This window comes from Sturnira hondurensis, unplaced genomic scaffold (genome assembly GCF_014824575.4).
Source record: "Sturnira hondurensis isolate 20B ecotype Veracruz unplaced genomic scaffold, ASM1482457v3 Scaffold0013063, whole genome shotgun sequence".
Taxonomy (NCBI): domain Eukaryota; kingdom Metazoa; phylum Chordata; class Mammalia; order Chiroptera; family Phyllostomidae; genus Sturnira; species Sturnira hondurensis.
The window spans coordinates 3,721,978-3,866,156 of NW_028085694.1; the positions used below are offsets into that span (position 1 = coordinate 3,721,978).

At 45.2% G+C, this 144,179-nt stretch overlaps 1 protein-coding gene across 2 annotated transcripts; it reads left to right on the forward strand.

Annotated features, from left to right (window-relative positions):
* The first annotated feature begins 12,837 nt into the window (after window positions 1-12,837).
* Window positions 12,838-82,138, forward strand: LPAR3 (lysophosphatidic acid receptor 3). 2 transcript variants are annotated; one of them, XM_037060956.1, is made up of 3 exons: window positions 12,838-12,868; window positions 36,754-37,510; window positions 80,354-82,138. In XM_037060956.1, exons 2-3 carry the CDS (start codon window positions 36,775-36,777, stop codon window positions 80,677-80,679), a joined length of 1,062 nt encoding a protein of 353 aa, XP_036916851.1. In that variant the 5' UTR covers window positions 12,838-12,868; window positions 36,754-36,774; the 3' UTR covers window positions 80,680-82,138. The 2 variants fall into 2 exon arrangements, with proteins under 2 accessions (XP_036916851.1, XP_036916850.1); XM_037060955.1 differs by lacking the exon at window positions 12,838-12,868 and adding an exon at window positions 13,126-13,312.
* Window positions 82,139-144,179: the final 62,041 nt, after the last annotated feature.

Here is a 144,179-nt window from a genome sequence, read left to right on the forward strand (position 1 = left end):
GCATTCTCACCAACAGGGCAGAAGGTTCCCCTTTCTCCACATCCCTGCCAGCACTTGTTGTTTGTTGATTTACTGATGTTAGCCATTCTGACAGGTATGAGATGGTATCTCATTGTGGTTTTAATTTGCATTTCTCTGATGATTAGTGACATTGAGCATCTTTTCATATGTCTATTCGCCATCTGAATGTCCTCCAAAGAGGATGGCCAAACACTTCTTTGGAGAAGTGTCTATTCAGGTCTTTTCCCCATTTTTAATAGGGTTGTTTGGTTTTTTTAGTATTGAGTTTTCTAAGTTCTTTATAAATTTTGGATAAAACCTTTTCTCAGATATATTGGTGAATATGTTCTCCCATTCAGTAGGTTGTCTTTTCATTTTGTTGATGATTTCTTTTGCTGTACAAAAACTTTTTAGTTTGATGAACAAAGTTGGAGGAATTATACTACCTAATATTAAACTATGCTATATAAGACCATAGTGATCAAAACAGCATGATACTGGCATAAAAACAGACACATAGATCAATGGAACAGAATAGAGGGTCCAGAACTAAACCCACACCAATTAATATTCAACAGAGGAAGCAAGCACACACAATGGGCCAAAGATAGTTTATTCAATAAATGGTGTTGGGAAAATTGGACAGATACTTGCTGAAAAATGAAAATGGACCACCTTCTTACACCACACACAGAGTTAATTCAAAATGAGTTAAAGACTAAATGTTAGACCAGAAACTATAAAAATCATAGAAAAAAACATAGCAAAATCTTAGACTTTGCTCGTAGCAATATTTTATCAGATATATTTCCCCAGACAAGGGAAACAAAAGAAAAAAACAAATAAATGGAACTACATCATACCCATATTTTTCAGAGAAGGTGAAGACTCATAGAGACGAAGTAACTTGCCTTTACTCACTCCGCTTTGAGACGGGTCTGACTACCTGCATAGCCCTTCCTCTTTCTGCAGCTAATGTGTGTGGGGCCGTGGATCCGATAGGAGAGGAAGGCCATGCCTTGGGAGGGGCCTTGCTGTATCGTATTCACTGTGTATTCTGTCTCAACCCCTTTTCACTACAGTTTTGAATAATTTTTTGCCAGATTAATATCCTCCACTTCAAGAGTTTGGGGTTACCTAAATAAGCATAATGGGTTGAACTGTAGCAAAGCATGGCAAGACATTCTAGTTATGCTCACAAGAGCTAGAAAAGCCATTACTAAAAAAATACGTTTGATTCAACACTGAAATGCAGTTCCTTCTCTTTAGGTGCGCACACAGCCCTCGCTGTGCGCATCCAGTGAGAGACAGGGGAGTGCTGAGAACTGTTTCACTGGGCCTTGCTTGGATTTGTGTAAATACCTGAGAGGGAGCAGTTCACAGATTAGATAAAGCACAATAACGGATTGTTGAGGACTGGTGAGCTTGTTCAAGAGATGGTGGGGAAAGCTTTTTAATACTAACAATCTATCCTCAAACCGTGGATGCACAGCAATGCCTTACACTGACACGGTGCTTAAAAGTTTGCAAAGGGCTTTCTCATGTATTATTCAGTTTTACTCTCACAGTAATCCTTCACTAGTAGAGCAAGTTCTATTATCCCTATTTTGTATGGAGTGAAATTATGTTCTTTCACAAACAGAAAAACTGAAGTTAGCTGAAATGCCCCTGCATTGTAAGAAATGTGTCTGAACCTGGCATATGAGGAACACACTCTCTGAAACAACCCTACGGCTCTGCCTGGAAATTTCCATTTATTTTTTAATATTTAATATTTAATATAATTGCTAATACACTGGAGTCAGTGTTCTCAACCTGCAAATAACCCTCACTCAAATCTATAATTCCTTTCACTGCTGTTTGCAATCAGAAATCTTTTTCCTTTGAGAATTAAAAGAGTTTTCAGTGTCTTTAAACCCTTTAGATTGTTATGGGATTAATTTAAAAGGAGAGAGAGAAAAGAACCAACCCTAATAATTCTAGATCTGATCTATTTGGGAGGTGGGATTAGACTACTTCTCTGAAGGGTTGAAGGTTTGAGAAAAGCTTTATAGACAAAAGTCTGCTTTTTACAAAGTAGCTTCCTGGAGAACTATTTCTTTTGTATATGTGGTGATTGTCTTCATCCCAAATAGCACTTTTTGCCTTAAGATCTCTTTCATTTGATAGTAATTGAGTTACACAGGCTTTTTTGTTGTTGTTTTTGCTTAGTTAATATTTCTTATCATTACAACTTAAATATATCTCATTCACATAGTATGTAGGTGGATTTGTTGGTTCAATTACTGTGCAGTATCTCTATCTTTGAGTAGATTCATTATTTTGTTTACATCATTGTGATAACAGATATATTTGTGTTTGCTATGTATCATGCCCTTTTTTCTTGTTTCTTTCTCTTTGCCCTTCCTTCTGGTGGGTTAATGGAGTTTTTCTTTATTCCTTCCTATTTCTTTTCTTTTAGTATGTACTCATAACTTTTTACCTAAGTTAGAAAAACCGAAGTTAACAAGAATCTCTGTGCTGCTCTTCAATGAAGTAAGAGTCCTAGATCTTTTGCCTCAGGTCACCCTCAGTCTTTGTTTATTCTGTGTTACATGTTTTTCTTCTCTAGTATTTAAGTTCCTGTTTCTATCTCCTTTTCCTCCTAAATTGTTATTTTTTACTTCTTGTCTGGCATGGGCAATGTTTATTCAGATTTACTCATGTTTTTACCACTTACCTTAGTAAAAGCACTTTTTGCAAACCACTTCTTCTTTCTAGGTTGAATTTCCTTCCTTCTTTGGTAGCTCTTTTATTGAGCCTCAGTCTTAATCTAAAAAAATATCATTGTTTCACCCTCAGTTTTCAATAATTCTTTAGCTGAAAATTAAATCCTAGGTTGCCCACTATTTTCCTTCAACACTTTGGTAAGGGCCTTTCTGTTGGTCTCTGTTGTTGAGAATTGTTATCAGTCTAAGTGATCTGCCAGTTCTTGCTGGTTGCTTTTTAGATTTATTAGTTTTTAATACTTCATCGTGTGCATGTGTGTATTTTAAAATTTTAATTGTTTGAGGTCATTATGCTTCTGTGATCAAAAAAATCTTCCTAAGTTCCTATCAGTAAATGAGTGGATCAAAAAGTGGTACATTTACACGATGGAATATTACACAGCAGAAAGAAAGAAGGAGCTCCTACCCTTCACGACAGCATGGATGGAACCGGAGAGCATTGTGCTGAGTGAAATAAGCCAGGCAGTGAGGGACAAATACCATATGATCTCACCTATAAGTGAAACCTAATCAGCAAAACAAACGAGCAAGCAAAATATAACCAGAGACATGGAAATAAAGAACAAACTCACAATAACCAGAGGGGAAAAGGGAGGGGGAAATAACAGGACATAGAAGGGGAAAAACCATCAAGGAACACAAATAAAAGACTCAGGGACAAAGCCAGCAGGTGTGGGGGAGGATTGAATGTGGGAGTTGGGGTGGGTAGGGCGGAGGAGAGAAATGGTGGAGAAATGGGGACAATCGTAATTACACAGTAATTAAAAAAAGGAAAAAATAAATAGATGATACATTGTGGGAGAATTGGTCTGATGTGTCAGGGTATATTCATCTTAATATTTTATGCATTATGAAGTATCATATAAATTGATCATATAATTTGATAATGTCAAAAATTCATGAAAAATATTCATGTCTTTCTCTAATTCTGAAAAATGCTGAGTTATTGTTTTTTAAATATTATTTCCTTCTACCCATTCTCTCATCTTGATTTCTGAAGCCGATTAGAAATATGTCGCACCATCTTGCTCTTCTTGCCATATCTCTTAACCTCGGCGTCACACTTGCAGCCCCTTCCCCTTTCCGCTGCAGACTAGTGACCTTCTTTCGATACATCTCTCAGCTCATTGATTCTCTCTTCAGCTGTTTTTAAATTTTCGCTTAAGGGGTTCATTGAAGGCTTTTTAAATTTCAATGACTTAAATTTTCATTTCTAGAAGTTCTTTTTGGTTCTCTTTTTATGCTAACCTTTTTCCTTTGTAAAGTGTTTTGCTTATATTTTCAATTTCTTACATGAGCTACACTCATTAAGATGTAAACAGAATGCAAATTTAATTTTTTCCAACTGTCCATTTAAACCTGGTATATGATTGGCCTTTTTCTTGCTTTTTGGGTGGAAGCTTAGCCATCTCTACATGTTCTAGCTATCAATTATTGGATGATTAGGTATCTTGTGGTTACTTTTAGACACAGAAACAGTTCTATTTAAGTAATTTTAATTCCCTACAAAGTATATTAATTAAATTTCTGACTTTTATTCAAAGTTAAAATTTTCCTGTTTCCAAGGTTTGAGTTTTTCCGGCAGGACAGCCTGGAGTTGGGGAGCGGATCTGATTGTCATTGGTGTTCCTTTGCCTTCCAGTGCCCGGCTTCTCAGTTGTGTCGGTTTCTAACTTCCCCAGGTGGAGCCCACAAGGTTGGGAGAATAGAAGACTGGGCACGCTCTTCTGTGGCTGGGCCTATGTTCATCTGGCTTCAGGGCTCTCTGGGTAGCAAATGTTCACTAGCTGCCTCTTTATCTCACAGGAGGCCTTTCTGGGTGCTTCAGAGACTGCCCAGAGGTCAATCCCAGACGCCTCAGGCAGTTCTAGCTGCAGCTATCAGGAGTGGGCAATGCCTCACTGGGAACCGGTTCTTCCTTCTCCAGTCCTGGCCGTGGCTTTCACAACTTTTTACTTGTATGTTTATTCTAACACATGGACTGCTATTCTTTTTACTGATTCTCATACCTTCTTCCCCTCATTGTTATTTGGCTGCACAGCGTGTGCTTCTGCCACAGCAGTAGAATCAGAGTAAGCTGTGCCCCAGTAAGGAACAGGAAACTGGGACCTGAGCCTCCTGGAACTTTTTTATTGTAGCGAGGTAATTTATCATGACGTGTTCTCTCGCTTGTAAGTAAAATATTTATTGATATTTGCAACACATATAAAATTATGTGATGTCACAGCAGGCTTCTTCCATAAAATCATAGAACGCTATTTTATATATTATTTGGTTTTAAATTTTAGAACATTAAAATGGAAGCTGAAAACTCAGCTCTTGATCTTTCATTTTATATGAATCCCCCTTCTGCTTTGTACAGACTAAAGGTTAACAGCTCAGATTGCCTTTATCCAGCATTTGTGTCTCACTCTATTGTATTAGTATCCAAAATACAAAAACATTAAATATTTATCTGGTCAGTATTCATCGAATCCAATTGAAAAAATCAATCCCGGAGATGAGATGTTAGTGTTTATTACAGCTTTCTTTTGCAAAGCAAGGAAAAAAGTTTAGTGCCTAGGATGCAGAAAATTCTAACAAGATTTACTTACAACTATTTTCTTTTTCTTTATCAGGTTTACCAGAATAAATATTTGCCCAGCTGAAAGTGTTGCTAGTAGCGGGTTGTCGGTGGCTGCCCAAGGCAAGGCAAATTCCTTGTCCTAACTGGAGGATCAGGTTCGGGGGACGTTAGCCTATTGCGTAAGGTGTTATCGCTGCTCACACGTGGCCTCAGCCTCCCTGTGTGGACTCTCAGCACCCCACACTGTCAACTACATGTGACCTCCTTGATGCCCTCCTCAAGTGTCTTGGTGTAGTCCATACACATTTCTCAGGTTGCAAACTTTGCCAGCAAACATATAACTATTTTTCTGCAAATGGACCTAAGTTCTATCTTGAACTTCCTCTTTCTATCACTGACTGAAAATGGAATTGTCTTACTTTCTTGGTAAACTCATCAAGTTCAGCAGTCTTGGTCATTTGACATTTGTACTTGAGCTTCTGCCCCTCACGTTTCCTCCCCGTTGTGAGGTTTGATTCTGAGTGGACTTTGCCATGTTCAGGTGCTAGGGTGGGGCGGGTAGGTACGCATGCCTGGTTCACGACACCCTTTGAGAAGTGGCTTCAGCTCCTAATCCTACTGGCCTCTCTTCCCGCTGCACCCACAGCCCATATTTCCCTTTAGGTACTTTTCTACAAAGAACTGGCTTTAGCACTTTTCTCATCACTCTGGGACCCAGAGAAAACTCAAGATTTGGTTCCTCCTATGCCCAGCTATGTCATGTCACCTCTTCCATATTGCTGTTCCCACATCACCAGGGCAAGGAGCACTTATGCATGAATGTTTTCTACCCAAGTTGGGTACAGTGCAGCTGGGTACAGTGCCGTTAGACTAGGCTAGGTTCCTCTGTGTTGACAAATGTTCCCCAAATCTCAGTGGCTTAAAAGGACAAAGGCTTATTTGTCACTTGCATGTCACCATGCCTCCATCAGCCTGGTGCTGCTCCGTGCCCTCTTTACTCCGGGGGCCAGGCTGATGGAGTGGCCCCCATCTGCAACACTGCTGGGATCAGGGCATAGGGAATGGGGACAGGAGCTGTGTGCTGGTGAATGGGCTCCCACTTCGTTGGCCAAATAAACAAGCAGAGAAACAGAATTCTCCCCGAGGTAGGGGCAGCGTGTGCTGGAAAATGATATACCCCTGCACTATTCCTGGGTTTCTCGCTTAGAGGGAGGATCTGTGTTTCTCTAGTAACTTAGCCTGAGGCGTGGTGAGGGGTCAGAAACCTCATGCCCATGCCTATTGTTCTTTCTTCTCTCCACCAAATTCTTTTCCCGAGTTGGGAAACCTTATCTAGTCTTCAGGGAGGGTGGTGTGGTTCTTCATCTGTTTTCTTCCAGTTGATTGTTTATGGAAAAAGAAAGTTTGTGTTCAGCTTCTTTCAGCATTTCTCCCTTTGAAGCTCAAGAGAACCTACCTTCTGCAAATCACAAACTTTGGTGTTTAGATAATTTTTTTTTACTAGTTATGAGTAACTATTTAGGAACCTAGGACCTGAAAACTGTTTTCTTTTATTCTTTTGGGGTTTTTTTCTCTTAAAGATTTCTTGTTTGTTTGTTCTGTGTCCTCCCTCATTAAATTCTCCCCAAAACAGTAAGTGCTGAAGGGTCAGGGGGACAAAAATAAGAAAAGGTAGTAAGAGAAAGCCTCAATTATTATCTCCAAATGTTATTTTTTCATAGCTGTAAAGCAAGTGAAATTGTTGCTGACATGAAGCCTGCTTGGAGGAGGAGAGATTTAGGGTGTTACTATCCTGAATGAGTATTTGAAGTATGCTTTCCTTGGTGGTGGCAGGTGACCACTTCCCACCCCATGATCTCCGAGGCTCATTGTAAAGGATGTCTGTGAACAATTAACAGTGTTAGCTTCCTAGCTTTTGCCCGGGACCTTTCGTCTGAGAAATGCAAATGTGTACCTGATTGGAGACTAATCCTCTCCCCTTAAATTCTGGTATCTCAGACCGTAGAAAAGTGAACAAACCCTCAAGTCTCAATTTGACTATATATATATTTTTATCCATAGTTATTTGTTTCAAAAGTCATGTGATCCCATAATAAATGTATTATTTTTAGACAATTTGGGCCATAAATGTCACACATGTTCATTGCAGAATTTAGAAATTATGAAATGGTATACAAAAAATAAAAATATAATAATGTCACCTTCTCATAATATCTACAGTTAACATATAGAGGTATTTATTTGGAGTACTTTATACAAACACGTTTAAAAAAGAGAAACAGATTTTGTTATAGAATGTAGCATCCTATTTATACAAAAATTTGGTATAAAATGAGGAGCACATTTCTGTCATTATATATTCTTTGAAAGTGTGATTGTCAAGGCTGCAAACATTTATTCCTATAGCTGTATGATGATTTATTTGATCAGTTTCCTACTGGATTTTTAGGTTAAATGTATAGATTGTTCTTAACATGTCAATTGTATAAATAGTACTGAACTGTTGATATTTGGATTAAAATCTCTGTGTACCTTCCATGGTATCTTTAGGTTACTTTTCTAGAGGCGAATTTACTGGGTGAAATGGCATGAACATGTTTAAGGTTCCTGATATGTCACAGTACATTATGCCCAAGATCTCATAAACTATAAGGCACACCAATATTTTATGTAACATAAAGAAAAGGTTGCCAATTAAATATAATGCTTTCTTTTCACATATGCTTGTTATATTGTAATTTTTGAAAGAGATCTTTGGACTTGTTTAAACATATGATCAGCTTCTAGATTATTCTCATGCATCCATAAAACAGAAGCAAAAACCCGGCTAAGGTTTTCCACTCCTCAACTTTCTCATTTTTTTGGAGTCACTTTTTGTATCTGTGTGGTCCTTGGCCTGAGTTCCACCAGGAGAATTTGGAGGAGGCGTTAAAAAAAAAAACAAAAAAAAACCAAGGCCCTCACTGGTGTGGCTCAGTTGGTTGGGCGTCGTCCCCCAAAGCAAAAAATTGTCGGTTGGAGTCACACAAAGTCAGGGCAGTTGCCTAGGTGATGGGTTCAGTCCCCAGCTGGGGTGCGTGCAAGAGGCAACTGATCAATGTTCCTCTCTCACATCGATGTTTTTCTCCTTCCCTTGCCCCACCTTTAAAAAAGGGGGTGGAGGATGCTTTACTTTTTGCTCCAGGATTTCCTTCCAAAGGCTGGCGTCCATTCTTTAAAATTTGGTGTGTGTGGGTAGGCAGTAACAGACGACTAAGTCCCAGCAGCTGCCCCACTGACAGTGACCGTAAAACACGTCTCAGTTTAGAGACACTCACGTGTGAGGAAAAAAAGGAGTATTTCTGATAATGATTGAAAGCTGCTATGTAGAGCAAATTGTCCACCAGAAAAGCTTTACCAGCGTGTATTCCCAGCAGCACCACAGGAAGGCGCCCATTTCCCTTAAACCTTGTCAGTTTGGGGAATTCCTATAATCAAAAACTTCTGCCAATTTGATAGGTGGCACGTACTATCTCACTTCAGTTTACACTTATTTTACTATTAGATCAGTTGCAATGTATTTTTTTATGTTTTTGGTCATTTGTTTTTTTTCTTTTGCTAATTTTTCATATTCTTGACTTGTTTTTTTGTTTAGATGTTAATCTTTTAAATACTGTGTTTCCTCAAAAACAAAAACAAAAGTGAATTAAGCAAACAACTAGAACAGGAACAGAATTACAGAAATGGAGATCACATGGAGGGTTATCAGTGGAAGGGGGAAGTGGGGGAAAAGGTACAGGGAATAAGAAGCATAAATGGTAGGCACAAAATAGATAGCGGGAGGTTAAGAACAGTATGGGAAATGGAGAAGCCAAAGAACTTATATGTATGACCCATGGACATGAACTAAGTTGGGGCTGGGGAAAGTGGGTGGGAGGGCAGTGCAGAGTGGAGGGGAATAAAGGGGAGAAAATATGGAATAACTATAATGGCATAATCAATAAAACACATTTTTAAAATAAAAAAAGAAAATAAATATTGTGTTTTCTACGTGGCTCCCAATGAGTGATATGGGGCAGGTGTTCATCTTCTACCTATTGTATACTGCAAATAGTTTTCTCCCCTAGTTTTTAGTTTGACTTTTCACTTATAATAAATTTACAGGATTATTTTTATTATGTGCAGAAATATCTAATATGAATACAGTCAAGTTAGTTAATATTTTCTGTGGTTTATTCTCTTGCTCTTATGTTTAAAAACATTCACCCCGAACTTCAAATAAAATCAATCAATATTAATCTTTATTTTTTTCTAATTCTTTTATGGTTCTTTCCTTTTTAAAACAAACGAACACTTTAATGCATATGAAAATTACTTTAGTAGGCATCCAACCTTATTTCTCCCCAAAGTCCATGAATAGGATCAGGGCCACTAATTAAATAAGCCTTCCTTTTCCTACTTATTTAATATGTCAGCTTCTTTAAATATAAACATTTTTATACCTATTATGATATGTATATGGGGTAGCTATTCTGGTGTTATGTTTTGTATAGTTTTGCACCACCATCATATTGTCTTAATTACTAATTAAATTCACTATATAATGTATCATCCAAACTAGGCTGCTTTTGCAAGTGAATTATGCCTGGATGACAGACAGGCATAGATCTGGGCCACGGGGTACCCTAGTTATTATGGGTGTGTGATAAATTTTCATATCTGCTAGAATAAGAGTTCCATCATGACTGTTGTTTTCAAACTTTGTCACTCTTTCCTAAATAATATGCAGAATTAAGCGGTGATGGGATGAATGCGTAGGAAGTATTTTTGAATGACTCAGAGATGTCACGTAAAAATAGTTTGTTCAAGTTAAATGAAATGAAGTTGATTTTGAGTTTTGATTTTTTGGTCTTTGTTGACTCTCTGACTTCTTGTTGCTTTCCACTTGAAGTTACATGCAGTTGAGAGAGACCCTATGGGCCATCAGCTGGCCTAATGCCATCTCTCTTTTTCTTTGATTTCTGTAGTTAACCTTTTGCTCAGTCTTTCCTCAGAACCTTCCAGCTGACTGTTACTTCAGGTACCACTTACATCTCTCTCTTCATAGCTACCATTCCACTTCCTCATATTCTTCACCTGCCGTAGTCATCCTTATGGCTAATTAGTACAGAAGGACAGAATGTAACAGTTGTGTTACACTTCGCTTCAGATATTTCAGTTCAGTTACTCATAAAGTTACAAATGCAAAATCTATGAATTCCTGTCCATATGATGAGAAGTCCATGCCAAATTGGAGGCAGAGAAACATGGGCCTCTTTCCATAAATCCAGAAAGGAAGAAGTTGGCTGGAATCCCACGTAGCTCCTCACTGTGGCAGGAGGCAGGCCTGGTTTTAATTTAATTACTTTATTTATTTTGCAGTATTTATTCTCTGCCAAGGAAAACGCTGGCTGACACAGGGTCTCCAAGGCCATCATAATTCTTCTCCACCAAGCATTCTGAAATGCCCCTTTTGTCCCTTATAGAAACAATGTTATAAATCTCCGTGTCTCCAGGAACATAAAACACAACACCGTATACAGGGAACTGATCCGCAAATGTCTGTTGAAAAAGTTTTGAATGACTTTCCAGACGGTGGTCTTTAAAACAAAGTTATACCCTCAGGCTTTGTGTCTGCCATTTTTTATATTAGTTTTTAACTTGGTTTTACTAATAAAAACATTTTGGTAGAGCCCGGCTGGTGTGGCTTAGTGGATTGAGTGCTGGCCTGAGAACCAAAGAGCTGTTGGTTTGATTCCCAGTCAGGGCACTTGCCTGGGTTGTGGGCCAGGTTCCCCAGTAGAGGGTGTGTGAGAGGCAACCACACATTGTTGTTTCCCTCTCTTTCTTACTCCCTTCCCCTTTCACTACAAATAAATAAATAAAATCTTTTAAAATATAACCATTTTGGTAGAGAACTGAGACACCACAGGCCCTCAAGGACTTAAAGAAGGTCCTGGTGGATAATCCTTGGGCTTCTTTCTAAAAACTAGGATTAGGGCCCGCGACCTTATTTGTACTTATCCTTCGCCTCCTGTCTCCCTTTTCCTATCCTTGGCTGTAGTTCTCTCTGTATGTAAGTTGGGTGGTCTCCCTGCCTTCTTCTCTTCGCATCTTCTCCCCTGATCACTTTCTTGCCTTCTGCTCAGATATGACCCACATCTACATAAAGCATCTTTTTCTTTTTGCAGCACAGCTTCCCATATTCCCTTCTCCTTGCTTTCTTTTTCCTTTTCTTTTTATTTATTTACTTAGGATTCATATATGAAAGGTAGTCACATCTGGCCTTACAGACTCCCGTTGTACTTTACAATGGCCAGGTTCAGGGAGTTCCCAAGTTACGATAATGTGTTTCCAAACTGCCTTTGCTAGGAAGTTGTTTGGGACTTGGAACAAATTTTTCCAGCAAAAGCAGTCTCTAATGAGTGTTTGTAGTTCCCAGTCCAGCCCACAACAACTTACTCAACATACTACACATTTGTTGAGTCAAGCGTTTGCTAAGTGCTGGTGGGTGAGGATTTTTTTCTGTTACCTGGATGCCCTTCAGCATCGAGTGCTATTTGAGTGGAGCTGTTCACTCCCCTGACCTCGTTCTCATATGTCATCTGCAAGGTTTTTGCTTGTTCTGGTAAACATGATCTCTCTTTGGCACCAGCTTTGCACGTTGTAGTCCTCTGTACACAGTTCATCTGTAAGGCACCACAGTCATTGTCTGAACACTCGAGTGAGGCAACAGTAATTGTCCACGTTGATCGAAATTTAGGCACATCACTGTGAAGGTCTGAGCACACCAGGCTGTCGTGGCCTATGGGATGAGGTTCATTGCATAAGAAATACCACATTCTTAAAACATGATCTTCAGAGAGAGCAGGATTTTTTTTTTTTTATCATAGCGGACAGACCATCATTCAAGTTGTTTCCTGGAATAAGGTTCTTAGCTGGCATACAAAAGTTGAGTGAATGCATGAACAGCAAAGGGTTACAAGCCGTCACATGTACTCAGTGTTTCCTACGGTTCTGAAGCATGAGGACTTCACACTACAGTATTTCCCTTCTGCGTGGTCACGGGGCCCAACTTTGAACATGTCTGTGGCCTCATTTTGCTCTGCAGAGTTCAGAGAGAACAGTCTTCATTACATTGTTTTATTTTACATCCTTCTCCTTTGCCAAAGGTGGGTCAGTAGAGGCTTTATATTTCATCTTTGAAAAACTACCCCAGGAGGACAAGAAGCCTCTCATAATTTTAAATATTTTGTTTCCTGTTTCAATCAAAAGGTGCCTAGTTATTATGCACCTTTTGGTCCCAGACCAGGTATACTCGATCATCCTTTAGACTCTGGGGCTGCCTACACCCTCGGGTAACTTTGGGTTCAAATTTTATAACAAACGTTTGTCTTGGCAGTGAGCCTACGTCCCACAGGGGTTGAGGTGGATGGGCATGGGCTGTTCTTCCCTGCAGCCTTTTCAAACGAATCCGAGAGATGGAGAAGGACAGCGCTTAGTACGGAACTCCCAGGTATGGTTCTGCACGGCCTGCGGACGCTAGGGTCCTTTAGTTGGCTCCTCATCCTCCTCAGGCGGACCACCCAACCTGAGGGCCACTCCCAGGCAGGAGAGCATCTGCAGAAGAACCCAACCGTGGCGCGCCGTTCGGGGGCGCTCTCCCGTGGGAACTGTCTGACGCCTTGGGCATGGCTGGGCAGGGCGGGGCAGGGCGGTGGCGCGGCCCCTCCGCCCCCTCAGCTCCACCCCTTGTTCAGCCAAACTTTCCTTGGACTCCGGACGCGTCGCAGCGGCTGCTGGAAAGTAGGCGCGCCGCCGCCATCCGCCGTGTCCTCCGCTGCTCCTGGAGCCCGGCGGGAGCCGGGCACCTGGTCGCCCCGTCGCGCAGGGCCCGAGGGCATGCGGCAGCCGCAGGGGCCCCGGCTCCCGGGCTCGGCGGCGCGGGCAAGCGTGAGCGGTGAGTGGAGCGCTAGGCACCGGGAGGGTTCCCGCGGCCGCAGCCGCCTGGGGCGCGCGTGGGGAGACCGCCACTGGGCCTCCGCAGGGCCCAGCTTTTCGGGGTTGCCTGACTTCTAGCCCCGGGCCCAGACTCACTCCAAGCACCTGGGACAGGACCCTTCGGGCTGAGTGTAGCGCACCTTGCCCTTTCCCACTCCCCCCCCGCCCCCCAAGAGTGAAAAGCAATCGGGATGCCAAAGCCTCTTTGCGTCCGCCCCTGCTCGGGGCTGGTGGGTTGAACGCAGAGAGCCCCGCGAGGCTCCGCTCTGCTTTTGCACAGGTGCTTCTTTTCCAAACTCTTAACTGCCCTCGATGGGAAAAACAGGTTTCCCCGCGGAGCCCAGGGATGTAACCTGTACTCCTGGTACGATGGTGTGTTTCGGAACAGCACGAACCATGCAAGGCATCAAAAAATTCGGGGAATAGTTACTATTAACTAGTAACATTGTTGGGAGGTTGTTCTTTGTGAGTAAATGAAGGCCCCCTTGGCAGACAGAAGTGCTTTGTTCAGTAGCAATGTTACTTTATTGCTTTCCCTCAGCAGGCTGCAACTACCCAAAATTGCTCAGGAATTTCTCATGCATGTAATTTGAGGTGTGACTGTGTGGCTGTGAGTATTGGAAACAATTTAACCTTACTAGGGTAATCATTAAAGTGGTCCTCCAAAGTATGTGTAGGTCAGTTTTTAAGTGAGTACCTGGTTTCCACGATATGGCCCCCTCCCATAATTATCTGTTGTCATTACAACACATTTACCTCCTCACCCCTGCCACCCAGCGTATATTACCTGGTGTGGGAACGTTACTTTAGAAGCTAAGGGATGCCTAACCTCTCATTGTTCCTACTTGGTTTTTTTTTTTGTAAGTTGAAGAATAAAGTAAATGTTTGCCACAAATAGATGGGCCCTTTATAAGTAGATTATTCCATGCACTACACTGCATTTCATCAGTGCCTGAGCTTCTGTATTGCTGGGTTGTCAGTAGTTGCTATCCCTGCTTCCTAGGAGACATTGGGTCCACTTCTGTGTGGTCCCAGTCCAGTGAGTAGAATTATCCTCCCCCCATCCCTGCCCCCACAGAAGTGATACAGTTAGAAATGTACAACCTTGCCTCTGTTCGCCTGCTTGTCTAAACAAACTGGGCTATTCTACAAAGAGCAGCAAGCACACCCTGCCAGTGAGGCTTATGTATCTGAGATAAGCTTCCAGAGTTGTCTTTTGTGCCTTGAGTGTGGGACCCACTGTTGTGACCACAGTGCCTGGACCACCTGGACTTAACTTGCATTGATGGTCACTGCCACATAACCGGAAAAATAGATCATTTGGGTACATTTTTCTTGTTTTAAATTTTTTTGTCTTTAGAATTCAAAACTATGTAACTGCTTTAACTACAAATGACACACCCTCTTTTCTAAATCTGACAAATGGGTAAAATCAACTACCAGACTCTTAGATCAGATCTATTTTAGGTATCTGGCTGTTTTACAAGACGTGTTTGCTAGAACAGATAGATCTCTTTGTTTTCTATAAATGAAGACTGAAATGACAGCACTAAAATATGTGATAGTAGTGTCTTGTGTATGTTCATCAGAAGCCGTTTGAGAGTCTACAGTGTGTTCATTCTCTCATTTTCCTAAAACGCACATGCACTCAGGAACAATGCACACACAGCATTGTAGGCACACACTCTCAAAGACATGTCCACATGCCTGAGGCTGGCTGCTTCTCCCAGGTTTTCCATCTTCCTGCTGAGGAGCAGAAATCCACCGTAACTTCAGCCCAACCTCTTATTTCTTTGGGCTGGGGCAAGGGGAATCACTGTAACCCAAATGGGAATTACTATAGCTTAAATTACCCATTAGCCATTCTCCTGGGAGTATACATTAGTGCAAAATGCTTTCTGGCCTGTGATTATACCCAACAGGGTGGTTAAGTCTGATTGCAAGCTTCTAAATGGCAGAGCCCAGGTCCAAAGCATTAGGAATGTGGTATGAAGAGAAGAGCGGAGCTTTGCAGTCAGACCAGCCTTCATTCCAGGCCAGACTTTGTGACCTCGGGTACATTGCTTTGCCTTGCTAAGCCTTCATTTCCTTGTCTGAAAAAAATGTAGTTTTTATATCCACCTTCCAAGATTAAAAGAGAAAAGCACTTAGTGTGGTCTCTGATCGACAGGAAGTGCTTCTTAAATGCCGGTTGCCTTCTCCTCTAGATAAACATTAAAGTATTGACATTTCTGGAAGCATGGGTGCAAATGTACATCGTTCCAGCAAAAAGACAAGTCCCCAAGCTGTAGGGGACTTCCAGAAGTTCTGCACACTCTCCTTACCTGCTTCCTGGCCATGGTCCTTTTGCTCTTTTCCTCCATCATCTCTCCTGCAGCTACTAAGCCACCTCCTGTCTGGCCTTGCTAATCCTTTGTCCCTCGTACTGGCTTCTGTATGTGTGTGAAGAAGTCCCCTGGAACTTGGTCGTGCAGCGGATGGAAAGCCCTGGAGCCTGTGCTTTTATAATGCTGGGTTAGAGAGGCGGTTGGAGTACGTGTTCTAATCCCAGCCCCACTTTTGTGAGTTCTCATGACATTGAATAAATCGTTTGTCATCCTCAAGTCAGTTCTCTCATTTACACAATGGGGGTAATAATTCCTTTTCTACCTACCTGTGTGGGCTGTTTTCTTGGGTCCCAATATATCATGTATGAGAAGGAGCTTTGTACCCTGTGAGGGTCATACAGGAACTGGAATTGAAGATGCAGACCTCCAGATGCAGGGCACCCAGGCGGGCTATATGGGGTGGTAGGACTTTCCTGTGGGTGCCGGGCGTGCTAAGTGCACATGGCTGCAGTCCTCTGATGTCGAAGGAGACATCAATGAGGAAATCCTGCCAAAGGTTCAGAAACCACTCTGTAGGGAATACAAGAGGAAGATAAATATCAGGACTGGGATGATCCAATACTGTGTAATCGAAGACACAGGGCAAAGTTCCAAAGAAGCTTTATTTCCTTCTTAGAATTACCTGTACTGTCTGCTCATCCCAGTTCTTTGGGGGCAAAAACCGAGAGCCAGCTAACTGGCTAGCACATCCGAGGAGATGGCAGTGCTCAGACATTGAGGAGGGAAGCCCTGGGCCGGCCTCCCTGCCCCGTGCCTCTGGCTACCTGGGGCTTCTGCTGTTCACTCTGCAAAACCCTAAACTGACTGAAGGCATTTCCCCTCTCAAACAGTTAAGCTAATTATTTCATTTGATCTGGAAGGCATGTGTTGCTGTCTGCCTGACCTGCCTGGTGAGCCAGGTGAGTAGGAGCCAGTGAGAGGAGGGTTCTGATTTCCTGGGATGTCCCCACCCCCTCTTCACTCCCCAGGCCGATGTCCTCCTCCTCATTCCTCCTTACCAGGCCTCTGCAGTGCCTGCCCCCCAGCTCCTGTCCTGTCCACCTGCTGCCTTGAATGCCTCCCTCACCTGTGACCCAGTACTGGCTGGGCCCCATGGACCTTGCCTCTTCTCAGATGTGACTCGTTCACACACCTCAGGCTGAGCCAGGCTGGGTGTCACTCTGGAAATCAGCCTGCCTAGTACAGCCTACCTTACCCCTTTCCAAAGGACGTTTGTCAGCCCCCCCTAGTTCCTCATCAGCTAGTCCTGTCCCTTCATTGTTTCTGGGACATTAGGTAGCAGGTTTTACTTGCCTTGGCCTTGACTCAGCCATGTGCAAATTCGGTGGCATCATCAAGGGATGGCTTGCAGGTGGCAGGGCTGGGTTGGAGGGCACTTTAGGCCTTCCATAAGCTGTACCAGTTTGCCCAAAGGCCTTCCCAACATGAGGTCTACATTAAAGCACTGTGCTGGCTTTGTTACTGCATCTTGAAGGCAGCTTCCTGGGGTCTGACGCTTCCCTCAGAGTGCCCTGAAGCCCGTCCTCTGCAGAGATTCTGGAGCTGCCCCAAGATAAACTCAGATTAGATAGCTCAAAGGTGCACTGTGGAGTCAGTCAGAGTCTTTCATGCCCCAAGGAGAGGGGCATCCAAAGGTACTTGAAGAGTCCTTGGTCGTAATTAGTAATTGAAGACCGGAGCAAGGGATCCGGTATAGAAAATCACTGTGTCATTTGCCTCTTGCCCTGGTTGATTTGTAATAGCTCAGTTCTTTGAATGGGGATGTCCCCCCTCCCCCTTGGATTAAACTGTATCATGGATCTCACAGGGAAAATAAGTATAATCCTTTTCTATCTTTCCATGGCCTTTAGATCTGTCAGCATTCGCCAAAGAAACAGAACCAATAGAATATATATGTTATTTATGTATAGCTATGTTAAACATATATGTTATTTATATATAAATATGTTACATATAGAGAGAGACAAGAGAGAAAGAGAGAGATTGGTTTATTATAGAAATTTGCTCTTGAGATCAAGGAGGCCAAGAATTCCCATGATCTGCCATCTGCAAGCTGAAGAACCAGGAAAGCTGGTGATGTAGGTCTGAGTCGGAAGGCCTGAGAACCAGGAGCACAGATGTCCAAGGGCAGAAGAAGACCTACGTCGCAGCTCAAGCAACATAGCAAATTTGCCCTTCTCCTTTTTCGTTCTACTCAGGCCCTTAATGTTACAGGAGGCCACCCGCATTGGCAAGGGTGCTCCGCTCTACTCAGCCTGCTGATTCAGTTGCTAATCTCTTCCTTGAACACCCCGAGGCACACCCAGATAATGTCCTACTGGCTGTCTGGGTATCCCTTAACCCAGTCAAGTTGGCACATACCATTAATCATTGCATGACTTAATCAGGAAATTGAACCTATGGTAACCACACTACTGTCCAATCCACAGAGCCCATTCATGTCTCATCAGTTGTCCCCCAAAATGCCTTTTTCCCTGTCTGACCTGGATCCATGTTAAGTTTGTCATGCCTCTCACGTCTCTTCCGGAGCAGTCCCTCCGACCGTCCCTGTTCCTGAAGTCCCTGCAGTTGCACAGGTCTTAGCTGACAGCTCTCACAGCTGTAGGATGACTCAACCTGAGTCTAGCAGGTATTTCTTCAGAAACAGACTCACGCCGTGTGCTCTTGGCAGAAATATGTACTCTGCTCTTCTCAGCACGTACCATTGGAGAGTCCAAAGTACCAACCTGTCCCACCACTGGAGTATTGGCCTCGGTTGCCTGGCTGTGTTGGTGTCTGCCACATCGTCCCACCTGAAAGTCACCATTTTGTCCCTGGAAAGGTATACCAATAAATTTGTAGGAAAGTATTCTAAGTTTATGCTAATAGCCTGCTCCTCATTAAACCTCTATCTACAGCCTTATCATATTGATGACATGACTGACTCAGCCACCTCTCTGAAGGCCACCAAATAATGATTCTTTATTTCCATCATTCCTACATTTGTTAGCTGGCATTCACTCTAAGGAGCAACTTTTTCTCCTTAATTTATTTATTAATTTATATTAGGAAGTATTTGTGGATTTCTTTTGTATTCAATATGTTGACATCTTACTGTCACTGTTTATTTTGATGGTCACATGGTCCTCATTTTGGCCCATGGGAGTCCCTTCGAACTGGCCCTTTGACATCCTGTATCTTTTTGACATTGATACCCTTCCCCGAGCACTCGAAACAATGTCCGGCACTACAGGGTATTCCAGACTTGTACTTTCCCTGACTTAGTACTTCCTCTATTTTGGTAGAGAATAGTATTTAGAAACTAAGCTGTGGGAGGTTGATGGGCCCATTGTTGCTGGGGTGTCATTGCTTTAGGTCTTTAAGAGAACAGGAAATGGAAGCATTTATAAATTTTTCTACATGAGACCATGTATTATAAAATCATTCATTCATACCGATAGTGTACCTCCAATTCCAACCCAACACCCAGGGATCTTTCTGTTCTCTCCCTGTTATATCTTTGTACATTTCTTCTCTGGAAGTTGAAAACTTGATTCCATTATCGTTAATATTTATACCTATTTGCTCAAAGTAGCCCATCCCCCAATAGCAAAGGCCATCCTGCCTCCTCCGTGTCCACCTGCCTTGCAACTTCCTCTTGTCCGTGGCTGCTTGGCCTGCCAACGCATGTGTCTTGTCGGCTTCATTCTCAGCTTCCTATCCCTCCAGGTCATTGCTCTATGTGGCTTCCCAACCAAGTTGTCCAAGGCTCTGTGCTATTCCCCAAACTCCCTCCCATCACATTGTTTTCTCAGCCCCGTGCTTATGTCTCACTTCCGGAAAGGGAAGGAAAGAGAAGGCAAAGGAAGAGAGAAGATAGGAATGAAAAAGGAAGCAAAGGTAGAAATAGTATATACATTTTTAAATTGCCCTCCCCAGAAGTGGTATCAGTTTTTATGCTCACCAGCATGGTCCGAGAGTGCCATTTCCCCTACACCCTTGCCAACACGGAGTTTTATCCTCCTGTTTCAATGTGGTCAGTCTGAGCGCACCTCACTTTTGTCTCTCTTACCGCCCGAGCCGTACTTGCCCCCGTGTTACATTTCCTTCTGTGTCTCACTGTGCCCTGTCAGTCAGGGTTTCTCAGCCTTGGCACTGCTAACATTAGGCTGGACAGTTCTCTGGTGGGGGCTGTCCTGTGCCTTGTAGCATGTGTAGTGACTTCGCGGGCCTTTAGTCACTATGTGCCGGTAGTGCCCCTTGGTCATGTTTACCTCCCATATCTCCAGATATTGGGAGATGTGCCAGGGAAAGTGGAGGATTAGCCCTGGCTGGATGTGCACTGCTGTGGATGATGAGCTTCCTGTGCGCATTTTACATCTTTACACATGTTTTTGTGTACCTGTCCTTCCCCTGCATATAGTGAACAGTGGGAAAATGTTACCTGGACAGGGAAGGCGGGAATCAGTGGTTGGGTAGACTCCGCTGTCATCGGCCCAATGGCTCTTGCCCATGACATGTATGGGAAGGGAGGCGCAATGCTAGCAAGGATTGCTACTAGGTGGTTACTCGTTTTTCTCTGGTAATTTCCAGTCTAATTTCTTATAGGCAGATAAGGTTGATGGGGAAAGTAGCATGCTTAAGGAGAAGGTGCTTCTTAAATCACATCATTCCACATATTAGAAGTAAACCGTTTGCTTGCTTTCTCCTCTGAGCTTTCTCTAAAACAGGCAAACTGACTAATCATTGCCATTTTCTATCATGTACTTAGAGTTTTACTCTGTCATTTTTATTTGATTATGTGAACTTTTCCCCCCGTAAACTCTTGTCATAAATTCTAAGTACGGATACACTTACACATTTTTATTGACATTTACGATAATCATATTGTATTTCTTCTAGAATCAGTAAATGTTTGTAAGAGGCATTAATGTTGTTACAGAGGACAAATCTGCATATTTCACTCTCAGGGGGGAAATAGAATTAACCACTGAAAAAAGGCCATAGTGGTCAGTGTGGTGACAAGATCCCTGGGCCAGAATGATGACAGCTGGCCAGAGTGAATTTGTCTCTCCCAGGGTTGGTTTTCTTCTCTGAAGAACAGAGAATGCTGCCCTGCCCATCTCGCCATGGGAGCTAATGGGAAACGAGGTGTGAACTCACTTTGAAAGTCAGGCAGTGGTATGTCAGTGAAAATATTTTGGTGGATTACTCTAAGATCCACATGGAGTAAAAGGTCTAGAGAAAGTATAATAATAGAATCAGAAGGTTAGACATGAAGCTTTCAACTCAGCAAGCTTACCTCCTTGTACACATGTCATCCAGGATTAAAGATTTTCGGTAGCGGTGAAAAATACCAGCTAATGACTATGGACAGGGTGGTGGAGGAAGGAAGACCTTGGCTTCGGGGAGGTTATGCCAGGGACCCACCCAGCCTGAGGGAGGGTGTTTCCCACTTTGGTCTCCCCTCCCTGGTAATCTTTATTGGGACCCTTTCTCCCTTACCTCTTGGGAATGGGCTTGCTCTTTTGCTTAATGGACTTGCCTGACTCCTCTGGACCCAGAAGTGAGCCAAGGGCTTTATGTCGGCTATATCCTTCCCTTTGTCCCAATGACCCAACAAGTTAGAGTTTGTCTCCCTTTTGCAACAGAGGAAATTGAGTCTTAATGAGATTAAGTAACTTTCCTTAAGCTCACTGACAAATAGCAGTAAAGAAATTAAAACTATGAGTCAGAAGTTGTGCTAAGCATGTTATTTAAATCTCTGAACAGTCTCAGTGGAAGATTCTTTTGTGATTCCATTTTATAGGTGTGGAAATTGAGGCACAGAGGTTAACTGACCTGCTGGTGAACAAGGCTCCAGACTCAGGGCTGCTGCCTTCAGAGGCTACACTTTTTGTGTGTGGTTATCTACTTCCCCCAAAATCATTTGTTGAAAAGACTACCCTTTCTCTATTGTGTATTTCCAGCTCCCTTGTTGAAGATCATGTAACTGTATAAGCATGGGTTTATTCCTGGGCTGTCTATTCTGTTTCATTGGTCTATGTCTCTGTCTTTATGGGAATACCACATTGTTTTGATTACCGTAGCCTTCTAATAATATATTTTAAAATCAGGATGTAAGAGGCCTCCAGATTTGTTCTTTCTCAAAATTGCTTTGGCCCTTTGGGATCCTTTGTGATTCTATATAAATTTTAAGGTTTTTTTCTGTTTCTGTAAAAAATCCTGAGTTATTTAACTCTCTTGGGAAGTATTATCTACCATTTACTAGGCATCTTGCTAAGCACTTTATCAACATAAATTTATTTCTTTCAACAATCCTTTATGGTAGGTATAGTTATTATGCCATTTTCAGAGAGGAAGAAAAAGCTCATCAGCAGGGCGCCAGGTTACAGTCATTGCTAAGGCCATGAACCTGCATCTGACTCAGATACAGCCGATGCCGCGGCCTCTGCTCCTTTCCCCTCACTGCCCCGCCCCTCCGTGTGTGTCACTGGCCACCCTGCGTTCCCTGAAAGGATTGAGTGTACCAGAACTCCACAGGTCTGGCCTTCCCTTCTCTAATCTCTGTTCAAAATACCCATGCTAAAATGTTTGTTATTTCTTTATCCTGACTGAGAAACATCATTATACAATGGAGGAAAAGAAGCAAGAACCCCCCCCCCCAAAAAAAAAACAACAGAAACAAAAACACAAAACAAAGCTCTCATTCAGAAGGATGGGAGATGGATGTGTAGCGGCTGCAGGTGCCTGCAAATGAGGAAGCCCTGCTGAGCAGGAGCAATTCAGGCCTCTCTGTCCTGGCTGCTAAGTCAGCTTTGCGGCAGGTCCCCCTTCTGTCCTTAGGAAGCGGCCTCCCGGGGACCAGCTCTTCCTCGTTCATTACCCTCTGTGGCAGGATCTGAAGTCCATATCAGAAAGTGTGTGCTTCTTGGGGGAGAATGAACACAGGCCTTTCCAAGCCCAGCCGTGGCTTCCACAGCAACATAATTCCATAAGAAGCTCATAGGCTTCTTACGGGTCTGTTCGCGTCCAGTCCATCCCATGTGCCAGTTGCCACATCCAAATTCTGTTTCTGGCCCGGCGTGCCTTATTTCCCACCTTCTGTGCTGGCCCACCTCTCTCTTCCCTTCCTCACTGGCCTCTGCCTTGAGGTGCTGTAGAACACGGACTTGGGCGGGAAGCTGCCGCCTTTCTCCTATATTCACTGAAGGCCTGTGTTCCCTTTGGGCCACGGCATCGTCTTATCGAGAGGCCTTTGAGAGGCTGTCAGTGGCGATACTGTTTTCTGCTCTTTGGGGTTCCAGAAGCGGTTAACTTCCCTAATCTTCCAAGGCGCCCCCTTTCTGGATGCTGTCTGTTCCTTTCCACCTTTGGTGACAAACTTACAAACTGTTCTGGCCTGAGCTCACCTCTTTCTCGTAAGCCTGGCCAACACTGCACTGAGTAGCTGCCACACACTCACGTTCTGCTTCCTCCCAACACCTCCACCTGCAGCCACAGTCTTCTTAGGCAAAGACGCCCCAAAACAGTGACTTGAAGAAAACGAGAACAGAAGTTTATTCTTTTCTTGTTCATAGTTCTGAGATAAGTGGTTCAGGTTTGAAGGATTTCTCACCTCTTGTTTTTCCATCATCTGCGAGGGCCGTGCTTCCAAACTCGCATTGTTTAAAGACTGGTTTCTTTATGTTCAGTGTGCCAAAGACCAGTATTTCTGGTTTATACCCGCAGACCATCCACTCGTATTTTACAGCAATGTCCAGGTGCTGTAAACGTCTGTAAGTGCGTATTCACAATTTCTGTACTCGTCCCCTCGTTGATGGAGACTAGTCCGTGCACCGCTTTGAGTCATACTTCTGGGACTTTGCCCAGTCTGAGTGATCACAGGCTGTGTTCCAGCTTGCAGGAAGACAAAAGAGCGCGGCGGGGCCCACGCTCGGTGTTTCAGGGCTGACCCAGAAGCGGCACACTTCACTTACACTCACCTCTGGTTGGGCACATGGCCACCCTAGCTACAAAGTCTGGAAAATGGAGTTTATCACTCTATAAAAAAAAAAGAAATGCAATTGATCAGTCTCTGCCATAGAATGTAAGGCTAGATAATGATACAAAAAGTAATCACAAGAGAAGTTGCAGGGCATCGAACAACTATTCATGAGGTAGACAAGGAGCTGAGGTCAGTGCCTCACCACACAGAGCAGGATTTCTTAGGAAATGGAGTCTGGGTCCTGCTGGCCCTTTTACTCAGCCTGGGGCCCCGAGGCTGGTTGTGTGGTAGGGTTAACAAGGGGAAGTTCACAAGAAAAGAGGCTGAGAACCCTCATCAGGGGGAGGTCCAGGAACCACATACCCTGGCTTGGAATTGAGTTAGAATCCACGAGAGTGCTGGGCAGGAGCATGACAGTAATTAGGGCCTGGGACGGGCATCAGGGAAGGGAGCCCCAACGTTGTACCCTGTGCCCAAGCAAAGCACCGGGAAGAGGGAGCACTGACCAGTGTGAGCGGGATGAAGCCTCTCCAGTTCCAAACCTCTCTGCCAGCTGGTGAATGCTGAACTGCGCACAAAGAGTGAGACCTGTGGCCAGCATCACTTTACCCACCCACATTAAAAACCTGGTGTTTACACTGGAAACGTTGTTCCTTATCGTGCCTTCATGATCTCCAACAGCGGACTTGAGGGAGATTGAGAGTTCTCACCTACATACCTGCTACCCTTATGGGGACTTTTTAAAAAATATATTTTATTTATTTATTTTTAGAGAGAGGGGAAGGGAAGGAGAAAAAGTGGGAGAGAAACATCAATGTGTGGTTGCCTCTCATGTGTCCCCTACTGGGGACCTAGCCTACAACCCAGGTATGTGCCCTGACTGGGAATCAAACCAGTGACCCTTTGCTTCACAGGCCCACGCTCAATCCACTGAGCTACACCAGCCAGGACCCCTTATAGAGACTTTTATCTTGTTTATCTGGAATCTGGGAGCTTACCATGAGAGAGAAAGAAGACATGAGAGGTGTCAGGGCTTGAGATAATTATTTGGGAGACATCACATAAAGGAAATAATGTAAGCAATAGTGAAAGAAAATTTAAAGGGGAAAAAAGAGAGGGCTGAGAACCGAGTCTAGGGTGTATATACTTCAAGGATGATGGAAGAACGGGAGACAGAAGTAAGTACTGAGCACAGCGGGACAAGACCCAGGAGAGGCTAGAGTCACAGAGGCTTGGAGGGGAGTTTCAAGGAGGGAATAACTATTAATTTCCACAGTGAAACCAAAGAAAAAGGACTGGAAACAGGATTTGGGGAGTTATTCAATCAAACTTGATTTCTTGCCAATTACAAGCAAGTTTTGGTGTTTGTGCTTCAAAGAACAGGGAGACGGACAGATACCAGTTCTGCTCTCAGTAGATTTAGAAGTGAGGTTAAGGCAAATATTTAATAAAGTATGTTGAATACCGTAGGAGAGTTTCCAAGAATTTTATCAGCCAAATTCCTTGAAAGGATAGCCTATACTTTCTTTCTACTTCCCTATCACCCAAGCATTGCTCAATATAGTGTGATCAGGTTCCCATCTCCTTCCAACCAGCAAACTGAAACTAACCAACAGGGGAACAAAGCGTTTGTTGTGCATCGACTGTGTGCCCCCGTGTTGGGCATCGGGTGCACAAACATGCCTGAGAGACTCTTCCAGCAGAAGCTCACAGTACTTGGAGGCAGAGGCTGACACTGAGGCAGAGAATGCTTCTACAGTGCAAATCAGAGGATTTCCCCCTCCCCCAGGGGCTGAAAGAGAGTCTGAGTCTGGTAAATAAAAAGGCACTTTAGGAGAATCAGTGGATGCATGTATGAAAGTTCCAATTACATAGATTTGTATAGGTTCCAGATTGCCTCTGATGTTTGTATTCACATTGGAAGAGCAGAGGTGAAGAACCCTAGAATAAAATGAGGCTGTGGATGGAATAGGGATGAGCTTAGTCCTGAGCGCTTCTCCCAGGCCCTGAGCTTTTTTGTCTACTCAGGGATTAAGTCTGGTTTATGCTCCTGGGTTTTAAGAGCTATTGCATTGATAGCATCTCCAACAGGGCTGCAGACTGCAGAGCTTCCGGGAGAGCAGCACTCACTCAACATCCCTCGTGGCTAGCCATGCCACAGAAGATGCCACTCAGGAGGAGGCATCAGTGGTACCCACCAAGATGCAGCCCTTGTGCCTCACATAAGGCTGCAGTGCCCCCTTAGCTCAGGCTGTCGTTACCCTCCTCCTTGCCCTCCTCACAGATCTGCTAAGGAGATGTCTACTGCTTTTTTCTCTGCAGTGTCTTGTTTCAATCCTGGTTAATCCTTAGGCCCAAATTAACACTTACATCCATTTCATTTATTTCCGTGGTTCACAAGATTAAGAACACAGAGAGAGTTGGCAATCCAGAACACTGATTCTGGATTGCACTGGACCTCTGAGCTAGACTGCACTGTGCAGGGATCTGCTGGAATCCAGCGCAGTCAGCTTTGTTTTATATAACCCCTGCAACTGTGGGGAAGTCGCTCATTTATTGAAACCCCGTGTGTAGAGGAATTTACTAGGGTGCTGGTCTGTGTAAGGGGGCATGGAGGGCGTCACAAGAATTGTGCTGCTGGTCCATGCCCAGGGCTTATTCCTCTTTCCTTCTCTGAGAGTTGTTATGTTTATAAGCAGAAAATGTTATGTGTGCTAGATCTTACTGAAAGATGTAAAAAACTCTGTAACATATTAAAACCTTGCAAATAACACTTTCTGTTGTATTCCAATGTGCTGTAAATGACATCTGTATTACTCAGAATTCCACAGGAAACCAGCGATCCAGTCCAACTGGTACTTGGAGTGGGGGATGGTCACTTGGTAACTGGGGGAGGGCAGAGTTCATGCAAACCAGCAAGAGAGGTGCAGCTGCAGTGCCCCAGAGCTAGAAACAGCAAAAAGCAGTCAGTGCCCCTCACCCTGAAAGATGAGGGAGGGAGAGGACAAGTGGACTGATGGGAGCCAACCCAGCCAACCTACAGCAACCAGGTAGGGAGGGAGCGAGGGAAATCATTTTCTCAGCCTCCTCCCTCCTCCAGATGGCTTGCTGTACCTCTCATGGTACCTGTCATTGGTAGGAGCTGGAAGGTGAGGGAGCCTGTTGATGCTGTCCCACTGGGTAAAGACCAGATGGAGAAGGCTGGAGAGTGGAGCTGGAGGGGTCAACAATGGGACCAGACACAGCATTCAAATGCCTTTTGCACGCATTGCCATAAGCTGGCTGTCTTTACACAGATGTGCTATTTTACCACCAGTCCGGCCCGGGCTGGGAGAATGAGGCAGGATGATAGGGCAGGCTCTGAGCCTCCGCATGAACGATGAGCCTGCTTCCAGACCAGTGCGGAATTCCTGCCGGACCATGCCTGGTTTCTCGATAGTGTCACATTCCTTGCCAGTCTCTGAAGCCTTGATTAAAACAACTGTTTTCCACTCTGGCCACATGCTTTGAAAACATGATTTTCCTTGCTATATAGCGTTTCAGAGTTCAGTCAAGCACTAACCTGGGCTGGCGTGGTGCCCAAAGTGTGGAGGGATCTCTACAGGTCACTGCCAACCTGCCGCTGGTAACGGGGGTGGGGGGATTATTTGGAACAAACCACGTAGAACGAGACCCTTGAACAGTGTCAGAACGGCAGGCAGAGAGGGCAGGGGCATGAAATGGAGTAAGCCAGGGAGTGCAGAACCATGGTTAGATCAGAACTATAGAACAAACAGTTCGGGAGAACATTTTGTCTGTTGTCAATTTCACAACGTAAAGAAATCTAATTTTCTTCTCGTGGAAAGTCATTCACTTTGAGCAAGCACTTTGAAATTTCTCAAAATATAGTTTCACTGAGTGACAACATTTTTTGAGTTTTGGCATTTTTTCCTCCTTCAAAGCTACTACTGACATGATTATACAACAGTCTGAGGATCGTTTCCTGTCTAATAGGACATACGCAGTTATGTTATTTATACATATTATTAATTTTGAGCATTTTGATTAGCATTTTACCTTTAAGAGGGTCAAAAATAAAATATATAGGATGAATTAGATGAGATTCAAATTGTATAATTAGGGTGGAGAACATCCACGCTAGTATGCAGATGATGTATTGTAGAATTGTATACCTGAAATCTATATAATTTTGTTAACGATGTCACCCCAATAAATTCAATAAAAAAGTTGAAAAGTGCACTAGAGAAAGTAAACACAATGAAAGATTTACATTATATCTGGATAAACTAAGCCAAGAATTGCCGATCCATGTAAAATCTGGGTCTCACCTCTTTTGTTTGGTTTAGTTCTGTATGTTTTCAAGTTTGCTTTCCTGTTTAGTCAAGAGGCTTAAAATAGTCCTTAGTCTTCAGTGAGATCCCGGGAACAATGAACTTGATTGTAGTTGTCTATTAAACAAGTCCTAGGGTAGAAGCTGTATGTGTACATCACGGCCTCCAGTAAGCCTGCGCACTCAGTGGGAAGAGAAGCACAGCGGTTGGCCCAGGTGACGGACCACAGGCTGTCCTCCCTACCTTCAGGGCTCAGAAATGGGCGTCGGCCCAGAAACCTGTTGACTCCGCTAAGCTCAGGCTGCAGTTTTCCCGTGTGCCACCACCTCCGAGATGACTTGCGGCTTGGCAGTTTCTCCGTTTCCCAGTGCGCCCGCCTCTCTGTGCGGCTGTGTCTTCACCGCCCAGCAGAGGCGCTGAGTGAACGGTGGGACCTGTTTCTGTGGAGAGAACGGAGGGCTAAATCAGACCAATGTAGTGTGCCTGAGATTACCACAAATTCTTGAGCAACCGAGTAACAAAACTTTAGTACGTGTGAGTTTAGCTTTCTTAAATGATCTAGTGCAGGGGTGTCCAAACTTTTGGTGTCTCTGGGCCACACATTAAATACACAAACACTAATGAAAACTGATGAGCAAAGAAAGGGTTTTAAGTAAATGCACGATTTCGCATTGGGCTGCATTCATAGCCATCCTGGGCCACACGTGGCCCGTGGGCCATGGGTTGGACACCCCTGATAGTGTACTGAGGTAACAAACAGAACCCTGCTCTTAACAGGCACCCCCAAAGTAAACATAGGAGCTTTCCCTAATAATATCAGAGGCTTACAATGCTCTAATCACAGACAATATCCATTTAAACTGAATCTCAAACAGATTGCTACTCCTCTGTGTATTTTACCTAGCAGAGAGTAAAGGAACTGCTCATGAAACATATGGGCTTTATTTACTTTTAAATTACTGCAGTATAGTAGAGTTGATAATTTTTTAAAAAAATTAAAAATGATTTGTAGAACAGTTTTATATTTACAGGGTAATTGAGCAAATAGTATAGAGTTTCTGCATTATACCACCACTTCTGCACACAATTTTCCCTATTATTAACATTTTACATTAATGTACATTTGTTACAATTAATGAGCCAATATGGATACATTATTATTAACATATCCACACCGTATTCATATTTCCTTAGTTCTTACCTCATGTCCCTTTTCTGTTCCAGGATCTAGGCTACACATCATTTTTAGTTCTTTGTCTCTTTAGCTCCCTCTTACCTGTGACAGTATCTCAGATTTTCCTGGGTTTTGGTGACTGGATGGTTGTTGAGTCCTGGTCAGGGATTCTGTGGACTGTGTCCCAGTGGGGCTTTGTCTGAGGTTTCTCTCACGATCAGGCTGGGGCTATGGGTTTGGAGGAAAAAGTAACGTAGTGCACTGCCGTTCCTAACCCATTTTATTAAGATCACAGACCAGCAGTGTGACTCCTCCTGGTTGGTACTGACCTTGATCACCGTGCTTATCAAGTTTCTCCAGCAAAATGTGACTCTCCCCTCCCTCCACCTTTCCATGCTGCCCTTTTCAAGAGGAAGTCGCTGTGCACAAACTACAGCTAAGGAGTGGCACTTGCAGCCCCCTCCTCCAGAGCGCAAGAGCTACATTTATTTGCATTTCTTCTGTGTGGGAGGTTTGCCTCTCCCTTCTCATTTATTACTTATCACTTCTCATTTTCTTATATTAATATGGACTCTTGGATGTTTATTTTATATTTTGGGTTATAATGCTTTGATCTTGTTGCTCAAGTTGTTCTAATTTTTGCCATTGAGTTCCCTCTCTTTTTGAAATTTTGTTCCAAAGAGGAGCTATAGTTTCTGATGTCTGTACTGACGAGGGAGAAGTCTCATTTTGGGACTGCCCTTCAGACCACCCTGTCTCATTTGCTCTGATGAAGCCCCTGTTCAAGGGTGGCAGATAGCCCCCACCCCGCCCCACCAACACCTCTCAGCCAGCAGGGCTTGGAGCCAAGTCTCTAGAGGGAAATGAAAGAGTTATGAGACCCAAATTAGAACGTATGCAGAAGAAGAAAGTAATAATGCTCAGTGTGGGTAAACGGTTAGGGTGCATGCGGGCACATGTGCACAAGAACACTTCATTGAATTCCCCACTTAACAAGTGCACACTGAGTGCCCGCTATGTGCTGGGCTGTATTCCAGGTACAGGGGATGCGCCACAACAGCACAAGGTCCCTGACGTCCTCGGCGTGTGGGGAGATGGACCATCACCCCCAAGTCGACATCGTCAGGTGGTGAGAAATGCTGTGTGTGTCAGGGCGGGGCAGGGTGCTCTTTCAGACAGTGGCAGGGACGGGATCGCTGCTGAAGTGGCATTTGAGCAGGAATAAGGTGGAGGTATGACCTCTTGGGGTTTCTGGGGAAGAGGCTTCTGGGAAGAGGAAATGATAGGTTTGAAGGCCCTGAAATTAATGTCTAAAATGAAGGGTCATATGTGGGTTTTAATCTCCCATGCTATCCTGAATTTGCCATTAACATGAATTATTAAAAAGAATTCAGTGAGCAAACGTGATTGCTTTTATGCAGGAGTGATCTCTTTTCTGTTGTGAGCATACCAACTCACCTAACCCCGTGTGACTGGTGTTCCCAGAAAGCAGAGGACTGTTTTCCATCTGTGGACCACAGGGAAAGAAAATATGCACAGCTCCAAGGGACCTTGTTTGGGTTCCACCTGCTTCTTCCTCTGAGGAAAAGAAGACTGTTGAAAGCCAGCTGAAAGGCCGGCAACAACTTGTCTCATCCGATGTAGATAGAAATAAAAGCTGCTTGAGTGGTTTTCAAATGTCTTAATTTTCATAATTGTTTCCACATTATGGGCTGGCTGGACATTTTTTTAGAGCATCAAGTTTGGGAGAGTCTAAATGAAAGCTTTGCTCATGAAGTTTTCATTTGGATTCCACATATAGACTTTCTAAACCATCATTTTATGAAGGCTTAAATTACTGAAGTTTGAAGTTGTGGTAATAGCTCCAAAGTTTAACATCTTTTGTTTTTGGGTCAAAACTACTCAAGTCCTCTATACTTTTAGTATAAAAGGAAAAAAAAACAGCTTGAAGTTTGGCAGAATTAAAGTTTAGTTATGTTAAAATTGTCTTGATATTGACCATATTGTGTAGCCTATTAGCATAAAATTTGAAAATCTATTTTCAGAAAAGTGTGTTTTCTATGCTTCTTTGAGCTTATTAAAAGAAAACAAAACAAAAACCTCAGAGACTACTTAGAATACCCGTTGTATTTTTTTTCTTATAGTGCAAGAGAGTCTTGGAATGTCATTTGAGTGGGTCATTGTACGTTGGTAATTCTGTAGTTAGTTATCTGAAGTGTGATGCTTGGTCTGCCCGGTGTTTCTTTGTCTGTGGAAGGTAGTGTGGTGTTGCGGAGAAGCATGGGGCCCGGGAGCACAGCTGCGTGAGTGGAACCCAGGGACTTCCACTCAGTAGTTGTGAGGCCTCAGGAAAGGGCGCTTCAGCTTCCTCATCTGCGAAATGGCTGTGATACGAACTCCCGCATCATTGCAGGAGGGTTCGGGGAGATGACCCGTGTGAAATGCCCGTCTGGCACCGGGCACAGAGGAACCACTCAAAGATTAGCAATGAAAAAATACAGTGGTAATTCATAATGAAGTAGAGATAGTAAGTAACACAACAACACATAAGGAGCAAGTGAAGGAGTTCTCTAATCGGCATAGTTAGTAGGTGACGTGTAAGTCAGCAAAAGCATTTAATTGAACCTTTTCATTTCAGTGGGGGAAGAGATAACGTAGGAGAGAGACTCATTCATTCATTCCACAAGTAGGAACATAAAAAGCACGGCACCAACTCTGCTGGAGCAAGACTGGTCTAGGGTGGGGGGTGGACATAAATGCATAAACACAAAAGAAAATGTGTAACAGGTGGTAGTTGCTCTGATGAAGACAGAGCAGGGCTCTCTGATAGTGAGAGCTGTGTGGTTACTTTTTCCCCTCTCCCTTTTGACCACCATGGGCTTGTTCTCTATATCTGTGGGTTTGTTTCTGTTTCGTTTATTCATTTTTTGTGCGTTTTTCAATTCCACATATAAGTAAAATCATATAGTAACGGTATTTCTCTGACTTATTTCACTTAGCATAATGTTCTCCAGGTCCATCCATGTTGTTGCAGGTGGTATTATTTCATTCTTTTTTTGTTGCTGAGTGATATTCCATTGTATATATAGGGTGGGGCAAAAGTAGGCTTACAGTTGTTTGTATGGAAAATAATATAATAATCAATATATACTAATATAAGAATCAACTGTGTTTTGCACACTCAGAACTTTAAACCTACTTTTGCACCCCCACCTCATAGATACCACTTCTTTATTCGTTATCTATTGTTGGATATCTAGGTTGTTTCCTTATCTTGGCTGCTATTAGCAAAGTTGCAGTGAACATAAGGGTGCATATATCATTGCAAATTAGTGCTTTTGTTTTCTTTGAGTAAATGCCCGGAAGTGGAATTGCTAGATTGTACGAGGGCTCTATTTTACTTTTTTTTAGGAATCTCCATACTGTTTTCCTCAGTGGCTGTACCCATTTATAACCTACCAACAACGTGTGAGGGTATCCTTTTTTCCACGTCCTCACCAGCACTTGATATTTATTGAATTATCGATGGTTGCCATTCTGACAGATGTGAGGTGATAGCTCATCGTGGTTTTAATTTCCCTGATGATTAGTGATGTCCAACCTCTTTTCCTGTCTGTTGGCCATCCGTGTGTTCTCTTTGGGGAAGTATCTATTCAGATCCTCTGCCCATTTTTTTAATTTGAATTGTTTGAGTTTTTTAGAATAAAGTTGTATGAGTTCTTACATATTTTGGTTATTAATCCCAAATGTGCATATCTAATAGATATATATATCACTTGCAAATATCTTCTCTCATTTTGCAGGTTGTCTTTTTGTTTCATTTACAGTTTCCTTCACTGCACAAATCTTTTAGTTTGATATAGTCTCATTTATTTCATTTTTCTTTTTTTGACCTTGCCCCAGGAGACATATCTAAAAAGATATTGCTAAAAGAAATGTCAGAATTTACTGTCTATATTTTCTTCTAGTTTTGTAGCTTTGAGTGTGGGGGGTTACTTGGGATTGGTCAGAGACGGTATCTCTCTGAAGGGTGTGTTCAAACTGGGATCACAGAATCATATTTTAAGGTTTGAGAGGGGTTAAGAGATGACAAATCAGATCATTTATTACAATTTTGTCAAAGTTTTTGGTCATTTCCAGTTAAGAAAATACAGTGATCTGTAGTTAATATGTACTGGAGACTGTCCAACAACCTTGGAAGTGTATGGCAGAAGAGAAAAAAAATCAAAAGTACCAATTTACAAAACTTCCAGTTATTCCTTTTTGGAGCTCTGGGGCGATTGCATTAGGAAATGTTTTCTAGGGGAGTTGGCGGGGGAGCGGTGTGCTGATTCAGTTAGCTGTCAGAATATAAGGGCATGTGGTTACCTGAAGCTCTAAGCAGAAAACCATTTTATTTTCATTTTCCCTGAAAAACTACAGTGTGCCTTGCTAGTCAGTGTAGTAATGAGAAGTGACTCCTTGAGGCTTTTCCTTTGAACATCAGTTTTCATGTTGCAGACTGCAGTTGTCAAAGAAAAACACAACACACAAAATAGAATGTGCGCTCCTGAGACAGAATCGGTAAAGTAGCATTTACAAGCCTACTTATTTATTATGGAAAACATGGAACAGAAAAATCTGGAAAGAATTTTTTTAAATGACCCACAGTTCCATCATTCTTAATATTTTACTTTGAGATTTTTTTCTTATTTTTTTTCTGTATCTTTAAAAAAGTCAAAACACTATGCATATTTATATGTCTGTGTGTATATGTGTGTAAGTATATGTGTATATATAATTATTTGTAATTAAAATAATGGCATATGCTTTTTCTTATATTACCACAAATTTATGGTAATTGCGATTTTAAATGGCTGCATCTAGCCTGCATAATATTTATTTTACCAGTTTCCTAATGAACTTTTTTTGGCTCTTATTGTCTGTTTTACCCGAAAGTAGAATTCGAGGCTGAGAGGTAGAAAAAGCTGTTGGCAGAGGTTCTGGCCGTTCGTGGTTCTCTGCCTTTCAAGACAAAACTCCTTCTCAGTCTCAGGACAGTTTTTGTTAAAATATGTCTAAGAATGTGCCATTTTAATTTGGATGGGGGAAGTTGAACTTGAAGATTTTTAAGGTAAAAGTCCTGGAGGTTTTTAGGATATCATATCATTACAAATTCAGCCAAATTTATGAATCAGAACTAAAATGCTAAGACTCCTTTAAAAGAAGTTAGGAAATTTTAAAGGGTTTTTTTTGGTAGTATTATAATTCCATCATTTTCTTTGCATATTAATCTCCATATTGCTGATAAATTAAGGATAATATAATTTTAAATTAGAAATGTGTTTCTTTCAGGTATCTACAGCATATAAGCGTATAACAAAATAAAAAATTATTTTTCAGTAGTGAAAGGACACATTAATTGCATCATTAAATTTTTCTTGTAGTTCTTTGATATTTTTCTTTTTAATTTCTATATACTTTCAGCATTGTTGAAAGCTGAATATTTTCCTTGGATATTTAAATTGAATTTTACTAGATTAGAATCTTCTACTCAACTCATCTGCTACTAGTAAGATTATAAATGCAATTTGTCTCAAGGGCAGTTTGATAATACATATCAGAAATCATGTAAACAACTTTACGTCCTTTACTTCATCAACTTGAAATCTGTGGATTAGTTTTAAGGAAATAATTGGCCAAGTATATAGAGATTAGTGCACAAGAATGTAGCCGTGGTTATAAAAGCAAAATACTGGAAACAATCTAAGTGTCCAGCATTTAGGGACTGGTTAAATGAAGTGTGGTATATTCAGGTACTAGAATATTAAACTATTAAACTGATCAAATATATCTATACTTTTAATTTGGGAAATTATCACAATGAACTGTAGATATACTGGCCTGTTGCATGGAGTTGTCTGATACTGGCAACTAAATACTGGTGAGTGTCTGTGAAAGAGAGTAACTTTTGTCACTATTAAAATTGAGTCCCCCTTCCTCGTAATTGAAAGGCACTGGAGCTATTGGTCTCTTGAGACCACGCTCATTTGGTTACTTAAGCATGTAGAGTGGTATTCTTACCTTCCATTTGCTATGGTAGAGAGGTATGTGTCTACTTCACTTAACAGGATCATTTTATCATTAAAGTGTAAATTAAAAGGAAGACGACCTGAGATACATTTCCATTTTGTACTACTTGAAGTCGATACCTGATATGCCTCTCCTGATTCTGCGTGTTGTATTGGATTGCAGAATCTGTAAGAACCTTGAAAGCTGTTCAGCTTTGGCTGTCAGAGCCACCTCATTCCCAGCAGTGAATGCCCAGGGTCTGAGCCTCCTGGATCTCCAGCAGATAAATTGCAGCCTCATTCCGTGTGATGGAGCCCATGGTTATCCTCCCCAGAAGCTAGATTTCCTGGCTTTCAGCCCATCTCCTTTGATAGGACTTTTCAGGCCTATACCCAGACCCTTGTGAGGCAGAACACCTGGTCTTCCCACCGAGCAAAGGTGGATGGGCAATCTCAGGGCCTCTTCCCAGCCTGCCCTTGGCCAGAATCCCTTACTTTTGGGGTCCAAGAGGTCCCCTCCTGAGATTACTATCTTCCCTGTCTGCCTGATAGTCCAATTTGGGGTCTGCTTTCAGATACATGTCCTGAGGACCGGCCCTCACTTGGCAGGTATGTTCTCACATCCTTGGACGTCTGCCCACACTCCAGATCTCAGTGTTGCCAAGGGGATGCCTGCCCTTCCACTACCTGCCGTGTTGAGGAGAGCTCAGGGAAGGAAACGGAGCCAAAGTGATGGAGTTGGAAAATCCAGCAAACAAATTCCCATTGGTACAATTTGGATTAGGAGAATAAGAAAGGAATTTTTAAAAAGGTCAGGAAGGAGTGTTGAGACCAGTCTCCAGCCCTGCACCACATGCTTATTAACAAGTGATCGTTGTCATTGTAGCATGAAACCAAAAGATGGCAAAAGGAATCAGAGTGATGGAAAACTGATCTCATAGGGAAGCCATTTGGTCATGTGAAAAGTAACTCAGCACCCGTTATCTTGGCAAGAATGTGCCAGGCATTACCAAGCTGCCTTTGATTAATGAACAGAACCCATAAATAAGAAATGAGCTGGAAACCACCAGGAGAAAGCATTAACATCCTGTGCTGTAACCATCACCAGTGCCAAGTGGAGTGGATATGGCAGGGCTTAGAATTTTTTGACTCCCTGCTGCCTTAACCACCGTTTATTCCTTGGTTCATTTAACCGCTGGTCAGCCAGCATTCAGCAAATACCTGTTGGGAGGCAGTCAGGGCAGAGGGGCCCTGGGATTGTAATGGGGACACTGAGCTTGCACCTGGCCTGGGTCACAGACCCAGGTACCAGTGTGAGATGAGTGCTGTGATAGGAGGTCCAGGCTTGGGTCTCGGAGCAAGGAACACTTACTGAGATCTGAGGGACTGAGAGGAGGTGGCCAGACCAGGGGCTTAGCAGTGGCAGTGGGGGTGGTTCATCGATTGATTTTGCAGAGAATGATGTCTGTTTCTCCTTTACGCTTCCTTCCAGGATGTTCAGCCCTTCTCCACAATGAATGAGTGTCACTATGATAAGCAGATGGACTTTTTTTATAACAAGAGCAACACTGACACCGCCGATGACTGGACAGGGACAAAGCTCGTGATCGTTTTATGTGTCGGGACGTTTTTCTGTCTCTTCATTTTCTTTTCTAATTCTCTGGTCATCGCGGCGGTGATTAAAAACAGAAAGTTTCATTTCCCCTTCTACTACCTGTTGGCTAACCTGGCGGCCGCGGATTTCTTCGCCGGAATTGCCTATGTGTTCCTCATGTTCAACACTGGCCCCGTCTCAAGGACTTTGACTGTCCACCGCTGGTTTCTCCGCCAGGGGCTTCTGGACACCAGCCTGACCGCCTCCCTGACCAATTTGCTTGTGATTGCCGTGGAGAGGCACATGTCAATCATGAGGATGCGGATCCATAGCAACCTGACCAAAAAGAGGGTGATATTGCTCATTTTACTGGTCTGGGCCATTGCCATCTTTATGGGGGCGGTCCCCACACTGGGCTGGAATTGCCTGTGTGACATCTCTGCCTGCTCTTCCCTGGCCCCCATTTACAGCAGGAGTTACCTCATTTTCTGGGCTGTGTCCAACCTTTTGGCTTTCTTCATCATGGTGGTGGTGTACCTGCGGATCTACATGTACGTCAAGAGGAAAACCAATGTCTTGTCTCCACATACAAGTGGGTCCATCAGCCGCCGGAGGACGCCCATGAAGCTGATGAAGACAGTGATGACTGTCTTAGGTAAGAGGAACCAAGTGAGCCAGTCTTCCCATTCATTCAGCAGATATCTATTGAGTACCTACTGTATGCAAACCACTTAGTAGGTAGCAGGAATGCAGCAGTGAACAAGAACAGACCCCACCTGCCTCAAGGGTTCACTCTAGCAGGGGAAGACAAAATGAGTATTCTGATAGGGATAAACAAAAGAATTTTATAATATACTTTATTATAAAGTTTATGAAGTAAGGGGTTGAGGAATCTAATTGGGAAAAATTAAGCAGAGAAGGCAGATGTGGAGTGCTAAGCGGGTACAGTTTGCAGTTTTAAGAAGTGTTGTGAGAGGCAGCTTCATCGAGAGGATGACTTTTGAGTGGCCTCCGGCAGTGAAGGTGGTGAGGGACCCGAGCATGTGGGTGTCTGGTGAAGGGTGTTCCGGGCAGGAGTTGCAATGAGTATAGGTCCCTGAACAGGAGAGGCCAGTGTGGCCAGAGTGGAGTGAGGAAGGGCAGGGTGAGAGGAGACGAGGTCAGAGGTATTGGGGAGCAGGATGGGGCCACTCGGACCGTGTCGGGCTGTGCACTTACTGTAAGGACTTCGGCTTTTCTGAGTGAGATGCGGAGCCGTTGAAAGGCTTTGAGCAAAGGAGCAATGTGGTTTGACTTAGATATTAATGGCACCTCTCTGGCTGCTGTTTTGAGAAAATACTATAGCAGGGCAAGGATGAAAATGGAGAATTTCTTACAAGGGTCTTTCAGTACTCCGGAGGGACAACAGAGATGAGGACCACGGGCAGCTTGGAGGTGATGTGGTACGGTCCAATTCTGCATGTTTCTGAAGGTAGAGCTGATAGAATTTGCCGGCTGGTAAGATATGAGGGAAGGTGGGAGGAGGAGGGGCAGGTGGGGAACCTCAGCTATTTCTGAGATGGGGAAGACAGAAGAGGAGCATTTGCAGGAAGGCTAGGAGTTTGGTTTCAGACAGGTTGAGGTTAGGATCCTAGTAGGCATCACAGTGAAGTCCTTGGGTAGGCAGTCAGGTGTATGGATCAGGAGTTCAGGAGTAGGTATGGGCTGGAGATCGATATTTGAGAGTCATCGGGGGCAGAAACGGTCATTTAAACCCCAAGACAGGAGGAGCTCGTCATGGAGAAGAGGACCAAAGAATGAGCCTCAGGACACTCCAGTGTGAGGAGGAGGGAAAGAGGGGACAACCAGCAAAGCAGTCCAGAAGGAGGGTGTGGTGTCCTAGAAGGCAAGACCGGGAGGCCCTGAAGGAAAAGGAGGGTCAGCGGTGGTAATCCTCCTGAGGGGTGGGTTTCGTGAGCCTATGGGGTTGAGCAGGGTTTAGTGATCTTGACGGGAGACTGCATTTAGTGTAGCCAAGAGCTCAATCCGAGTAAAGGGAAGAAGGAGAGGGGGGAGAGGTTCTGGGACAGCCTCAGAGAAGTTTGCTTTGCCCCGGGAGCCCCATACCAAGAAGAAACATTTGGTGAGAAGAATTTTCCCTTCATTATGTTTCTCTGTGGTAGGTGGCCTGTTGTCCCCCAGTTCCAGTCCTGGGTTACAGGCAGCATTTGCGACACGTGGGTGGACAAGAACTTTTGTGGTTTTACGGGCCCTGTCTTCCCTGTGTGGCGGCTGCAGCAATGGGGATCGTTGGTGAGAGATCCAGCAGTAGATGCCTGTCAGGTCCCAATGCAAAGGGATTGTGAGATGAATCCTTGGGAAACAGCTTACGTCTGAGGCCGTAGGGTGTGTGTGGTGTGCTACAGGACCCATCACAATGCCTCTAAGTCCTGAACCTGCTGGTAAGACTCAGAGATCAGCAGACACGCAGCATGAGGTGGAAATGATTTCCACCTCAGGATTGATTTTAGTTGACAAATATTTATGTAGTGTCCAATAGGTGTCAAACATTGTCCTAAGAATATTACACATATTAACTTATTTAATACTCATGGCAACTCTGGGAGGTAGGTACCCCCATTATCCCATCTACCAGATGCAGAAACTGAACAGAGGGTTCAAACCGTATGCCCAGGGGCATTCAGCAGCTATTACTGCTGGAACCATGACCGACCCGTTGGCCTTTGGAGTCCATACTTCATTGCCGTGCTCTGCAGCCTGATCTGATTTGTTTGGACTTTTTACTGGTCTCTTCTTTGTCCTGTTTTCTGCTTTGACCACCTCATTCTTCTTCGAGAACCTTCACAGGAACATAGGCAAGAACGAGAAAAGGAAGGCTCAGTTAATCAATGTTTCCACTCTTGGGCTAGAGAAGATATTTCTGGTAAAGAGAAAAGTTGGTTGTTTATTGGTGTAAAAGAACTCTGCTCCTCTCCTTGCTTATCTTGCAGACGTAATCATTTACTTGGCTGTGTGTCTTGAGAAATCGCCTGCCTGATAAAGGAGAAAACTTTCTTTTTCCAGCATATTATGTTCACATACAGCATGAGCTCAAAAAGACTTCTGTAATCCCAGGTGGAAAGAATAGGACTCTTTGTGAGGCAGTCACGGTCACTAGCTTTGGTTTCGTATGTAACTTTGGACCATACAGAGGATTTAAAATAAAGCAACTGTGTGGTTTTGGTAAGTGTGGTATTAGATAAGGGAAGCGCTGGCATGACAGTAAATTGCCAAGTAAAATAAGGGAAGTCATGACATCAGGATGGCACAGTCTCGGGGAGTTGGTTAATGACAGGAAGGCAGTTTGGTGGTGGGGTTTTGCATACGTTCCTCAGTGGTGAGACAGGGACCTGGTGGAAGACGGGAAGTTTGTGGACAGGGGAAATGAAACTGAAGAGCCAGGTGGTGTGAGGTTTTTAGACTTCTGACTCCTGATTTCTTTGGATAAAAAAGATTTTGTTTTTAGCCCCAGCGCTGTCATTTTCCACAAGGTTGATCTGAAGCACATTAGTTCACCATTTTTTGAGGGAGGAAGCCCCTCGGCTTCTCTGTCTCATGCATGTGAGCATTGAGTTGCCTGAGACAAGTGTCTCCCACCTGAAAGTGTATCAGAAGAATCAGCAGTGTTGGCATTGACCACCATGGCTGGCACAGGTTCTGAGTATATGGAAATTAATAGCTTAATACTTATTTCTGTAATATCACCTGATTTAAATATCTTTATAATAGAATGCTGAACCTTTCTATTTACTCCTTATTATGCATGCTGTAAAAAACATTCATTTAAAATTAAAGTTTCTTTTAACATCCTTTAACAGGAAGTTCATCAAATATATATATATGAACTGTTTGTTAAATAGCATTTAAAAGGCCAAAGATTGCTGAAATTCAGTGAGCTGAATCTCATTTTAGAAAAAAGGGAAGGGATGGCCTGGTCTGTGGGGTTTGGAAAAAGCTTCTTAGAGGGCTTGGATGCGATCTGGGAGGGTGAGCGAGGTTTGTACGGGCAGGAGGGGAAAACATCCACGGTAGGAGAAACAGTAGAATCAAAAGTGCAATGGCAGAAACCTCTAAAGCTTCTGCACGTCCACAAGGACAGCCACGTGGAGCACGGCCGTGTGTTGTGGTACAAAGGGAAATAGTTCAGCTGTGAGCTGGAAAGGTTTAGTTGGCCATCCTCTTTGGGAGGAGAGTGGTAGACCAGATGACCTTGGTGCTACTTTCCAGCTCTAGATTCTGGTTGGACACAGTAGTATGCAGAGCTGGGTGGGGAGCAGATTCTTTCCTTGCTGAGGGAGGTGGCAGTAGCGATGATGGTGGTGTGAATTTTCAATCTGCACATGATTGGAAAGGCATCTGATCTTTGTGTTCCCATTTCAGCAGCCCTGAGGCAGAGCGCTGCCTCACTTCTGGGTTATGATGTGTCATGGGCATTTTACGTGAAAGAAGTTGCTTATTGAATGTTCTCATTGAAAAGACATCAGGAACATATGATCTTACTTTCCACACCGCACCAGGGCTTGGCCTAGGGGAGAGGCCAGTTTGTGGAAAGTCTGCTTGTCAACATGCCTAATCGCCTGCAGCAACAAAACACAAGAAACCCCACACCTCTCATTTGTTGTCAGGCAGCACACCCTGTGAACTGTGCCTCCAGGGGTGTTTTGTTTCCCAGAAAATGGGCTGGACTTGCTTCTATTTGGTAATGTCTCATAATGCAAAAGAAAAGAAAGGTTGAAGGGCTTTGTGAACCACACTTTTGAAATCTTCAGTGCACCTTCCTTTCTCCTAGGGTGGTGTTTTTCAAACTGGAAGTTGTGACCCATTAGCAAGTAATGGAATCAATTAGATCATAACTGACACTTTTTTAAATGACACAGAATAGAAGAGAACACTATCTGAGTGCATTGCACGTAGGTATTAAGTAATGTTTTATAATGAATGGTGTGTGTGTGTGTCTGTGTACTGGATTATGGTATAAAATGTATTTTTTACTATAGGTTATGGTCAAGAACATTTAATAAGCCATGGTTTTAGAGTTAAAGTTTCTTTTTTTGGCCAATATGAACTAAACTCTTTTAAAATATGAGAAACATTATAGTTAAGGGCCTTTAAAAGGTTTGTGGTCATTGAAACAAAGAGCCGCATGGTTTTCTTCTCATTTCTCCCTCCCCCCCACCTCTCCATTTAGGTCAATGCCAAGTCCTCTTTGCCTTCTCTCAGGGGGAGAGGAAGGGGAGGTGAGGTGATGGTGACAGAAGAAACAGTGCTCAGAGTTCTCATGCTAGGAAATGGGTCGAACAAAGTGCTGCCGTGAGCCTTGCTGGAGTGCTGCTGGCAATCATACATGGCATTTCTGCAACACCATCTGCTTCTCAGAGTTTTAGTTCATTGTTCTCATTTGTTCTCACAGAAATCCTGCAAGTGGGGATGACGTTATCCTAGTTTCCCGCCACTCCCCTGGATGCACCCTGTATTCAGTGATGACTAATTATTTACAGTTCCCAGTTTTGCATCCCTGAGCCTTTGCATTTGCTGGAATACCTTTCCTCTGGTTCTGCCAGGGAAACTCCCATTCATCTTGTAAGACTCAACTCCAGGGCCTGTGTTCTCTGAATCTTTCCTTGTCCTACCTAGGTATCGTAAATCTGATTGCTACCTCCTTTGGGCCACGTCTGTTTCATCTATACCATAATCGACATACTAAATTGTCTACAGGCTTTTATGTTGAACTAGGATGTGCATTCTTTGAAGTCAGGGACTGTACCTTACCTATCTTTGCATGTCCGATGTGTAGTGTGCTGTCTGTGAAACACTCATGGAGATTGTAATAGAATGGATAAGTAAGGAAATTGAGGTGTAGAGAGGTTAAGTGGCTTTTCAAAAGCTGGAAGGGTAGGTAGAACGCAGGTCTCCTCACACGCAGGCTGGCCGTTGGCGTGCTCTGGCTGTGCCGTGCCTGTGAGGTCGTGGTGGCTGGGGAACGAGTGGGCATCTCGTTGTACAATGTGAGAGACTGGGGTCTCAGAGACTAGGTGATGGTGCTACGTTGGGGAGGGGGAGGAAAACAAGTGGACATTTTGTGAGTGCCTGCTACAAGGAGGTCTGCACGTGACATGCTTATAGAATTTTCTTCCACTTAATCCTCAGAACAACTTTGCAGATCTGTTTATAGGTGAGGAAACTTGGGTGGACTTAAGTGTCTTGCCCATAGACCCATACTGGTATAAATAATTATAGCTAATCCTCATTTTGCGCTACATGTGGTTCTGAGCATTTGCATGTTTTATTTCATTCAGTCTTCCTGACAGGTGTGTGAGGGAGGATCGGTTGTTATTACCAGATGAAGAAACTGAGGCCCAGGGGGGTTCATTGTCTTGCCCAGGATTGGAAAGAGACTGGAGATTAGAATCAGGCAGACAGGCTCCAGGAACCCACTCCTCAAGGTTACTTAGCAGCCTCTTGTATGTGATGGGGCTAGAATAGTGTCCGTCAAGGGAAGAGGTATGTAACCTACATGTCCCTTGATTTCTAGTGAAGTTTATTTCTGTGAAGTCACTTGATCTCTCAGAGTTTAGCTAAAGATTTTGCAGCATGATAGTCACAGTTAGGACAGTGTCTCCCAGGAAGGACAGCTCCACAGTCCTCAAACTTTGTCTTCATTAAAGTAAATGCCAAGAGGTAGGGGCTTTGGAATAGGGAGGGAACCAGATTTAAATAAATGCCTTGCCACTTCCAAGTTGTGAGACTGAGCAGTGCACCTACCTGCTTCATGACTTAGCATCGTGCTGGGCACATAGTAAGTACTAAGCAACTTTTATAATAAGTGCTAAGTACAAAGGAGAGTAAGCTACTCCTCTTAGGCCTTAATTTGACCCTGGCAGGTCTTGCCCAGTATTCAAGCAGTATTGAATACAGAGTGTGGCCCTCGCCACATTCCCGTAAATCCACAGGTGCTGTAGAGATGGCATCTACGTTGGTGCCATCATGATGGCCGGTTTTGCAGTGGGGACAGGAGCCAGGAGGAAGCTAACTGGTGTGCTTTGCAGAGGCTGCCTGACCACTGGCGAATGGTACCGGCTTGGTTCCTGGGGATCAGGGCCAACTGAATGCGTGGTCACCGCAGAACTGAAAAGCTCTGCACTTGCATTGCTAGTCCCTATACACCACCCCCACCCTGGCCCTGGTGAAATTCTGTTAATGATTTCTGTCTCTGACAGATAATCTTTACATTAATAATTCATTTCACTTTTGTAACATTTATGAATAAAACATTATAAGCGAGACCCTGACCATCAACTGTTAGCGTAATAAGAATCCCGTAGTACAGCATCAATATCTTGTGCGTAGATCTATAAGACAGTTCTCATAAGAAACTGCCCTCATCTTGCTAATGCTTCCTGCCAGGATGTCCAGTTAATCAGGTGCTGTTAGCATCGTTACTACGATTGGAAATTGTCTGAAAAGAGTGGGGACCAAGAACCCTTTGATTTCATTTCTGTTTCCAGCCTTCCTCAATGAAATGTGCATGCTCCATTTAAAAAAGGGGGGATACACACACACACACTCTTGCACACGCAAAACCCCAGAGTCTGAAGAGGCTCACCAGAGCCCCTGGGAATTCTGAAACATTTGTTTTCAGCTTTGTGGCCTTATAGTGGCTTCTGTGATACAGAAGCCAGCATTCAATATTTGCTGCCTTGCTTGCTTTAGTAATCAAATATCTGTCTAAACAAACTAAAGCTTTGCCTTAAGAAATGCTGAGTGAAATGATAAGATTGTCGGCGCGCGGGCGCACTCTCATTGCTGTGCAGTCATATCGGAATGCCTGATTCTTTTCAGAGCCAAGCCACCCAGGCACCAAGACTCAGAACATTGAGTCCAGGGATGTTCATACTTCTGTCTTGAGCCAGCTAATCCAAGGAGCACCTTGGTGCAGCAGCTTTTCCTCTGCACTTCAGGGCATTGCAACAGGGGCCCTCGGGGAGCGAAGCATTTGTTCCAGGGCAGACCGTAAATGAGTGGGCGCAGACATGTAATCTCCTCACAGACACTGCTCCCAACAACACTGTTCCACAGACCCTCCACTCTGAGGGGGATGGTGGTGGTGGAGAAAACGTCTGATATTAGAAGGAAAACACCTTCAAAATTTGTTTTCAAGTCCCACAATAGCATGCCACTCCACCCCACCCTTTCAGATTGTCTCCACTTCTTGACACCTTTCCACCACCACAGTTTTAGCTCTGCCCTTCTCTCCTGCCTCTGCTGTACGCAGCCCTCTGTTGTCTCATGTCAGGCCACCGGGTCTTCTCCTTCTCCCCTGCGTGGCTGTTGCGGGGGCCTCCCTTTGCAGTCTGCTCAAAAGTCATCTTCCCAATTCCTGGTCCTTGTGGTGCAGTCCTGCTCTGCCCCCTTCCTCCATTCCCCCCATCTACCCAACAGGCGTGCCCATCTCAGGCTGCTCGCTTCTCTCACCCCCAGTCGCTCTCTCACCTTCAGAACTTTTTTTTCCTGGCTTTTCATCTTCTTAGAAACCTGAAACCCTCCTCTTTGGCCAGAACAAATAAACACTGAATATTTCCTGACTGCAGGGTACAGAAACACCTCTCAAATTCTACCTCTTTCCCAACCCCCCAACATTCCTGAAATCATTGGCAAATAAAAATGTATGTATTTAAAGTGTACAACATAATTTTTTATATATGTGTATGTTGTGGAGTGATTACCAAGATTGAGATAATTAAACATCCATCACCTTAAGTAGTTATTCTGTTCTGTTTTGTTTTGTTGTAGCAAAAATACTTACTGTGTACTGTCAGCAACTTTCAAGTATAGAATAACGTATTATTAACTGTGGTCATCACGATGTGCGTTAGATCCTCAGAACCGATGACTGATGTTTTCTACCTTCTACCGACCTCTCCCCGTTTTCCCTCCCCCCACCCCTGACCACAGCCTCTCTAGCCAGGAAAACTCTACTCCGTGTTGAGCAGCTCCCGCCTTCCTCTCAGCCCATCCATACCCTCCAGCTCCTACAGGGGCTCTCATTCTGGTTTTTTTAAATGGGCTTTTTTTTTCTTTTAGTATCCACATCTAAGTGACAAAATATGGTATTTGTCTTTCTCTGGCTTATTTCACTTAGCAGAGAAGTTCTGTTATCCAGCTACATTCAACCCTTCTGCCTCCGGGAAGGGTTCGAGTTCCCGAACTCAGGAATGCCCTCCCCTGGAGCCTCGATTTCTGCCAAAGGAGAATATGGTGATCACCTGTCCCACCTCCGGGCTAACGCCTAGATTAGCACGGTGTGTGCTGACCCATGGTAGAATTTTCTCAAATCTGTGTGACCCTTGTACTTTTCAAGTTTGTGCTGGGGACTGTGTGGCTAGTGGGCAGGTAAAGCAAACAGGTTGGTTGGGAATAGGGAGTAGTGGGTGTTTGCCAGAATCCCAGCCCGTCACAGACCTTAGGGATCCACACGGAAGCTGGGAGAAAGGGCAGGCAAACCCATAGTGTTGGCTGGGGGACACCACAGGCAAGCAGCCCTTGCCCTGAATGTCCCTTCAGCCTAGCCACCCACTCTGCCCCACCCCCCCACCAGGTGCTTATTGTAACTCTGCAGTATGAGAAGGAAGGATCCGTTACCTTGAAGAATCAAAGCTGTTGAGAGACTGGCCCAAGTTCACCATGTCTGTAAATCATTGCTAATGTCGTGGCCAGAGCTCTGGTCTCCCTCGTTCCTGCTTCTAGGGGGTCTCCCTTCTCGTTGTGGTGGAGAACACATGGCCTTAGACGATGCCTCAGTGACAGTGACACACAACAAGGCTTGATTTTTTTCCATCAAGTCGGAGAGTTTACTGCCTACCAGTGGACCTGTGTTAGCCTTTATGTTTTTGGAAAAAGAGGAGATTTCTGCTGTTTGTACTTACTCATCATAAACAGGTGCTGAGCACCTACTAGGTGTTTGTTAGTACGCTCACCGTAAGATGTGGCTGCTGCCCCGAAGGCACTGTGACCCTGTGCTTGCTCTGATGTTTAGTAGATGACAGCGGAAGACCAAAGTGTGTGAGTCAGTGGTTGGCTCAGCTGTGAGATTACCCAGGGGCTATCTGCTCTCTGTGGCTTTTCCTATGTACAGCTCACAAGGAATCCTTTTAATGGGCTTATCAGAGGAAATTGGAAACTTACCAAAGGAAAAAAAAGATGACAAAGGAATATACATGAGGGCCACAGGCCAAAAAAAAAGGAAATGTTGTGAATGGTCTGGAGAGACCCTTGAAGAGGTAAGATTTGAGCTAGAGCTCAGAATGACAAGTGGAGGGGAGAGGGCAAGGCATTGCAGATAGGAGGACAGCCAGGGTGGGAGACAGGTGTGCGTGTACCTAGGGAGACCAAACAAGGGCCTGGGATGGGAAAGGGGGGAAAGGGTGGCTGATTTCTGGAGTAAGGGGTTTCCATAGTAATTGAGGTCTGGTTTGAAAAGCACATGCAAGTCAGAAAATAGAAGGCCTTGAGTCCAAAGATTGTGTGATTTTATTGACAAACACCTGCAGAAAGCAGGTAGATACCACTGGTATGTGAATTAGGCCTGGGGTAGGTATGATGCAATAGGGAAGGGTGGCACTTGTGGCTAACTGGATACATCCAGCTTTCATTAAAACATTCTGCTGGCCAAATTAAATAGGTCTATGGCCAGTCTTCAGCCTACAGCTACATTGCCTCATGTGGCAATGGAGAATGCCTGTAGGGTCTTGAGGGGATTGGTGGGTGGGAGGAAGGTGGGGGCTGCTAAATGCAGGGCAGAGTTTTAGAAAGATGGGAGGGGAGAAGGAGGGAGAGGTCACAATGAAGACTGCTGGGACTGGCACAGGGCTCTGTGGGTCACAGGTGGCTCAGGAGCCAGAAAGTGGCAGAGCTGGCCTGTCCAAGCAGGCACTGCAGGAAGGCACATCTGTCAGCAACTGGCTGATTCTACACAGGGAAGGCGGCCCAGCAGGGCCCGCAGGGGAGCAGGGTGTGTGGAGTGTGCATTCTGGCAGGAGGCAGAGATGGAACAGACGTGTGACCAGAGTCAGAGAAACCTGGAAGCAGGAAGCAGGTATCCATCCCGGAAGCGAAGATTCCTTAAAGCCGTGGAGCTTTACCTTTCTCGCTCCCTAGCTGACGTCACCTTCCTGCTTCCTTCTCACTGAGAAGATAGAAGTCATCTGGCACGAATGGCCAGCTCCCCTCCCTTCATCAGCTTAGCCAACCTGCAAAGGCTCCCACCCGTACCGTTAGCTTTCTAAAGCCCACAGCTTCCACCCTCCCCAGGAGCCTGCTCTCACCCTTGTTCTTCCACTCCTGCGTGTTTGACCATGAAAAGTTAATTACAGCGCCTGACCTTACCTCCCCTTTCTAACTACTGCTCTGTCTCTCTCCTTTGCTTTATTTTCCTAGTCATACCGCAAACCCGGGTTGCCCAGCTCTGCCCCTGCTGAGACTATGCTGATGAATCCACCGTAGATCTCCTAGCTGTGGAATGTAGAGCTCTGGCCTGAGCTCCCTGTTGCATGGCTGCCTGCTTCATGCTGCAGTTTGATGGTTTCTTCCCCCGTCTCCCACTTCTCTGTCTCTTGTCCAGTCTCTCCCTTCTCTGGACATCCCCGAGATGCCCTTTGCTCTCTCGACTCCGCAAGTTCTATCCAGGCGATCATGCTCACTCCCGTGGTGTGGGCCAGGGCCTCTCTGTGAATGCCTCCCAGAGCAGTGTCTCCATCCTCAGCCCCTCTCATCAGATCCAAATCTGTCTCCAGGTGCCCGTTGCACACACGCCTGCACATGCTGCAGGCACTGTGCACTTCCTCTTCCCCCGTGAACCTGCTCCACGGGTCGTATTGGATGTTTGCAGTGCAGGTCCCATCAGCCTTCCCTTCCAGTGTGGAACCCAGGTGCCCCCTCTCTCACCACCTGTGTCCAGTTAGGGAACAAGTCTGCTGGAGTGGTGCCTCAGATTTACCACATCCCTTAGACAAAGCCTCGCCATTCTGCCCTTACCACAGTCTCTGTCTGGATTCCTTCCTCTGGCGTTTCTGGCCTCAGACCTTCTTCCCTACCACCAGCTAAAGCATTGACCTAAAAGGCACAGTTAACACTGTATAATCTTTTCTTGGCTCCTCTTGCATACTAGATAAAGCCCAGATTCCTGAGCTGGTATTACAAGCCCCTTCTCAGTTCTGTTCCCAGTCTTCTTTTCCAAACACTTCCTTCCCAAGCAGCCATGCTCCAGTCATGCCAAGTTTCTCCCCATTTGTGTCCTGGAATGCAGGGCCCCTGTGTCCTGGCTCTCACCAGTGGACTTCTTTATTGAGGTGAAGGGAGTTTGAAGAGAGTACCAGGTAATCCTGGGGCTAGAGTTGACTAGGTGAGTGACGCTAAGGCGAAAAAGATTTTTTTGTTTGTTTGTTAGGCTTGGGACTAGAGGTTGAGGGATCTCCAGAGAGTTCCTGGTGATTATTGCCTCTTTAATTCCCTCTTTCACAGTTAGCCAGTTACTTGGGTGGTGGTTACATTAGGCCTACTGACAGGACTGAGACTCTTATAAAAAAAAAGACAGGAAAATGTATCACCGAAGATACTAAGTTATAAAGTTCTTTACTTTCACTCTGGCCAGGTAGCTCAGTTGGTAGGAGTATCATCCTGTACCCCAAAAGTTGGGGGTTTAATCCTCAGTTGGGGCACATATGGGAGGCAACCAGCTGATATTTCTCTTTCTCTTGGGGAAGAGAGAGAGAGAAACCCCTCCTCTCTCTCTCATATCAATAAACATCCTCAGATGAGGCTAAAAAAAGTTCTTTACTTTCTTCTGCATACCTTCTCTGCTCACACCATGTTCCATTGTCCCATTAGTCTCCACTTACAAAAAATAAATTCAAAGATAAAATCAAGTACAGATTTCAAGATGGCCACAGCAGAGCTCTAAGCCAAGTGAAGCGCAGGCCCTGGGTGACTAGCTGGGCCACGTGCACAACCGTGAGGCTGGCCGTGGCTGCTCACTTCAACCCCTTGGCCTTCACTAGCCCAGGACCAAGTTACTGTGGTGCAGGGCACGTTGGGACTTAGTCTCATCAAATCCTCTCCCCCAGCCATGTGCCTATTTCCAAGGCGAGGCTCCATATCACCGGCTTGAGCCCTGACAAGATTGAGTGCATGGCTGGGACAGCCCCAGGGCTCCCACGGACAGCTTATCCAAACTGGGTTCACCAGTGAGTCAAGGGAGGGTCTTTTCCTGCTCTGTGTCTGTTCTGAGCCTGCCTGTCCAGGTCCAGGACAAGGCTATGCAGGAAAGTGTTACATCCAGAACAGTCTGTCTCCTTCATGCCCTCACCTCAAGGACCCCATCAGTGAAAGGTCAGGACTTTTTGCGTGACTTGAACAATTCCTGCCTCAGGTCAGTGTTTTCCTCCCCGGAATGTGTTTCAGACTCCTGCATTCTGGGGCTTCTTGGAGTTGTCTCTGATGTTCTGTGGAAGGGTCTGGACTCCAGAGCAGTCATACTGAGTTTATTTCTGAGGGTTCAGAAAACTGGAAAACATGGAGCAAATTTCCTAGGATCTGCACGGCCTCTTGTATGTCCTGCTGCAACTGTTGGGATACACATGAACTTAATGAACGCTGTCCCGGAGTGGCATTCAATGTCCTCTTCTGGGGCCAGGGAACCACGGAGGATGCTGAGGTGGTGTGGCAGACCCGAGCTTTTTCTGGGCATGCTAATTGAATCTTTGTGCAGCTTAGAAGCTCAAACTGTGGCTTTTCAGTAGCATGGGATGGACCCTCAGAAGGACATAGAGGTGGTCTTCCAAGAGGTAAATGCTGATTTCTGGGGTAATAGCTGGACTTCCTCCATTTGTTCTAACTTGGAGCAGAAATATTGTTCCTCTGCTTTAAGGCAACTTGCAGTCAGGAAGGGTAGCAGTACTGTGAGCCTGGAATGTCTTTAGGCTTCCTGATTCTTCTTTGCTGGCTGCTTTAAAATGAGGGATTATGCAGACCCTTCTGACTAGGGGAGTCTCTCTGAATGCAGTTCCCAGGGACAGTGCCAAGAGCCAGTCACTGAATTCTGGACTCTCGTCATCTGGGAAGGGACAGTGGCTAGCCTGGAGCCCCACAGGGACAGTCTGAAAGTTCTTAAATTGTGGGCTTTCTTGGAGCCCCTTAAGCTCAGGAATGAGGTAACATAGGAGAGTTCTCTTCTGGGGGAGGGGGAAGAGTCAGATCTAGACCTGGCCCAGGTGGGACCTCGATGGTCAGGCTCAGCCTGAGAGGCCATGGTCTTCAAGATCTGGCAAAGAAGGATGGGATCTCTAAACTGAGGAATTCGCTGTTACCTGGCTCTGCGGCCCCTCTGAAGGCCCTAGGGTTAGGCTTTAGGGCCCAAGAGATATAAGATCAGCCTCGGGAGGCTTCAGGGCCTCAGGGTAGAGCAGCATTCTCGGATCATTTAGACTGGCTTCACCCGGCACCGGATGTTCAGAGAACACAGCTGAGCCAGGGCACATGGGGCTCACCAGCCAGGGACAGCCTTGGACACGGGAAAGGAGAGTAGACTGACTTCGGAGGTTCTGTAAAAGAGCTTCAATACCCCTAAGGTTCTTTAAAGACTAATTGGAGAACATTGGTGCATGTCTTAAACAACATTTATCAGTGAGGGACAGTGAGCCGAGGCAGCCTTCATACGGTGAACATGACAGGTGAGATGCCAACCTCATAGCCCTTGTGTCTCAATAGGAGACACTCTCTAGGGTCTCGGGCCCCTCTGGAGTTTCCTAGGAGTTTCCTGGGAGCAGCCAGAGGGTGGATCCAGCTTCAGAGTTTTCCTTCTGGACGACTGAGAGAAGAAAGAAAATGGCAGTTTAGAAACGGAAGAGGCTCAGTGAAACGGGGAGGCCCAGAGCCGAATCTCTGATGTTTCCAGAGAACACAAGATAGCATTTCTTTTAGAACCTTTGGCAAATATATGCCCAACCCTGAACCTCTAGGAGAATAAACCACAGGGTAGCCCCTCAAACCTCTCAGCACATTGACACTGTGTAATTGCTTCAACAGGACCCATCTATTTAATACATTTCTTCTCTTCTGCCTATTGTAATGAGACTTGACAAATTTTTGTCATTGCCTTGTTCTTTCAGTTATTAGGAATGAACTGTTTTGTTAGGTTGAAATTAGCCAGTTTGAGTTTGTCTCACATCTCATTTGCTTTGACACAAGTAATTCCTCTGTGGGTAATGAAAACAATGTAATGGTGTGGTCTGAAGGAGAGAACAATATTACTCAAGCTATTAACACGGGGGACTTCTCACTGACCTCTCTCAATGGCCTGCAAACTGTGCTTCCAATATCATCGCTCTCTGGAGGAAGCGGGGAATGAACTCTTGCCCCAAAATATTTTAGAGAACGCTGCATATGGAAAAGTCATTAAAATCAAAAGCAGAGAAATATAAGGAGCTATCAGTGAGAGGGTAGGAGGGCCTTCTAAAATTAACCGGATGGTGGGGTCCATTGGTTCCAGGCTACTGATCCTCAGCAGCAGTGTGTCTGAGTTGGACACAGGAGGCTGTGCTGATGACATGTGGAAACTCAGAATGGTCTGGGGACTCGAACCTTCAGGGAAGTGCAAATTAGGCCAATAATTTCTCATTTGAATTCTCCGTGTTAGGTGAAGAAGTTTCTGAGGCAGGGACCAGTGCATCTCATTTACCTTTATGTTGCACCGTGAGTGGTACGTGGTTGGGCTCAGGAAACGTTTGTCAGATTGAATCACCTAAGCAAAGAAGTCTTTAAGAAGATGTCTTTAATTCCGTGAAACACCTGTGGCTGACACTCCGAGGAAGAGAGAACAATAATTATTACCTGAGAAGTAATGTCTAGAGGCAGTGTAATTGGCAGGTGCCCATTGTTTCAGCCACATAACTGAAACACCTTTCCAATGCCTTTGTCAGCATTAAGGAAAATGTACCTGGGGAGTCTTTTTGATAATCTTTTGTACTATCTTGTTTATTTTCTCACTAGACCTCTGGTGCCAGAAAATTAATAGAACTTTGTAATATCGGGCTAAAATGTGCTTGTTTGAAGCCGAGGGAATGGAGCGCACCTGTCTTATTCAGAAACAGGCCTTCTTCTTCGAAGCCTTGGTGAGAGTAATGACTGTTAGGGTTAGGGCGACACAGAACCAGTGGAACGTGCTGTCAGGCCCTCCTGTTCCTACGCCTTGCTTGTACATAACGGCAGCATCGCTGTAGCCAGCAAACCAGTAGAGGTTCCTAGCGCACAGTCTCCCCTCCTGCTGCTCAGTGGGATGAAGCATGACATCTGCTTTCTCCAAGTCCCGTGTTTCCTCCAAGTAAAGACGGGTTGTATCAAAGTCGATATTTTTCATTTAAAAAAAAATCTTGAGTAGTCTAAAGAGATTTTCCTAAACTGTTCTTGTTTCTTCAAATAGAAGTATCAATGCATTTATTTGAGCACAATTGCAAGATCATCTGTAAGGATAGACCAACACACTTGGCAGGATTGGAAACACAGATTTGCCCTACAGTTTTGTTTTATTCTGTAGTTTCAAGGGTGCTTCTTACTGCTCCTGATATTGCCTGGTCACTTTCATCATGGGGGGCTCACAGTTTCAAAGCCTTGGCACCTGCCTTCTCTCGGTGGTGGGGAGGGGGTTGGTGAGTGGGATGGCATGCAGGCTTGGAGCCCGAGCATTTGGTTCCAGCTTCACTCTCTGAGGAGAGATTTACTTCCCTCCTTCCTAAACTTCCTCACCTGCACAAATCCTAACACAAATACCTCTTAGGAGTAAACAAAGCGCAATGCTAACAAGAAGCTTAAACAGTAACCTGGTGGCTTCTTGGAATTCATGGTTTTAACATGCTTTTAAAATTTGTCCTATGAATTTGATTTAGCCACCCAGCAACCCTGAGCAGTAGACAGGACAAGAGTTCGTAGCCTCCTTTTGTGGATTAGGAATAAATAAAACCCAGAGAGGTGACAGAATTTGTTAATCTGAACACTGAGACTAGAGCTCAGAATGTAAGTAAGCAGTTTTATAAATATTAAAATGCTTTGGCTGCAACACTGAAATGATGTTTAAAACCTTTACCTTTATTTTTATTGTTAGGAATGTAATACTTGCTTGTTGCTAAAACTTACACATTATGGAAATTTATGGTGTAGGGAGTGGAAGTCCCCTCGGTCCTCTCTCTTTGGAGAGACCAGAACACGGTCAACAGTTTGACGTGCCGCCTTGCAGACACTTTTCCTGAAAATAATAAAAGTGCGTGTGTACCGCTCACACACACTTAATGATGATTTTTGTACAGAAGTGTGCTCTTAATAGTCATGCCAGTTCTCCAGCGTGCCTTCTTTCATTTGGCAGTGTATCTCAGAATTTTTTGAAGTCAGTATCTACATAGTCAGTGTCTACATAGTCAGTGTCTACATAGTCAGTGTCTAATTCTCTTCAGTGACTGTGCAAGATTATGTTGTACCCCACACTCAGTTGTTGATGTTTTATGGGCTATTTCTAGTCTCTCCCCATTACAGATATTGCGGCAATGAGCATACTTCTATGTACATCTTTGAGCATTTGTGAGACTATTTTTGTGAACTGTATTATTTGAGAATTCAGTAGGTCAGGAAAATGCCTGTTTATTAGATGTTTCTAAATTGTCCTCTGACAGATGATATCAGTCCACACTCCCACCAACAGTGAAGTGATCTTTCTCCTTCTGCTTTCCGTCAACACCAGGTTTCGATGATTCACCTACCTTGAAATGAAGCATCTCTGCTTTAGCACAAGACATTTGAAAGCATGAGGCCTACCCATCTATCGACCCCCGTCAGCAAACCGAGGGCAGAAAGCACAGAGTAGTAAATTAAAACCGACAGTGGGGGAGCACATGTTAAGCTAGAAACTGAGATATTTGGCTTCCATTCCTATTCGCTCATTCAAATAGGACTCAGCGTGGGCCAGGGCCTATTTAGGCCCTGGGAATAGAGCGACGCATGAAACAAAGTCCCTCCCTTTAGGAGCTTACATTCTAGTGTGGGCGAACTGTGAACAAATAATTTGGAATATAAGGTCAAGGAGTGTCAAGATCTCAGATGAAAAATAAAGCAGGAGAGGGGTATAGGGCAGAGCCGGCGAAGCTACTTTAAATTGGGTAGTTCTGGGTGTTTCTCTGCTGGCATGATGCCTGAAGAGAAATTCAGGTGTGGTAAGAGTTGAGCTTGGTGATGATCTGGGGGAAAGTTCCAGCTAGAGCAAAGGCCCTGAGAAAGGAGCAATTTAGAGGGTTTCAGAAATAACCCCAAAGCTTCACTGACTTGTGATCTGTCAGGAGAGGATAATTGGGCTGCTTACTTTAAAGAAGGCCACGTTCAGGTGCATGAACATGGGAAATGCCTGTGTCTCTCCGGAAGAGCAGTGCTGTTAGTGTAGACTAGGATCTGAACCAGTGAAGTCCATCAGTGAGTGTCCGCGGAAGTTCAGCAGGTGGGGAGCTGCGTGCAGCCTCTCTCCCTGGCAACACGCCTGCCCGTGTTGGAACTCACAACAGTGCAGAACAATCCCACTGCCCCTCCAGCAGGGAGAGGGTGGGCCCAACACACTCTTAGGATTGAGAGGCCCTTCCTCCTATACCCGGGCTTCATGAGAGCGCCGGTTTATTATTAAATGTGTTTTAAGACAACTGGAGAGAAGAAATCACAATTGAAAATGAAGTCTGGCAGGGATGGTCACAGAGAAGCTGCCACTCACCATGCCTGGCGAGTTCCTCCAGTGTCTAAGGATGAGTCACCACCCACCTTCCTGCTGACTCGGGGACTCCAGCATGGGCTGAGGGCAGCAGCCAGGAGATAGAGGAGTGGCTGTGTGGATGGGGAAAGAGGACATGGTGAGAGAAAGAAGGCAGTTACAAATGTAAAGGTGAAGACAGGAGTTGGAGTTTTCTGTAGGCCAGAGCCTCCACGGGTGCTGGACTTCAGCTGAGCCCTGCCACTAACCCACGCTTGGCTCACTTCGAGTCGGGTGAACACCAAGACGGGGACTTGCTTTCTCTTCAGCACCTGGTCCTCTCCTCTTAAACCCAATCTTTTAAGGAAAACAATGTAATTGACTTGATATAAAGTTGACAGAGGCTTCAGCAATGCTTACTTATTGGGTGGATTACGTTTACCGCTCACTAATTCCTCCATGTCTCAACATGTAGTGAATCTTTTTTCTTTGCTCTCCTCCGAGAGTCTTATGCAAGAGGGCTCAAACAAGAAAAACCTCCTTGTGAACAGAGCAGCACCCCTGGAAGACTTTGAAATCCATGCCAAATGTGATATTGAACTTGAAATTCAAACATGGAAGTGTTATTATTATCTTCTGCTTTTAAGAGGAACTCCCAATGCTACCCACATTTACCTACATAAAGCAAAAATGTGCTTACTCTTAAATACTTTAAAATATTTTTTTAATTTGTATTTATGGATTTTAGAGAGAGAGGAAAGGGGGGAGAGAGAGAAGAGAAGAGAGACATTGATGATTTGTTCCACTTACTGATGATTTCATTGGTTGATTCTTGTATGTTTGTTCCCTGACCAGGGATCGAATGTATAACTTTTGCATATTGGCCAGGCTTAACAGAAAACTCTTAGATGACAATTTTTAAAGAGTGCTATGAATAAACAGACTGATGAGGTTTATAATATAATATGGTTTAAAATAATACAAATTTTCATTTCATTAAAATTAAAACAAATCTACTTAAGTGCATTTCTTTAATATCTCTTTTCAAAGCTCCAACTTATGAAGCTGATGGAACTGTGAGGAAAATGATTTCTGCCACTTCATTTACAATGTTAAAACTCCTCACATAGCCATCTATTATGGGGTGTGTTTTTTCTTCAAACTCTCTGGGAACCTTTTGGCTTTTGACCAGCAACTGAACTTTTGTCTGAGACTCTAAAATCACAGCAAGTGATTGATCTGATGGTGGTGGGTACAGCGTACGTGGAAGAAACTATGTATTTCTTGGTGTTTGGTCCTATACTTAAATGTAGAGTCTATTCATGCATTAACTGTCCTTTTGATCCCCCAAACTGCAACCGACTCTTGTTGCCTAAGTGAAAAAGGAGAGAAACAGCAGTGTCCAAGAACCCAAGGATTGGTTGGTCACCGAGCCTAAGGAATAGCCCGTAGCCAGGGGTGGGAAAGCACCTGGGGTTAGCCAGGAAATTCTGTTCACTTTTCATCTGAAGTTCCCTAGATGTGCTTATTTTATCCATACTTTTCCTCTGCAAACTGTATTTCCCCCTCCCCTGCTCCATCTGATTATCTGGTACAAGCCATGGCGGCCAGTGGTTCCAAAGTGTGTATATCAGCTTCTCTCTGTCTCTCTCTTTCTCCCATTTACAGATTTTCTGGGAAAAGACTCACCTGTCCCAGCCTGAAATTAGGTGCCGACCCTCAGACTATGCACCCTGGCCAAGAGCAGAGGTCTAGGGAGGGAATTTTGATTGATCCAGTCCAGGGTAGGGGCTTAGAAGGAACCGGTTTTGGTCAGGAGTGGAATCGGCAGTGCCAGGAGTTTCTCCTGTGTAACCAGGTGGCTGGAGGGAGTGTGTGTGTGTGTGTGTGTGTGTGTGTGCACCTGCGCACAAATGAGAGAGAGACCAAAACAGGTTAATTGAAAGGGGTGCAGGTAGAAGCAGTCACCAGAAAAGAGGGAATCCTGATTGTAGGTGTCCCATTTTAGTCCCCAGACATAAAGCAGTACACACTGACCTGCAAGTGTAGAAGTGGAAGCTGGGAAAATGACAGAGGAGCCATCGAGAATTTTCTAGAATCTCATGAGGGCTTTATCCTTTTTTTGCCACTCAAGGACAAACTCTACTTCAGTAGAATGCAAGGACTCTCCTACCTTTTAGTTGTTTCAAAATGTTTTTATTAAGTTGATGAATAAAACATTATTTGTCATAAGACACCATTTTATTAAATTAATGAATAAAACATTATTTGTCATAAGGCACCATTGTCTTTGCAAACCTCTCAGGCAAACAGAGACTTCTAAGATTATGTTTTCTTTTAAGTAGGATTTTAATCTCTATCACAAAAATGAGAAATAGAGTTTCAGGCATTCGTTTGACCCCTGATCGCAAAAGAAAAGATGAACCTCGATGGATACTCTGTTAATTCCTATCACCAAGCATTTCCAAAGTATGGGATCACTGTGGGGAACCGAAGGGTAATGTTTATGGTAACAGTTTTGGTTGCTGTTTCTTCAGGAGGAAATTCCAGGGGGTATTTAAATGGGTCGCAGACGTGAGGATGAGGGCTTTGGGTTGGATGCTCAGCAGAAGGCCAACTCTGAATAAAAGTTTCCTATGGATCTGTGCCCACAGCGCCCTTTTCAGCACGTGGGGGCTCCATTTTGGTGATCGCTGAGCAAAGACAGAGCTCCTAACGAGGTCCTGGCATGGTGTTCACTCCTTTGGGTGTATCTTTTTCTAAACAAACTTGTTTTAATAAGAAATCTGCTTTGCTTTTAAAAGCACACAACTCATTTCCTTGTCGAAGTCTGAAAACACAAGTTTTTTCGCTCTTAGTAAATCCTACAGGAAATTTTGTCTATAAAATGGAACTTACTTGGTCTTAAAAATTCTCACAAATCTGAGGCTGTACTATTAGTATTAGGGTACATTTTTTGGTAACTTTCTTATAACCCTGGTCCTTGTGCGTAGAAGTTTATCCTTTATGTAAGGAAGTGCATGCTCTGAGACTTCTGGGTCATTCTCTCCTTAGGGCAGGTTAGGGGCCTACTCATTCATCCGCTGGCTTTGTTGTCATTTGTTCAAGAGTCTACTTACCGTTTGAGTGTTTTGTAAGGGACCATTAAGCTATCTCTCCGATGCCTTATAAAAGATCTTTGGACAATATTTAATTCTAGGAGCAGCATATATTTGAATATTGTCACTTTCTTTGATTCAGTGCCTCTCGCCTATAAAATTGAGCTAATGATATTCATTCCATTTTACAAGTGCTTTTAGTTCCTTCATTAGCATGAACGCTAATAATAGCAAACACATAGTCCTTATATGTTTTGGGAGCTCACTGAAGCACTCTACAGAGATTAACTTATTTCACTCCTATATGAATTATGTGTTATCATCATCTCTGTTCTAGGCAGAGAAGTTAAATAACTTGGTCAAGATCACACAGGTAGTCATTGGAAGAACTAGGATTTGAAAGCAAGCAGATTAGTTCTAGAATGTGCTCCTAACCCATAAACCATATTCCTAAGCTTTGTCATCCTTCATGAATTCAGCAAACATTCCTTGGCCTCCATCTAAGAGACCACCAAAAATCAGATGTTCTGTTCCCTTGAAGACCTTCGGGAAAATAGACCATGGTGGGTACAATGATAAACGCAGTGCTCTGGGGGCACTTAGAACAGGCACATAACTTTGAGAAATCATGCAAGCTCGTCTATAAAAGGGGAACATGATAATACCTACCTCAAAGGATTGATGTGACGATTAAATGACCAAGTGCATAAAAATGCTTTGAATAGAGCCCCTCACATTAAGTACGAGCTGCTATTTTTATTAAACCAGGTGCTGGAGGCGGTGCAGTTGTGCGAGGAACTGTATAAAGCATGCTGAAGGCAGAGGGAGCTGTAAGGACAAAGACTCAGACGTGAAAGCAGGCCAGCCAGGTCGGGGCAATTCACATAAGATGGGAACAAGGTGTCAGAGGAGCAAGGAGGCTGGCAGGCCAGTTGGGGTGAGGCCGTGAAGGACCTGCCTCTCAGGCTGAGTGCTCTGGGGTAGTCTTGGAGACTTTTAAGCAAGGAGGTGTCTCTGTCAGACTTGCCTTCCATAGAGATGGCTGACCACACTTCGGAGAATGAATTAGAGGGAGTAAGACTGGAAGCAGGAAGGCCATTTGGAAGGCTATTAAAAATGAATCCTGGCTAGAGATTATGGGAATCTGATCTAAGGGAGGGATGGGAGGGTTGGAAAGAAATGACTGGACTGGGAGATATTAAAGAGGTAGAATGGACAGTACTTGGCAGCTGTTCCCATGTGAGGGTGGGAGGAGGTCAAGGATGACACCCAAATTTCTGGCCTGGACAACTGAGTGGACAGTGATCCTTTCTTCTGTAATTCAGGGCACGTAATCCACATGTAAAAGTGTGGGTTCTGGAATCACGGAGAGTGGGACCATGAGAGTGGATGGAGTACACAGTGAAAGAGGGTGACCTGTGAAGGAAGCTGCCACGGACCCGGCGTTAGTACTGGGGCACAGACCCCTTCGCATTCATGCACAGGGGCAAGAACCCTTCTGTTGGCAATAGCGACCCTCATCACAGCGAGCCTCAGATACATTTTGCTTCAAGGATCCCCAGCTTTTCCTGTCGCCTCCAGTCCCTTCCCCAGTGGAAGGTGAGTGCAACTGGTTTCTCTCAGAGTTGGCCTGATGCTCTTTCTGCCCCGGCACATCTAGAGCTCCTGCATTCTAGGAGATTTTACAAGGGGCTGCAGAGGCCACCTGGCTCCACCGGCCTAGGAGGGTGTTGCACAAGTGCACACGACAGTTCTGAATGTCCTTCTGAGTCACATCTTTTTCTTCTAGCTACAAATAATATTCTTTTTACTCTAGTTTCTGGGCAGATAAGGATATAAATTTCCCCAAAGGAGGAAATCACTCCCCATTGATTTCACTGTGGCCCAGAAAAGAAGGGGTATGTAAAGGGTAGTGAAGATTGACTATAGCCTGCACAGACTCTCTCCAGTTTCTGTACCTCATTTCTATCACGGGTATTTCACTTTTCCTTTTCTGTGGCAAAGGACAGATACGAACATCATTTGTGTGTGAGTAGTACATATAGTCAAGATTTTGCTAATGGACCTTATTTCCATGTTTTATGGTAAGAAAGTCCTGCTGAAGTTTGGCGTTTCGTTCATCCTGCATTGACTGCATAGGAGTAGATGCCACTCTGGTTTCTTCCCTAGATGCAAAAGGACCCCAGGGTCTCCTTGCTGACCCCAGCCTGGCTACCATCAGAAAAGCACACCTGCAGAACACACCTGCACACCTACTGTGCAGAACACACCTGCACACCTACTGTGCAGAACACAGCACACCTGATGTGGAATCAGCCTAGAGGAGTGTTCTGTTTTTATTTAAATAGTTAAAGTGTTGTGTTCATATTAAGCGAGGTTTCTTAAATTAATAAGTGATAAAGGAAGTGATTTTCTTTCAGTAATAGAATTCTTTTTTTAAGAATACAGGACTTTTAATTTACAGGAGAGATCAGCCTTAATTGTATCATTTGCTCACAAGGTTCACTTAACGCCTCTGTGTCTCAGTTTCTTCAACTAAAGAATGAGGCAATTAGAAAGCACAAAAATGGCTGTTCATTTTGAGATCTGTAATTTTAAGATTTTGTTCTAATTTTCTAAATTAAGTCCCACATAAGCTATTATGGTTGATTGAAAATGAATTGTTATTATTCTTCCCTAGTGCACAATGTGTAAGTGAAAAAAAAAAGAACATAATAGTTTTGAAGTTTAGAGCCTTATGTTTCATATTCTGACCATCTTTAGAAAAGTTTTGAATATTTTATAAATATCAGTGGTTTTGTATGAGGTCATAAAATAAATCATGAATTTATATTGCTTAACTTTTAATGTTTGATGAAGAATCTTGTATGCTCAGCAAAATTGTAGAATAGATTTTTAAGTAAAAAAAATAAGAAGTGGTATTCATAACACACCACAAAATATTAAATAACAAGGTAAACACCCAATTTACATTTTGCAATCAGGTTGTAAGGCCAGTGGGTAAGGAGAATGCCATACGTAGTGTGTGTGTGTTGATGCCAGGCTGCCCTTCGATTATTGGGCATAATATTCTGGTGATCACCGAGAACTGTGGTCAAGGTGATTAAATGATTAAAGTGCTGTGTTCATATTAAATGAGGTTTTTTAAATTAGTGATAAACCAAGTAATTTTCTTTCAGCAGTATAATTCTTTGTAGGGATATAAAACAGTCAGGAGATTCACCAATAATTGAACAGTTATACCTGCAGGCTGGTGGTTAGTGATAGGATTGGTGTCAACTTAGCAAGAATCTCCGGGACTGTCGGAGAACTCTGTAGTTGGTCTGTATTTCCTCAGCAACATGTCAGTGACTTGGGGATATAAAGAGAACATTGCTGGTAGGTGGAAAATACATAGAGGACAAAAAGAGGAAAGAAGAGCTAATATGTTAGGTAGGAGGTTCCAGATTCAAACAGCCGACACCAGAGTACAAAGATACTCCAAAAGAAGCATGAACAGCGTTTCGTAAGAAGACAGTTTATACTGACAGAAGTACTGTGGCGTGGAGGACATCATCCTGTGCGATTGTCAAAAAGTAGACGGCGGTCGTAGACATAGGAACCGAACGTGAAGACTCCAGCATGAGAGAAGAAGTTGTCCTGCTGTCTCTGGTCACAAGTCAAGTCCCCAGTGGCACAGTAAGGCCAGCTCTGGACATCAGGTTTTGAGAGGAATATTTCAGTGCAGTGTGTATCTAGAGGAAGGTGACTGGGTTTTGAAGGGTTCAGAACAGATGAAGGAATTAGGGAAGTGTCACCAAAGAGAATAAGTGAGAACCTACATAACCAGTGATTTTAAAACAGTTTAAGAATTGTTACCTGAAAAAGGAATTATATTATAGAGGTCTGGAAGTTAAAGCTAGGACCAAGTTATAGAAATGACAGAAAGGATATTTTACCTTATTATCAGAAGCATTTTCTAAAAATTGAGCTCTCCTCCAATGGATCTGGCTGCCTAGTACAGTGCGGGGTGAGTGCCCCCTTGTTGGGGGTGGTAGGTGGATGTCGATGACCCTCCAGTGCTGTGTTACTTAGGGATGCTTTCACAGGGTAGGGTAGATAGATAGAGAAACCATGAGAGCTCTTGCCAGCCTCAGAGTCTGTGAGTCTATAAACAAATGTTTCATTAGATTTATTGATAAGCTATTCTTACAAGCATGGGAAGATGACTTGATCTCTTTAGGACTGGGCACAAGCATTAAATATTTTAACTGCATGGGTGTGTATCATCTACATAAAGCAAACAGCCTTGCCAAAGGCCCCATGCACTACATTAGCTCTGGCTGGGGCAATTGGAATTGCCAGACAAACAAGATGATTTATAATGGAAGCTTCATACGGTAAAAACTAGGAACTGCGAAACTGAGGTTCCAGGTTACGGGAACGTCGCTCCTGTTCATCTCTCTCTTCTCGTTTAGGATTGGCTTCTACTGGTGACCCAAGAGTCAAGTTCTGCTCTGTTAGTATTGAAAGGTCTTCTTGCACTGGGACAAATATCTACACATATCTTTATTCTTGTATTCATTCATGAATAAATATTGATTAAGTGCCAGCTTTATGTCAGGCACTGTGCTAAGAACTGGGGATGCAACCGTCAGCTGGGTGTAGTCCTCATCCTTGAGGCACATACGGTCTGGTGGGAAGACAGGCATGAAAGTACAGAATATCTGCAGCATTTCTAGTGCTGTGACAGAGGTAAGCTGAGTGGAGAGGCCTCAGCACGCTACTTCCGCCACTCCATTCTTTTTCTCTTAGTTCATCTGTATGGCTATGTCCTAAAAGACACAAATTTTGTTTTAAAAATCATTATCCTTCTGGGATTACTTAGAAAACAACAGGTGGTTTCTGTATCTTGAACAACCCTGGTCACTTAATAGTTTCCCACCCCATGCCCGACCCTTGAGTTTGACCCTGACCGTCTTTAAACGTGGGGAGCAGGGTCAGCAGCAAGAAGAGCCGACGTGTCGAGTCTCACTCAGTACCAAGCCCTGCTCTGGGTGCTTCTCACACCAGCGGTCGTGGAGTCCTTGCAGTGACCCCGGGAGGTGGGTGTTCTGAGTATTTCCATGTTACAGATGAGGTGACTGAGGCACAGGGGGACTCAACAGCTTGAATAAGTGCCCAAGGTACCCAAAGCAGGTGGTGGCGCTGGCATTTGAACCCAGCGGTCTGGCCCTTGAGGCCAAGCTGTTAAAACTCTACACCATGCCACCCCTCTGACCAGTGCCATTGCGGGCCTTCCAACTCACAAAAGGCCTTCCCTAGAGTGATAATAGGAGGTCACAATCGTGGTGATGACCGGATGCTAAGTTGGCCTGATGGACCTTGGATCTCATCTCTCACGCAGGCCTCTCCAACCCCAAGACGGGGATTTTACTGTCTGTTTACTTGACTAGAAAATCTTTCAGTAAGTGTATATCATTGTACACAGTAATAAGTAAATACATTTGCTTCAGGGAAACAAAAATTGGTATGTTGAAAGAGGAAGTGTTTTATGTTTTTCCTGTGGGTGAGGGGAGAATCGATAAGAAGGTGAATTTTTTGTTATTTGAGTATCATGATGTCTTCAGCTGCACAGCTTGAGCGAGACAGTGTCCTGGACTCCGTGTATCTGCCCCTTATCAAGTTTCGGGTGCTTGGTCTGTCTGCCATCCCGGACGAGGGTGCATAGGTGGTCTCCAATTCAAAGGTGCACTTCTTTAACCTTTGAATGATCTTTCTCAGCATCTGTACATGTATGATTTTTAGATGTTTCTTCTTCACTGATTAATTATTAACAAATTATGTGTTGTTGTTTACGTTCCTCATGTGTAATGAGATTAGTGTAATCTTATCCGATTAGTAGGATAGGAAAGGTATTTAAACAGTAGATTCTTTCAAACTCTGATATGATGTGGTTTAAACGTGTTTGATTAGCCCAAGTGGGGAAACACATGGACTACAAGAAAAAGCCTCAAACTCTTCTGTTCTAAATTGCAATAAATCTCCCCAAATCAGTAGGGGAGCCCTCGGCATACTGGGCACCCCTGATAGCACGGTTTGCAGGTGCTTTGTATGACACATGCCCCAGGGCTGTCCCCATTTGCTGAGACGTACACGTTGTGGCGTCTGACCCTGAAGGTGTCTGGTGTATTTCTATGTCCTGTGTTTGGCCAGTGGGTCAGGGGACCAGCTGAGAGGGTCCTTCCTACTTAATAATTCAGTTGCTGCATTTCTTTCCCAACTCCCTTCAAACCCTATCTTCTCCATCAGTTCTTCATTGCTCGCCCAACCTGTAGAAATTTCTTCTCTAAGTTAACTTTATCGTTTGCTCATTCCATTCTCTTGATGGATGTCATTTACTACCTAATGATAGTTATTTTTACACATGTGCCCTTTGCGCAACACTACCAGGACACACACTCTCCGGGCAGGGACTGTCCCTTAAACCATGCTGTTTTCCCAGGCATAGTACAGAGACTGGTAAATGTGTTGATGGCTGTAGGAAGAAAACGGTCACCTTGCCCGCAGGAGGGTGTGATGGCCATAGCGGTACAGCACTGTTTGCATCAGCGGTCTGCACGAGGACACCGCTGCCTGGTTCCAGGGTGAAGTGTTGGAGACTAAACTCAATCTAATTTTCAGTAAAAATAATGCCTTACAGGGGAACTATGTTCCTACCCAAGGGCCTGGAATGTTCGTTCTCTCTCTAAAGGAAATTTTTAAAGCCAATACTCTATTTTATCAACCCTGAATAAAATATTTGTACATAACAGAAAGCATGTATGTGCCTTTAAAGTGTCTGTGTGTGTGTGTGTGTGTGTGTGAATTGTACAGGGCAAATAAAGTAAGCAAGTGTATGTTTTAAGATTGATTTTGTTTATTTTCGAGTACAGAGGTGTAAGAGGTATGTGGAGTTCCGGGAAGGATTGAGGGGTCTTGAAGAAATGACCAGGACTCACAGAGACCTCTAACACCCTTTGCAGGAAGTACTGGGGCAAGGTAAGGCTCCCGGTTTGGGAGGAAACTGTTGGAAGTTATTTCAAATCTCAGCAGTGTAAAGAAGGGTGTAACTGACCAAGAATAAATCAATGAAAAATCACTGCAAATTAAATTGCTGTGAGTCCAGAATTGCCTATAAAGTAATCGATGGTACGTGGGCAAACAAGCTTGTATGGATGACATAGAGCCCCACAGATCAGCTGGGCTCATGGCAAAGTGTGTTCGGAATTCCAGCCAAACAGCCTGCAAAGTCTGGGAGCAGAATTAGCCATTGAGTACATTCGCAAGGTGGGTCTCCTGTGGTGCCAGAGCCTTGCACTCACCTTGATGGGACAGAAGAGTGATCAGGGCCAGTCGCTTGAGGAGTGTTCTGTCTGAAACCAGTGCGCTGAAGTGAGTCCTTCCAAGTGAAAATCCAGCAAGGATCACATTAAAGTTCCTCTGTGTTTCCTGTCTGTGACATGTCAGTTTTCCTTCCCTGCTTCCTTGAAAATTGAACCCCTACTAAGCATACAGCCCCAGTTGGGTGTTGGGACCCCAAGGTGAATATGGCGGCATTTCTGCCCTGAGGTGATCTCTGTCTAGCTGCAGGTAGAGGGCTAATCCGCTAATGATGTCTAATTTGACCATAAGCGGGTAGAGAGTGCAATGGAAATGTGGAATGGGGAGCAATGGACTTAACCTGAGGTGAGTGACTGGGGAAAGCTTCGAAGAGAAGGTAACAAATGAGCTGACCTTCACAGATTGAGGATAGATCACCAGGCAGTGAAGGGAGCAGACAGAAAAACGGGAATACAGCGTGGGCATCAGAACTAATTTGTCTTCCTCCTTCCTCCCTTCAGCCTGCCCTGTCTCTAGATGGCAAGTGTGTATGGGTGTGTGGGTGTGTGTGTATGTGCAATTAGCTAGAATACCAACATAGTTATTTGGACTAAGGAAATATAATTACCAGGGGGTTCAGATACTGAATACATGACAAGTCCCATTGAAGTCAGAGGCTGCCTTTTGCACAGGATCAGAACAATAAAGACATGTCCCAGCCATGAGAACGCAGTGACCTTGACCGAGAACTTTTCTCCCTGGGAATTGCATAGGGTCCTTCTAGGCATTCTGGCTCTCGTGACATTCTTTCTGCTAAGATGTTACCGCCTTCAGTCAGATTTCAGTAAAGATGTTGCAGGTCTGGGAAGTAGTGTAAGATCTGGAGGAGACTTTGGCTTAGAGCTTGACCTTTTGTCTCTCATGGCCGGGTGCCTGTGGGCTACCTTCATGGCCTCTCCGCTGCTGCTCCCAGTGCCCGACCCTTCTTCTGCCACTACCTTTTACACACATTCTGTTTGTGTTTTCCAACCTTACTTCTTCTGTTTTCATCCTTACTATGGACTTAAGCCACCCATTCTCTCATATTTCTTTGATCAAACTTGGAAAGTTTACTCAGAGCAAACTAAGAATATGTATCTAAATAACAGTTTTTCAGATTGCATAATTTGTTCATTATAGTAGACTATTAACTAAGTCATGTTTTACCAGTACTTTTCTTTTTCTTGAGTATGAGCCTGACGGGTAACATTCAGATTCTTTGGCCCATTCCAGACCCCTAGAATCAGAACTTCCAGAAGGGAACTTGAAAGCACTGTATGCGTGGAAGTGGTCAGTAGGTGACATCAGTGGGCACAGTTCCCACTTTTACACTTACTTTCCGATTGGGGTGACGTGAATTAGTAAATCGACCCACCAGCCGATCAGTGGACAAACAAGTATAGAGAGTGGTCCCAGGCCAACAGGCAGGAGGATGTCGGAGGGCCCGCCGGGCTGCTGCACTGTTGGCACGAGGAGGAGCCCACCCACGGGCCTTGTAGGGCTGCGGCCTCATCTGTGAGAAGGAACTGTGAAGTCAGGAGAGGGCAAAGAGCTCGTGTGTGACCTGTTTACCTCTGTGGTCCGGGTCTTCGGCACTGTCATTGGCTCCTCAGAGGGGCCCAGTAAGCATTTGTTGGCTGATGCACCAAATCCCAGGACAGATCTGAACAATGGGATTGAGTGAGTGCTGGTTAAGTTTGGAGGGGTTGCTGAGTTAGGTGGGGTTGCCATCACAAATAGGATACACTCAGAGTTCCTAAAGCAAAAGAGGAAATGAAGAAAATTGGATAGAGAAGAGCATTTGGGAATAATAGGACATGGAGGGGCGGGGAGGGGGGAGGGTAGCAGCAGGACAGCTAGGGGGCTGAGAAAAAAAGAGTAAGAAAAGTCCGTGTTTGTCACTACCAACGTGCTGCTGGGTAGTGGGTTCATCGGTAAATATTGATATATTCTTGGCATTTGAGCAGTAGGTTCTTACCAGCATTGCTTTGTATAGTACAAAGTAAACAAAAAAAAATCTTTAGAAAACAAAGATGGTATCACATTACATTCCTGTAAAGTGAATTATGGTAAATGTCAGTTCCAACCGGCTTAGGGAAGGGTTAGGTAGGGTCAGAGGTAACAAGTGGAAGGTATCTCTACAGAATGTGAGGGGTGCTGGTTCCCACTTTTGCCGAGTCAAAACTGTAGATGTCCGTCCCTTGGATTTTCTCCCTCTTAGCAGAAAGCAAAAGCGATGCAAAATGAGTATTGGAGAAGCCGGCTACTGAAGAATTAGCAGGGTGTACTCACAACAAAACACCTCCACAAAAGTGTGCGTGTGTCCAATGTTTGCTTAGCTGCTTTCACAGGGAGGGCTTGAAATGGGAAAAAAGGTGTGAATCTGTTTTCCTGTGCCCTTGTACCGGTTTTCAGATCTCAGATGAAACTTGAGAACTGAGCTACAAATGTGTCCTAATAACCACTTTGTTTGCTTGCTTTTTTAAAAAAATAAATGTAATGGTGGTGAGCTACTTTTCATGGTTCATGGGAGTAAATTCTTAAAACCAGCCCATATAGATATGAATTGTGTTTCCTGGGTGTCCCTGGATTTACTTAATCTATAAAACAACCTCTGGCACCTACCCCTACTGTGGACAGTATCCTCTGAGCACAAATCCTTATCTCAAAGCTTTTTAATAAGCTGCCCCCTCCCCACATCGTTCATCAGAGCTCTGTTGACTTGAGTCTGCTGCCATCGTTACCAAACTCTCTCAGCCCACAGCACCTCAGAAGCAGCACCCCGAAGGACAGGGGGCTTGCCAGAGGCATGAAGACAGCTGGTGACCTCCAACATGAGGGCACAAGTGGTATCACCCCCTCTGGGGGTGATGCATGCTCACGGTGGCGACACAGTCATCAAGAAAAGGCAGAGGTCTTGTCAGTAGGCTCTGCTGCACGAGGAAGGGAGAAAAGGCTTGCACTTATAAGGTTTTTAAGCTTCAGTTATCTGGGAAGTGGATTGTGTGGACCCTCATTCTCCGATTACGGATAAAGGAGGGAGTCTAGTGAGCCTCCTGCCTGTCATGTGTGACCTGCAGTGGCTTCCCTCTCCCTGGCCTCTGTTTTCAAGTGGAGACCAGCCACGGTTATGCTTCTCGGGGAAGGGGAGGGCTTGATCATTTGGGACATTTTTGCTCAGTGTACGGACAGCACAGTGTATTTCCTTTTCTTTACCTTTGCACTTTTTGTGATTGAGATATTAACACAGCTAACAGGGACAATTTAAGTGAGTATTGCAATGACACACCTCACATTTTACACAATTGATTTTTACTGATTCCACTTCAAGGGTTCTGGCATGGTTTTGCCATTAAATGACTTTCTCATACTCTTGCCGGGCATTGTCTGTTTAATGAACTACCTGTAGGTAAAATGGAAAGAAATTGCCTGTAAGAGATTCATTGGGAAAAGCAGCTTTGACCTTCTCATTTCTCAGCTACATAGGATCAATTGAATGGTGCTTCTTGCAGAAGAAATCTAGTGCATGCAAGTGTACTTGCTCCCAAAATAGTAACAGAAATAGCTTTAGCAAGAGCTGATTATTTTTTTTAAAGACATGCTCATGGCAAAGCAATTAAGGCAACAATAAAGGATGTCAGGAAGAAGGGCAGATCAGCTGGACCATGATGCCTGTCTGTATCTGCTAGGATATTTGGGCATCTGTTTTGAGATTTTTCTAAGTGTATACATGGTCACACACAAATGCATGCTTAATTTATTCTCTTTCATCAGAATAGGATCTTACAATTTATAGTATTTTGTAAGCTTTTTTAGTAAACTCAACAAGATTTTATATGTTTATACCAATATCATGATTGTTTTCAATAGCTCTTTTAATAATATTATGATTGTTTTCAGTAATATTATTTTCAATCAATATTACTGATTTCAATATTATTGTTTTCAGTTATTTGAACATTGTTTCAAAAATATTGTTTATATTGAAAACAATGTAATAGTATCTGCTATTCTTAACATTTCTATCCTTTTAAAAACTTGATCCATGGTGACCCGGGAGAGGCTGGAAATGCTACCCGTTGCCGAGACCACAACCAGCATGCACTTAGGGCATCACGTGTGCCCCCTGAATGGTCAACATTAGCTCCTCTGTCTCCTTTGTCTTGTTGTTCCTGTGATTAGCACAGTGCCTGACACTTAGCAAATGCTGTCTGTGTGTTAGGTGAATAAATGATCAAATATCCAGGAGCATTCTGGAGGCCCCGCCTCCAGGCATCAGTTTCTACTGGAGTCGTGGGACATGCATCTTACATTTGCTACAAAATCCCCCCGCCCTCTCCGCACCACACAGACCGTCTCTTTTTGCCTTCCTGCTTGGTTACCTGGACTACACGTCGGCTATGCCTGGAGGAGGCTACGAGTGAAACCCAGAATCATCAAAAGGAAGCTTGCAGGTCACTCAGTCCAGCCTCATTAAGAGGAGGATGAAGAGCCTGGGAGCAGAGAAACAGAATAGACTTTTTAAAAGCATACTCTAGTCCAATGGTCTGCATTTGAATCAAAATCCCCCACTTCGTTTAACAAGCTTTTATTAGTACCTTCTATGTGCATGGCACTTGGCTAAGCACACGGTAGCTCAAGTTGAATAAGATCTGAAAGGGATCTCCCCTGAGGAGTCAGTCTAACAGAACACAGCCAAACATACAGAAATAGGACATGGTGGAATAAATTGCGTGTGAGCACACGTGGGCACACAACAGCAATGAGAGCAGCCTGCCAGATATGTTCCTAAAGTGAAGGAAGTACAGCAGGGGAGGTGACCAGCACTACCTGGGAAGGTGTGTTTTCCACGTGGGGCACTCTCCACGTATTATCTCATTGAATTCTCACAAAAATTCAGGTGGTTCCTCATCAACACGCTCATTCCATAGCTAAGGAAATGCTGGGAGGCCCAGGAAGGTGAATTGATTTGTCCAATGGGCAAAAACCAGGATTTCAACACAGGGTCTGCTTGATCGCATGCCTGTGGTCTTTTTACTATACAAGGATGGGGAGTGTGGTTCATTTCAAAGGCAAATTCCAACTCATTGCTAGAGGCCATGTGGAACACTGTTCTGGGAAGGGCTCCAGGCCGCACCTGGGATCAGAAGCAGGTAGTGAGGTGGGGTAATGCTGCTGCCATGTGGCAGATGGAAAGTGGTGGCCGCTATATCAGGACTCTGTAGCTCCTGAACCGTACCATGGGGTCACCCTTCCAGGCCCAACTGTCCCTAACTCAAGGCTCCTAGCTCCTGCTACTTCCTGTGCCCTTCTTCTGAGTTTACAGTGGTGTTTTGGGCCATCTGGGTGTCCAGAATCTTGTTACCTATTCAGGTCAGCATGCTGTCTCCTATGCTGTAACTCTTTTCAAAATTTTCAACCCAACCAAAGATAACCCCTCTTCCATTGCCCCAGGGCCCTACTCTGTGCTAATGGCAGTTTGTGTGATAAAATATTACATGCCTACAGCTGAATATGTTCATGTTTTTAGGTAAAGGGCAGAAGAGGCCTTCCTAATTTGAAGGGATGACTCCAGTGAGAATTTCAGAGCCTTGGGTAGGCTAGTGGGGATCTGTCAGTCGTGAAGATTATACCAGGTGATGCATCGATGCACAGAGCTGACCTCACACCTTGTCTTAGATGCTGTAGAGGCCCCAAAATGGGTAGTTAATGAGGTGCTGAGGTATTGCTGGTCCGTGCCTACGCTGCTTAAAGAGGAATCTAAAGGAGGAGATGGTGTTTTCTTACGCGCTTTATGACTTCCAGCTGTGGCGTGGAGTTATACACTAGAATTAGCTCTAGGTTGTGGTTCTAGCCAGCAATGCCTCTGCTTTAGCTTTTATCTCATAGCCACTTGGCACCAACGTTTTCAATGTTCCAAAGCTGGCCATGCATTTGAACCAAGTGTCTAAAACCAGCTGTCAGAGTCCTGCCGTGGTGGCGGTGGTGTTAAGTGAATCCTTTGCGGGAGGCTTAACTGCTCACCAACCGTTTGAAGTGTCTTCGTGTCTTCTTACTTTCTACAGTAAAAATAAGTCAGGTTTACTAAAGGTATGCATTTTCATTCCTTTCACACATGTGCCAGTCTATTTTCTGAGTTATTGGACTTCTAAAACACTGTGGGTGAGTGAGTATGCAGTTGAATGCAAACCGCATGTGGACGTGTTATTTTTAAATTGTTGAATAAATCCTTTATGTGGAAAGAGCATTTTCACTTGACTGTGCTATTAGTGTATAACATACACATGGTAATGCTTCTTACCAAGAGCCATTTACTTGCAAATTTTAGTTTTAAAATTCTTTGCAAATAAAAAGAGAGCTTCCCTAAGATGAGGTTCCCAACCCGATTTTTATGTAGAGTGTAATTTTCTATTTCAGTGAATCAGACAGCCCTGTGGCTGACGAGGTTAGCATTATTGCTTGTGCCCTGCCGCTATTTCCTGGACTAAACACAAAGAATAACAGAGTGAACAGAGTTAAAATGTATCCTCCTCTTTGATGAAATGAGCAGTCCGTGTGCCAGAGGGAAACGGTTCTGTGTGAGTGAGTGCTGTTGGTATGGATGCTTTGTTTGTGTGCCACTCAGATCTCAACATTTCTTTCTAATTGCATGTGTGAATTTTTAAACAGAGTAAAATATGGCTGACTAGTTGGAAGAGAGCAGTATGAGCCTTGAAGAACTGGCCTCATGCACCTCGGGGCCTCCGTGTTCTCTGTATCCGTCACTAACATCCCAGGAATGCCGAACTATCTCAGACGCGTCCCAGTGAGGGGCCTCGCTCCCAGACGCACTGAGAGTCTTCTTTCTTATTTCCTATACTGTGGAGATGAGGCATTAACCAGAGTATCATTGGAGGTATTTTGAAAACTTCTAAATAAGGGGACGGCAGTTATAGATTATTTAAACATAATACTGAGTGGGGACTTTGGAAGATCTTTTATCTCACTTGTTACCAATATTTTCGTGTGTAATTGTGTCTTCCAAAGTGTTAGCCCTTTCTTCCATTGATGTTTCTGACTACCTTAAATTGCAGTCACTAAATATCACCTCAGTACTTAATTGAATATTCTAGTATACGATTTACTATACTTTAAAAATTAACAGTGAACTCATAATATTGGTTTGAGGAGAGCACTGAAAGTAGTCGACTTACTCACTAGAGGAAAGCTCTTTATAGTCTGTTTGGACTGTGAGTGCATCTCTTAAACAGGTACTGAAAGAACATAGAACATCAGTAAGATACAGAAAATAAAAAAGAATTGCTTCTTATCAGTATAACTAACCCATCACCTGGCAATAGAAGGAAATGAGAATTGGTATCCAAATGCAGTCATTATGGAGACATTCGCTCTTAGTAGCTGGCTTGTGGTTGGTGGTTGCTTAGCAAATATTTATTAATGGGAGGACATATGGCTGCCATGCCCATCTACTGCCAACGACTCCTGTCAGCGATGCCGTGTGGGGCTCTGAGACCTGACGCTCGGTCTGGCTGCCTTCTCCAGGGCTCTGCCTGGAGGAGCCTCAGGTCCCCTAAGTGCCCAAGGACTGAAACTGACCACTTTCTCCTTCCAAACCTGCCCCTCCCCTGTCAAAACCACATGCATGCTATCCAGGCACATGCAAAATTGATTTCACAACCCTTTAACGAGTTGCAACTGAGCGTGAAAACCTCTGATCTAGGCTTTTTCAGTGTAGTTCCTTTAGTCCTCGCAAGAAAGGTATGTGACTGTACCATACCATTCTAGAAGCTAGGGAGAAAGGTTAATCCATTACATACATTGAATACCTGAGGACATTCATGCTTAATTCCCTTGATAAACTCCTGGTTTCAAAAAACGGGGGACGGGGCACCTGGCTGGTATGGCTAAGTGAATTGAGTGCTGGCCTGTGAACCAAAGGGTAACCAGTTCAAATCCAAGTCAGGGCACATGCCTGGGTTGCAGGCCACTTCCCCAGTTGGGGGCATGTGAGAAGAAACCATATGTTGATGTTTCTCTCCCTCTCTTTCTCCCTCCCTTCCCCTTTCTCTAAAAATAAATTAAAAAATTTTTAAAGGCTTATGGGGTCTTATCTATACCATAAATCCAAACTCCTGAATGTTGCCGACAGGGTTCTTCCAAATCTAACCTAGGTTCATCTCCTAGACTTCATCATCTTACTTCCTCAATTACCTACCCTGATTAAAACCACCTGAACTGTCTGGAATCCCCCAATGCTCCATGTGTCTCTCACTTCTGCACAGTCGTTCTCTGCCTTCAGCACACAGCTCGTCTGAGTGTCATCCACCAGAGACCTTCCTGACGGTAGTCACACTCATCACATCTGGGTTCCATGCCTGTCAGCACCTGCCGGGCAGGACCATACATGGTGTGCATTAGCAGGTGCTACAGCTGGTGTAGTACCTGACCCTGTGTGGGCACTTAATAAACTTCAGCTCTGTTCACCTGACTCATCTCCTCTGCTACGGGTGTTGGGCTCCATTCTTAGGTCTAAAGATACAGACAGGCCTGAGGCATAGCCTGCATGCTTAGGAAGCTGAGCATATGAGGAACAGAAGGACCTATGTATTTATAGCTACTTCTGGTATAGTACAATACCCAAGAGGTTGTCTGGGGGAGTCAGACCTGGGTTCAAATTAGACCCTTGATTGTTGGCTTTTGGACCCAGGGCACACTCGAGTCACTCTAATCTTCCGATCCAGCATATGGAAGACTGGAGTAATAACAGGAGTAGTCACCTCATAGGGCTGGGAGTTTTAGACGATGGGTACATGTAGCGCCCTGAGCACACTGCACTGCCCCGAGCTCTCGGGGCCTGTTACAGTGGCATCAAGCAGACGATGTGCTCGGTGCCACATGGGTGTTGTAGGTGGAAAGAACCGCAGGAGTTGAAAGGAGGTAATGGTTACTGTGGGCTGGGCAGATGGGAGAGGTCCGGTGGAGGAGGTGGAATGTGAGCTAAGCTTAGAAAGAAAAGTAGATTTCAGATTAGGAAGTAGGAAGGCATTCCTGACAGGGTAAACCAGCAAACCAGCAAAGGCCAGAGCAGGTCTACGTATGCCTTGTCTGTAGACTAGTTTCATTACTACTGATTGTACATTTATATGTGTGTTCGATGTGCTCAAACATTTGTCAAATGGAAGCTGAAGTTACTGCTCTTGGAAGATGCTTTTTTTTTTTTAATTTTAAAGAATTCCGCCTTCTTTCTCTTTTCCATGACTTTTTGATAGGTCTGTACCAAGACTGTATTTTGCTGATATGTTTACCTTGGTTAAACTGTTCGGGGTTAGGGTAGAGACACAGTCGGGTCCCACAAAGTCCCTGTCCCACCTTGGAGATCATGACCATAGGGTCTGCCCTGGGGCCAGGGGGGCTGCATTGTTAAAGAAACGCCCCTCGTCATTGTGATGGCCAGCCAGAGCTGGGCTCTGCCAGCTCGGAGAATTCGACTTGGTTGGTGTTTAGCTGTGCCGTCTTATAGGTGAATTTGGGAAATGGGTCAAATTGGTTTGATTTTTATGGGAACTTGAAACTTACAGTTTTATGGAATTTAGCAATTTTCAACCTGGAAAGGCATTCAGAAGCCACTGCCTTCCTCTTGTTTGGGAAAAATCGCTTCCCTTTAAACACCTCTGGATAATTCGGGCAAGGAAATACCCTGTGTGATTGGGGACCTCTGGCCTCTGAACAACCAGCTCCTCTCCTAAGTAGCTTCATTTTCTTAAAAGAGGTTTTACACCCAGATTTTGCCTCATTGTACCTTCCATTTGTTTCAGGGGACCTACTGGACCAGGATAAGTCTGTCCTTCTCTTTCTATGTGATGGCCCATCATGTCTTTCCTTCTGCAAGAGAAACATACCCTCTGATTTCCACTCCTATTTGTTATTGCCTGATTTTTTTTTTTTCAAAATGAGACTCAGGCTTGGCTTGCTCTCTTCGAAAACTGCTTATTTCCAGCTTTTTTGGTCTGAGCATTGAGTCTACTAAAAAAAAATTGTTTTAGTTTTTCCTTCCAAAATTTATTGGAAACTGAGGGGACATTGACTGATACGTATTTCCCAGGATCCATCATCTGCTGCTTTTCTAAGAAATAGCCCATTTGTATTGTTTCTGACATTTCACACATTCTCTAAGAATTCTCCAAGATCAAGTTTCCCAAGGCCAAACCATTCTTGACACATTCTTCTCCTTTGAGATGTGTTGGGTGGCCTCATATTTAGCTGCTGACATACAGTAAAAATGCCAAAGAATGACCTGTTTGCTGAGTGGCACCTCTGCTCTGAGGCGGGCTGGGTAGGGGAGCCATGGAGCTAGGCCGTGTTTCCCAGCGTTGCTGCCAGAGCCCAGTCATCCCGGACCACACCACTGAGGCACCCTGTCTCTAGCTCAGCACTTAGTGTGTTGGGGATGTTCTGTCCGAGAAGACTTGCCTTTTGTCACTCCTGGAGACAGTATAAAGAAGAGGTCAGCACATGTGTGTTTCTCTTCTTACTCCCGTGGCCAGCATATATTTTTGTTGGAATTCTCTCTTCCTTCTGCCTTTTCGCTTTCCTTCCTTCTTCCTTCCTCCTCCTTTCCTTCCCTTTACCCCCCTTTCCCCTTCCTCCCTCCCACGCTCCCTTCCTTCCTTCCTTCCATACGAGAAAATCTTTCTGCCAGCAAACCAAAGAATGACTTATTTGTGATGTATGCAGCTTCACAGTCAGATATGACATACTGTGAGTGTGACTTTAAAGGCCAGAAGTACCTCCCCTTCCCCTGCTCTTCCATCACTCACTTTAGTAATAAGATCTTTTATGGCCCTCTTCTGAGCAGCCTAGATGTGGACAGGAGCACAGGCTCTGGTGCTTGGTTGCCTGGGTTCAAATCCTGGCTCCCTACTTATCAGCTGTGTGGCTTTGAGCATATTACCTAACTTCTCTGTGCTTCACTTTCCTCAGCTTTAAAATGTATTTAAAATCTATTTCCAAGGGGTGCTATGAAAATTAAATGGTTAATTTATATTAGATGCTCAGAACAGTGCCTAGCATGTGATCATTGCTCAGTAATGTTTGTCAGGTGCTGATTGAATGAATTATGCAATTTGATGCAAAGGGAAATGTGTATGAATTACCACATATGATAAACAGAGCATAGATTTGAAAATTTATTTAGAGTGTTTCAGTTCTCTGACTAATCCAAAGTAGTGCTTCTTGCTGAAGGGAAAAAACGCTTTTATGATTTTTTTTAAAAATCCCTTTAAAAAAACAGTTTTTAGGAAAACATAGTGTCAATTTACTTTTATCCTTTTTTGATGTGTATATGTGTGTGCAATATATCAGACAAAATTATAGAAGATATATGTACAGTTTAAAGAATTAAAAAATGTAAAAATGCCTATGTACTTGCACTCAGTGTAATAGAACGTCACCAGTGTCTCCTGTGTGCCCCAGCCCAGTGGCCCCCTCCCTCCTCAGAAATAACCCAGTCGTCAAGATCAGGTTCATCATCTTGCTTTTTCTCATAATTTTACCACGTGTGGATGCACTCTGAAACCTAAGAGTGTTCAGATTCATGAGCTTTTAAAACTATACCACAATTAACACTGAGTTTGGTTTTTGGTATAGTTGAATTCATTTCCAGCATCTTATTTTGTTCTTTATTTGCCCCACTTTTTTGTTTTGCTCCCTAGCTTTTTTTTTTCTTTTCTTTTCTTGATGTGAGATCTTTTCTTCTTTCCTTTAGTTCCAGTCTTCTCTCCCCATTGGTTTGGAAGTTACTTACTCTGTTAAATTCTGCCACATGTATTTAACAAAGTATAAAGTTAGTCAATATTTTTCCCTCGTTAGCACAAAGACCTTAACCACTCCTAAAGGAATTTCTTTGGAAATATGCAGTTTCACCTAGAAAGGACTCTTGACATCAAAATTGGCAGCTACAGCTTTTGCTGCCTGATTTCTTCAGTTCTTCCCACTGGACAACATGGAATCGCCTCTTGGAAATAGCAGACAGAACAAAAGCGTTCTATTATGTGCCGAAATACCTACCACTGGAACTGAATGGAGCCTTAAAGTTTATCTAAACTAGTATTTTTCAAACTTTTTGACTTGGCCCAACAGTAAGAAATAATGTTTTACTTCATGCCCAATATATACATAAATGTAGTTTGTAAAACTGAAACGGAAGTTTCATGAAACAATACCTCTCTTAGTCTATGTAGCACAATGTGAGTATTTCCATTCCATTCCTTTCTTAAGTTAAAAGAAAAAAACTTGTCCAAACCCATTACATTGATTGTATACCCACTAAGGGGTTCTGACCCACAATATAAAAAACCCAGAACTAGCCCAAAGTCCCCCATTTGCAGCGCAGGAAGCCGAAGCCCGGACCAATGGCATGGGTCTCCTAGACTTGTCAGCAAGTAAAGGGCTGGGACCCACATCCCTGAACTCTTATCTCTAAGTCCACTTCTTTATTCATATATGTCGGCCAAACCAAAAATAATACAGGACGAAGAAAACAGGAAGCCACTGGTGGGCTGCAACTATGGAATGGGAAATTACACTCCTCTGATACCTCCTAGACATCTACTTTTGGCATCACAGGATAGGCACTGCTCGTGAACCCAACTCATTGTCAGGATCACCTTCCATTACCCCTGGCCTTCACAACCACCCTGCACAGTTGCGATTATCATCCCTGTTTTATAAGTGAGGGAATGGAGACTCAGATAAGTGACTTATTTGCCTCCTTCACGGAGCTCGTAAGATGAGGGGCTGGGTGTACCCATCGGATGGCCCCATAGCTCATGGGGTTTCATGGCCTTGGCGCTGACTCTTTGTAATGCTTGTCCTGACTTGCTTACTGTTATACTTCTCAGGAAGAAGTTAGAGCAACAAGAGGAATGCTGTTCTGGACTGATGTGACCAGTCAGAGTAACTAGTTGGTGATGTGGTTTGCAGATTTGCTTGCTCATTCTCTCCCGTTAGCCCAGAGCCCACAGGCTTCACTTCATGGACTGTCTTGTATAACTCCTGGCACACTATGAGCTCACAGTGAATGTTTATTAAATGGATAAACAAGGGCATTTAGCCGTGATAAGGACTTTGGGATAAGGCAACCACATCACAGTTGGAGGCAGGTCACACAGCGACCAGGAGCACGGCATATGGTGAAAAACGGCCTAGGTTTAATATTACCTGGCCCTGACAAGCTATTTGATCATGAGCAAGTTGCTTAACTTCTCTTGTGCCTCAGTTTCCTGGGGATGTTAATGTTGCCTATCTCATAGTGTGGTTCTGTGCGTTACTACAGGAAAGCACTTAGGCCAGGGCCTGGCTCGTAGTAAGTACTGTTATCAGAGGTTGTGAGGACTGACTAGGGGAATGTGGAACCTGTGTCTCAGATTTTAGGAAAACATGTCAGGAAGTTTAGAGGTAAGCTGAGTATAATCAAATGGCTAGAGAATCAGAGACAACCTTTCATGTGCAATTGGGGCTAAAATTGTGCTAAATAAATAAATGTGCTAAAAAGCACACATCTCTCTCATCATGAAAGAGATTTATTCCTGACCAAAAAAACCCCTTAGTCTATAGAAGATTATTAAGCAGATGGCCTATGAATATGTTAGTGCTTATTAAGCACCACCACAGATTCATAAAGTACAAAATTTTTGAGTAGGCAACTTAGTTAAAAGACTAGGAGAATGTCCTAGATGCAGTGTGTCTTATTTTCAGGAAAGCATTTAGAAAATCTGCTTTAGAGAACAGCAGAGTGTTTGGTTCAGCGTGTGAGGCCTCCCCATCCAGGCCCCTGGATTTGGGCCTCAGTTTTCTCATTTGCAAAATGAGAATAATGACTGCAGTGGCCTCCTACTGCGGTTCTAAGAACCACCAGAGATAAGGAATGCGTAGGTAGTGCTTAGTAAGCAGGAGGTAAATATAGACCCCTAATTACCAGGCCTGACTAAGCAGATAAGAAGGTGAAATAGAATGTGGCAAGAGCCTAGCAGTTCTCACCTGTTTGCCTCTAACAAGCCCTAGTCTCCCTCACTCAGATGAAAGGTGGAAGTTTGCTTTGCAGTTGTCAAAACAAATTCTTACGGTCCCTTGATGCCACTGACAGAAGTCTGGGCCTTCTGTGCTAGATACGCAGCCTGAGGTCTGAGCACGTGTTGCTTGTTTTCTCTCCTTCCAGGGGCGTTCGTGGTGTGCTGGACGCCAGGCCTGGTGATTCTGCTGCTGGACGGCCTGAATTGCAAGGAGTGCGGCCTGCAGCACGTGAAAAGTTGGTTCCTGCTGCTGGCCTTGCTCAACTCCCTCATGAACCCTGTCATCTACTCCTACAAGGATGAGGACATGTACAGCACCATGAAGAAGATGATCTGCTGCTTCTCTCAGAAGAACCCGGAGCGGCGGGCCTCCCGCATCACCTCCACAGTCCTCAGCAGGAGCGATACAGGCAGCCAGTACATGGAAGATGGCATCAGCCAAAACACCGTCAGCAACAAGAGCAGTTCCTAAACCGTGGGTGCCCTCTGCCCGCCCAGCCTCACTGGGGAAAGCTGTTGAGGAAACCTGCCTCTAACAAAGCCCATGTACAGTGTTATTCGAGGTCTGCATTGATCATTGCTACATTAAAAAAAGAATTGTTTCACATAGTTTAAAAGCATGGGCAGTAGAAGGAGGATACTGTGCATTTAGAGAAAATGCACAGGCAGAGGGCAGCTAGCGCCCTGGATTCCTGCCTGCTGCCCGTGCTGGGAGCTCCGCTGCCTGGACGTGTGTCCTGGGCTCTGCCGCCATCTTGTAGTCATTCTCTTTGTGTTTTAAACGATGTTGGTAAAAGACTTAGGCCAAAATAAATAATACTGTTACTTGAGCCACTTTACATAGCTGCTTGAAATGCCTATGTAGTTCTTTCGGCATGCATTTAAAAAATTTTAAAGTGCTTCAGCAGTGATTTTTTTTTTCAAAGAAATTATGGCCAGTAGCTAGATATTCAATAGGAATCTCGGAATAACAAATTGGCAAGAGCTCCAGGTAAAACTTGATTGTTAGCATAACATTCTGAGGATAAGGGTTTACTTATCCCATAAGGATGTAAAGTAATAACAAAAAAGGTCAACATTGAAACTTTTCCTGAAGCAAAAAAAAAAAAGCCCTTATTGTGGCCCTCTGATTATGCATGAGTGTGTGAATGCATCTTATATTTATACATTTCAGACTTGTGTTTAAAAACATCAAAGACAGTGTTGATGAGATAAACTCACTGGCCACCTAGATCCCCAAGGGTAGGATTGTAGCTGAAGAAATGACCTGTTGTGTTCTAAAAGATAAGAGGAAGAGGTGATTCATTTGAAAACAGACATTCAGCAGAGTAAAAAGTATATTGACAAGGAGGCTGAAGTCCTTCCATACAGGATCAAAGATGAGCTCAGTTCGAGGGCTTGTCTCCAGGTACCTCCACACCACCGGTGGCCTGTCAGAGTTAGGACGTGGGCTAACGTTCACATCTCATCTTTTCCCCACGCTTATGAACGTGCTTCTGGCTCTTGTCTTACTTGTGGACTGAATTTTGATGGGGGTCCTATTTAACATTTTTCCCCTTCAAAGACCTCAGTAGGCAACATGAAAGGCAGGTCAGCAAGAAAAAAAAAACCGTTTCATACACATAGGCTACTAACCAAAGTTTTCTGTGTGAAGCATTTAGAGTATATTCTGACTTTAAAATAACAGTAACTTCAAGGCAGATATGGTATTTATGTAGTTTGCAAAAGAAGTTTACATTTTTTGCTATTGTGATGTAACATGTATGTGCAAGAACTACTTGTAATAAAAGTATTTGAATGAAAGTCATGCTTTTAGACATAATGTCCTAAAATAGAGAGTATTGTGATTCGAAGGTGTAGATTTTACAAACTCTGTGTAGTACCTGGGTCTATTTGAAGCTTATATCAAAGGTACCTGTAAAATAAAATTTAAAAAAAAACTCTTCTCTTTTTTTGAGGTGCATTGTTGCTGTGTGTATTTTCTAAGTAAAAATATACTTTGTGGTTGCTGTAGCACAGGCTTTTATTGCAGAAGAAAAATCACACTTGCCGCGAAGTACGTACTCTTTCTGTTTCATGTAAGCATTTTGAATCTACAGCTGGCCAGAGGGTGGGGAGCTGAAATTGAATTTTAGTCCCCGAATAGCTCCTAAGGGACCTTTAAAGGCTTTATTCTGAAGGCAACACCATTCGTAGTGCCCTGCAGCGGCAGCCACACTCAGAGTGGCGTCCGGAGGGCGTCCAGGTGTGAAAACTTGTGCTGCAAATCCAGAGCTTTGTTTTCAAGCACACACATATCTCACTTGGTGCAAGATTCGAGGAGTCGTGTGTGTTTGGAAATGATAAGTGACAGTTGTCACAGGGCCACAGAGAACACCCCCCACCTTGTAGTTGGACAACAACAACAACAAAAGAATGTTTCTCCTCAGTTCTAGGGCCCCAACTTATCTGCAGGCCATTGAGAGGGTTGTTCTGAAAATGTGATTTATGTAGACCTTTTTNACACCATTTGTAGTGCCCGCAGCGGCCACACTCAGAGTGGCGTCCGGAGGGCGTCCAGGTGTGAAAACTTGTGCTGCAAATCCAGAGCTTTGTTTTCACGCACACACATATCTCACTTGGTGCAAGATTCCAGGAGTCGTGTGTGTTTGGAAATGATAAGTGACAGTTGTCACAGGGCCACAGAGAACACCCCCCACCTTGTAGTTGGACAACAACAACAACAAAAGAATGTTTCTCCTCAGTTCTAGGGCCCCAACTTATCTGCAGGCCATTGAGAGGGTTGTTCTGAAAATGTGATTTATGTAGACCTTTTTCAGACCAGCTCTTAACTCAAAGCATAGGCTTCTCCCTAGCCAAGCAAGATTTAATTGTCTTAGATTTATATGTCCAAGGTGGGGAGAATTTAGTCCCTCGTGAAAACTGCCTGCTTGGAAAGAAAGATATGTTTGGAAATAAAATCTTGACATTCTTGATGAAATTGTTTTAAAAGGGAGTAGTGGATTTGGGGCCATCACAGGACCTTTAGAAGCTCCAGGCACTGGAATGATTATGACACCACCCTCTCCTCCCGGGTGTAATTCCAAATAGAAACAACGCTAAACGTGAGCCTCCGTCAAAGCTCCAATTTCCCTCACAACCAGCACTGGGGTGCTTTTTTATAAATACTAAAAATCAAAATTAGAAATTTGTGTGCTCCTGCTTCACTGATACTGAGCCCATGCACAGCGCACAGTTGGATGGCCCGGGACCCAGGCCTGGCTGGGCACAGTCAGCAGCATCAGCTTCAGGCTGTGGGCTGAGTGCGGGGGCAGCTCTGCTTACCTGCTGAGGCCACCTCACGTAGACTCAAGGGGCGTGCATGCCCTGCCCCAAGTGTGTAAGCTAATTTCCTCATGAAGTTGAAACTGTGTTGTGCTTATTAGCTCACTAATCCTCTAATCATTCAGGGAGGGGACAGTAAAAATGCTCGGCCCTTGTTTTTAGTAGAATGAATAAGCATAATGAAAACAAGCCCTGTAAAGACACCGGTGAAGGTGACTTAGCAACAAACTCAAGTTTGTACCCCAGGCACTAACAAATGTTCCAATTTGTTAGGGCCTGGGGTAAAAATAACCAAAGTGTTATTCTACACAGTGACGCCTCTCACCATGCACCTTAAAAACATGCAAAAAAAAAACAAAAACAAGCAAATCTGACTTCTGGGATGCTTAGCAGAGAATTACATCTCCTTGGTGGGCCACTAAATGTGATATTAAACTGCAAACCCTTAGGGTTTCTTCCAGTTTTACACATTGTCTTTCAGCCTAGGAGTTGGGGTTAGAATTATTTAAGACATGAAGAATTTTTAAGGGGAAGCTGTGTTTTGTGGGGGGAGTGCTCTCCTGAGCACACCCCATGACTTAAAATACTTACAATTTAAGACTGGTTATCACAGAGGAATAATGTTAGGATGGGAAGTGCTGTTGCTGTGGGGGGGGGGGGGGGTTGGAATGGGGTGNTTTCAGCCTAGGAGTTGGGGTTAGAATTATTTAAGACATGAAGAATTTTTAAGGGGAAGCTGTGTTTTGTGGGGGGAGTGCTCTCCTGAGCACACCCCATGACTTAAAATACTTTACAATTTAAGACTGGTTATCACAGAGGAATAATGTTAGGATGGGAAGTGCTGTTGCTGTGGGGGGGGGTTTTGAATGGGGGGGGCTAAGTCTACATTTTCTTTTTTAGCATTTTCTCCAGTGCTGTTTAGAGTTTGCTCTCTCCCAAATTAGCAGTTGGCAAACTACTAATGGCAGTGGCTCAGGGTTCAGCGTGCTTTATTATATATAACTTCTGAGTCTGTAGAGCTGACAATAGCCCCATGGACACTAAAGCCACCTGGAGCCCTGGCTGGTGTAGCTCAGTGGATTGAGTGTGGGCCTGTGAACCACACGATCTCGGTTCGATTCCCAGTCAGGGCACATGCCTGGGTTGCAGGCCAGTTCCCAGCAGGGGATTCATGAGAGGCAACCATACATTGATGTTTCTCGCCTTCTCTCCTTCCCTTCCTCTCTAAAGCTAAATAAATAAAATAAGATAAGAATAAAAATAAAGTCGCCTGGAAAGGTTCCAGTGCACATCAGTAAGCATGTGGTTCATGTTATTCTGTACAATGGGGCACTTCTGTATGCCGGTTTCTGAACACGGCTTGCAATTCACGGGGTCAGCCTGTTTTGGAAATTACAGTTCCTGCCAGCCTTTTAGAGGGTTGCAATTTTACACGGCAAAACTTTATAAAATTTTCCTATATCAGCAACTTCAAGTTTGCATACCTTAGATTTCCATAAACTGTATCTGTATTGTATTTGTTTTTAAAATGAGCGTCTGCATGTTCTTTATTAATCATAAGGTTGTGTTGAAGATGAAGTGAAGGGGCTGCCTGTCACAAGCCCATGTCACATCTCTGTGTGTGATAGAAAATGGTGTCCCTCCCTCCAGATGGTTTACTTGCATCTACTGGAAAATCATCTAATACACCAATTTTGTTAGAACTTCACTGCTCCCTTTGAGAAAACTGCTAATCCATATGCACGTCCCCAGTATGACTGACACACGAAGATTTGTTCAGTTCATCACTCATGCAAATGTATGTGACGACCATCTTTAAAAAAGCACTAGACTTTCAGGATCGCTGGATTCTGACTTTTCTGTTCTGCCCTGACTTGCCTGTGAAACTCTAAATCTGATGGCTGATTTTGCTAGTGAGCATCTCACTTTGATCTGTAAGGACCTGTCCAGCACCCAAATTCTGTGATTCTAAACATCACCTCCCAGACATGAACCCCAGAGAGAACCCTGTCTTTAAACTTTTTGAATTTCACTCCTTGCATAGGGGTTTGAAAGAAAAGGAGTCCTGTCTTCACTGAGTGCAGTGGTTCTTGAGCTGTAGTGTGTAAGGATGACCTAGGGAGACCACCTAGAATCTGTGAGATTAAGGCAGGGGTGGAATGTGTACTCGTAAATCCATCATGACTAAAATGGAACTGCTGATCAAAACCAGAGGCCTAAAAGGCTTGGTGATTTGCTTACGTTTGCTAAAGTGAACTTGAATTTAAAATGTGTTCCCAGCAAAGCAAACAGAAAAACACACATCTTTACATTTAACTTAATCAACGTATTTGAACATTTCTTAGGTGCTAGGAGACAAAATTTTCCTGCCTTAAAAGATTAGGAAAATTATAAATCAAACATATATACAAATAATCCAGGGGAAATAAAGTGAAAGGGAGCTGAAAATATTAATATTTTAGGATATTTTAATACCCTTAATATTTTTATATCCTTGCATACCCACATCACACATATTAAGAATAACACGTGTGATATAGCCAACCTTAAGGTATCACATGGAAGATTGGTAATATTGGTGTTGCTTTTTTTAGATCCGTGTAGAATTTTCCAAAACCTAGGGAAAGGAAAGGAAATCACATAAACATGTGACCTTTTGGGTTAAAATCAGCTTACAATTTATGGGCCCAGGATCTGCAACGGATGATCTACATTAGGGTTGTGTTGTTTCAGTTAGATGGATGCCTGAGCACAGGTTTGTATAAATTAGGAGATGGGACATATCAGTCATCAGTTAGAAGAACAGACTGGATGGACACTTGAAGCAAGAAAGTATTTAAAATAGGTAGTTTCTTAGGAAACAGTTGGAAATGCTAGAAGAGCAAAGATAAGGGGATTGATCTCTCAGGTCACTCTCATATTTGCAGCTAACTTCCAGGAAAGCATTGCCACACAGGTCAGGACATTCTGGAAACGGCCTCCCAAGGCAGGTAATTAGTGGAGGGAGGCCCGGAGGCCACTGTGAAATCTCTAGCTTGCTGCTACAGGAACAGCATGTGTGGTTTCTTATCCCTTCTACCTTCCGCATTCTCTCATAATCATTGTTCACTGACAGCATCTACGCTGAGGTATTTGCTAGCTTCGTATTCTAGGAAATACAAGGTGGGGCAAAAGTAGGTTTCAGTTGTTCATATAGAGAATAATGCAATTACTAATATGAGAATAAACTGTTTTGCATACTCACAACTGTAATCTTACTTTTGCCCAACCCTGGATAGTTCCTAGGCTTTCAACCTTTTAAATTCAGGGGAGAGGACAGAAAGGAGCAGCAATACAACTGACTGCCTATAGATCGTCCTGCACATGAGGAAAAGGAAAAGTCAGGGAAGGTGTCTTCTTGGCTTCTAAGACTTTCCGTTTTCTGAGATATGGGCCCTATTAGTTTTTCTCTTACTAGGAGTAGAAGATAATATAACTATTTCTAGAATAAGGGGTGAAAATTCTTTTAAAAATATGTAAAGGAATTCTGGTCAAGTTGGAGACATAGGTAAACATGGCTCGCCTCCTGGTATACCCACATCAAACATTACAACTAAACTTCAAAACAACTATCACCCAGAACTGTCAGAAAGTTGAGCTGTATGGAAGTATGACAACCAAGGGATTAAAGAAGCCACATTATTCCAGATGGGAAGGAGGGACAGAGAATATGGAGGTGGGTGGAGATGCATGGATGGATACACAGAATGGGTGGTCCTAACCCATGTGTGGTGGATAAAAATCGGGAGATACTGTGGGAGTGAGAGATCCCAGCCCCACACCAGACCACCCAACCCAGGGTTCCAGTGCCAGGAAGATAAGACCCCATAACTTCTGGTTGTAAAAACCAGTGGGGGTAGGGGATCTCAGGCATCTCCTCCCAAAGGACCTACAACAGACTTAGGTCTTATGCAGACTCACTCCTTCTGGGCTCCATCACTGGGGCAGCAACGGGAAGGGCACCAGTGGCATATGGGGAGAAACTGAAGTTTCTGCCATCAGGACAAGTGCCAGAGGACTGCTTCCTCCCCAACAAAACTCCAGAGGCCAGGAGGTAGCATTATTTTCTTTCTGAGTCCTCTCCCACACAAAGTCACCGAGTAGTGACACCTTATCAGAGACTCCATCGACCTGCCTCACATGGATTGCCCTGCCTTGGCGATTACCTGAAACTCTTCCCCATTCAACTTACTGGTGTGCGTTTCTACAGTAGGCCACACTAGTAAGACAGGGAGTCAAACAGCTCTTCTTTACACATAGAAATAAACACAGGGAGGCTGCCAAAATGAGGAGACAAAGAAATATGGCCCAAATGGAAGAATAGAACAAAATTCCAGAAAAAGAACCAAACAAAATGTAGATAAGCAATCTATCAGATGCAGAGTTGAAAACACTGGCTATTAGGATGCTCAAGGAACTCATTGGGTACTTCAACAGCATAAAAAAGACTCAGGCAGAAATGAAGGTTACACTAAGTGAAATAAAGAAAAAATTGTAGGGAACCAATAAATTTGGTTCACTCCAAAATTCTTCCACTCCATCCAGTGGAGTGGATGAAGCTGAGAATCAAATCAATGATTTGAACATAAGAAAAAAAAGTTCAATCAGAACAACAAGAAGAAAAAAAATATCCAAATAAAGGACAGGCTAAGGAGCCTCTGCAACAACTTCAAACATATCAATATTGAATCACAGGGGTGCCAGAAGGAGAAGAGGAGAAGCAAGAAATTGAAAACTTATTTGAAAAAATAATGAAAGAAAACTTTCCAGTTTGGCAGAGGAAATAGACATATAAGTCCAGGAAATTCAAAGAGACCCAAACAAGATGGACCCAAAGAGGACCACACCAGGACACATTGTATTAGAATGCCAAAGGTTAAATATAAAGAGAGAACATTGAAAGCAGCAAGGGAAAAGCAGTTACCTACAAAGGAGTTCCCATTAGACTGTCAGCTGATTTCTCAAAAGAAACTTTGCAAGCTAGAAGCGACTGGCAAGAAGTATTCAAAGTGATGAAAAGCAAGGACCTACAACCTAGATTACTTAATCCAGCAAAGCTATCATTTAGAATGGAAGGGCAGATAAAGTGCTTCCCAGACAAGGTAAAACTAAAGGAGTTAGTTCATCATCATGAACTAATGAACTAGTTCAAGCCATTATTATAGGAAATGTTAAAGGGACTTATTTAAGAAAAAGAAGAAGAACAAAACTATGAGTATTAAAATGGCAATAAAATTATAACTATCAACAACTGAATCTAAAAAACAAATTAAGCGAACAAGCAGAACTGGAACAGAATCATAGAAATGGAGATCATTTGGAGGGTTATCAATTGGGAGGGGGAAGAGGGAGAGTGGAATAAAAGGTGCAGGGATTGAGCCCTGGCTGGTGTAGCTCAGTGGATTGAGTGCGGGCCTGCAAATGGAAGGATCGCGGTTCGATTCCCAGTCAGGGCACATGCCTGGGTTGCGGGCCAGTTCCCAGCAAGGGACACAGGAGAGGCAACCATACATTGATATTTCTCTCCTTCTCTCCTTCTCTCCTTCCCTTCACATCTAAAGATAAATAAATAAAATCTTTTTTAAAAAAGTGCAGGGATTGAGAAACACAAATTGGTAGGTTCATAATAGGGGGATGTTAAGAACAGTATAGGAAATGGAGGAGCTAAAGAACTTACATGTATGACCCATGGACATGAACTAAGGGAGGTGATTGCCACAGGGAACAGGGGTACAAGGAGTACCAGGTGGAGGAGGGGAAAGGGGGAATGATTGGGACACCTGTAATAGCATAATCAATAAAATATATTTAAAAAATTAAAAGTCTAGAAAATAGATAAAATTTAAAAAATAAGTGAAGTGTCCACACGTACAATTTACAGATTCTGCATGATTGCACACAGATCTTCTGAAGGCTGAGTGGGAATAAGACAAAAAAAGAACATAAGAGCATAGCTTCATTATTATTGGCTACTCATTATCTAAGCCTATGATGTCAACGTTAAGATTAGAGCACGAGAAGCAGAGTATTTGTGGTCACAGTCGATATACAACCATGGCAAATAAAGCTCTCCTTAACCTTTCCTTCAGGTCCAGGTGGTGGTGAGTCGAAGAGGATCCTGAAGCAACATGAGTGAGCCAAAGCAGGCAGGGGGCATCTGACGACTGCTTGTCAAATTCCAGCGTGTGAAGTCATTTAAACTTCAGAATTGAGTGTTCTTAAAAAAATATTGATGCAATGGACTAACCCTTCTTGGAGTGGAACAATAATGAATCTAAGTTTCAGAGTTTGTGATTTGTTTGGGGGAAAGTTACATGAAAGTTTCTTCTGATAGAAACAAGGGCCTGATTTATGCATCCTTGTGAGGAAGTAATGTAGGGATTATCTTAATTTTACAGTTGAGGAAACAAGTCCATGATACTGAATAAGTATTTAAGTGACTAAATCAAGAATCATACTTAGATAGCTTCTTCATCGGTCTGAAAAATTTCCTGGGAATGGTATCTAACTTCAGATTTCAGAAAGCCAATGTTTACTAGTGATGGGTTAGCCATCTTAGGGATTAAGGATGTTTACGCACTTTGAGCAATTCAACCTCTGAGAATGTATGCTAAAGAAGTGATTTTAAAGTATGAAAAGGCTTTGCATATGATGGTGGTCAATGCAACATGACTCATAACTCTGGAGACTTCTAAACAATGTAAACGTTCAAGTGCAGGATAAATGGAAAGCATTGTCGTCAAGCACGTGACTCGGGAATCTGATCGCCTAGATCTGTATCTCAGCTCTTTCACTTCCTAGCTGTATGACTCTGGGCAAGTCCCTCTGGGCCTTCATTTTGTGCCTAGAACTCCGCCCGTCTCAAAGGGTTGTTGTGGAGATCAGATGATACAGGTCGAGCACCTGGAACAGTGCTGGGCACTGGGTATATGTAGTTATTTTTATTGACAATGCTATTTAGCGATTTAAAGTTATGGGCATGGATCATCTAATAATATTGCGAAACACATATGATATACAAATCAATTTGCTGATGGATTGGACATGGTAGCAAGAAAGGTGTCTTAAGATTCCTTCCAGGGTCTTGGTCCAAACTACAGGAGAAGTGAAATTTCTTTTTACTGTGATAGAGAAGGTGGAGCAGATTTGGGATGGGGAGCAGGAGCCGGAATTCTGTTTCTGTGACATTCAAGGTTGAAGACCAGGGGGAGATGTTAAGAAGGCAATTGGATAAATGAATCTGCAGCTCAGGGGAGAGGCCCAGGCTGGAGATATTGGAATTGGAGTCACCAGTATAGGAATGGTATTTAAAGCTAGACTAAGTCACGTGGATGGTAAGTGCAGATGGAGATAGCAACACATCTGGGAACTGAACCCTGGGTGTTTGTCACGTTTGAGGTCAGAGAAATGAGGAGTCAGTTGAGGAACCGACTCGTGGTGTCAGGAGTGAACGAACACAGCTCATGGTGTAAGAAGAAAACCAAGAGTCAGGGAAAGCCAGAGTGATCACTGTATCAAATGCTGCAACTTGAGGCTTAAGAATTGGGACTAATTTAGCCTTGGAGGTTTTCAGCGACTTTGATAAAGCTGTTTCGGTGCGGTGGTGGTGATGAAAGCCTGATCGGAGGGCTGCGGTGAAATTGGGAGGAGAGAATTGGAGACTTTGAGGACTAGCTACTTTGACATTGTTGTTTTCTTTTCCTAAAAAGGGACCAGACAAATGGGGCAGTAGCTGAAGGGGCATGTGAGGACAACGGGGCAGATTTATTTCAAGATGACAATTATGACAGCGTATTAGTCGTCGGTGGGAATGACCCGATAGAGATAGAGTAAATAATGATTCAGGAGAGTCATGGTGATAATTCGTGGACAGAATGGGTTCCAGGGTGTAAGTGAAGGATCTGGCCTTTGCCAGCATTAATTGCAACCACAGTAAGAGGGTGGAAGGCGAGTATGCATTCAGGGAGTTGGGAGACAGGCTGAAGGGGGAGTGTTCACTTTTTTCTCCAATTTTCTTAGTGAGTGAGCACTCCAGATTCTTAGCAGAGGGTAATGATAAGGCAAGAAGAGTTGGAGGTTTGAGGAGAGAGGAAGAGGTGAAAAATCAGGGGACATAAAACAGTGTGTAGACGGGGGGACGTAGTAGGTCTGCCAGACCAAGGCCCATCCAGTGAGGCTGCTGGGCACAGATTTAGGACAATTGCAAAAATTTGGGTGTTTCTCTTCAGCATATCTTGCTGGCTGGCTGTAGTTGGGTCATAGACAGAGCACCAAATTGTTTGTCAAGCAAAGTCTGGGCACTCTAGGCCAGAATCTCTGGGACCCAGCCTCCGGTGGGTGTGTCCAAAGTGACTGCCACTGCAGCAGGACGGGGGGTGGGGTGGGGTGGGGGGGTGGTCAGAACCATGGATTAAATAAAGGTAAAGGTGAAGGGAAGGGTCAGAGGAGGGCCTGAGATCTGGGACATCTTGCAGTGAAAAATCCAGGGTCTACTTAATTACCTAAATGTGGGCTGCAGATTTAAATGAGAAAGGGAGCCAAAGAGGAAAAACTAAGATTGATTGAGTGCATGCTCTGGATTACAAATTGTGCTGTAAACTTTATATACTTAGTGCCGAATACAATAAGAATTGTAACGTCTACTTTAGGGTAAATAAGCTGAGACTTAGGTGCGGTAAGCAGCCTTCAGCTCCACCAATAACAGGTAGTAAAAATAAGATTGGATCCACAACCAATTTACTCTGGAGTTTTTGCTTAAGACTTTGTGAAAGATGTGAGACTTGAGGTGTGTGTTAAAGGAGCAGTAGGGTTTTTATTTTGGAGACTCAAGAGGGCTCCCCGGCGGGAAGGATACTCTGAGAAGAAAAGGCTGGGGGCAAGAAAAAGTACAAGGAATATTCAGGGAGAATGATGCCTCTGGTGGCCCAGTGGGTTGAAGTGTATGAAGGAACAAATGATTCAACCAGCCAACCAACAAATAAATGCACTGCAAAGGTGTCTGTCTTCATTAGCCAGAGAGCAAGGCTGCCCGTCAGTATATTGGCTTAGCCAAAAAGTCCATTTAGTTTTTTTCCATAAAATAAGACACATTTTTCATTTTCACCAATAACTTTATTGATTTGGATATTCTGAGTATGTCAGCTATCTCCCATGTGGTATAATGTTGATTGTTCTCAGTTAATGTCCTGATTTGATCGCTATCAACTTCAACTGGTCTCCCCAACCGTGGAGCGTGGTCTATCGAGAAATCTTGAGCACAAAACTTCACAAATCACTTTTGATGTATTTGATCAATTACAGCACTTTCTTCATACACTGCACAAATAGTTTTTTGTGTTTCAGTTGCATTTTTACCTTTCTTGGAAAAATAAAGCATAATAGGCTATAAATGTTGCATATTTCATCTTTAATGCTAAAATGGCAACACATTCACCAATTTCTGTAAGGATTTTTTAAATGCATGCTGATATGATAGTTGTCACAATACAATCTAACAAATTATTTCAAATGAAGTTAAAGACAACTAAACACTACTAGGGCCATCTTATGGAAAAAAACAAACGAACTTTTTGGCCAACCCAGTATTGGGGGCCTGAGGAAGCTGCATTTCAAAACTGCTAAGCAAATGTCCCCTGCATTGTTTATACAATTTATTATTATTTTTCTAAATGATGGCTCCGGGGCTCCACTGAGATAAAATATGGCCTCTGAGTATGATCTCATTATCATCTGTCACCACAGCTGGGACCTTTATACATTCACAGAAGCTTAGAATCTGTATTTCTCTAGCTTTAATCTCAGGGTCAATATCCCAACACAGGACTGCTCCTAATAAATAGCTAGTAGTAAATGATAAAGAAGGCTACTATGTTTTATTTTGTCTTGCAAGCCAATCAATTTTATAGCTGTGTGTTGGAGAGCTAAAAAAATTCTGGAGACAGCAAAGAATTATATGAAAAACTAGAACACGCTGACCAATCGAATCTTTATCTCCCAGCTTGCCCCATGGGAAGAGGCCCCAAGGAGACTGTTAATTATGCATCCAACAAGGCGCTGCTCCTGAAACGCTTCTTTTGACTGGTTTGTGAGTAACTCCATTTTATGCCTCTTGGACCACCAGCGACTTCTCATATGCACCTGTGTGGTGCACACAGCGGTAATACCAGTTTGTTTGCTTTCTCACCGAGATTTTTTTTGCTTTATTTTCACTTTGAGAATATGGAAAACCATAATTCCTGACATGGTAGGATAAAAAGACAGATGGAGAATAAAAGAGCATCTCCCCTCCGAGTAGTGCTGGCTGGAACGGTGCATTCCACTCCCACCACCACCTGCTGTCGCCTCACCTGGATGCTCCTTTTGGAAATGAACAGGATGCAAATAAGGTGGAAGACCAGACTCTGGAGGGTGAACACACAACACAGTACACAGATGCGGCATTATAGAGCTGTCCACTTGAAACCTATTTCTTTAACCCGTGTAACCCCAATAAAATCATTAAAAATAATTAATTAAAAAAGTCTCCTCCATCTGATCTGCCCTGACCATCCCATCTAAACTACAGCCCACCTCGCTCTTGGCACTTTGGAGTGGGTCTATGGGCAGTCCCTCCCCCCAAAGATATGTCTGTATCCAAATCCCTGGAACCTATTCATCTTACCTTATTCGGACAAATTATTTTTGTAGATGTAATAAAACTAAGGATCTTTTTTTAAAGATTTTATTTATTTATCTTTAGAGAGGAAAGGAAGGAGAGAAGGAGAGAAATATCAATGTGTGGTTGCCTCTTGTTAGTCCCTTGCTGGGAACTGGCCTGCAACCCAGGCATGTGCCCTGACTGGGAATTGAACCATGATCGTATGGTTCCCAGGCCTGCGCTCAATCCACTGGGCTACACCAGCCAGGGCAAAACTAAGGATCTTAAGATAAGATAAGTCATCCCGTCTGGATTACCAAAATGGGCCCTGAATCCAATGACGAATGCTCTTCAAAGGGACAGGAGGGGAGACGCACAGAGAAGGTGACGTGAGGATGGAGGCAGAGATCGCAGCCAGGTGGCCACACACCAAGGAAGCCATGGAAAGCCTGCCACCACCAGAGCAGGGACAGAGAAAGGAGTCCCCCTCTCCAGCCCCCAGAGGGAGCAGAGCTCTGCCGACACCCTGATTTCAGACTTCCAGCCCCCATAGTTGTGACAGAATAAATGCCTGTTTGTTTGAAACCAGCCAGTTTACAGTAATTTCTTACAGCAGCCCTAATATACCTGTATAGCACTTAAGCATCACACTCAACCCCAAACTTGTTTAGATTTAAGCATCGATATGTTTAAGGAATCAACCTGTTGTTTATCAATACTTTGTGTGAAGGAGAAGCACATATTTGGTATTTCACGTGCCTGTAATGTTTAAGACAATTTGGCCTAATATTAAAATGAACGTATTTTTAAACCCCAATTTATAATGTGTGAATAATTGCTTTAGATTTTTAAGTTACATTTTTTAAGTTTATGTACAGGATTAAAATATTTGAAATAAGCTAAGGTTAACCCTATTTGTAAGTTTGATCTTTCTTTTTAGTTTTCTGTGTTATTGGAGTACTCAGGGAGTTCTGTTAGTCCAACCAAAAACATGGAAGTAATTAAAAAAGAAATAGAATATATCGATTTATCAGTGCAATTTAAAATGCTTAAAGTTGTGCCCTGGACAGGTGGTTCAAGTTGCTGAGCATGGTCCCGTACACCTAAAGCTTATGGGTTTGACCTCCAGCTGGGGCATGTATGAGAGGCAGGTGGTTGATGTTTCTCTCTCACATCAGTGTTTCTCTCTCTTTCTCCCTTCCCCTCTCTCTAAAACCAACTGAATGTGCTCAGAAGACTAAATAAATAAATAATAAAATGCTTGAAGGTATTAACTTCATTAAGCTTAGAAATAGGATCACATGTTAATCAAAGGCTCTTAACACAGTGAAAAAATATGGCAAGCTCTATGTAACATACAAGGAGAAATAAGATTTGCTGCAGAACTTAAAGCTTCATGAAAAAGGATTTTTTAATCTGTAACTTTAATAAATTAAATAGTAATTTTTAAAACCTACACTAACTTCTGAACAGCTTTTACTGCCTCAGACCCACACAAGGACACCAAAAAGCTCACATTTAGTAGAAAAAAAACATAAAAGAAACTTTCTAACTATGCCATCCTCAGGAACAGGGTCGGGGAGGCGGTCCGCAGAGATGAATCAGTGCGGGGACCGTGTGAAGGCCATCTGTGCCGCGGTGGCAGCTGCGGAAGGCCACGAACCTCGCTGGCGGATTCCTTTGTTCTGAGCTGCAGTGTTCCCTCGCAGGGAGGAGCTTCAGCTCCGAAGTCCTCTAGTAACCCAACAGATAGCACTCCGAGTTCTCTCAAAGCTCTACTCTGCTCATCCCTGACTCTCCTCCCCACGCAGAGCCGTTAAGTGTAGCATTCAGGCAAGAGTTTGATGATCTCCTTCTTTATTAGTTTAATCTGAGGTATCAAGTCTCTCCCTACAGAGAAAACCCCAGAAGGGTCATTTTGAAGTGGTAGCCAGCTCTGGTTTCAGTACTTCCCATTCATTGCTGCAGGTATCATTGGTTTCTTTCTTGTGTGGCTGTTGGTCCTAAAATTTCAGTTTGCTTCCAAGTTGACCCACTGGTCAGGTCCTGGCCTGGCAGACGGAACGCTGGTCTTGACTTCACCTTGTCAGTCCGCAGAAGGATCACAGCAAGTGACTTACAGCCTATAACATGGAAACCATGAAAAATCTCTAGAGAAACAAACATAATTTTAAATGAGGAAAAACCTAAAAAGAGACTTGACAATCATCTTAAAATATGGAGGGTGGGGAAAAATAGATGGATGGTTGTTTATATGGAGAATAATACAATAATTAATAAATAATAACAAGAATACACTGTGTTTCATGGTTTGCATGCCCACTACCATAAGCCTACTCCTGCCCCACCCTGAGTGACCACTTGAAAAGCGCACGCTTACGTGCAATGCTGTATGTACACCTGAAAGTAATACAAAGTAATGTTGAATGTAAATGGTAATTCCCACCCAAGTGCGCGAGGCAGTTCCATTTTTAAGTTTCTGAGGTAACACCAGACTGCCTCCCACCGTGGCTGCGCGAAAGCCGAGCCAGGGGCGATGGGACACGTCCCCACGTGGCCAGGGAGGACCAGGACCTGACACCCCAGGCCAACCTGCAGCTGCTGCTGTTTTAGCAAAAGCTTTGGATCCACCAAGTAGAATTTTAAACAATGACAGACTTGTTTTAACGTTTGTTTGCTTGTTTGTCTTTCAAGTAAAATGACCAAATGAGCAGCCTGCACCTCCCACCCAACTTAAGAAACAGAATGTTCTAAATATCAGTAAAGCTCCCTGTGAGTGGCCAGATTTAGCCCAAAACAAACAACGATGAAAAAAAAGTATGCCCAATTAAGTTCAAATTTCAGGTGAATATAGCAAGTAAGTTTCCATTTAAGTATGTCCCATGCAAGATCCGGGACATGCTTACACTGAAAACCTTGTTTATTGTTCAAACAGCAAAGCTACCTGGGCCCCGTATTCATCTGGCAGTGCCACCTGTGAGATCCTCACAGTCAGCTCCGGTCCCCCCGAACAGGTGACCAGTGCCTTGACACTTAGCCTTGTCGTCCGTTTGCTGTCATTGCTTTTCTTGTTTTCCAAGTTTATTAAAGTATGTTTCATGTATTCTTTTCCTCTCAACATTCTGTTTCTGAAACTCAGTTATGTAATTGATTCATTTTTCATGATTACAGCCATTTTATGAATGTACCACAGTTGATCTGTCCCTTCTGCTGTTGGTGAACATTTGAGTGGTGGTGAGTTGTTTGTTCACAACCACAGTGCTGCCTCAAACGCATCATCTGGTGCTCACGTGCAAGCGGTTTCCTAAGGCGCCCTCCTGGGAGGCAGAGGAAATATGCCTTCTCAACTGTATTAGATCATGGCCAATTATCTTTCAAAGTGATCGTTGTCACCCATCACTAGTATTTAGGAGACCCCATTCTCATTACGCCTTGATCTCTCCAACATTTAAAGTTGCCAGACGTTAATTCTGCTTGTGATTTTATTGTGTTTTTGTGTAATTACTGACAAATTAAGCTATGTTTTGTATATTGATTGGCTGTTCATGTTTCCTCTTCTGTGAAAAGGTTTTTTATTCTTGTTGCTTATTTCCTTTTTTTTCTGGTGGGGGAGATATTTTTCTTACTTATTTTAGGAGTTCTTCATGAATTCTGTATATTAATTTTTTTGTTAATTATATGCATGCATGGCAAATATGTCCTCCAAGTTTTTGGTTTATCTCTCTTTATGGTGTCTTTTATTTTTATTTTTTAAAATATTTTATTTATTTATTTTTAGAGAGAGGGGAAAAGAAGGAGAAAAAGTGGGAGAGAAACATCAATGTGTGGTTGCCTTTTGTGTGTCCCCTACTGGGGACCTGGCCCACAACCCAGGCATGTGCCCTGACTGGGAATCAAACCAGTGACCCTTTGCTTCACAGGCCCATGCTCAATCCACTGAGCTACACCAGCCAGGGCTTTATGGTGTCTTTTAATAAAAATAAATTCATAATTCAAATTTCTCTAAGTTACCAATCTTTCCCTTTATGGTTTATATTTTCTGGGTCTTATTTAGAAACTACTCCTTATCCCAAGTCATAAAATTATTGACATATAAAATTGTTAAAGTTTGTCCTTTCATGTGTAGGTTTTTATTTCACCCTGATTTTATTGTATATGTGCTGCGAGAAAAGAACAGAATATTATTTTTTCCCAATATGGGTAAACTCTTTTTTATAATATATTTTATTGATTGTGCCATTACAGTTCTCCCATTTCCCTCCTTCATTCCCCTCCACCCTGCCCACCCCCTCCCACCCACATCCCCCCTTTAGTTCATGTCCATGCGTCATAAGTTCTTTAGCTTCTACATTTCCCACACTACTCTTGCCCTCCCCCTGTCTATTTTCTCCCCACTGTCTATGCTACTTATTCTCTGTACCTTCTCCTCCCTTCTCCTCCTCCCACTCCCCTGTTGCTAACCCTCCATGTGATCTCCATTTCTATGGTTCTGCTCCGTATCTAGCTGTCCTCTTAGTTTGCTTTTGTTTTAAGTGTGGTTGTTAATAACTGTGAGTTTGCTGTCCTTTCACTGTTCATATTTTATCTTCTTTTTCTTAAATAAGTCCCTTTAACATTTCATATAATAACGGCTTGGTGATGATGAACTCCTTGAATTTGACCTTATCTGAGAAGCACTTTATCTGCCCTTCCATTCTAAATGAGAGCTTTGCCGGGTAGAGCAATCTCCCAATATGGATAAACTCTTGTTCCCACACTATCTAGGGAACAGAAGATTCCCTGTCACACACACACACCCAATGCCCCACAGTGCCAGCTGGTCACTCTTCATATATTTATGAACCCATTTATGGGCTCACTGTCCTTTCCTTTGGTCTATTTGTGTCTCCCTGTTTCAGTACTACATTGTCTTATATACACTGATATGTCAATATTGCTATTTGTCAGGGTAACCCCCTTCCACCCCCTCACACACACACACCTTGTTCTTATTCCTCAAGAGTATATTGTCTACTCATGGGCCTTCGCTTGCCCATGTAAATTTTGGAATCAGATTATTAATGTCTATGATAAACTATTGAGATACTGGTTGAAATTACATTGAATTTGGGGAGAGTTGACATTTATGATATTGAGTCCTTCTACATATAAATATACTATATCTCTCCATTAGTATAGGTCTTCTTTAACATTTTTCAATAAATATTTTTCCATTAAGGTTTTTCCCTCATTTTACTAAAGTTTTGTTCCTATTATAATGACATATTTTTAAAATTATATAAAATGTATGGTATATAGAATACAACTGGCTTTTGTATACTAAGCCACTTTGCTAATTTATTTTATGAATTCTAATAATTTGACTATAGATTCTTTTGGATATTCTCTATAGGTAATTATATCATCTGTTAATAATAATAATTTTATTCTTTTCTTTCCAATTTGTATGCCTTTTATTTATATTTCTTTTTAAATTTTACTAATAGAAATCATGAAGATAATGTTGAATACAATGATGATATTAGGTATCATCAGCTTATTCCTGATTTAAAGGGAGTGCTTGGAAGTTTTACCATTAAAAGTATCTGTCATAATTTTTTGTTTTGAGCTTTATCCTATTAAAGAAGTTACATTCTTAAATTGTTATTTTCAGAGTTTCTATCACAAATTGGTTTGCTTTCCTCAAATTCTTTTTCTGCATCTATTGAGATGACCAAATGGTTTGTTTTTTCTAATCTGTTAATGTAATGAATTACATGAATTATTTTTATAATGTTAATCCATTTTTTTCATTCCTGAGATAAAACCAACTTAGTAGGATGGATTATCTTTTTCATATTCTGCTGGATTTGGTTGATGATAGTTTATTTTGAATAGTTTGTTTTTGAAACTTTGATTATGAATGATATTGGCCTATAATTTTCCTTTTTAGTCCTATTTTCTTTGATTTTTAGGATCCAAGTTACACTAATCTCATAGGTTGAATTGGAAGAATTTAAGGTTGGCGCAAAATGTTCAATCAGGTTTCATTTGGAGCACCGAGAGTTAAAGAGATTAAACTTCCAAAGTGAGATGGTAGGCCAAGATAGCCTTTTCAAAGGAAATACTCAGGAATCAGTTCCTGGACATTATCAACTCTTATGGCTTGAGAGCAGTGGAGTTTGATGAAAATTTTCTAGGTGTTTTTGTAAAGTATTACTGGTATGAATCGAGTGAGATGGGATTCAATAGTTCCCTGTGGAGATCCCCACATGTGTCTTTTGCCTCTAGGCAGATCCCGTGGACTTGTGCCTGGCTGTCGCCAGGAACGCAGAAGGCAAGAAAGAGCAAGGCTGGCCAGCCCCTTTGGTGATGGAGTGACAGGAAGGTGCTGCCGAGCTGGAATCATCTTGTGTTCCCCAAATTTGCCTGGGCAAAGAGTGAATGAGTGTTTCCTTGGGTCAAGTACAGCCCCAAATCCACGAAAGAGCTGGCATACAGTTATCTTAGATTGTATGAAACAGTCAGGTCATTTGGTGATGGTGAACAGATTTCACTACAGGGGAAGCTGGAGGTGGACTCTACTCTTTTTTTTTTGGCATTAAATGGGGGTTAATAAGCTATTTCCAGAAGACAGTGCATAGGTTCACCTGAAAGCTCTCCAAGAGAGAGAGAAGCAGCCTTAACAACCCAGCAGGTCCAAAGAAAGCAAAGCATTCTGATAATAAATAGTAGCAGGTAAGTAAGGACTCTCCATTCCCTGACCAGCCCCATCTCCCAAACCTGGAGAGGGTCAGAAACAACAGTGAGTAAATGGGTGTGTGTCAGCTGTAAAGTTACTGTCTTTTAGCTCTAAATTCACCCTTTCATTCTCTGCTCTTTGATGCTGGGGCCACAGCTTGGCAAACCATGTTTCTGCTTTGCCAGCTGATCCTTCTTTGGCCTCTGCTAATCAGGATGCTAGAGGGAGGCTGGAGGGCTGGAAGAGCCCAAGGGATGTGCCCCTCCCTCTTCTCTCCTGTGGACTTTCTTGTCTGCTGGTGGTCCCTGTGTCTTCCAGCCTCATGTCTTCACTCCATCAGCGGCAGCTCCTTCCAGAGCAGCAGCCAATCCAATTTGCAATTTCTCCCAAACTGACAGGGCCAGACTCATTGCATCCACCCCTTTACCCGAGACAGGCCCATGTGCCCACCAGCTCCTCCTTTTCAGAGTCTGAGTCCAGACTGGTGGGCCTCTCTGAGCTCAGACACACCAGCACTGGTGAGCATCACTTCCTCCTCAGCATCAGCATCCCTTGTCCACGCTCTGAAGTGTTAAGAACTTAAATCTCTTTCTTTTATTCTCTCAGTCCTGGGGATGGTAGCTGCTTCTTAAAATTGCTACATGCATGATGCCTTAGAATTCTCTTCCTGTCTCCTCAGTTACCCGGTTAGTAAATTTATGTCTAGTTAATAATCCTTTATATTCAATTTGTCCTCAAATAACTGTCGTGTCTTCTACCTCCTGATTAGACCCTTAAGGATGGGTTGGGGGGTGGAGAAGATGAGAGAGAAAAAGAGAAGATGCTGACTCCATTTCCTGCCCCCCAGACAGGTGGCCAGCCTGCCACAGCCCTGGTTGGGGGAAGAGAGGGTGGAGCAGTCTCAACATTTAAATCGAAAGCTTAGCTTATTACATTGTCCTGGACATTTACGTTACTAATTTGAGTCTGAGTTTATGTCTAAAAGCAAATGTTGGCATTTGCATTGCTCAGCAGTAACCATCAACTCAAGGGACTTGCCTGGGTTTCCGCCCAGTGGCAGGGAGCGGGGGGCCTTCGCTGAGATGTACAGGGACAGTCAGAGACAAAAATGCAGTGATTTTCTTGATGACAGCCCATGAATCCTGCTTACTTAGCACATTGGTTGTATTCTGAAGCTGTAATAGAAATGTTTTCTAAACGCACAGATATAACTCTCAAAGCCTTGGATTTCTTTTGTGGGAAGATTTTTTTACTGCGAGTTATGTTGGCTTTCTATTTCTTTTTTAGTCAGTTTTAGGAATTTATGTTTTTCTAGGAATATTTCCATTTAAAATGCACGTTTTCTAACTTATTGGCATAGGTTTTGCCCCTAATATTTCTATGATCTCTTTTGTCTTTTTATACTTTCCTTCTTTATTCTTAATATTATTTGTGCCTCCTTTCTCTCTATATACTTTATTTCCTTATTCAGTCTTTCCAGGGATTAGTCTCTTCCAAGAACCAATTTTTGACTTTGTAGATCATCTTTATTGTGTTTATTATCTGTTTCTTTAACTTAAGATTATTGTCTTCTTTTTACTTTATTTGAGGATATTCTGTTATTTAATCCTATCTTCTTTTTTGTTTGTTTTTACCTTATGTTTTATGCTTAGCTTATTAATTTTAAGTCTTTTTTCACAATTAAATATTTAAAGAAGTAAATTTCTTATCATATGTACCTTGGACAATTTATCAACCTCTGTTATGGCTGATTTCCCTAGATTTAAATGAATTCCCTGCATACCATAAATTTTGAGTGCAGTATCATGTAGTTCTTGTTTTCTACACTTACAGTGTAATGTTTCTTTTTGACCTATGAGTTAAGTAATGAGTTTTAAACTTAAACTCTTTATTGAATCATAATACAGAAAATGTAGACATGCATACATATAGTAGAGAAATGTGCCTATGTCACAGTGCCCAGCTTGAGAAAGTTCTGCAAACTAATTACCCACGACTGACAGACTAGAACTTAAACACAGAGATATGAGCACTTTTTAAAATTGAGGTCAAGTTCACACAATGTGGAGCTAACCATCCTGGAGTGTGCAATTGAGTGCACTCCCAATGTTGTCCCGCCGTCACCTCCCTCTCGTCCCAACACATTGTCATTACCCCGAAAGAAAACCCCACACCCTCGGCCCAGCCCCTGGCAACCATGGACTTTCTGTCCCTGGCTTTTTAAGTAACGTGCTTTTAAATTTCCAAATGTATGGCGGTTCTAACTTATAATTTTCACGGCCTTCTAACTTAGTTGTATGCAGTCTTCTATACTGAGTCTTTGAAACTGGCTGAGACTTTTATTTGTGTGATGCCCTGATGCACCACCAGCTTTCACAAATGCAACATGTGATTTTGGGGAACAGTGTGCCCTCACCAACGTTGGAGTGCTGTGCTCTCCACATGCAAAGTCCTGTACCTCAAACTAGTCAATCACGTTGTTCAAAATCTTTCCGACTTGACTGAATATTTTGGCTGCTTGATCTATCAATGACTAAGAAAGATGTGCTAAATCCCCCACTCTGATCACAGATTTGTCAATTACTCCTTGAAGTACTGTCAGTTTTTGCTGTAGTGATAGACTTTTCAGACAACACAGAGACACACTAATCAAAGCAGAAACTTCAAATGTGCTTTCTGTGCAAAAAAGACTATCAGCGGCCTCTGTCTTTTCTGCCACAGTAACCCAGTCTGGTTGAAGTCTTCCCAGGACAAGGCGGTGCTTGCTCTTGCTCTATCTCCTGGCCCCTCTTTTCCTTCCTCCCATCCTAGAAACCCATGTGTTTAAAATAAAAAGAATGGCCCGAGAAGATGTTGAATAAAAATATTCTAAATCCTTGGAATTTCTTGTTTCATTTTAGCAACAGAGCCAAAAATATCTGTAAATCATTGTTTCACTAACTGCTATACAACCTTGTGGTTCTCCATTTTCTGTAAGGGTCACTGTGCACCCAGGGCAGCCCTGGACCGAAGGTGCACCGGGCACTGTTGGCATTTCACGTCTGTGTGGTCTCGGCACTGTGCTGTCTCTTCAGGCAGCGAGTGATGGATTGTGATTCCATCCACGGGGGCGGAGGGGGGGCCCCTCATCCAGCAGCTGCCCTGTGTTTACTCACCACCTTAGCTGGAACAGGCACGAGAAGCGCATGTAGTAAATCATCGGTCTGGGTCCTGCATCTTTATTACTCATTACCTTCTACATCTAATACAATTGCTAATTGAAATAATTACTGGCTTTGCCTGAGAGCAAAATTCTATTTTGCTTAGGAGACAGGTTGACGGATGTGCTTTGAAAAAGCAGCAAAACGCCTTTCACTGTGCTTGGGTTCATTTCCCTTAGCGGATGATTTCTGTAACTTCATACCATTTTTCATCGGGCAAGTCAAGGGGAGCCAAGTTCCAGGAGAAATAAAGCTTGTTCCTTTTGAGTGGAACAGTGCCGTGGACGGTGAAACCATTTCATTTTCATGCAGACATTTGTGCCCATCTAGGGTCCACAGGGAGAGAGGGGCCTGGCTTTGCTCAAGTCATCTGTGGCACTCACACGCACCGGCTGTTTGAAATGGGCTGCCCGCCTGGCAGCCATCTGGGTCCTGGGCCTGGCGCTAAGAGGGCCCTGGGGATACTGACTCATTTCTCTCCCCAGGACTGAATGGCCTATTATTTGAAAGGGAGAATGGAGCCAACCCAGTCTGCCCCAGCTTGCCCGTGGCTGACCTGGGAAGGGGGCCACCTATCCGGAGCCTCCCTTTACTTTGAAGGAGTCATTTGCGACTCAGCACAGTAAACAGCCTGCAGAATAGGTGCTGTATCTAGTTCCCTTCACCCTGCAGGTCAGAGAAGTCCAAGATGGTAAGCTGGGATGAAGGGTCAGTGGTATAGTTCACATTATTTTGGGTTAGCTACCTTACCCCCAAACCCTCATCCTGCTCACTTTCCTGAAACCAGAAGTAGTGGCAAAGAAAACGACAGTGGAACAGATAATTATTTGCCAAATACTGTGGAGATGAGTACTTTAGTATTCATTTATAGAGCCTTGTGTGAAGTCAGTCAATCTAGATATATTTCGTGATCATCTTTTGGTAACACTTCCTTTGGGCTAACCTTCATCCCCACCAGACAGGCATGCCCCACTCAGAGGGCTGGGGAGGGTCGACCTAGGCCCAGCCCTCCTCCTCCCATTGGGGGAGGGTAAAAACAAGGGTAGGTGTTAGCAGCCGGAGCGGATCCAGGGTGAAGACGGGGAAGTAGGAAGGGTCGAGGTTTGAGTCACAATCTGAGATGCTCTGGCTGGTTGTGTGATAACCCGTGTGGCAGTTACTGTCACGAAGCCCAGTGTGGAACACGGGAGAGACGCGGCCCCCCAAATCCTGAAGCCCACTGTCTGCTGGTGGTTAACAAAAACAACACAACGAGAACAGGAAATTCTTTTAGAGGGCTTCTGTAAGCAAAGCATGGTTCCAAGCACTTTATATATTGGCTCAATAGGAATAGCCAAGAAGAGTCGGTCCAGGTCTATGCAAGAGGCTCTCTGTAAATGCTGACTTCGCAGACAGGACGGAATTGGCTCAGTCTTAAGTACCTCCTCAGGGGAGGTCAAGATTAGAGCAAAGGAGAGTGTGTGTGACCCTGAGGTTGGCCTTGAAGAATTAGAGAAGCCCCTGGCCTGTGGCCCTAACCTGGCCCAGCAGCCAAGACTCTGGTGGGCTGACCTTTCGGGGCCTCCTCTCGGCAGGCTTTTCTGCTGCACGTCTCAGGGAGCTCAGGGAGGCTCCGCCAGCCCCTGGTCCCTGGAAACTGCCCGTCAGGATTACACTCCCCGCTGGGAGGAATATAAATATGGATGAAGCCTGGCATCTTTAAACAGTGTACAAGAGCAGAGGGACACGCAGATCCAAACGATAATATTTTGAAAAGCCACAGGGAGCCTCTGCTGCTGTTGAGTTAGGATTGCTCCTCATCCGTGTGATTAAAGAAGCCCTCCTGGGTTTTTTCTTCTCCTCAGAGGCTTACCCGGGGTTTTCCCCTCCTACGACAGCACTGATTGCTCTTTAAGGCTCCTAAGTGCCCTGCATTTACATGTACTCCTCATTCTCTAAATGAAAGGCAGGATGAAGCACATTAATGAGCCTTCTGATTGCTGCAGCCCTTAAGAAATTAATTAAGGCCCATGCAGCACGCACTTGGCCTGCCTCCCACTCTGTGACTGGGGAGGCCAGGAGCCGCACTTTTCTCCACACCCAACCAAGACCCCCAGTGTGTCCTCAGCCAAGAAGAGACGTTTCCTGGGCACATTTTGGACGGCTGGTCCCAAAGGATATACAGTGCCTTGGATACTTATGAGATAGTGTCTTCCTCATGGCCAGGAATTGTTTTCCCCTAAACTAGGTGGTTTTAGCTGGAAGCTCCTTGAATTTGTCTTGTTTATCTTTTTTCTTTTTTCCCTCTTCCCTTTTGTTGGTTTTTACACACCAGTATTAAGCACCAGTACTTAAGTAGTCCTTTCTTTATACTAATAGCCCGCCCTTACATGTCACTAAATTTTCCAGGCACTGTTTGTATGTGTGGGCACACACGTGTGCACACTCACACATTTACTTATCACACCTCACAAGAACCCTGGGGTAAAGTCTGCCATTATCCAAAGGGTGAAATGAAGGCACAGAGATGTCAGTTAAGTCCCTTAGGGCAACAGAGCGAGCAAGGGGCAGGGCCCCTCTCTGAACTCAAAGGGATTGGTTCAACAGCCATACCCTAACCTCGAATCACATCTACGACCACTCATACCTATATTTGTATTTTGGGTCATTCGGGGTTTTAAAATCCAAACTGTGTTTATGGAGATGATTTCCAACTCATCTGACTCGGTATTTTCCACGCTGCTTCTGCTTCAGATGACGACACCCTTCAGGACCTTGCTCTTGCTCCTGAAGACGGTGAAGAGCCAGCCACGCACAGAACTACTGTTTGAACACGCCTTGCCACGCAGGTGATTTCACAGTGCCCAGGCATTTCCCACAGGAGACGAGACTGGGTCTCTCCCCGGGGCTTCACCCGTCCCCTCTCCTGCAGAGAGAGGGGGGCTCTCTCACGTGGAGCGTCTTCTCCTGGGGCCGTCCTCACTGCTAAAAGGGTGGGAAGAATGGGGCCTGGCCAGTTGAGGACTCTGAGGCTCAGGGAGGATGACTGACTTAATCTGCTTCGGATCATGCAGACTTTCTTTTTTTCCCTAACTCTTCAAAACTGCAAGCTTTTGGGTTCCAAATGGCCATTCTTCTGACCACACTGCACTGTGGCCACATGGTTCTGCCGAGTGAAGAGTCCACTTCTTCGATACTCATTTCTGATCTCGGGGCTCACATAAGAATGACAGATCCCACCCAAGGCGAGTTCCAGATGCTGGGTTCCTGAAAGAGCTGTGTACCTTTGTGGTACCGCCAGGAGGCCCTGAAACAAAGCTGCTGACCGGAGTGGCATTGGAGGCAGGTCCCCCAGCAGCAGCCACAGGTGCTGCATGAAACACTGAAAGGCGTCGGAGACCCGGGAGCCACCTGAGAAGCAGCTTTGGTTGGACCATGTCTCCAGGTAAGAGAGAGAAAACAGCCATCAAAGAAAACAATCTGTGTCATGAGCAAGGCACTTCCCAGGCAGCACGCAGCCGGCCCTGGGCCTGGGAGTGCTCTCCGGGGCCAGGGACTGGGCGTTTGGAATCAGACCAGATGGAGGCGCAGGCTCCAGCCTCCACTCTGTCCTGCCCTGGCTGTGCGGTGAGGCCGACTGGGTTGTCCTTCGGACTCGGTTTCATCATCTATAAAATGGGAGGGTAATTGTACCTGTGTTGCAGGATTGCTGTGACAATCGGAGACAATGTCAGGAGCACACAACAGTCTCGATGCACACGTAGCAAGCACTTCGACTCCACAGTGCTCTTTGCCAGATTGCTCCGTCCACCGCGCGCCTGCTGTCCCGACTGAAAGGCTCCCCCTTTAGGACTTGTCTCAGAGGGCAGCCCCTCCCCAGCAGCTCAGACCCTCCCACCCGCTCCCTGCTTTCTAGGGCACAGATCACTACCAGATGCTACGTTGTACTTACTGTGCTACCTGTTTATTGTCAGTCTCCTCCCAGAGGGCAGTAGCTCTGTATTGACAACAACTGTGTTGGGTTTACTCCTGGATTTTTGGAGCCCAGAACAGTGTCTGCCCTATCCTGTGAGCAGTCAAGTAACTATGTATTGAAGACATGTGAGTACAGGGCCTCTCTTGTCACCAGGTTATGATTCCAGACAATGGAGCCTAAAACTGGACATCGGGCTCAGGAGCTGTTGTATGGAGATAAACGCGCCTTGGGTCCCAGAGCTGCCAGCAGATGCCTGAGAAAGCTGACCCAAAGCCACGCTCTGAACTGTGGTCCCAGGAGCCAGCCCTCTAGCCCTGAAGTACAACGCAGCCACAGCCGCAGCACCAGGCTGGAGGGGATCCACCCCGCTCCCTGTTTTCTTTCCTCACACAGCCTGAGGTGACCTTGCAAGATCTCCCCTCCCGGGAGCGCTTCCGTCCTCCTCCCTCCCTCCCTCCCTCCAGGATTGTTACTGGGTAGTGAGTACAACATCCTCAAGGACAGAAAGCCTATCTGCAGAGTAACCTGTGGCAATGGATGTTATTAAACCTCGGAATTATTTTTCATGGCAGCACATATCCAGGATCATCATTTTCAATCAGTAATAGCAAATGTGAAGCTTGCTGCTGGCTCTACCTGGCTGCGGCTCAGGTGTGGCTACCTAAGTTCCCCATGTCCTACCCTGAGCATGGCACTTGGTGGGGATCCGCATGGGGACATTCTGGACAAAGCGCTGCTTCCTTTCTGCTGGTGCTTTGGGAAAGGGCCGAGGAGCCCAGTGCAGGGAACGGTAAACATTCCGGCACCTGCCTGCGGGGACTCCTGGTCCACAAGGCCTGTGGAGATGCAGAGAGAGAGAGCGAATTGGGTGCAACAATGTGCCTGAGAGGCATCAGCGGAGACTGATTTAGAGGTGCCTCAAAGGGCGTGGAGCTTCTCCAACGTGCAAGGCCTGTAAATTCTAGGCACTTTTGGAGGCTGTAATCAGTGAGGGGTGGCTTCCCAAAGCCTGCAGGGAGCAGAGAGATCTAGCAAGGGCCAAAAAATGATGAAACAAAATAAATAGCAAAGAGCAGAGTGTGCTCCTTGAACTCGAGCCATTCTAACGGTTTGTGTTAGAATTCCGTGTTTCTGTGTCCGCACTGAGCAGTGGTGCTGGCGAGGTGAGGACGGAGCTGCCTTCGGCCCTTAGCTGTGAATGGCTGTCTGTGACATACACCGTGTTTCCGTGTTGATACACGTGCTATACGACACAGCTGTGACAGGCTGCTGGACAGGGAGCAGGAACGGACCAAGTCAGTAGGAACTGTAACACCCCAAATCACAAATCTGAGTGCTGGGAGAGCCCAGATCACTGTGAGGATGTGGTAGGGTGGGCTGGAAGTATGCATCGAAGTGTTTTTTCTTTAGCCATTCCACAGAAAATCACAAAGCGTGGCTCACTAGCCAGATTTCCTAGGCAATGTTCAGGCCTCTGACCATGGGTGAGTTGCTTCTTCTGTTTATTTACTTATTTTCGCCCATGTTGAACTATTTCTTAGATAAGCATAGCTCTTAGTGAAGAAAACCTCTATCTGGGACTTCCTGGGCAAGGTTCTGCTGAAGTGGGAGTGACCTCTCCCGTAATGGCTGCGCTCTTTCGAGGGTGCTGACAGCGTGTTGTCCTGACCCTCCGCTGGGAGCTTGGAGAGCTCAGTCCTTGTCCCAGATACTGGCCCTGCTGGGTGGGGCAGACAGACAGCCTGCGACCCTCAGGACCAAAGCCTGGCCAGCGGATCTAAGGGTACGTGGAAGAGCTCCATGTTGTAACTTTTGTTCCCCAAACAACTCCAGGTAGTGGGAAGAAGCTTCCCCCACTCCTCCAACTTCTTCCCCAAGGAGGAGCCATTGCTCCTGCTTCGTGCCCAATCCTGAGCTGAAGAGCGCTCTTCTGCGTGGCACCTGCAACATTCTGAACTGGTTTTTTTCATATGTGAAAGCTTCTTGTGGACCCTGTGCCTGGGGTACCTGGAGCATAGTGGAACATACTCGGTACACGCTTATTCACGTATCTGTCTGAGGGCGCTTCCTGCTGAGGGTGTTGGGGGTGCCTTTATACACGGCGACGGCCTCAACCTGCAATGAAATGCAGACACATTTGTGGTGGATCTGCATGCTAAATGGGGCCAGGTGGATAAAGAAACCCGACAAAACGGCTTCAGTCAGAATGCTCACAAAAACGTCCTGACTCCATTCCAAGGTCAAGGATGCTTGACCAGCTGGGACTCAGCTTGGCCTGAATGACAGAGTGTCCCCTCCTCTCCAGCACAGCCCCCATGGGACCCCTGGAGACAGAAGCGAAGTCCCAGGTTTTCGCTGACTGACCACAAGTCTGCCTTTGACAGTGGTTCCAGGTGCCTCGGGATCCAAATGATGCTTGGTTTCAAAGCCTGTGTTGGCAAAGTCCACACACCAGCCTCTCAGGGCTCCCCTGATGGAGGAATGTGTGTGCTGGTGGCAAAGAAAGGAACAACCCTGTGGAAGAAAAGCAAGGCCCCTTGGAGAAGCAGTGGTAACTGGGTTTCTCTGATTGCTGGATGACACGCCAGGCCCTGGGAAGGCTGTTACTTTGTTAGCTCAGGCTGGTGGGAGCTGGGCGGCCCTGAGTGTGATGGAGGAGGAGCAGCGGGAAAGACCTTGTCCAGGTGTGGACTGGGGGCACACTCCCTCAGAGAAGAGAGGCTTTGCCCTCCTGAAGCCAGGGTCCAGAGCCCTTTCCCTGGCAGCTCAGAGACTGGGGTTGTGTTGCTCTTCACCTCTGGGGGTGGGCCGGCTGCTAGAGTGTCAGGGGAAGCCCACATCCACTAAGCCAGGCGCGAGCCTTCCCTGGAGCGGGGTCATGGCCCACAAAGCTGCAGGAATTCCTCCCTAGCAGCATGTCAACTGCACCTCTTTTACCTGGGATTCTGGCACTGGGGATGCTTTTCAAAAGATTAGATTTCATTTCATTGCAAACACAAGGGCATTCAGGCTCCAGGGCCCTGGACAGGTGCCAGCGCCTCCCAGGCCCGGAGCCTAGGCTGCCTGCTCCGCCCAGGCAGCATCCTCCCTCCTGAGCCTGGTGACCGGCTCCCTGCACACACTCAGGGCGGCCGCGATGCCTCCTGGGTGAAGGAGAGGAAGACAGTGGACCGCCGCAGGCACGCCCGCTCGGTGGGAACGTAAAGCCCAGGCATCTGCTCCAGGCAGAAGCTCCGGAGTGCCCGTGAGAAAGCCACCAGGGTCCTCGGTGTGCAGTCAGGGGCAGCTGATGGGCTGGGCGCTCGCTGCCAGCCGGGGAACACAGAACGTTCCTTCACAGTACAGCGAGTCCACCTGGGCGCAGTCCCCCGACAGCCGGCCCCTCTGGGACTGTGCCCTTGCCATTTGCAAGGCCACGAGCCACCATTGTTCATTCAGATGCTCCTCTGTGGAGGCAAGAAAGCTGGCCTCGTTGTCCCCCTGCCCTTGCCTCTCCTTTGTCTCCCCACTGCATCCTGGGAGCTCTCCTCCTGCTGCTACCTGTCAGGTATGCAAGGCGTATCTCGGAGAAGTCTCTCTTGGGACTGGCCAGGAGGAAAAGGCACATATTAATGGGGACGTGAGTCTTTAGAGCATTTATTAAAGTCCCCCTGTCAATCTCCTGCCAAGTGTTAAGGCCTTCTGACCCACGGAAAGGAAATATCACATATGTAGGGTATACATAATTTCTAGAGAGGGCAGGCAGAGAGCCTGCTGCCACAGTGCCATCCATTTCTTCTTCATTATCCTCCTCCTCCTCCTCCTCATCAAGAAACATCTTCTAAGCATCTGATTGCCATGACACCCAACAAGAGGGAGGCTTGGGTGGGGTGCAGCTGAACGTGGAGGAAGGAGGCCTAGACTCCCGCCCCTTCTCTGCCTCTCAGTAGCCCTGTGCCTTTGAGCGTGGTGTGGCTCCCCTCGAAGCCATTGCTGGTTTCAATTCTCTACTGCTGTCATAGACGGAGCCCTGAGCTCCCACACTTGCCCAGCCTGTGCCCACGGCAGACGTGGCTAATCGATCCGTCTCCTGTGGAGCCTTAGAGCATCGGCTCAGAAACGTTAACTTGAGCTCCCGACAGCCAATGCTCACTCAAGACGAAACACATGTGTCATCACTTCCCAGAAGGAGTTTTAACCTGGGAATGGTTAAAACTGCACCAAGGGACAGGCCAGGTTACTCAGAGGGAGAAAGAGAGAGTTTAAAAATCGGTAAAGAAATAAACCTACCTGAACGATCTGACCTGGCTGGGTGAATGATACTTAGTTACTTAGCAAAGATATTCTCACTGAATCACTGCAGTTGGATAGATCAGGGTTAGAGGTATTAAAACTCACAAATCAGAAACTCGCCTTTTCCTTATACACAAGGAGTTTGGGGAAAGGCAAGGAGCCTCCACCCCGCCCTTCCTTTCTCAGACGAGGAAATGAAAGCCTCGGTGGCTGTGATTTCCTGGCGGTTGACCTCGGTGGTGGCCATGTCAAAAAAGAACCCAGGCCTTCCTGTTCCCAGCCCAGTGCTCCTTCCGCCCACTGACTACATTGTCTTGCTCTAAGCTACAGGCAATTGATGGTTTTCAATATTGTTTGTGGTGAACATTAACAATGGCCCTTGAGACCATAAAAAAAATAAATAAATTTTCAAACACTCCATAATTGAGCAGGGAGTCAGAACTCCTTCATTCTATTGTAACTCAACCACTCCCTGTTTGGATACCCTCAGAGAGTCACCCAACCTGTTTTTGACCTTGGTTTTCTTGCCTGTGCAATGGGCATCTTAATGCTGTCTGTACTTGCCCCACCTGACACAGAAACGGAAAGCAAAGCCACGGAACTCCCTGCGCCAGGAAACAGCAGGCATCTGGGAGAGGGTGCTGAGCAATGAGGTGGTGGCTGTTCTTCCCAGCTTAGCAGCAACATTTGGCAAATGCCAGGATCAGTGAGAGAAACCGTCACAGCTCAAGGACACGCAGGGGATTCAAACTCAGGGTCAGGCAGGCTTCAGAAGGGAAGCCTTATTTTAGACGGAAATGTCTGGGAAAGGAAAAACCCAGAGGGCCCTTCCAAATGTTGAAGGACTGCTCCATGATCAGCAGGAGATCCACGAGGTCCTTCCTCCCTTTTCTGCTGCAGACGTCCGGAGGAGGGTCTGACAGCAGGGGATGGCCCGGGCTGAAAGCGTTGCATGCATGCCTAATGAGTGTTAACTGGGGAGCAGCTGAACGCATTAAGGACCAGCAGGTAACAGATCAGCATGCAGAGAGAAACCCAAGCACATCTCCTCCTGATTGCATTTATCAGGGCATCTCTCTGGGTGTTCCTGACATCTGGAGCCTGGCTTTGTAACCACAAGCCCACCACACCAAGGCCTTTGCCGTAGGAAGCGGCAGTGTGTTCACAGAAAATAATTTTCTAGGACCTAAATTAAACATGCATTTCTCCCAGGTCTGGCAGTTCGCCGCACTCCTGCAAAGGAAGGGCTGAACTGGCTTTGTTCTCTTGCTTCAGTTAAGCCCAGACCTGCGTGCAGAAGTCATTTTAGGGAGAAAGAGGCCTCTGAGTTGGCCAGTAGGTGGCGCGAGAGTTCTACGGATGAGACTGCGGCAGGTCCAAAGCCCTTTTAGGGAAATTTCTGGAAAGGAATTTTAAGTTTCCAAGAATTTCGAACAAAGGAGGATAGGGCCTTAGAGGTCTTCTAGTCCGAACCTATCATTTCAAGGCCAGGTGGGTGATTCTCAGAAAGAGGAAAGAGTTTTGCCTGGCGTAAACAGCTAGTTAGAGCAAAACTGTCATTAGAAACCAGTGGATTAATCTCCTTCAGTCAAATCCCCGTGTTTTCCTTTCTCTAGTTCTGTGTGTCTTAGATTCTTGGCCTCTACTGAAACAGGTGGCACCCTGGGTGTTGAGGATTAAACACGGAAAAACGGGAAGAGAGTGGAATTGTTAGGTCTCTTCCCCAGCGGTGTGGATCGGGCCTCACAGGGACCAAAAGGGTCAGAGGATGGCACACAGAACAGAGGCTTCTCCTGGGATGCTGCCCAGGCTGTGCCTCTGGGACACTGTCACCCAACCCAGGGCCGTGGTTGGTCACGGACGGGGGGGTCAAAGGCAGATGAGAGTTCAACCTGGAGATCTCCAAGGGAGCGCTACTCCGCTCACCACTCACCAATGCCAGCGGCTCCCACCCCTAAGCCTTGCTTTTCCAGTTTACCTACAACACGCTGCCCTCAGATTTCCATCCAAGACCATGGGGACCCGGAAAGNGCTGTGCCTCTGGGACACTGTCACCCAACCCAGGGCCGTGGTTGGTTACGTACGGGGGGTCAAAGGCAGATGAGAGTTCAACCTGGAGATCTCCAAGGGAGCGCTACTCCGCTCACCACTCACCAATGCCAGCGGCTCCCACCCCTAAGCCTTGCTTTTCCAGTTTACCTACAACACGCTGCCCTCAGATTTCCATCCAAGACCATGGGGACCCGGAAAGCGAACCTGCCACTGTCTATGTTTTTGTTTGTTTTTACAAGGATGACCTACCATGTTCGAGAAAGAAATTCGTGTACAATAGAACGGTAGGGATAGTTTTACTAATAGAGAGAGAGATCAACCTATATTTAATGATAGTGAAGATTCATTTAGCAAAGTTGATCCAGAAGTATTTCTTGGATGTCAAGTTTGTTTTTATAAATGATTCTATTTTATTTGACATTCCATCCACCAGAAATCATTTATTTGGCACTTCTGCACTTTTTATGCCAATTAATAATTCCTGTTTATAATAAATGAAGTTTTTGCCTATTGGAGAGGTTCGGAGTACAGAATGGTTTGAATCTTTTCTGCTACTTGTGGCCTGGGTGGTACTGGGCAACCATGTAACCTCACTGATCTCTATACTTCTCATTTCCAAAACCAGAATCACATTTTGACTAAACTATCTTGATATCGAATGCCACCTAGCACGCAAGTTTTGTCTCTACATACCCTCCTCCAACAGAAAGAACCAGAGCCCCTTTGGAAAATTGGGCGATTGTAGGTCCGAGGCAGGGGGAAATCCAGGATATGTCTGGAGTCGTTTACAGGTTCCAGAAAGTAAGGGAGTGACACCCTCCCTCCCCCGTCCCCTGGGACAATGGCGTGTCAAAAGGGCATTTGAGTTCATCTGAATTTGAGCAGTGAAATCATGATAGTATTGGATTGAGATTCATAAAATTAAAGAAATATCCCTGAGGCAGGACTGATATCAAATAAAGGGACAAATATCCTTTATAGAGGAGTTATAATAATAAGTGAGGAAATGAGGGTCAGATAAAAAAAAGTCCCCTTTCGAACGCCACAGGCAAGATCCACAGATGGATGCTAAAATTAGTGGGCAGAGGTTTGAAGGGAACGGGTTATTGGAAGGAGCTCCCTGTCAAAGCATCTCCACAGACACCACCCTAGCAAATGGTCACGGTCAACATCACCAGTAATGAGACACCCTGGCATCACGTATCTCTGGGGAGGACGGACTGAGAAGGGCACGGGGCATTCTTGACAGTTTAGATTAAAAAATGCATAACTTCAATCTAATCAGAAGAACACATCAAACAAACCCAGCCTGAGAAATACTCTACAAAAATAACTGGCCAGTGCTTTTCAAAGTGTGAAGGTCACAAAAGACTAGGAACAACTGGGGAACGGGCCCAGATTGGAGGAACTGAAGAGATGGGACAAGTAAATGGACTGTGGGATCCTGAGTTAGAGCCTGGAACAAAAAGAGAACATTAGTGTTCCTCGCTCAGGGGACGGCAAGAGACGCGGCTGAAACGGGCCTGGCTCAGCTTCCATGCAGCTCAAATAGTAACATTCTTCACATGAGCCACAGTGGGAGAGAAAGCAGGGCTGAGAGTGGGGTCAGAGCAGTGGTGAACCTTACTTCTGTCCCTCTAGCCTCCCAGGGCAGGCTGGGGAAGGACTCAGAGCAGCCTGTTATATCCGTGACCCCCAGAGAGGGGCCGTGTGGTCTGGGCAGATCCCGAAATCTGCAGGTGCCCACTTGGGACTCATTTGATTTTGAGGCCCTCTTGACTGTCCCCCCCTCAAGGGACAGTCCAGAATGTACTGTACATTCTGTACACCGCGTACAGTAGAGCAGGAAAAGCTCTGGGATAAAACACACCTGAGCTTAAATCCCACTCACAGCTTTGTGATCGTGGGTCACTTAATCTCTGTCATCTTTGGTTTCCTCGCCTATAAAAAAAGGATTAATAATGGCATTTACCTCTTAGGGCTGTTGGTTGGAAGGATTAAATGAGACATGCTGAAGGTTCAATTAGTAGGCTGTTTGCCTCTGTTTGTACCTGCATGTTTGGGGGTGCTGGCAAGTGAACGGCAGGTTCCCCTGGAGGCTCTGAGTTTCTGCCTCACGTGAGACTGCAGCCTGGCTGGGTGGAGTTGCTCCATCTGTTCTGGGTCAGGCGCCTCACTAACAACACCTCAAATGGTCCCTCCACCGGAAGGGTGGATGATAAACACTAAAAGCAAAACGCTGATTTAAGGTAGGACCAAAACCCAAACAGAGCAGATCAGAACTCCGGTAGACCTGGAAGGTGAAGGAAGGGCAAGCCGAGTGAAGATGAGACAGGGCACATACTGATTGCTCCTACTCAATATCCATTCTTCCCTGTTTCCTTAGTAACGAGACCACATTTCCCAGCTTCCCTGGCACACAGCTATGCCCATGTGACCGACTCTGGCCAATGACATATAAATGGATGCTGCTAGATGGAACTTCCAGGCAGGTGCCTTAAAAAGGAAAAATAGCTGAGACGCAGCCCTTTTCTCTTCCTTTTCCCTCTTGCTTTCTATCTGGAAGGCAGGCTCGATGGCTGGAGCTACTGTGATCCTATTTGAAACGTGAGGCAGCCTCCCGGTGGAAACCACCTGTGAGAAACTGAGAGGAGAACCAAGATCCTGATGACACCTCAGAATCACCAAACCAGGCCAAGACCACCTCTTTCCAAACTACATGTTTATGACACAAATATATCCAGTCTGTTATTAACGACTAATAAAAGTTTCTAACTGACACAGGGGTATGGGAAGACACAAACAAAAATAAAACCTGATGATCAGTGCTGATCATTACAGTAAAATGAGGAGAAGAAATCCCTCTGGTGGTCCTGGCCTATGGAAGCTCAATGCACGAGGAAGCAACCTTGGAGGTAAGAATGGACTGCACACACACACACACACACACACACACACACAGATTCGGTTTCATAGATGAGCAGTTTCAGGCTCTGCAGGGAAGAACCAGTGATATTCGCTGGACTAATTGATCAGAAGCTTGAACTGAGTGTGTTGCATTACTCCTCGGCCTGTGCCTCGACACCTGGTTCCAAATTGACCGATCTCTTCAGGAAACGAGAGAGTAGCTACAGCCACTGAGATCCCCGATTACCTTGGCTAGTAGGAGTCCCAACAGAAGTTGGTTATTGTGCATTTTCTTTTTTCTTTTTCTCTCTTTGGCCCTGATGGCATTATAAAAACATCACTTTTCCTTTGCACTAAGCAGTTTTCTTAAAACTCTTCTGTGCCAGTCACCTCTTTCTTCCTGGGAAAAAAAAAAGTCGCATTCCATAAAGGCCTTATAGTATATTGAGATGTTTTATCAAAGCGATAGACAGGTTTGTTCATGCTGGGCTGGAGCACGTTTCAGTGTATGCTTATCCAAAGTAGAAACCTCCCTGGGTAGATTATAAAACATCACTGGTTAGAGGTTTAAGATCAGAAGTGTCAGATTCCCATAAAAATCTGATTTTGATTTATTTTTAATGTTACACAGAACGAGAAACGACCAGACCTGATATCAAGCCAGAGGGGGGTTCGCAGAGGCTCTGGGGTTGATTTGCTTGTCCGCCCATCTGCCCATTCATCTACCACCCATGCGAGAACATTGCTCAGGGCTCTCTGTGTGCCAGGCTTGGAGCTCACTGATGAAGGCAGTCCCGGGCCTGGAGGGCACCTGTCCCAGGGGTCCAGGTAAGGATATAAACTACTCAGCAAATATGGAACTGATGAGACTTCACCTCATTTCCCAGCACAAGTGTAAATTGGTGTGCTAGTGACCCTGAAAAGTAGAAAGTTAAAAAGCAAGTAATAACAGATCCTTACTTTCCCCAGGTACTTCCCCAGTAATAATCACAGGTCCCCACTTATGGAATGACAGTTTGTGTCAGGCACTGGACATGCAGGGTCTCAGTGTGTCTCTACAACACTTCTGGGGAACCTTGTAAGCTGAGACACAAGGAGGCTACAGTTATGCTTGTCCGAGTCACACAGGTGGAAATGACAGAATTCAGATTCAAATTCAGGGAGGTCTGATCTTGAGCGCAGACGGAGACACCACTGGCTGCCTCCCGTATCCGCCGTCCAAGACTGCATCCAGGTGCACAGCTTGCCTGTGCGATGCACTTCCCTGCTCTTCCATCAACCTCACAGTGAGGCTCAAGGTGGGAAATTCTTTCCTGAAGGCAAAGAGGCATGCGCAGCGTCTCCACAGCCTGGCAGGGGGACTGAAGCTGCCATCGAAATAATAACATTTCAGGAAAGGAGCCATGCAACAGAGTGACGAGGGAGGAATTTGTGTGGAGTAGGCAACGTGGTGAAGTCGTAAGCTCAGCAGCGATGATGGAAACCTAGCACTCAGACAGGGATGGCAGTGAATGTGTGCTATCCAGGAGCATTTTTGTCGCAGAAATAAAGTTTGAGGTGAAGGTCATTTCTCAGCCATCCCACAAACTTGTTTAACACAAAATGTACCTTGAGCCTACTGTAATTTCAGTGGTTCCTCTCTGTGATTTTTAATACTGCTCTGTGCTCACAGAAAAATGCATTCTAATTTCTGACAGGCTATTCGAGGACTCAAATACCCTTTGTTGTCATGGTGATTCAACAGCTTCTTCTAGCAAGCGTGTGAGGAAGAGTGGGTGGGGGGAGTCACTTGTTAACCCTAACCCAGCAAGCCGAAGGTGGGGGGCCAAGCTGAAGGCATAACAGAGAAGAATTATGCCTTGGGGGACCTGAACGGGTGGGTGTGAGCGGAGAGGGTCCCAGCTCCACTGTTACCCAGAAGGTAGCGGAAGGGCCAGGCTGTCCCGGAGCTGCGTGCAGCTTGGGAACCAGGGTGACGGGAAGCCACATGGAGCAAAGAATGAATGGCTGGAGTGAAGAACTTCGAGCCACTCAGTCTCACCAGGGAAGAATGCCGGCGCTGCCGGCACCCAGTCCCGTTTGGCTCAGTTTCCCCCTGACTCCTGAACCGTAGCTCCCGAGACACCTGGCATCTCTGCCTCTGCTGGATGCTGGAATTAGACCATCGGGGACGGGGGACGTGGTAGGCAGAATAATGGCTCTCCTCAGGTATCTAGTCCTAACCCTAGGAACCTGTGTATACATTACGTACATGACAAAGGACCTGGCCGTGAGATTAAGGATTTTTATTTAATTTGAAATTTCTATTCTTGTTGATTTTAGAGAGAGAAACACAGACTTGTCGTTCCACTTACTTACCTGTTCATTGGTTGCTTCTTGTGTGTGCCCTGACTGGGAATCAACCCCACCACCAACTGAGCTACTCAGCCACCTTTTCAGATGGGGAGATTATCCTGGATTCCTCAGGTGGGTCCAGCGGAATTACCAGGGTCCTTATGAGGGAAGAAGGGGGGCAAGAGGGTCAGAGAGACTGGGAAAGCCTGTGCTGCTGACGTGGAAGACAGAGGTAGAAGACCACGAGCCAAGGAACGGAGGCAGCTTTTAGGAGCTGAAAAAGACAAGAAATGGGTTCTCTCTTAGTCTTCCGAAGCGACCAGCCCTGCAGACAACTTGGTTTTAGCCAACTAGGAGCACCTTTGGACTTCTCGCCCCCAGAGCTGTAAGGGAATGAGCGTGCCGCGTTCGGAGCCACCCTGGCGCGCACACAGCAGCAGGGCTCTGACGCCCCACTCAGGCGCCCACAGACAAGGGTGAGGTGGCCCCAGTGCGGGGACCGGGCAGGGGCAGGGGCAACGGGTCTGTGTGAGGACACTGTTCCAGCTGCCTGGAGCCTCCGTGCTCCCCACCCCCCACCCCCGCTGCCTACATTTGTAAACTATTCGCATCGCACTGGGCCCCACCTCTAGTCTCTGCTCTAGACAAACTCGAAACAGCTTCTTCCAGGGCTAAAGGGCTGATGGCCGGCCCTGATTTCAGGGGCTCTGCCCATCCCCTGGGCCACACTGAATGGTCCCACTGTGTTTCTCTTCCAAAGTGTTTTCCTTGTTCTAGTTTTAAATGACCCTGGGGATGGTACTGCTTGATCTGTCTCTGCTTTCCTGGGAGTCTTGGTTCGTTATGTCCATTAGCACTTCCCCGTTTCTTCCCAGCAGATTTGCCTAAGCATTAGCATCAGCCGGCTCCCCTCCAGCAGAGCCCTGGCCTCCTGGCGCCATTCTGGTTCCCTCCAGGACCTTGGCAGTGATACATCCCAGGTGGCCTCTCTACATTTCCCAGACGGCCTCTCTGCATTTCGAGCCACATTTCTGGTAAAACCAACGTCTGTGCCCTTGGGCTTTACAAGGATTGCATTCCTTTGCACTGCTTCTTCCCTGGCTCAGAAGGTAATCACTTTCAGACCATAAAGAAAATGAAAGAAAAAAACCACCCAGAGTGTATAACTGGGAGCCTCCCTCCTCTCGCCTGAGCTGACCGAGGTGGCAGGGCTGAGTGGACTGCCAGCTCCGTGAGGAGCCCCGTCAGGGAGTGGCCACGAAATGGCAGGGACCCGTCTGAGCTCCAGACTTCTGCATGTTGTCCCCCTGTGCGTGGGCACCCAGTCAAATAGGGATGCGAGGAGGTACGTTGGGTCTTTTACAAGAGCATTTGCACCCCAGTTTGCAGGATGAAAACCAAACCATGCTTCCTTGTTAGGCACCCAGCACGCATTACAGCTGAATGTGGAAGACAGCATCAGGGAAGGCTGGCTCTACAGAAATCAGCGGCGTTTAAGGCTCCGAACATTGCAGACTACGATTACACATGATGATAATGCTTTAATAATTCTAAATACCAATGGAAGCTATCTAATCCAGCTGCATTTTCTTTTCAAGACCTTGTTTTTTCTCATTATCTAGCCAGAGCTATATGAATGATAGGAACTTCGATCCAAGCGGAAGCTCTCGAGAATCTATAGGCCAAGTGAAGATTAAGTCGACTGGAAGGGCAACAGACATGAACAATGGGCTCATCACAACCAAAACATAGTATTACATTAACAAAAAGTCATAAGCGACCAGAACTACATTGTATTAACCACAACAAATGCGTGTGCCCTTTGAAAGCCCCCGGTGCAATGATGGGAAAATGCCTGTGCCACCCCCTTCCTGCGACAGTGGCAGACCTCGCTAATCAACCACCAAACTTGTCCTGCTCGGCCCAAGTGTCACAGGGAAATCCTTCTCTGCATAGTTAGAAGGCGGGGGTTTGGGGCATGCAAAATAAAACTCTAGTCTACAACTTAGAGTCACCATTAGCAATTTAATTTAAAGTCTCTCAGATTCTGAGGATGTCACTCACTAGGACACCTTCACAGCAAGAGCAATGTGCTAGTGACCGAGAGAACAGGGACATGATGGATGCGATGGATGTTTCGTTGAGCTACACAGAGTGAATTTGTAAGATAGGGGAAATCTTCCCAGGAAAGGTCGTATTTGAGCTGACCCTTTGGAAGGAAGAGGGAGTAGAGACCATCAGCGAGAAGCAAGAGCATGAACAGCCCAGAAACAAAAGTGCATTCCTGGTACCTTCCAGGAGATGCAAAGCTGAGGTGGGGGCTGAGGCCAGGGAAACGGCCTGAGTCATTCTCTGAAGGGCCTCGAACGCCACACTAGGAGTTTCCTGTAGCAAAAGGAACATGGGTGATGGTTTGTGAAGGGACACCCAAGGCTGTCTGTGTTTAAAGGTAACGCTTTCAGCTGCATGCAGGAGGGTTTGCATGGGGTGAGCTTGGTGAAAAGACTCAAGTATCTTAAAGAAAGGATGTAACCCTATCATCTTCCTTCCTCCCTGCGCACATCACAGAGCCTTGATGGCCTTTACACTGCTCTAGGGGCTTCTTCCTGAATTCTGGGAGTCTCTCTTCTGTTTCCATTCTCCCCAGGGTCTGGAGGCCTCTAGTGACCTGTCCTACTCTGGCTTGACCAGCAGATTGACAGCTCGCGGAGGGAGGGCAGGGGCCAGGGAGAAGGCCCTGCCGTCCCAGTACATGGCCCTGGCAGGTGCCCCACAGACACTTGTGGAACTCATTCACCGTGGGATAGTCCTCCTTTTAGTAAGTACCTCCCTAAGTGTGTTCGCCCTAGCTGAGCAGATCTGCGTATCTTACGCACGAGAAAGCCGCTACCCAGCCTCCTTTCTTCGGAACCCTTCTGCATGAAGAGAAGGGCTTCTCCCCTCCAGTCTTACAAACACAGCTCACCTCCATTCTTTCTAAGAAGAATATTCTGAATAATACAAAGACCTACATCACACTCCAGACCCCAGGGGTGCACTCACTAAATGCCCCTGCCTCTGGGGAAAACTTTGCTGCCCTCTTTGTCTCCAAGGGCTTTGTTAGCCCAGAGTAAGGAAATGTCATTGTAGAAGCGACCACACACAGCCAGCGCTGTTCAAAGCCCTGCTTTACCCGGCCTGCGAGCTGCAGCGTCACAATCCACTCATTTCCCACCTTTCCACCAGCTACAACAGCTCGCAGCTGCCCCTCCTGACCACGGAATGCCTGATCCATGGGCTTTCCTCAGACAGTCATTATGGAGATGACCAGCATACATAGACTACTGACTTTGAAAGAAACATTTTTTTCAAATAAAATTCATTGTACTCTATAATGTCATGGAACAATTTTTAGGCGGTGGCAGTGCTTAGAGGGCACATGACTGTGCTATCTCACTGTGTTTGCGTCAACCCCAGGCACAGTCACAGTACTGGCCAGCGCGGTCCCTACAGACTGCCGCTGGAGCGGCAGAGTTCGTGGCCAGGCCGCCTGTGTGGCATAATGGTCACAGAGCCCCTGGCACAGGGCCGGCCTGGCCTGTTCCTGGGTCTCAGACTGGTTATTTTATTGCTGTTTGTGTTTCCAGATGCTGTAGATCATGCCTGGGATGTTACCATTTGCCCCTGAAGGGTCCAGGAGAACGCTGTCTTGGAGTGGGGGGGAGGGCCACTGGACTGATGGTGAACGTGAGAACTAGCGCTTATTGAGTCACAGCTCAGAGCCAGGCACAATGCCAGAAACTGTGATATCTCACTTAGATATCTCTCTTTTGATTGATTTTAGAGAGAGAAAGGAAGAGAGAGAGAGAGAAAAAAACATGGTGTGTTGTTTATGCATTCATTGGTTGATTTTTTTATAAATATTTTATTTATTTACTTTTAGAGAGAGGGGATGGGAAGGAGAAAGAATGGGAGAGAAACATCAATGTGTGGTTGCTTCTCATGTGTCCCCTACTGGGGACCTGGCCTGCAACCCAGGCATGTGCCCCGACTGGGAATCAAACCAGCAACCCTTTGCTTCACAGGCCCGTGCTCAATCCACTGAGCCACACCAGCCAGGGCCATCGGTTGATTTTTGCATGTGCCCTGATTGGGGACTGAGGCCACAACCTGATGTATGGGGACAATGCTCTAAGCAACTGAGTCCCTGGCCAGGGCAGGTATTGCTTTGTCCCTCCCAATCCCAAGGAGGCAGGCATTGTCGTTCAAGTGGACTTTATTAATGCTAGTTGTCAGTTACACACCGCTGCTAGGAAATCTGTTGCAAATTGCATGTTGTGTTCATTTGTTTATCTTTGCATTATGCATACTGTTTAAGAACATAAATCATTGCAGTAATGGATTTCCTTTCTGTAAAAGCAGTTAATAACATTTCCTACTTAATAGTGTGGTCATGAAAATTACATGAGGCAATGCAGCTCAGATGCTCGAGTCTGACTCACAGCAGCGCCCACTCGAAGTTTCCTTTTAAATTGCAATTACTACGATGATGGTGGTTGATGCTGTTTTGGTTTATTTGAAGTTACATGTTTTGTTTCCTTTTGAAAATGAAGCTATTTCTTTTGAATAACAAAAGTAATACATGAAAAAGAGAAAATACAGAGTAGTAATGAATAATATTGAACACTTTTAATGCATTAGTTACATTGTTTTAGATCCTGTTTGTGTACCTGTGCATATACATGTAAGTACACACATACATTAATGTGGAGGAGGTTGTGGCTGACCTGAGAGATGCAAACTCCTTCTTAAATGTTGTTACATATGTCAGCTGCATAAGGTCAAGGTCATGACTAGCTTGAACCTATGGCTTAACATCAGTCATGTATAAACACCTGTGCACCCAATACACAAAGTCTGTCCAGAAAAAAAAAGCCATTGCTAATAAAACAAGATGATTTGCATGGCATCCATGTAACCTGGAAGCCGAGGAGAGTGGACTGGAATGCACCTGTGTGAACAATGACAACTTCACTGTACTAGTCAGTGGGGATGGTAGATGCTGTTGAGTGAGCATTTGTACTGCGTGGCCATAGCATTGAAAATGACTGAGTGAGTAGAGCAATGAATCTGCATCAGATTTTCTCTTAAGCTCGAACATCCCCCCTGTAACTTGTGGCTTTTCTTAAACTCAAATCACCTTTGAAAGGGAAAAGATTTCAGACTACCAGTGAGATTCAAGAATATGCAACAGGGCAGCTTATGGCACTTGCGAGAACAGTGTGAGGTGCCAAGATGCCCACTTTGAAGGGGACTGAGGTGTCATTGTCCTATGTACAATGTTTCTTGTACCTTACATCTTCTTCAATAAATATCTCTATTTTTCCATATTACATGGCTGGATGACTTCTGGGCAAACATGTATGTAATAATAGTTAAGAAAAGAGTTTGTATCTCTCTGATCAGCCAGGAAACGTGTTTCCAAAACACAGGTTAAGCTGTCAAGAATTTATCTAACCCGAAAGCAGCCATTCATTTCATCACTCATCCCCCTACCCAGGAAAAAAACCACTGAGCGTCTAGGATGTGCCCAGCACTGCTAGGACTGGATAAGACATTGAACAAAGCTGCGATGTCTTCAGATGCTTCCCACAGCTTGAAATGGGGGACTCTGAGAAGCATGGAGGCTTTCTGTACACAAAACACACCTGGCAGGCAGACGGCGAGACAGACCTGCAGGGCCCTTCACCTGAGGTTCTTTCCTCAGGGGCTTGAGGCCCCTCAGACCCTGCCCCCACCCCTTGTGCCTGCATCCAACCCTCCTTCCCCAGCACACACAGAGGGCGAGGTGATGGGGGCACCCATTCTCCAGAGGACGGTGTAAGAAGATTTTTAGGTTGCATGAAAACAAAGATCTTAATTTTCACAGGGAAACACGATTATTTCAGCAAAATGAACCATAACAACAACCAAAAAACACCTCATTCACTGATTAAACATGAGCAAAGCCATAGGAGTACTATTTTCTGTGGGCAATTAGTCAGACTCAATCTATCTGGTGGCCAAGGCCAGCACTTGTACCCAGAGGTGTTCAGGGAAAATTTGGGCACTCTGGGCTCCAGCCAGGACTGCCAGCAAGCTCTGCACACATTGCCAGGGAAGGAGCTGTGGGTGTGTAATATTTATGCTCTCCATTCAAAACAAACCGAACAAAGAACAAAGCTTTCCTTCTGTTGGCAGTGCAAGCAGCTTCGATGTATGGCGCTCCCCAAGCTTCCCGCTGAGGAGTGGGCGTCTGGTGTGCTCCAAGGTGCAGCCTGCAGGCATCTACTGAGCTGAACTTTAACGGGGAAACGGGGCCCAGGAAGGAGGTGAGTGGGCAGAAGAGGCTTCAGTAAAGGTACGTGCCTGTTTCGCAATGGAGGAAATGTGCCCATCCAGATTGCCACTTGCTCTCCAGGGGAAGCGTGAGATTGAATGTTTCAGAAGAACAGAAGGTGGGGGGCAGGGGGGCAAAGAGAAGGTGGACGGGAGAGCTGGGAATGGGAAGCTCAGGCACACAACGTGAAGCTATTTGTAGTTTCCTGACCACAATTTAACTCTAAAATGTACTGTGATATTTCTTGCTGTGGGCGCTAAAAAATATCAATACATCTCTTCCCACCTTTTAAGTTCTTCTGGCTAGGCCAATAGCCAAATTAACAGAGACAGACCAACGGGAGAAAGTCAAGGTCGATGGGGAATTCACATAGACGTGATAAATCCATGAACTTCCAAAGACAGCGAGGCGATGTTGGGTATGTACGACCTCTTGGACAAAGGAGAAAAGGGGGAACCGGGGATTTCAGAAGTGAGAGTGGGCAATTGAAGAGCGACATACCCACATGCACACACTCGCACACACGCACACGACAGGCAAACCCTTGCTCGGACACTCAGAAACAATGGACACAGGGGATCTAGCTGCCAGCAGCTGCCTGAAGCACAGTCTGTTTACCACGCTTAATTCAAACTAGGCTAAGGCAGCATCCTAAAAACTCCTTCCTGAGTCAAGTTCTATATCCGAATCTCTTGGACAGGCATGGGGGGAAGGGCCAAAGGTTCTTTCTGAGTCTCCTGTTTCTTAATAAAGAGTTTAACGTCAATACCCCCCAAAGCAGCGTCGGGGTGGCAGAATTTTGGTCCTGTCTTAGCCTTTCTTCAGATGCTTGTGAAAACAGTCACAGTGAGAGTGCCACAGTGGGTGGAAACTGTGTTTTGAGGGGACGCATTTGGGTCACAAAATTAAAGTGTAGGAAACTGATCTGAGCACAATAAAACGAAAGGCACGAAGAAGTCACACCGGACTTGAGGCATTGATCCAGCCTTTCTTTGGCAGGAAGCTTTCCTTTTGCGTCTCTGTAACCTGACAAGCAGCAGAGCCAGAGGCAGTAGCAGGAGTCAGAGAACTGGAGCTGGGGTGTGTGTGAGTGGGGGTGAGAGAGAGAGAAATCGAACCGATTTAAACTACTTAGAATGTGTGATTTTTAATGGCACATAGAGCACGTTGTACCCAGAGTGACTTGCCGTGTCCAGGCACGCTGGTGCTAAGAAACACATGATTAGGAGACCATTCTGCCTGGCATGGGCCCAGCCCCCAGTGACAAACATTTACTGCAAAGTAACTTCCTAAAATCCATGCTAAACCTTCCAAGGAGGAGTGTAATTGGTTCAACCACTTTTGCCTTTTCATTTGCAAATATCCCTCTTCTGTGATGTGGTTAGCAGCATTGGCTCCTTTGTTTTCTGTAAAAGGTAACAACCTAAGGCAACCCTTGCATAGTAAATGAGGACCATCGTGCAATGTGCCGAGAAACCTAAGAAAGGCCGGTCACCGCAAGGGCCTTGGCTTTTGATCCCTTTGAGAGAAAAGTCATTTTGCCCCTTTTCCTTCACTGGACTCGGTAGTTTGTGTGAATGTCTCATTTCATCCATAATGACGTGGACACTGCAAGCCAGTGTCCCCATCAGCTAGCGCCCGAACAGGGACCCAGAGGCCACGAGCCACCATCATTATGGACAACATACCAACTTGGTGGGAGTGCGCACATTAGCCCAAGTAAGGGCTGACGACCCCGAGTGCTGTTCAGGAATGTTGTAGGGGGTGTTGGATTTCAGAGGAAAAGGGTTTTCCTCCCAGGTTGCTCTCTCTTGTGACCGCTTTGCAACTGTACCTTCTTTAGGAAGCAGGAGCCTTGCTCCCTCTCCCAAGCTTTTGCAAGAAGGCAACCCCAAACTAGGTCTGTGCTTGGGAGAAAGAGCAAAGATCTTCCCTTTAATCAGCTTTAAAAACATCAACTAGTTACAGAACAGTTTACAGGCATCTCAGCAAATTCTTTCTTTTAAACTGCTTCTTGCAGCCCCTTCAGTTTTGCCTTTTCTGTCCATCTACCTGCATAAAGATTTAAAGGTACACGTGGAGAAAAGGCAAAATTGGGACTGGTTTTGTAATCACTGTGCTTGCGGCAGGAGGAATTTCAGAAGAAGGTTCTTTTATTTGCTAAAAATTTTTTTTTTGAGATTTCTGTGAATCCTCAACCGTGAGACACAGGCTCTCTGGGGAAGAAGAGCAATGTCTGAAGCTAGTTCTGCAGTCATGGGGCTGCTGAATGTCTGCCTGATAAGGGATCTTTACCTTTTGGAAGTATGAAACAGAAGGGACGGATGTGCACTAGCTAGGCCCTTCTGGAGGTTCACGCCAGCTGCCCTGAGTCTCATGGCCCGTCCAGTGGGCTCCAGCAGCACAGGTACGTGCACAAACTCACAGCACAGCTGCAGCTGCCCTTGAGTGTGCTCTCAAGGAGAGTCCAGTGGGGGCTGGGTCTCCCTGCCCAGGCAGGCAGTGGCCCAGAGGGGAGATTGGTTTCTCTCACCTCCCTTTCTCCCCAGTGCGGTGCATACTCAGGGAGACATTCCCTGCACCCGAACATGCCCGCACAATTGTGACCAGCTGGCCCAGTGGCGTGCGCCTGTACTCCCAGCTACTCAGGAGGCTGAGGCAGGAGGATCACTTGAGCCCAGGAGTTCTGGGCTGTACTGCGCTATGCAGATCGGGTGTCTGCTCTAAGTTCAGCATCAGTATGGTGACTTCTTGTGAGCAGAGGGGGCCAGCAGGTTGCCCAAAGAGGGGTGAACTGGCCCAGGCCAGAAACAGAGTAGGTCAAAACTCCAATTAAAGAAGTAAATGTATTTGCCAGTAGAGAAAAAAATTGTTTCTGGAAGTTGTGGATGTGTTAATAAATTTGTCAATCTAAAGCTATAAGTGGGATAGGGGGTGTGACATGTTAAAGAAATATTAAGAATCCTCCTTGTTTATGCCAGAGCCATGGCCTTTATTGTAAAGATGAAATATAGGTATATCGTCTCCTGGGGGGAACTAGCCCTTCTAGACGGAAGACAAAGTACCATTTTTTAACTCAGTACCTGTAAACACTGATTGTTTCCTTGGGGAAGAACTGGATATTCTCCCAAGAGGAATAGTTAGTCAATCGAGTCACAAAAGGCCCTTGGTGCAAAAACATTTTTTGTCTAAAACACTTTTTCAGAGCACTTCCCCCCAATCTTTCCCACTTTCCTTGAAAAGTGTGAACCTAAGAGCTACCAGGTCCTGAGAATAATAAGACAATTGCTGCTTAAACTCGTTGCAGCTTGCAGAAACAGCAGGGGGCCTGTCTTTCCAAGCCCTTAGCAAGGCACCCCCATCTACAGGAGTTAATCCTCAAGGACTAAGTTCTCAAGTAATTTGGCAAACAGATGTCACTCATTATGCTCCCTTTGGAAAATTCAAATACGTTCAAATTTCTATTGATACTTACTCTGATACCCTACATGCATCTGTCTTAACAGGAGAATCTGCTAAAAATATACAAGCCCATTGGCTTAAGGCATTTAGTCATTTGGGACAGCCTCAGCAAATTAAAACTGATAATGGCCCTGGATACTTTGCCCATTATACTCAGGTTTTTCTTCAGTGTTGGATATCCAACATAAAGCAGAAATACCTTACAATCCAACCGGTTAGGCAATTGTACAATGGGCTCATCATACTTTTAGAAATCTTCTTAGAAAACAGAAAAAGGAGGAGTCCTTCCCCCCAAATTTGATTATGTTAGCTCTGTTTACCTATAATTTTCTAAATTGTGATGAATTACTTTGTACTCCAATTTGTTGTGGACCACTCTGCCTGGTTTCAGTAGCTGTAACTCTAGCCACTGTGGCTAAGGATGAGCGAGTGACCTCTGGAATGTGAGCCGCAGGAGACAAAGCTTGTCTCTGGTAGCAAATGCTGCCTCAGTTTTCTCTCCCTGGCCCCAAAGCATGGCCTATGTTGTTGACAGGTAAGTCTTAGGGGAGCAACCTAAGCCAGACATGGTCACTTGGGAGGCCATCATGGAAGGACTCGGGGAGCTGCAACAAAGAGCGAGCAAGAGACCTGTGCCCCTGGCTATGTGACATAGCCCGAGTCCCCAAGTCCTCCCAGAGAAGCACTTCCTGGCTCTAATCCCCTTAAGCCTGAATACCTGATGGAGAGGGGTGCAGCTCCTTGCCTTGCTAGAGCGTGTCCTGGGAGAAAAATCTGGCATTTGCAAAACCTTCCTCCTGACAGACTCTGACTCAGACAAAGCCCTCAGATTTCTTTGAAATGTAATCTACAGTTTGATCCTTGCCACCCTGTATTCCTGTGTATCACAACCCAATGGAAACCCTTGAAGAAAAGGGCTCGAGGCCTTTTTCCCTTGAGAAACTGGCCACTACTCACGGCCCTTCCCTTTTGAAGGATCGGCCACCTCTCCTCCCCAAGCAGATCATGTCTTGTTTACTTTCATCCATGGTGGACAGGGGGACTTGCGGAAAAAGTCGCCCCCACACCAATTAAGAAACATTTTCAGAAGAAAGAGCCAAAGTCATCTTATCCTCAGGTTTTATATGGACATCCGCTGGGAGATGGCTCTTGGCAGGGCCCTGTAGACCTCTTAACTTGGGGAAGAGGGTATGCTTGTGTTTCTATCCCTCCAGGTCCTGTCTGGCTGCTAGTCGAAAGAGTAAAGCCTTATCATGAGCAGGACAGACACCAAGCTCTGCTACCTGAAGCTGAGAACCAATCAACTGACAGCCCAGGTGGCCCAGCTGACCCTGAACCACCAGAAGGAAAACGGACACTCACACCGTCACTCACAGGTCTGGGTCTGCCAATGAAGGACAATGGGGCCTGCCCCAAAGACAGGGGCTGGGGCTCAATACCTCCTACAGAAGACATCAACTCCTCAGTGCCCCATAGTGTTCAATGGCTGAACCCTAAAAACTGGTTCAATGGACTGAATTTATGGGTTTGGGTCATGGTGGCCCTTGGATGCCTCCTTGTCTTAATCTTTATTTGTGCTTTATGATATCTAGAGAGGTTGCTTTCTTGAGATTGCATTCAGGAACAGCCAATAGTGGGTTTCATAGGCTTAACAGCTACAATCGCATTCACAAACAAAAAAGGGGAGATTAAATGTTGGGGACCACCCTGTCTGGTTTCAGGAGCTTTAACTCCCCCCCGCCCCCAGCCCCCATGGCTAAAGCTGAGTGAGCAACCTTGTGACCATAAGCCACTAAAAAGACAAAGCTTATCTTCCTGGCAGGAGCACCGCCTCTGTCCACTTGACTTCACCCTGCCTGGCCCCCAACGCTTGGTTGATTAGCCGATGACGGGTAAGATCCCTCAAGGGAGGGGTGACCTAAGACAGGCACAATCACATGGAGGCCCTCAGGGAAGGACTTGGGGGGCTATAGAAAAAGGGTGATGGACCCTCACCCCTCAGCTCTGACAGCCTGAGTCCCCTTTCTGGCTGCAAGAAGTCTCCTAATCTCTTGGCTGCCTTACTTCCCACTCAACCTCAGCCTAAAACAATGCCACAGATGGGTGCAGCCCTGTGCTGGAAAGGGCGGGTGCCCCTCGGCAATCAGGCCTAAGAGAGAAAGCATAAAATCCTATGAAACCCGCTTTGCTAATTACCTCAATTTAAATGATAAGGGTCCAAGCTTGAAATAAATTTGTTTACCCAAAATTTTATGGCACTGTAGCTACCTGACCCTGACTCGAAATAGACCCTCAGAGTTCTGTGAATGTTATCTATTTGACCATTACTGCGTGACAGTGACTGATGGGTTTAATCTGAGAATGTGGGTCTTTGGAACCACTGGTTGCTTACGGATTGTAATAATGCTCTGTGTACTTTGATGTATTTGCAAATTATTTCCCCAAAGTCATATGGGAGACCAGCAAGTAGCAAGTTTTGTGGGATGCATAGCGGTTCTAACTGAAAACAAGGGGGGAAGGGAGATGTAGGAGACCATTCTGCGTGTGTGGGCCCAGCCCCCAGGGGCAAACATTTACTGCAAAGTAACTTCCTAAAATCCATGCTAAACCTTCCAAGGTTACCCTTTTCATTTGCAAATATCCCTCTTCTGTGATGTGATTAGTGGCACTGGCTCCTTTGTTTTCTGTAAAAGGTAACCACCTAAAGCAACCTGTACATAGTAAATGAGGGTCATCATGTAATGTGTCAAGAAACCCAATAAAGGCTGGTCAGGGCAAGGGTGGTGGCTTTTGCTCCTCTTCCGAGAAAAGCCATGCTGTCCCTTTTCCTCCACCAGACTTGGTAGTCCATGTGAATGTCTCATTTCATCCACAATGACGCAGACACTGCGGGCCAATGTCCGCATCATACACGCACATTTTAAAATTCAACGTGACGTGCATATTTGCCCTCGGAGATTGTGAAATCCCCCTGGAGACTGTAGCTCCTCGGCTGCCCTCTGAACAGTGGATTTGGTTTCTTGTGGCAAAGATCTCCTGGGAACTGTTGGGGCACCCTTGCCTTTGTTCTTCCTCCTCCGGGACACCAGGATCACACCGCCTTGCTGAAACCACCGCCTCACAGGTGTGACAGTCACAAGATGAGCCCTTTCCTTCTCCACCCCTCCTCCCCCCGCATGCCCCGAGACCAGAGCATTTCAGGGACTGCTGATCCCTCAGCACAGGCAAGAGCAGGTGGAGATTGTCATCCTTTTCTGTCTCATGGCACACATAAACAGATTACTAAAATTCTGCAGCACATCGAAATATATATATATATTTGTCAATCTGAAAAAACAGATACAATTTCAATTCATTCACACTGGACGGCTATTGTTATGTTGATTGTTGTCACTTTATTTTATTAAGAATTTCAGAAGAGGCCAGTGTCCCTGACTAAATCATCAGGTATTGCATGTTTCAAAAGTTCTTGTGGCACACTGGCTGAAAAATTATTGCCGGAAGCTAAGATTTTTCCCCCTCAGATTGGGAGAAAAAAAATACCAAAATTTTTGAGAAATTTATACACTTTCTTAAATACCCTTAAGAAAAGAAAATACACTTTTCTTAAGGGTATTTCTCTTTTAGGGCAAAAATAACATGGCGGTCTCCGCCCCCTGCCTCTGCCCCCTTCCCTGGAGCGGGCCCTAAGCCTGGTCCCAGGACCCTGGGGCCTGTGTGCAGGAGCCCCGGGAATGTCTCACTGGCCCTTAAGTCAGTGAGCGGAGGCGCGGGTGACTGGCATGCGCCCCGTTTCTGCTGTTTGCCTGTGAAGCCCAGTGAGTTGTCTTTCTCCCGAGCCAATGAATAAAATCCAAAAGCACAAAATTCACTTTGTAAGAAAGTGGAGAGAAGGCGGGATCCAGTGTCTGCATTTGCTAACAGGCACTCCCTAATAACAGATGGAAGACTGCTTGTTTGGGTGGTCCAGTCTCCTCCCCACAGTGAAGCAGTTTTGCTGTAGAGTCGCGTGGCTGAGGCCCCATCAGAAAACGCAGGCACTCCGGTCTGCGGCACCTCAAGTTGGGAAACTGAGTCCTGCATCCAGCAGGCGGCGCACTTTCCCTGTAAAAGACCGGAGCGTGCGTCTGAGACGTGAGTGTTCTCGCTGAAAAGCCAACAGACCTTTGGTGTTTTACAATTTACATTAAAGATATTTAAAAACCATTTATAGTTCTCAGGCTGCACCAAACGTGTGGCGGGTTGACGGCTGAAGTCCCTTGGCAGTCGCCCCCACCAGCGGCCGTCCGGACTGCACTTACATGCCTGTAAGCCACAGCAGGCTCACCACCTCGCCAAGCAGCCAGCCAGTCCTTCCAGGGCGGCTAAACTTGCTAGGAAACACGCTTGGTGGTGGACTAGAATTTGTCTCCTGCCTTTCATTACTGAAGAGTTACTTTAAAAACGGATTTAACGCATGTTAAGAACAGATTTAAGTTCCACAAAGTGTGTTCGGTGTCACCTCCTGTTGGGGTGTTGGAGCCGCTTCTAGAACAAACCACTGCGTGGTGACAAGGCTGGAGCCGCCCAGGGTGGGGCTGCTGGGGCCACAGGGCCCTTTGTTGGGAACAGGAAAAATAGTCTCAGCCCCAAGGAGCCTGCGTCCCTAGCAAACAGCCTGTAAGTTGATTGCAATCTGTTTAGTTTGAAAATTTTCCTTTTAGTTGAGACAGACCCCACCCTGTTCCCACGGGCAGGCTCTGTAAGCCAATAGCTAACCATCTGCTTCTGTGTAACGCTTGCTTGCTTGCCTCTATATAAGGACTTAGCTATAAGCGCTGCGCGCGACTCTCGTTTGCAGCCTTTGCGGGCACTGTGTCTCTAGACACTTTGAGAGTTTGCCCCTGCACAGGTTAAACTTGGCCAATAAAGTAACATCTTTGGAACCCTGAAAGTCTCTGATATTTGTTCTTGCGGTTGGTGGATGCAACATCCTTTGTCCTTGTGCTCGGTGTCCCTGCCCGCGATGCGCCACAAGTTCCGGTTTCTCTGTTCAGGTTTTCTGCCTGACCCTGGGTAGGCCTGTCACCCAGTGTCCTGCCTCATGTCGTCTGCACGCCTCCCAGCGCTTGGTCCCGCTGCGCATTCAGTGCCTCTCTTCTTCCGGGGAGCTGCCGGCCTGCTCCGGGGCCTAGGGACTTGACTCGAGTACTTTCATCATTGAAGTGTTTAAACCACACAGAAGCTACTTCTTCCCCTTTTCCTCCCCGGCCACCCACCCTGAACAGGGCATTTGAACAAATGGTGGGTAGGCTGGTTTTCAAGTGAACGTGAAAGTGTGCCAGGGATCACGGTTACTATTTGTGGCGTTTCCCGATGATGAATTCCTTGAGGGCAGTGACTTTCTTTCTCCACGGCATCGTCGCCTTGGACCCTAGCCCCGGGCTCCGAGGACAGTGAGAGTTCAGTGAGTGTTTCTGAACACAAGTGAGAGGCACAGGGCAATGCTGGGTGGATTCGCTTCAACGGATTTCAGTTTGTAGTGGGAGATTATTTTATTTTATTGGCGGTAAGATTAAAACCACAGGATTATGTAATATGGTTTAGAAACCGAAAGAAACCCACCCTTAGAGACAGAATTTGACAGCAATAGAGACAGCCAGCTTCTCCAATGCTACCTGGGCCCGCAGGCCTGACACCGACCGCCATCCAGCGCGGAGCAGCTGCCTGGCACTGCCCACGGAGGGAGCTCGAGGCCGCAGCCTGGCTGCAGGGAAGTGCTCTCTGTTTGTAGTTCCGGATGCTGGGAGTGAGCTTTAACTAATTACACCTCGCATCACCCCCAGGAGGTAGGTAATGACTATAGACGTGCTTGGCTGAATGTCTTAATAATCACTTAATAGAATCTTATCATGAGAAGCAAATTGCATTAAATGGGCAAATGAAGTTGACTGCGAGAAGCAGGGTGAGGAAATAAAGTGCGGTGGGGGGTTTTATGTGGGAAAAATCCAATTAACACCTTTTTAAAAGAGTTGTTCCCATGGCTTTTTATATCCTTCCCAGTGCCCATCAGAGGGTTATGTCCTGAATAACGACTCTCTCGGTCAATGTCAAATAAATTACAAGTAAAAATAAAGGATCTGAAAGGAGGCAGGCAGAGTAGCCCTCTGACACGTGCCACAATTCCACTGAGAAGCAGAATGCAGAATGCCCTCACTGGGGGGCTACAGGGGCGAGCTTCACAACAAGGACACTTTCCCCCTTATTTTATCCTGTAGGGGTTCAGAACAAGTCGCCCCAAGATGTGCTTCCGTGATGTGCACATTATTTTGAGCCACAAGCAACTGAGACCCTTTGATCTCGAGAGAAGTTTTGCCCTCCACCCCTTATTTACCGAGAAGAATTTAAATTCGAGAGTTTGCCAATAACAACAGGTTTTTAGAGGTAACTTTTTGACCTATCCATATAGCAGGGCAAATATCCAAATACTGAGCGCCTGCCCTTCTAACCATCCTGCAATGAGCATCCTCCCCTTGGGAGCCCCAGGGCACGACCTCATCCTCAGCTCCGCACAGCGAAGGCACCTTATTTCAACTTCTGTTCCTGAAGCTCGCGTGTCTGTGAGGTTCCCATACAGACATGGAATCAAGTTTGGCTATTTCCTCTTGTTCACCTGTCTCATGTAGATTTAATTATCAGACCACCTGAAAGCACCTTGAGGGGCAGAAGAAAGTGTTTTCCTCCCCCACAATTCTTAAGCAAAAATGGCTGTCTTTATGCCCAATGCCCAACCAGATAGGTTGTGTGGGGGAGGGATGGGCCCTCCAATTCTCATGTTTAGGCAGCAAGATAACGAAGTTGGTGAAAAGAGAGCTCAGGTGTCCACTAGACAACCTGTGGAAGATGGGTGTAATTTTGTGTCACAGCCAGAGATAAGGAGACACCACACTGGCAGCTGAGGAGCTCCTGGGATGCTGGAAGTGAAGGGGGGGTGGACTTTACTCGGGTGAGCTGATTCTGAGAAGCATGATGGTCAGCATGGGAGCTGGGCCTTTATAGGAAACTCAAAGGTGGTGGAAAGGCATGGACAAAACCCATACTGCACGTCCAGGATACACAGCTCCAACCTGCAAGGAGCCGGGGCCTGGAGGGTAGGGAGGCCAGGACCATGGGGTATGGAGACAGGAGACCAAGGATGCCTCTGTGTGGGACACAGACTGGGCCCAAATAAAGCCACAATAGAAACTGCACTCAATAAAAAAGCCCAGCAAAAGCACTGAGCCCTAAAGGTTAATTATATACCTAAATTGAATGTGCACACACACACACACACACACACACACAGAAAACCACACACCAAAGTGTTCCAAGGGGACCCCCAATGGAAAGGTTGGTGGAAAGGGGGTAAGGTAAGGGCACTTTGGGTTTTTCTGTCAGTAGTTCTGTGCTCTTTGATTTTTCCTTCTTTTATGTGAGACATGCATTCAGGTAAAACAATGACCACATATTTGCCACTTCAAAAACAAAATAGGGAAGGAGTGGAAGGAAGTACGTACTGCTTAACAGAAAGGACTCTGAGGCTTTGATCTTTGCTTGGAGAAATAATCTCCCTTTTCCTTCAAGGGTAAGATGGAGCCTAACACGGTTTGATAATGTGTAAGATCGAGCTGGCCTCTATTTTTCTCACAATGCGTATTTCTTTACCCTGCTCTTCCTCCTGGAAGCTCTTGTGCCGCAAACAACACAAGCAGCTTTTTTTTTCAGCAGGGGGGCAGGTAACCTGCATTTCCTTTACTCAGTACGTCCATGCCTGCTGCCACGAGGCAGCCCAGCACCGTGCAACCTCCCTCAATTACCCTGTTTCCCCCAGTCCTGAGCCTGAGGCGTGGCCTGGGCAATTGCAGCCTAATGGCCTGCTCCTCACCCTCATTCCCTTCACATCTGTGGTGGACAGGTCTCAGCGGCCCGTTTCAGCGTCATTCTGCTTGGGCAGGGAACATTCTGCTTCCCTTCTTGTAGGGATGACTAATGAGAGAAAGAAAGCAGGTGTGATGAGCAATCAGAGTCACTTTTCTGCCACCAGGACCTGCTGCCGCAGAGAATGAGGCGGATGGCAGGAAATGAAAAGAAAAGACAGGCCGGCTTTTCCGTCATCATCCAAAGACTTGCGTTTCTGCTGCAGCTTCAGGCCAGTGCTCACTCTGGCCACGACAAGCAATAATGCCCTAATGGGTTTTCAGAACGTTGCAAGTGGTGCCCAGATGGGAATCACTGATGCCTCTGGAATGCAGTTTCTTCTCTCCGTGCCAGCAGATTCCTGCTGACTCCTTGGGGGAGTTTAGTAACATGTCATTTACCAAATTAGAAGGTGAGGCAAATTAAATACGGTAAATCAAAGCAGAGTTGAAAAAACAAAGTAGAAGCAAGCAGACCTTTTTAAACCATGCAAATTTGAAAATGTAAGGTTTCCAAATGCTTAGGGGAAAAAAAGGAAAAGTTACCATAGCAACTCCCAAAGTCTGCTTTGCTACCTAGCCTTCCTAGTCCTTCAAATGTCCTGTTCTGCGGAGGGGGGAGAGATGAGAGAGGTTTGAGGGCAATTTTTAATTTTAAAATAAAGGAAATAAATAAAGAAACAAGCTCAGTGGATGATGGTTCTCCTTTAAGTACCAAGAACAGTATTTTAAATGCTGACATTTCTGGAAAGGAGCCTTGGGTAATGATTCCGGTTGCAGCCTTGGGTAATGGTGATTGACCACTTGGTGGCGCTGTTGTACCACTGCTGAGTTCTGCAGAGGCCTTTCCCTTGTTCCTGAAAGAGAAGGGACTCTTTCTGTGAACCGCCATAAAATTCATTTATTCCAAAAATGTTTACAATGTATCTACAAGGTACCAGAAATCATGTGGATCTCTGGGGATAGGCTGATAAACAGAACATTTTTGTGGAGCTCACAGTCTAGCAAGAGAAACGAGGACTCAAATGAAATAATGACACGATATGATCAGGTCTGTGAAGGAAAAGATCAGGCTCCAAAGAGAGGAAACAAGGGTGGCCAACCGCCTTCATCTGGGATGGTCGGAGAAGACCTTCCAGGTGGGTGTTCCGGCTGCACACACCACCACCGCTGGCGCCGCCGCCACCAATCGCCACCACGGCCAAGGGATGGAGGAAGAGTGGGCACACAGAGGGACGGCAGGCGGCCACCTCGGCTACGGCACAGCTGAGGAAAGAGTGTGGGGAGGGGTAAGCAGGTAGGGGCAGATCATGCAGAATCTGTGGACACGGTAAGGCTTCAGCTCGGATTTATTCTCAGGGCAAACGGAAGCCTTGGAGGAGTTTCAGAGGCAAAGTAAGGTTGTTCAACTTGCACAGCTTGCTTTTCATGCTGTATTGTAATTCTGGTTTTATCTTTGCTTTAGCTACATGTAAACACTTCGAAAAAATTTCAGGATTATAACGCTTTACAGTCACAGATGTGGTTTTCCATAATACAAACTGTAGGATCTAAAGCTTAGCAAAATCCTTGCTGATGGGGCAGAGTGTAAGAAGTTTGAGAGAAGGAGATGAACTGTTTGGTGAGGGAGCACTGGGTTATGACATAAGTCAGGAAATTGGGGTAACTGCCCTCCTCACAGCACTCCTCGTACTACGTTGTCATTGCTCTCCACCTGGACTCAGAGGCAAGGACTGTCTCACCCATCTCAGTAACCACAGTGATGAGCACGGGAATGCAGTAGCCTGTCAGTACGTGTGGATGGATGCACAGGGGGGTGAGTGAGCGGATGGGTGGGTGGATGCTAGATAAGTGAGTCTCCTGCAGAATTTCAGTGACACTTTCTGAAAGATAAATCATTTTCAGCTTCCAGATATAAGAAAAGCATTTCTCTGGCCTCCTGATGTATGTACCAAGTATCAATTGAGCACCTCCTGTGCGCAAGGCACTGTACTTGATCAAGGACACAAAAATGAGTGAGAGAATATAACAGTCCTCAAGCTACTTGCAGTCAATAAAGGAGGTAAGACCAAATCATAACTAATCCACGGTTTAGAAAGTGTTACATTTACAGAGTAAGGTGTGAACTAAGAGCTGTAGGTGTTGAGGAGAAGGAGGACTTCCTGCTCCAAGAGTTAAAGGAATGTTTCCAGGGAAATGACATTTGAGTTTGGTCTCAAAGGGTGAGCGGTGTCCTCCTGGGATAACAGAGCTCTGGGGGCCTGTGCTAAGAGTGAGGTGCAGTGGCTTGTCCCTGGCCTTGCTGTGCTGAAGGAGAAAGAAGGCGAAGCCCTGCCCCGCCCCCACTCCCCATTGTGTGAGCACAGGGTGCATCCGCCCAGTGCGTGCAGACAGCCTCCCTCCCCAGACCAGCAGCCACTACTGATGAGTGCATTCTGGACCCCAGCTTGTCCAAACCTCCCAGCCGTCTCTGTGGCTGCCTGTTGATGTCTTTAGTGTGGGGACACTCTATTTTTCTACTGCAGTATTTTTCCAACTGGAGATCACAGTTCATTAGTGGGTCAGGTAATCAATAGAGTGGATGTGACCTGCATTGTAAAAAACTTGAGTATAATAGGATGGAAACTATTCAGGTACATTGCATGAAAAGGCAATGTCGTCTCATGAAACTTTCTCAGTTAAATGTAATGTGTGGATGCTGGTGGCCCTGCTGGGTGATTCTTTTCCTGGAGGCTCCAGGGGACAAACTTGCCTGCCAGAGTGCTGGCATCCTACTACCAGAAAGCTTCCAAGCTTTCTGATAATTGAGGAGAGAGCTCCCCGTTTAAACTTAGATCTCCTGGAGGGCCCATGAATATGTAAATTCATGATATAATTTTAGTGGAATCCGAATACATTTCTGTGCTCAACACAAACATTTATTTTTTAAAGATGTCTTTTCCGGAGTGCGACTAAAATGTTCTCAATTCCCCATCTGTGCACATGGGCACCCCTCCTCCCACAGCTGGCTGACGAGACTTCTTTTCTTTTATTGAGGTGACATGGTTTATGACATCGTGTGAGTTTCAGGTGTGCGGCATCATAGTTCAGCATTTGCACGTAGCTCATTGTGCTGCGTCAACACTGAGTGATGGGCCTCTATGGGCAGGAAAACACAAGTCAAAATACCGGGAGAGATGGGAGCCAGGGGATCAGCCAGGGCCCCACGAAGCTGCGGGGCCTGTCAAAGGACCTACTTCTATTTTGTTAGAAGTTTGCAAATATGTGGCTTCTGCCACTCATAGATTTTAGTCAAGATTCTGTAAACTACCATTTTTGACTTTTTAATGTCTCATAGAAGCCTTTAAATGTAGGTTGTGGATAGGGGCAAGTGATGGATAGCTTGGCATTAGTGGATTAATCCTCTGACTCAGTGAACACTTTCAAGGGCCCAGTGAGAGCAAAGCACTTTGGAGAGCTGGGGGAGATGAGCTGGCCTTGGCCCACTGCCAGCTCAAGCCACACAGTGCGAGCACTTGAGTCGCTGCAACATTTTTCCTTCTCAGGATGGAGCTAGGGAGAATAACCCCCTGGGAACAAAGAATGAACCTAACCCTTCCGGACAAATGAAGGCATTTTGAGGAGTCTATCACGGCATCGGCAGAGCAGGCGATGTCAGGTGGGCATTTGAAAGGGGTTGCCCTCCTTTCCATAACACCCAGACCAACCTCAAGAATTAACCGGCAAAACTGCCTTCTGTGCTGCAGGGAGCATGATAGAGGAATTTGGAGAGCAGGTGAGCCTTGGGCAAGTGTGTGTAGAAATGGCTTCAAGTCCCTCCTTTCCCTGTATTTCTTACATTGCTCCCACAACTCGCAGACAACTCACAGCCAGGAAGATTCCACAGGGAGAGAGCCAGGATTTTGGCCTAAAGTCCGTGTCGGCTGTCAGGGAGTGGCCACTAACCGCTTGGTGAAGTGGTTTCAGATGAACAATAGTCTTTCTTCACTTGTAGGTTTCCTAGAATTTTATTAATTCAAATTGTCTCAGGAATGATTTTTTGATGCTGCACCTCCTGATCTCAGCCTTTCTGGGAGAAGGGGCAGGGTGTGACCTGGTGTAGCTGTAGGTACAGTGACCCACAAGGACTGGGTTGGGGCCACCCACTGTGCAGGGGCCATGTACAGGGGGAGAGGGCTGGGAAAACCTGCAGATGACAAACTACACCAACCCGCCTTGAAGGCCGTGACCCCTCCACCAGCCAAGGGAAGCTCCGTTCCAGGGTTCCTGGGTCGTTCTGTAGGAGATTGAAAGAACAGTGTAGTCTAAACCTGTGGATCTCACCAAACTCTTGAGCTTGACCACAGAGGACCCCTAGCCCAACTGCTGCCTGCCTACCACCCCAGAGCCCTCAGAGGCAGAGTCACCTGAGAGATAACCCACTGTTGTGTCTGTGCTTCCAGCCCCCAGATGGCTCCCTCCAGATGCGCACCCCTGGAGTGTGTCAGAAGCCCACCGTCTCCGTGAGTAAGGAGACTGGACTCATTCCTTCCGTGCCATCTTGCCTCCAACCAAGAAAGAAGCTGGGGAAAGGGAGTGTGAGCGTTGGGCAGGTTTGTTTTCCTGCCTCACGTGAGCAAATGTTTGCTCGTCCTCGATGAGTAAGATTGCCTATCTAAATATTCCAAAATGAAACCAGAGACAACTGGCAGAGCTGAGCTGCCTGACAGCGGCCTTGGCCCTGACTGTGACTGACTCACAGATCTCCAGTGTCCTTATGTTGGAAAGTCAAAACATTTTTGTGACAGAATTTGCACCGAGCAAATAACAGCTGGCTGTACAGAAGCTGGAGGAATCTAAAGCGACTCGGTGTTGGCAGAGTGCAGGGGGGGCTCACGTGTGGGTCTTCACGTATCTCTTCTTTGTCGCTGGTCACTGAAATCTAAGAGGTCGATATGTCATGGCGGGTCGTGGTGACTGTGGGAGAGGAGGACTTCACCCTCGCCTGATTCGCTTTCTCCCTCCGGTGGGAAAGGAGGGGTGTCGTGGGCAAACATACTCGGATACTCACACTTTTTCCTCTCCGTTTCACGCCGCCAGCTTGGTGCCGGCAAACTGGTGCCTCTGCGCAGCCGTATCCTTTCTCCGAGGGACCCTAGCCACGCGCCCCTTCCCGGTGTCTCTGCTCCCGAGAACAACGTCCGGGCCTCGGTGATGGGTGGTGCTGGGAGCCCCCAGATGGCAGCTACTGGTGGCATCTGCACCCCCACCCCTGGCAGGCTGCAGGGCAGCATCAGTCTGGGTGGGGCAGGCCCCAGGCCCCCCCCCCCCAGTCCTGCCGACCCCCGGAGCCCTCACTGGTTGTGCCTGACGCACCCCACAGGTGATTCTTAGTCCAACTAAAATTTGAAAATCAAGGCCTGGTGTGGACCACATCCCTGGCTGCACATTGGAATCATCTGGAGAGCTTTGACAACCACGGGTCCCGGGTCCTACCACAGTGTCATTGATAAGAATGGCTCTCCAGGCAATCCAGAACCAAGCAACTCAGGAAAAGAATAACAGTTCTCCAGGTGCCCCAGGGGACTGAGCCTGGGTGACACCAGGACCCTGTCTGGGCTCCTCTTGGGTGCTCTGAGGCAGGCGCAGGGCAGGACGCAGCCTCCCTTTGACACCCAGTGGGGCTGAGCCAGGGGTGCAGGAGAGTACCACAGGCTCCCTTCCCGGAGCGTCTATTTTCCCCCTTGGGGCGTGGGTGGGCTTTCCCGGCAACCAGGGGCTTTCTCAGGTGTGGGGGAACGTGTTCACGTGGCTGAGAGCAAGAGACCAGTGAGAGTCAAGTTCCTGGGAAGAGGTGTGCATTCAGCTGTAATGACAATATTGGGCTACAGGATTCGCTTTTAATCGGGGTGATTTTTCTGCTGTCTTTCCTGCCTGAAGTGATATATAACAGAAACAAATCCTTCCCATAGAGTAAAAATAGAAAAATCTGATTTCAAAAGAGAGTCTGCCAGTCTCGAAGGTCTATGGAATCATTACCTTTGATATTTAAAACTCTGGCCGTGGCTGGTGTAGCTCAGTGGATTGAGCATGGGCTTGTGAAGCAAATGGTCGCTGGTTCGATTCCCAGTCAGGGCACATGCCTGGGTTGCAGACCAGGTCCCCAGCAGGGGGACACACGAGAGGCAACCACATATTGATGTTTCCCACTCTTTCTCCTTCCCTTCCCCTCTCTCTAAAAATAAATAAATAAAATATTTTTTTAAAACTCTGATATTCTATTAAGAATTCACAGAATCCAACATTGATTGGCTTACATGTGGTGCTTGTATAATATAATTCCTTCAATATTTCCACAGTTGTTATTACCCAGAAGATATTTTTGAGCACTCATGAAATGCCAGGTACTGGGCCCAGCCAGGAGGAACAAGCGAGCCGGACAAGATGTCAGCCCTAAGGCGGAGGGAGACTGTGGACAGGCAACAAACAAATACAGGACAAAGCAATGTCAGCACTTATCAGGAACACATACTGGGTGCTGTTGGAGTTGGAGGAACTACTCATGAATGCCTGTGCGGGACAGTCCATTTGAGTCAGGTTTTGAAGGGTGAGTAGGAGTTTTCCAAGTGGACCAGACAGGTACTCCAGACAGAGCTGGTGGCACATGCAAGAAGGTGGATGAGCAGGTTGCCTTCAGAAAACCATGTGCATTTGTTCTCTGTTCCTGCTATTAAAAATCACCATAGACAGCAGCATAAAGCAACACTGATGTATGATCCTACAGCTCTGGAGGTCAGGA

Excerpts from the sequence above, each read along its gene's own strand:
- LPAR3 (XM_037060956.1), top strand. The coding sequence starts at position 36,775 with ATGAATGAGTGTCACTATGATAAGCAGATGGACTTTTTTTATAACAAG. Across the intron at positions 37,511-80,353 it reads GACAGTGATGACTGTCTTAG|GGGCGTTCGTGGTGTGCTGG; the intron begins GTAAGAGGAACC and ends CTCTCCTTCCAG.